The 141586-nt window shown below is 43.5% G+C and overlaps 8 protein-coding genes across 10 annotated transcripts; 4 read left to right on the forward strand and 4 right to left on the reverse strand.

The window, feature by feature from the left end:
* The first annotated feature begins 1034 nt into the window (after positions 1 to 1034).
* Positions 1035 to 3356, forward strand: POP5 (POP5 homolog, ribonuclease P/MRP subunit). Of its 2 annotated transcripts, XM_041728865.1 has the most exons (5): positions 1036 to 1130; positions 1215 to 1357; positions 2445 to 2594; positions 2773 to 2856; positions 2959 to 3356. In XM_041728865.1, the coding sequence occupies exons 1-5, from the start codon at positions 1111 to 1113 to the stop codon at positions 3072 to 3074; spliced, it is 513 nt and encodes a 170-aa protein (XP_041584799.1). In that variant the 5' UTR covers positions 1036 to 1110; the 3' UTR covers positions 3075 to 3356. The 2 variants fall into 2 exon arrangements, with proteins under 2 accessions (XP_041584800.1, XP_041584799.1); XM_041728866.1 differs by lacking the exon at positions 2445 to 2594 and having other exon boundaries at positions 1035 to 1130.
* An 866-nt stretch (positions 3357 to 4222) lies between these two features.
* On the reverse strand, positions 4223 to 40171 carry RNF10 (ring finger protein 10). 2 transcript variants are annotated; one of them, XM_041728864.1, is made up of 17 exons: positions 39533 to 40171; positions 28351 to 28547; positions 21633 to 21832; positions 20555 to 20645; positions 19162 to 19346; positions 18946 to 19082; positions 17453 to 17613; positions 15880 to 16005; positions 15384 to 15645; positions 15037 to 15170; positions 13722 to 13839; positions 13386 to 13487; positions 11586 to 11741; positions 9380 to 9480; positions 6063 to 6120; positions 5804 to 5962; positions 4223 to 5168 (listed from the first exon to the last, which is right to left on the reverse strand). In XM_041728864.1, the coding sequence occupies exons 1-17, from the start codon at positions 39687 to 39689 to the stop codon at positions 5095 to 5097; spliced, it is 2418 nt and encodes an 805-aa protein (XP_041584798.1). In that variant the 5' UTR covers positions 39690 to 40171; the 3' UTR covers positions 4223 to 5094. The 2 variants fall into 2 exon arrangements, with proteins under 2 accessions (XP_041584798.1, XP_041584797.1); XM_041728863.1 differs by having other exon boundaries at positions 4223 to 5171; positions 39533 to 40170.
* Positions 40172 to 44221: 4050 nt separating this feature from the next.
* Positions 44222 to 60135, forward strand: COQ5 (coenzyme Q5, methyltransferase). The gene is made up of 7 exons (XM_041729335.1): positions 44222 to 44435; positions 48477 to 48626; positions 51692 to 51913; positions 56746 to 56852; positions 58668 to 58756; positions 59344 to 59455; positions 59533 to 60135. The coding sequence occupies exons 1-7, from the start codon at positions 44234 to 44236 to the stop codon at positions 59632 to 59634; spliced, it is 984 nt and encodes a 327-aa protein (XP_041585269.1). The 5' UTR covers positions 44222 to 44233; the 3' UTR covers positions 59635 to 60135.
* A 2225-nt stretch (positions 60136 to 62360) lies between these two features.
* DYNLL1 (dynein light chain LC8-type 1) lies at positions 62361 to 64801 on the reverse strand. The gene is made up of 3 exons (XM_041729336.1): positions 64660 to 64801; positions 64323 to 64460; positions 62361 to 62785 (listed from the first exon to the last, which is right to left on the reverse strand). The coding sequence occupies exons 2-3, from the start codon at positions 64452 to 64454 to the stop codon at positions 62648 to 62650; spliced, it is 270 nt and encodes an 89-aa protein (XP_041585270.1). The 5' UTR covers positions 64455 to 64460; positions 64660 to 64801; the 3' UTR covers positions 62361 to 62647.
* Positions 64802 to 94568: 29767 nt separating this feature from the next.
* SRSF9 (serine and arginine rich splicing factor 9) lies at positions 94569 to 101018 on the forward strand. The gene is made up of 4 exons (XM_041728706.1): positions 94569 to 94872; positions 97193 to 97353; positions 98840 to 99012; positions 100534 to 101018. The coding sequence occupies exons 1-4, from the start codon at positions 94685 to 94687 to the stop codon at positions 100675 to 100677; spliced, it is 666 nt and encodes a 221-aa protein (XP_041584640.1). The 5' UTR covers positions 94569 to 94684; the 3' UTR covers positions 100678 to 101018.
* Positions 101019 to 101999: 981 nt separating this feature from the next.
* Positions 102000 to 111827, reverse strand: GATC (glutamyl-tRNA amidotransferase subunit C). The gene is made up of 4 exons (XM_041728707.1): positions 111700 to 111827; positions 111448 to 111620; positions 104050 to 104153; positions 102000 to 102502 (listed from the first exon to the last, which is right to left on the reverse strand). Exons 1-4 carry the CDS (start codon positions 111778 to 111780, stop codon positions 102450 to 102452), a joined length of 411 nt encoding a protein of 136 aa, XP_041584641.1. The 5' UTR covers positions 111781 to 111827; the 3' UTR covers positions 102000 to 102449.
* Positions 111828 to 111846: 19 nt separating this feature from the next.
* Positions 111847 to 115204, forward strand: TRIAP1 (TP53 regulated inhibitor of apoptosis 1). Its single transcript, XM_041728709.1, has 2 exons — positions 111847 to 112023; positions 113202 to 115204. Exons 1-2 carry the CDS (start codon positions 111877 to 111879, stop codon positions 113283 to 113285), a joined length of 231 nt encoding a protein of 76 aa, XP_041584643.1. The 5' UTR covers positions 111847 to 111876; the 3' UTR covers positions 113286 to 115204.
* A 474-nt stretch (positions 115205 to 115678) lies between these two features.
* LOC121475436 (cytochrome c oxidase subunit 6A1, mitochondrial) lies at positions 115679 to 117871 on the reverse strand. Its single transcript, XM_041728708.1, has 3 exons — positions 117711 to 117871; positions 117418 to 117560; positions 115679 to 115949 (listed from the first exon to the last, which is right to left on the reverse strand). Exons 1-3 carry the CDS (start codon positions 117814 to 117816, stop codon positions 115866 to 115868), a joined length of 333 nt encoding a protein of 110 aa, XP_041584642.1. The 5' UTR covers positions 117817 to 117871; the 3' UTR covers positions 115679 to 115865.
* Positions 117872 to 141586: the final 23715 nt, after the last annotated feature.

The raw sequence follows: 141586 nt of genomic DNA on the forward strand, positions 1-141586 counted from the left end.
CCTCAATAATTCAGTTGCAAAAAAAGATATTCAAGCAAAAATAAGTGCAATAAAAAGAAAATATATTACCATACGGCAGCAGTTCTAAGTTTTTTGTTTCAGGACACCTTTACATTCTTAAATTATTGAGCATCTCAAGAAGCTTTTGTTTTTATAGGATATATTGATACTTATGGATATTAAAACTGAGAAATGCGAAGATTCCAAGTAAATATAACAAAATAAAACTGAGAAGTGTTTAAAACACAATACAAAATCCCATTAGTCATCAGAGTGATAATGTCAGCACATGTCACATAGTTTCTGGAAAACTTTACCGTCCATTCTGAGAAAGTGAAAAAGGCAAAGATCTTAGTATTATAATGAAATTAATTTGACCTTAGGGACACTTGGAAAGAGTCTAAGATCCAGTGGTCCCTGGACCTCACTTTGAGACCCGCTGGCACAGCGGGAAAGAAAAGGAAGAAAATACCTTCATTACATGATAAATTATTCTCTCTCGGTGCTGAGATTACCATTTATTTTTATTTCCTTCTTTGTACTTTTTTTTTTCTTAAGTTAAATATAACGACCACTGACTGTTTCTGCAAACAAAACCCGGGGCAATACACTCGTCTCCGTAAGATTGTTGAAAGACCCAAACAGTAGTAATACAGTTGGCTGTACGAAAAATTAAACCGAGCTCTAACCAGGGTCCGATTTCCTGCGTCCGTCCCACGTGTAGAAGCGCAGGGTCTTGCCCTCAAAAGTTCTGCCGTCTAGCTTAGGGAGCGAATACAAGTGCATACACAACTTTACCGCAAGGGAATAGAAAGCAAACTCAGGCAGAGAACACAAACCCCCGTCGCAGCCACGCGCCGCGGGACCGCGCTCCTCCGCAGCCAAACAACTCCGCGCGGCTGTCAGCGGGGGGCAGGCGCTCCACAGAAGTGGGGGGAGGTGGGGCTAAAGGAAACTGACGCTGGGTTCCGCCAACCCCGTAGCCCCGCCCTCTCACCCTGCTTCCCTCTCTGAGTGGTTGCGAGACTGCGGAAGGTAATTTCCCATTGGCCACCAGCAAAACGGCCGACTTCCGGTTTGTGCGCTGGGCCGCGGGGCGCGGAGGCCGCCATGGTGCGGTTCAAGCACAGGTAAGTGGCTCCTGCCCGGCGTTCGCTGCGGCGTCGAGTCCTCGCGGTCTCGCCCCGCCCTCACTCCCCTGCCGCCCGCCGCAGGTACCTGCTCTGCGAAGTGGTGTCCGATGACCCCCGCTGCCGTCTGAGTCTGGAGGACCGAGCGCTGGGCGGCCTCATACGGGACACGATCGCCCGCGTGCACGGGACTTTCGGCGCGGCCTCCTGCTCCATCGGCTTCGCGGGTGCGAGGGTGCGGGGGAATTGGGCGGTCGGCGGGATTATAAGGGAACGGGCCCTGAAGGGGGAGAGAGAAGGGGTCCGAGCGACCGCAGGAGCTTCCAGGTCCGATACAGCCCCCCCTTTATGGTATCGTCCTTTTTTTTTTTTTTTTTTAAGATTTTCTTATTTATTCATGAGACACACACACACAGAGGCAGAGACAAAGGCAGAGGGAGAAGCAGGCTCCATGCAGGAAGCCCGACGCGGGACTCCAGGATCATGCCCCGGGCCAAAGGCAGGCGCTGAACCGCTGAGCCACCCAGGAATCCCCGACTTCTAGATTTATTTATTCATGAGAGACACAGGCAGAGGGAGAGGCAGGCTCTTCGCGGGAGCCGGATGCAGGACTCGATCCCGGACCCTGGGACCACGACCGGAGTCGAAGGCAGCCTCCAACAGCTGAGCCACCCAGGCGTCCCCAGCCACACTATTTAATACTTAAATAATTCCCTTTTACCCTCTGCTTAAAATTGAGTACTGGAGAATTGCATACACATAGGTACAATTCACTTAAATCGGGTCATTCTCCACTGCTTCAGGAACCCAGAGAGTCCAGTTAGAAGAGAATCTGTTTCAGCCACGGATTTCCTCTGCCAGCCCCAACCCCACTTATCAGCTAATCAGTGAATTAGAAGAGCATTTACAATTACAAATTCATTCACCAGTTTTGAGTGGTATGCAATGTCCTGGGTGTATGGTCTATCCCTTTCCTGTAAATGAAGGTCTGTCCCTAAGACTTTTTTCCTTCAGGAATTTAAAATATTTTGTTTATTTATTCATGACAGACACAGAGAGAGGGAGAGAGGCAGGCAGAGACACAGGCAGAGAGCGCAGTAGACTCCCTGCAGGGAGCCTGATGTGGGACTCATCCCCATCCCAGGACTCCAGCATCACGCCCTGGGTTGAAGGCAGGAGCTAAATCGCTGAGCCACCCAGGGATCCCCCCTTCAGGAATTTTTTACTCACTGCCTGGCCCATAGTAGACTTTCATGTTACCCTAAGATTAAGTGAATCCAAAGTTTCCCAAGTGATTTCCCCCTCCTGCCGTAGTGCGATACCTCAATGCCTATACTGGAATAGTGCTACTTCGGTGTCGGAAGGAATTCTACCAACTTGTGTGCTCAGCCCTTCCTTTCATCACATACTTGGAAAACAAAGGACACCGTTACCCGTGTTTCCTCAACACCTTACATGTGGGAGGTAGGAGTGCATGTGGTATGGCTAATTTTCAACAGTAGCAGGCTTAGGGTTGTCTTGACGGGTGGGTGGGTCTTCTTGCTATCCTGCCAAGAACAGGAGGCTTTCACCTAGCTCCCGAAGTCTCTGAGGCAGACCACCTTTCACAGGCTGTTGACCACAGAGCTCTTTCATGTGCCAGGTACAATTAGAACATGTCAGAAGTTCCTGATTCGTTATAACAGGAGACAGCTGTTAATCTTACTGCAGAACTGCACTGATGAAGGTAAGCAACATTCCCCCAGTGCCCAATGAGTGGTATATAACCTGGCTAAGTAAGAGAGCACTCCCAAAGACCTCTCTCATCCCTGCTGCCTCCCTTTTCCAGGAGAACGGGAAGCTATCCAGAAGTCTGTCACCAAAAGCTGTTTACTAGAGGAGAGGTCAGATGAGGAAGAGCTTTCAGACAGTGGCGGTGAGGAGGCTGCTGAGGCAATGGAGTGACCCTCCCTGCAGGCTGTGCTGGGCCCGAGATTCAGAGCTCGCTTGTTGGCACAGGACATTCTGGGAGGCAGCAGCATCTGCTAGTTTGCCAAACTGGAAGACTGCTGACCAGAGGCCAAGGTTTCTGCTCAAAATGGAGGACTTAACTCACTTCAACTGAAGTTACCTTTACTTAGTGCTGCCTGGCTAAATGGTTCTGCAGGTGGTGAACCCCCAGTAGTTATACAGTCTCTGTAACTACCTGGCTGAGGATAGGTTTAATAAATGTACTTGACTTCTGCAGCATTTAGTATACTTAAGTTCAAGCTTGGCTGGGTCTCCTTCCCGCTCTATCCCTGGCCTCAGTGGGAAGTATCTATGATAGTTTCTATGATACTAGATGCCTGGCCTACGACCTGAGGCCCTAGGATGCCCTGTGCCCTAGGATGAACCCTAAGCAACCCAAATTATTTAGAGTAAAAGTATTAGTGAGACACAGTAACTGAACTGGCACAAATTTATAGCTGGTCTCAGTACTGACCCACAGGGCCTTAAAAATAACCAGATTCCTTACTAGTACTTAATCAGGTAATAACAAACATGATTCTTGCACTACTTTTCAGGGAAAGGTGGGAGGGCTGGGCCCAGCAACAAAATCTGGCCTTGCCGGACATTACAAAGCCAAGCAGCAAAGCAGCAGCTGCCAGCTTCCAGTCATTTTCTGCAGTTGGACCCTTCCCTATTGTCTTATGCCTGTAGGGCCACGTGAAGACAAGTGACACTGCCACACTCACAGAGGTTAGGAGGGTTTGGGTCCACTACCTGCTGATGACCTTTCTAGGATCTGTCTTCTTGTATAACGAAACAGATATTAACATCCCTTATGCATTTAACAGATTTATAATATTTGCTCTAACATGTACCCTCATTTTCAGGGCTGAACCACCCTCATGCACCCAGGGCAGTTCTTGTCCCAGGATTTCCGAGCCTTTTCCTTTTAAGAATGACAGGTTAAATGAAGTTAAGCCCAACTCAGGAACCTTTTAGGCCTGACACTGCGAAAGATACTGCCCCATAACAGCAGAGTGCTCAAGCTCATGGTAACTGTTACTTTAAGAAGCATGTCTAGCTAACCTGTAATGAACTTTAAAAAAACAGAAAGCTCACAGTGCTTGTGCAGGTGATTTATTGCAACTATTTGCCTTCACACTCTATTATACCTGAAGGTCACTTTATTAAAGCAGCAAGATAATTCACATCACTCAAATTCAGCTCAAACCAAGGCACAGACTGCTCTAGACAACAAGGAGGCAGTGGGTAATACCACTGCTTTCAAACCTGCCCTGCAGTCTCTAGGTGTGTCAGACTCCTCTGCTCCTACAACTCTGGCTACTGTCACTTAAAACAAGCTTCACCTAAAAGTGGGCAGGTTTCAGGGCTTCTTTAATGATTATAGCTTTCCTTGCCAAACAAGCCACATTCAAGAAGTAAAACCCTTGAGCACGTATGTAAGCAGTCCAGGTCTGGCACCACAGCCTGGCCATTTTTCAAAGAAAAACTGCAATTCAGGCTGGGTGTCCTAAATCCATTTTATTCCCCATCCTCTGTTTCTTTAACAAGAGGAAAACTAAACAGGAAAGGCTCAACTATTTTTAAAAGATGCTGAGCAGTGTGTTGAAACCATGATGCCTTGACATGTCGGTAGAGCAGTACTCTGGAGTTTGGGCTGCTCCAAGGGTTGTTGAAGGGACTCAAACTTATGCGAGTTGAGAAAAACTAATTCTACATGGGTCAAAAAGACTAACCCTGGTACCAAACTAAAAATCTTGGCAGGAAGAGAGCTCTTGTGTCAATACTTTATTTTGGTGTAAAGACGGGAAGCTGGAAAATACACTGTATTTAAAATTTTGGTTCCCCCTCACGCTGTGGAAACCCCCTCCCCCCCAGAGCTAATCTGTTCAAACTCAAATACTTAAAAATTACAGCAGCAAAACAAAAGCACAGAAAAAAGAAAACCAGATGGAGAAGGTAGCCAGTAGTGTCACTTGGTGTGGACGACTGAAGTGCTGAACAGGAGCTTTTGTTTCTGTTTTTTCCTTTTCTTTCCTCCTTTCTCTTCTGAATGGAAACAGAGAAAGTTTAGCTTTTAATGCCATCATCCCCTTGCCCCCAGCCAGTTTTCATTCCTGAGAGTCCCAGGGTGGCAGCTAGGTTCTGGGGTGAAGACAGCCTGGATCCAAATACCAGTCCTTGCATGCTCCAGGTATTGGTCTGGGCAAGTCACTGTACGTCCCCAGACCCATTTCCTCGTCTGTTCAACCCATGATAGTTCTACCTATTTAATATGGTGGTTGGGAGAATAAAATGGGCACAATGCTAGGCACAGAGAGGGCATACCTTAAATGCTGGTGTTCTTCTCTAACTCAATACCCACAGAGTGGTATGGGTTTCCAGCCGGACTTTTTCATCTCATTAGCCACCCTACCAAACTTGGCCATTCTAAAATCTACTCTCCGCTACTATGTATTACGGAAAAAAGTAAAGAGTTCCTCAGAATTTCACCCCCAGACCTCAAGAACTCATGTGGGGTGGCCAAAAGGTCCTGACATTCCAGATGGACTATTAGCTGACACTAGCATATGAACCTACAGGCTCAGGAAAAACAGTGCCTGACTCATTAGTGGGATCTGCCAATGGATGCACTTGGGAATGACAACCCTGGACCGAGCACTCGGATTCTTTGCCTTTACCAGAGAGGGGATCTGAAGTAGCTGGTGTGTCCAGTTTCATGAAGGCTGCTTCAATAGCTTGGCTGAAGGAATTTTGGAAACTGGGCACAGGAACACGGTCTGAGTTATCACTCTCCCCATCGCTGTCCACAGGAACAGGAGGAACTAAGCTGTTTTCATCTATAAAATAACCAGTGTCACAATTTTAGAGATGACCCTATAGAAACTTTTAATTTCTGAAAGAGACCAAATTCCTTTTCCACCCAAGGGCCATTCTCACCTTTTTTTGAAGCAGTCTTGGGCCACACATCTGCTTTTGCTTTTCCAACCCTCAGCATCTGTCAGAGTGGGAGAGGACAGAAAAGGATTTAAGTAAGCAGTCTAATTTCTTTTCTAGACTTGTGTCTTAACACTAACCGGCTAGGGAGGACAAAGAACTATCACCTCTGGAAAAGGATTTTCCAGGTACTTCTTTCCTTAACACCCTATTCCACTCATGTTCGCTATATCCTGACCAGTAGAACTAGCAGTCAAACTCCCAAGGTGGAGGATCAAAGCCGTTGTTCCTCAGGAAACAGGTAAAGAATAGTGCATAGACAGCACAAGAGGTTCTTACTCAGACTCTCAAGTTGGGAGTCCTGATTTTGTGTCATTCCCTTCTGGTAAGTTTTCCCGCTCTGGAAAAATACCAAGAGATAAACTCCATAAGATTCAAATAGGAAAGTCCTAAAGTATGTGTCCCAAAGTGAGGTAAGGTAAGAATGGAGTTGGGCTGGCAGAGGTTGGTTTCATTGAATAACTTTTCTTCATCATGTACCACTTTGATGATCTTTTCCCTTGGTCCCTGGGAGTTAGGTCCAAGTAATATGGCATCTGAATCGCTTTACTCCTAAAAGGTCAATAAAATATATATCACCCGTGTTTTATTCTTGCCAGTTGTTTAAATGTTTAACCTGAACCCACTCATGAAAAAAACAGACAAATCCAATCCAAACTATAGGACACTATTATGGTACAACTGGCATGGATGCCATAGGAAGAAAACCAAAAAAAAAAAAAAAGAGGTTAGAGAAACTTTTATGGATCAAAGGAGACTAAAGACAATTAAGGGAATGAGCAATCTGATGGGACCTGACTGAAAATAATACTGGACCCTTAAGACAAATGGAGAAACAGAAATACATATATTAGGTATTCAATTAGCTGAATTTCTTTGATGTGGTCATTAACTGTGCTTATACAGAAGAATGTCATGGGGGGGACACTTATATTGTACTTGGTGGTCAACTGTCATTCATGAGGTCTATAGCTTTTTTTTTTTTTTTTTTTTAAGATTTTATTTATTCATAGAGGCAGAGGGAGAAGCAGGCTCCACGCAGGGAGCCCAACGCAGGACTCGATCCCGGGGCTCCAGGATCATACCTGGGGCTGCAGGCGGCGCCAAACCGCTGCCCTGTAGCTTATTTTCAACAGAGTAAAACAATAAAAGGAGAAAGCAAATATAGCAAAATGCTAACAACTAGTGAACCTAGGTGAAAGATAAAACGTTCATTATGCTATTCCTTCAGCACTTCTAAGTTTGAACTTGTTCACCATATAAAGCTGAAAAAAAGCAATGGCAACAAAACCTAGGTTTTTTTTTCTTTAACAAAACCTAGTTTTATTTTATTTTTATTTTTTTTAAAGAATTTATTTATTATTTATAGACACAGAGAAAGAGAGGCAGAGACACAGGCAGAGGGAGAAGCAGGCTCCATGCAGGAAGCCCAATGTGGGACTCGATCATGGGTCTCCAGGATCACACCCCAGGGTGCAGGCGGTGCCAACCCGCTGCACCACCGGGGCTGCCCCAAAACCTAGTTTTAAAACCCTTAAGCAGGGATCCCTGGGTGGCGCAGTGGTTCGGCGCTTGCCTTTGGCCCAGGGCGCGATCCTGGAGACCCGGGATCGAGTCCCACGTCGGGCTCCCGGTGCATGGAGCCTGCTTCTCCCTCTGCCTGTGTCTCTGCCTCTCTCTGTCTCTGACTATCATAAATAAATAAATAAAATAAAAATTCTTTATAAAAAAAATAAATAAATAAAAAATAAAACCCTTAAGCATCTGACATAACTCCTGGGAGCCACTTGCATAATCACCTCTAAAGCCTACCAGTTAATATTTGGGATTGTTCTCAATTATTTCTTCCTCCTTGACTTCAGGATTCTCCTTATCAAAGTCCTCCTTACCGAAAAAATGAGTGGGAAATATCAGAAAGGGAGACAGAACATGAGAGACTCCTTACTCTGGGAAACAAATGGGGTGGTGAAAAGGGAGGTGGGTGGGGGTGACTGGTTGACGGGCACTGAGGGGGGCACCTGATGGGATGAGCACTGGGTGTTATGCTATACATTGGCAAATTGAAAAATAAATAAATAAGTTAAATAAATAAAGTTCTCTTTACCGAAGTCCAATTTCTGCTTATTTCTCAGCATCTGCTGACATTTGTTGTGAGAAACATCTATTATCACCTGCTCTAAAAAACTGTTAAGCTAATGATTCCAAACTAGCCCCCCAAAATTAATACTTATAATGGGGGTCCTTGGCAAGCTGTCCATCCATCCTCCTTAGTAATCTCAGCGCAGGAAGGCTGAGTTTTGTTTTGTTTTTTTTTTTAAAGAGATTTATTTATTCATGAGAGACAGAGGCAGGCTTCATGCAAGGAGCCCAATATGGGACTCAATCCCAGGACTCCAGGATCACGCCCTGGGCTGAAGACAGGTACTCAATCGCTGAGCCACCCAGACATCCCAGGTTTGTTGTTTTAAAGATTAATAAAGTGATCTAACACCCGTTTGCCTCGTGGCATGAGAGCAAGATGGATCAGCAGCAGCTCTACTGGAGCCATCTGAGGAAATCTGGCCAGGGTTCTCATTCTTGCTGTTCTGCTCAGACCTATATAGTCTGATCCAGAAACAGGGCCTCAGTATGTGCCACCAGTGTTTCCATCAGTATGTGAAGGATAACAGACTTCAGTAAGTTGGACTAAGTGAACTTCCTCAAGGGTCATCCAAGAGACCTACCTTAAAGCTAACTCAATGTGCATAAAATAAAAATATTTCAATTATTGAAAAAAATTTTGACACCAAGGGTCACTAGCCTAGCATTCCTCTAACCTGCTGCTCAAGAAAGCTGGTTTAGCTAATTCTAGGACAACCAATACCATGCTTCCCTTCCCAAAGCGAAGAGGAATGATTTATTATATGTAACAGATACAGACTATTTGAATCCAAGGTCCTAGAACTAGGGACCAGCTGAAATTGAATGATGTCTCCCCAGCCCCTAGAGCAGTACTCAGTACTTAAGTGTATAATGATTTGTTAATTAAAGCTCTGATTCTCCTTCAGCTACTCCTGGCCCCTTTCCTTGGTAGTAACTCTACAATAACATGAGACTAAATCCATGAAATTTCCTCTTCAAAAAGCGGAAGCACCATGATTAGCACCATCTATGCAACATTAGCCTATAAGTCTCTCCTCCAATGGAAAGATTTTCAGAAAGAACAAGCAGCAGAGTTCATGTTATATGCCCTCAGGGTGTTTTACAAACAAAAGATTTACCTGAGCAAAGGAAGGGAAGGGAGAGTCTTCTTCCAGACTCCCAACGCAGAATGAAGGACTGCCCTGACTGGCAGTGGGTGACAGAGGGGTCAGCATAAAGTCTGAAAGGAAACCAGAGACCTGATTATGTAAGTCAAGCTCCAAAGAGCTAGTCTACTCTTAACAAGAGAGAAAAGATGACTCCTGAATCAGGTCTGGATAATTACCAGTCCCACCTCAAAAAGTAAATTTGATCCACTATCAACTCTGCCAAGTTTTTTGTTCTGAAACCTTATTTGAGAAACCTTGAGACAGAGAGAGAGAGAGAGAGAGAGAGAGAGAGTGTGTGTGTGTGTGTGTGTGTGTGTACAAGCAGAGGGCGAGGGAAATGGAGGCTCGATACCAGGACCCCGGGTTCATGACCTGAGCCGAAGGCAGACCCTTCTGGTCCACCCAGGACCCAGGCGCCCTAACTCTGCCACGTTCTTTCAAAGTCAAGAACATGGCCTACTCTTTGCATTAGTGACCTACGGAGAGAAAACTTTCATAGTCACAGCAACACTAGAAAACAGGGCAGAATCCCCTGCCACACTAAGACCCTTTCCGTAGCAGCCGACTCTCCAGGCCTGGGTACTGGACTACCATGGACTGGTTTTATGTGAATGAAAAAGTCCCAAGAAAAAAAAAGGAGGTCAGCTTTTATGTTCTGGCTGGATGTCAAAGACCTGGAAATATTCAGTTAGAATCCAAGACACACAAACCAAATCAATACAAAGACACAAGCCTTTCCCTGGTGCTCCCTAGGTAATAGTCTTCTCCATCCTTTGTGCCCCAGAACGGAGTATTTCCCACGGGTCTACCCACTGTCCTGATCACTGCTGGGAGGGAAGGCCTAGTCACTGCCCACTGTCAGCAGGGTTGTTCAGTACTTCCATTCCTAGCACCATCCAGCTGCTCCTGCCTAAATACATGGAAACCCATTCCTTACAAAAGCTAGTATGTGAAAGCACATACACACAATTCTGCATCAGGGAGGATGCAGCTGGTGTTCTGCCACATTCCTCCCTGTAGCTCTCTCCTGAAACTTTTCAAGAGCACAATGGCCATGCACACAGCCCTCAAGATACAGGTTCCGGTCACAGCCCCTCCATCACTAAACCCCTGTCTTAGCCTCAGGCTCCTAATCTGCAAAGTGGCAGGCATATGATCACAAAAGGGTTTCCAAGAGTTTTAAATATTCTGCTCTTGGACATTTTATTAAAATGGCTGGCAGAGAAATAAATTTTAATTATCAAATACTATCTGCCAGGAGGATGAAGATCAGAAAAGGCAGCTCTCTGAAATAATAATTAACACTTGAATGTTTAATCTCATAACACATTAATACATTCTCTCCATATATAAAAAAAAAGTATTTTCAAAACGCTAAAGCCTCTTTGAACAACCTGAATCCTGATCTCACTTCCTAGAGTAAAACACCAGTTTGGAAAAAATCATATCAGTATTTTTCTATACATTTAGATATTATAAACCCATAACGAAATGCTATTTTTTGCATTTTTCTTTTGAAAACCACAAATGTGGTAATGCATGGAACTCGATCTCAGGATCATGAGTTCAAGCCCCATATCAGGCGTGGAGTACATTTAAAAAATAAATAAAACCACAAATGGTATCATCTTTTGTCTCGTTCTACCACCTTATCTTAAAGGTCCACCCATTAGTTCCTGAAGACAGCTATTACCCTCTTCAACAGGTATAAAGTATTTCACAGTATAAATAACTATTTAGTTTAGCCATTGCCTTACCACCAGATTTCATAGGCTCCTCCCACCCCACCTCCCACTATTATAAACAATGCTACAATAAGGAAACATGTACAAAGATGCTTATGCATACAAAGGGATTATATCACAGGTACAAACTAGAAATAGCTGGGTCACAAGGAAGAATCTAAGTTTAACTATCCTGCCATATGACCTGCCTTGAGGTTTTGAGATTTTTGTAAGACAGCAGGGTATAAAGTAGTACAGCCAATGGGCAAGGTGAATCAAATGGCAAAATTTGATGTATCTCAGGAATTTATTAACCATCCAAAGTAATGTTAGTCATCTAAAGATCCCACCATGCTGAGTAGGTCAGAGTTGTAAATTCAGACATTATTGGGGCTTTGACTAAGCTCTGTAACTGGTGGCCAATTTCATTCTTTAAATCGCAACTCATTTACCTGCTTGGGAACCTGGACTTCTGCTAAGAGGAGACAGGGAGAGGGCACCATGGCCCTCGGTGCTGGTGGGACCCAAAGCAGAATCGGAGGTGCAGGTATAGGAATTGAAGGCAGGAAACTGCTGTAGATTCTCTAGGGGAATGTGGACTTCTGGGTCTGCAAAGAAAAGATGAGAATGGTAGGCCAATTTAGAATATCCCTCAAATCTTTTCCAACAGTTGAGGACAGTCAATATGAATCTCCCAAGAGTCCAAAGGATGTACATAGAAGCTTTAAACCCCAGATTTAGGGGCACCTGGGTGGCTCAGGAGATTAAGCATCCGACTCTTGGGTTCAGCTCAGATCTTGATCTCATGGGTCGTGAGATGGAGCCTGCTGGCATTGGGTTCTGCATTCAGAGGGGAGTTTGCTTAGGAATTTCTCTTCCTCTGCCCCTAACTCCTTACCATACTCCTACCCCACTTGCCCATGCATGTATGTACTCTCTCTGAAATACACAAATCTTAAAATAAAATTTTAAAATTTAAAAAATTAAATAAATAAATAAAACCTTTGCTCTATTCGTAACTGAAGCCAGAAGATAAACAGGGGGTTATTCTATATACTATATTTCCAAAAATAAAAAGGGTAAAACAAAAATCCCCCGTTCATGAAACATCCATTTTCTTTTCTTTTCTTTTTTTTTTTTTTTTAAGATTTTACTTATTTATTCATGAGAGACACAGAGAGAAAGAGAGGCAGAGACACAGGCAGAGGGAGAAGCAGGCTGCACATAGGGAGCCCAACGCAGAACTCAATCCCAGGTTTCTAGGATCGCGCCCTGGGCTAAAAGCGGTGCTAAACCACTGAGCCACCTGAGCTGCCCGACATCCTTTTTTTTTTTTTTTCAAACATTTGGGATATGTGCCAAACAGCTACACAGCATTAGGGTCCCAGTTATATACTTATTCCGGTTTTGTATAAAAATAAAACTTATATTTACCATACTCTATGTAGTCAAGAACAATGAAATCTTTTCTTTTCCCTAGCTGAGTACTCAGTACTTTGTTTTCTGGAGGACAGGTAGGTCCTCATGTCACACTAATCTGGGTTCAAAGAAGCTTACATTGGAGTAGCAGATCAAAGGACTCTGTATTTATCGGTACAAGAGAGCTCTTGAATCTAACCTTCTGTATATTTCCTAGTTTGTCAAGGTTTCTACTATATCAGATCCCCTTGGCAGATATCCTGGGTACAGATGTCCCCTTTATAAATAATTTAAGATTTTTATTTGAGAGAGAGAGAGAGAGATTGTGTGCACGCTCACACACAACTGAAGTGAGAGACGGAGAAGCAGACTGCCCTCTGAGGAGAGAGCCCAATGTAGGGCTCATTCCCAGGACTCCAGGATCATGACCCAAGGCAGACTCTTAACCAACTGAGCCACCCAGGCACCCCTAGATGTCCCCCTTTAATATAGTTAAAGGTGGGATCAATGTTCCATCTAGAGTACACAGGAGACAATTATCCCCTAAGTTCAGCAAATCTACAATTCTCTTCCCAGAACATTTTTCATTCACTATGCAAGATGAATTTAATCTCATCCCTTATTAAGAGCTATGAGCTTTGACTTGCATTAACCCACTTAATTCTCAAAGAAGCCTATGAAGGAGGTACCCTTATGATTCACATTTAAGAGTTGAAGAAATTAAGTGACAGTTAAAATGTGAACCAAGCATTCTGGCCCCTGGGCTCAAGCACTGAGCCTCTCTATGATGATGCACAGCTGTACTCGTCAATTCTGGGAGCTTCTGAACTTACACTTGCCCTGTTTCTTGTTCTCCTCCATCTCAATCCTGCGTTCCCGGCGGCGTTCCTCCCGAGCCTTCTTCTGGCGCTGACGCTTCCTCTTTTCAATGTCGTCTGTGGATTGGTCAGATGGTGAGGAGGCAGACTGAGGACAATCTGGCCATGAACGCCTCCCAGGTGACTAGTAACTAAGGTCACATAAGAAGGCACCCAGATTGGATAAATGGATGGAATGTTTTTGGAGGTATGGAGACTCATGATGGAGCTCCTTAATTTCTCCCACACCAGGTTTCCAGTCAGAACCCCTGAGCTCCACTATGAAGAGAAACAGAGTGGGTGCAATCTTACCTGAGAATATCTCTAGGGTTTCCTTAGAGACCACAGGAGGCTGCAGAGCTAGTTCACAGATGCTGAACTCACAGGTAAGTGGCAGGTGAGAGAGGTATCTATGGCGCTGTCGAACGTCCTACCATGGAAAAGGGACCAAAACTCAACACTGGGCTGAACTCTGAGGACAGAGGTTCCCATCCCAGACAGCCAACAGTACACAAACTCACAAAGAGCACCCCAGCTCAAAGAGCAGTACTCAAGTTATCACCATTTTTGCAAAGCCAAACAGAAATGTCAATTAACATACAATAAGGTAGAATGAGCAACCACAAGCAGTTTTTAGCTTTGTGCTACATATGAACTAAGCCTGGCAATAAATAATCTAAAGCTGATCAGCTGTTTGATTTTCTGGAGCCCACAATTGAGGGGGGAGAACAAGGGAAGGTAAAAAATTAGTTGGTGGCAAAAAAACCTGGGATCCATTGACAGAATTAATGATAACTAGGAAGGTAGGTAAAGCAGATTTACCTACAAATAAAGTTTGGCCTGAAACAGTAAAAAAAAAAAAATGAAGCCCATCAATTTAAGTTTAATTTTCTTTTCCATTCATTTTCTCCATGTTTGATGGAAAGTTTATGGTACTCAAACAGTCTCTAATTTTGAGGCTGTTAACAAATTTGTGATTAATATAAGGATAACTCTCAAAGGGCAAAAACTCACATATGTAAATTATCAGACAATAATTAACAAAAATTAACAGACAATATTATTATTAGTAGTAATTAATTTGGTATCTGCTAAACCAAAAATGTGTTTCAAGCTTGTATAATTAGTATAGAGCCTCTAAGAGCTTTTGGATTCCCTTGGACGTTTCTCCCAAGCCAAAAGGAAAAAGGAGAACAAACTCATCTTGAATGAAAGTGGGTCGAGACATCTATATTCCCAAGCCACAAGAAATGAACCTAGCAGTGGTGACTAATAGAACTCCAGCAAAGAAAGGGAGTACCATTCAATCCCTAAAAACTTTGCGGGTATCATCGGTGACAAAATACTTAAGAGGGTAGCCCCGGTGGCCCAGTGGTTTGGCGCCGCCTTCGGCCGGATCCTGGAGACCTGGGATCGAGTCCCACGTCAGGCTCCCTGCATACAGCCTGCTTCTCTCCCTCTCTTTCTCTGTCATGAATAAATAAAATCTTTAAAAAAAAAAAAAATTAGAAATACAAAAGCTAAGATCCTTGAAGGATTATGAGCAGGGCCTGGATAGGCCACGTCAAAGAGATCAAGCTGATGGCACTCTGGAGCCATGCGCCCTTTGGGGCAGGCAGGACCTTACCTCAGACATGGAGTAGCCAGCGATCTCCACCACTACCGCCGAGATCTTCTCCGGGCTCTGCTCCAGGCTGCCGTATTCCCTCACAAGGCAGCGCACATTCACAGGGTGCAGGAACATGTGCTGCCCGTCCTCCGCTGAAGACAAGCGGCTCTCTCATACAACAGTCTTGGCCAGTCCTCAAGACAGTGCCCCCCAGACAGCTAGGCCTACCTCTCCCTCCCCGAGGCCAAAGGCACAACAGACCCAAGCACCCATGTCTAGTGGTAATAGCTCCTCTTGCTAGGAGGCCAGGTCATCTCGCTGATACATCTCTACGGCAACCCAGCCCTCCTCTCAGGGACACTCACCTTGGTAAAAGTAGTAACAAGGAGAGCTGCTCAGATGTGTGAAGCCTGGCTTGCTGATGGGTTCCTGCTGGCTGGACTCAGTACAAATGGTCCCCTCTCCAAGACTGTCATCTGCTAACTCTGCGTCATCACAGGCCTCAGGCTCTGGTTCAGACACTGCTTCCTCTTCCTCTACCAGAGGGAGAGCAAGAGGACGAGGAGATCCCAGAGAACAAACTTCCGTGGTCTCTTCATCAAAAGCAGACAGATACTCTAGCACACCCTGTTGAGACAACTCTACATCAAAAAAAAGTACCTGTGGCAAAAGTAGGCACAGGAACCAAGCTCTGGGCTGTTTTCCTTAGTTGCCACATTCACTGATTTAACACCCCCAGGTAAAGAACTAGGGAGCACAGAGGAAATGTTCAGAGCCCCCTCTTCTCCCCACAGCGCCCACCACTTCAACAGCAGCATTGAGGAATGGCAGCCGTTTGGTCTATAACCGGGACGCACTAACCTTCCTGGGTTGAAGCACAGACTCCTTGGCCAAGGGAGCCATCAGCACCAGTTGTTCCAGAGCAGGCATAACACCAGTGGCCTCCCCTCTGCTTCCAGGCAATCCTGACAGAGCCTCTTCCCGAGTCTAGATCACCAAAAAGACCACAGAAAGCTAAGCTTCCAGAAACACAGTTTGGGCAATGGCTTACAATGGACTCTCAACAGGAGCAGAAAAGGCAACAAAACCCAATGGGAGGAGTTTAAGTACTTAAAATCCTCAATCTTTAAGGAAAAAGGAAACAAAAAGCACTTGGGACTCAAATAGGATGGTATTCTGCTTAGAATCTGTCAGTGACAATGATAACACTACACAAAATCTTTCTGAACAAAAAATCCAAGAACACAGAACTAGTCCTCTAGTTTTTATCAGCTATGCTGAGAGAGAGCCCCAATGCAAGAGGCAGGGGTCTGGTCAACACCCACCTCAATCTGAAGAGCTCTATTTCCAAAGAGCTTTTCTTCTCTGAAATGCATTTGAACAAATGTTCTGCATTATAGGGGGGAAAAAAATTAAATATACAGGACTCTGCTAAAGGAGGACTCAGAAAGACAAGAATTCAAGTAACAGCTTCACCTCTTGTTAGTACTACATCCTCAAGCAAATTACCTTATCTAACTCATGACTCCATTTCCTCAGCCATGGTAGGGGAGCTGTTATCTATCACACCAGGATATGAAACTTAAGTGAGATAAACATAAATACAGTACCTTCGCACAGGGCCTATCATATGCCAATTACTCAATACACAAAGGCTTTCACTGTTCTAATTCAGATTGGTAATTCTCAAAATATGATCTGAGGATGAACAATATCTAAATCACCCTGGAACTCATTATAATGCAAATTATTAAGCCTACTAAGCTCAGACGAATCCACCTCTCAGGGTGGAGTCCAACAGCCAAGGATTCTGATGTCTGCTAAAGGGTAGAGAGCTTAGGAAATCCTGTATTTGAAGAATTCCTGCTATTCCAAATCCTCAGCAGGCATTGCTAGGGCCTGCTGGACAGGCCATATTACTCTCTTCAAAATGTCTCTCAAATAAAACATCTCAAATAAAAATTAAATCTGGGGCAGCCCGGGTGGCTCAGCGGTTTGGCGCCTGCCTTTGGCCCGGGGCCTGATCCTGGGGACCCGAGACTGAGTCCTGTGTTAGGCTTCCTGCATGGAGCCTGTTTCTCCCTCTGCCTGTTGTCTCTGCCTCTCTCTCTGTGTGTCTCATAAATAAAATCTAAAAAACAAAAAAACAAAACAAAAAATCCCCCAAAATTAAATCCAAGTGTTTTCTTAAAAAACAAAAACAAAAAAAACCTACCTTACTTAACTAAGCTCATCTAAAAGACTTCACTGACTCAGTTAAAGATCATTTTAACTTCTTCCTTTCAACACTTTAAAAACCAATAGGTCTGCCCTTCTCTCCTAACACCAAATCCCAGGGCAAATGCTTTTTCAGCTGCTCCCTATTGGGTCATCTTAAATGTGGGGCCAAGGTAACTTATCCTCACCATCCTATCGTGTTTGCAGTGTGTCTTACCTTGAGCTCCTGGATAGCTGCCTCAATAAAGCAGGACTCGGGAGTGTGCTTCTCCTCTGCCAGCTGCTGCTCTAGAGCTACTCTCTCTTCCCGAACCACCCGGTGCAGCACCTGCTCCTTAGAGGCCAGCAACAGCTTGGAGTACTGGCTGTGCTGTTCATCTACAGGGGGACCAGCAAAATCAGAGAAACCCAACACTCAGAGCTCTGTGTCCACATGCTACACAACATTTACAGTTTTTTTTCCCTACATTGTAAAGATGAATTTAGCATAATTTTCTAAAAATAATTTTTTAAAGATTTTATTTATTCATATGAGACACACAGAGAGCCAGAGACACAGGCAGAGGGAGAAGCAGGCTCCAAGCAGGGACCCCGATGTAGGATCGATCCCGGGACTTCAGGATCATGCCCTCCCCCACAGGGAGCCTGCTTCTCCCTCTGCGTATGTCTCTGCCTCTATCTTTTGTGTCTCTTATGAATAAAATCTTAAAAAAAAAAGAAAAAATAAAAAGAAAAAAAAGCCCTCGAGATGCTATTTTCCCACCCCCCCGTCCTATACATTTTCTATACATTTATATACTCATGTTCACTTAAAGAAATAAAGATTTTTCCATAAATGATAAACTCTAAGTTTTGTTCTGCACTTTTCATCCAACGTGTGCTAAAATCTTTCAAAACTTTTTTTTTTTTTTTAATGATTTTACTCATTCATGAGACACACACACACACACACACACAGAGAGAGAGAGAGAGAGAGAGAGAGAGAGAGAGAGAGAGAGGCAGAGACACGGGCAGAGAAGCAGGCTCCATGCAGGGAGCCCAATGTGGGACCTAATCCTAGGACTCTGGGATCACGCCCTGAGCCAAAGGCAGAGGCTCAACTGCTGAGCCACCCAGATGTCCCTCAAAATGTTAATACAGGGGCACCTGGGTGGTTTAGTGGTTGAGCCTTTGGCTCAGGTCATGATCCTGGGGTCCTGGGATCAAGTCCTGCATCAGGCTCCCCTCAAGGAGCCTGCTTCTCTTCTGCCTATGTCTCCGCCTATGTCTCTCATGAATAAACAAACTCTTAAAAAAATGTTAATACAGAGATCTATTTTTACCTTCTGTATTGTGTTCCACAATAGGATACACCCTACTTTAAGTTCCTTATGGAACACTTAACTTACTGCCAATTTCTATGACACTGTAATAACAAAAAAAATCCTTATACATGATCCTTGGTGCAAATAATTTCCTCAAGACCAGGCACGATGCCAGGCACTATTTCAATAAAATGAAAATTTAAAATGTATCTAACTAAACCATACCTGAAACCAAGAGTTAAACCACTCTGCAAACTCCCCTCTAACCTACCAGAATCCTAAAATTGATCTGGAAGTGCTAGAAATGGCTTGCCCAAAGGCTCAATTTCTGATAGTAGAAAGATATAATCAGTGGCCTTAAAGGATGTACCACAGGATTATTTACCCCTAAATTAACAGAACTCACCTCCTAGATGAATAGGATGGTCTACATTCATCCATTTGGATTTGGGCAAAGCCAACAATACCCCTTTCTCCCTCTTCATCAGCTGCATCGTAATGGTATCGCCAACAACATACTGACGCGACTCTGTGGCAACAACACTATAACATGGACATTTAGATGGAAAAAAAGCAAGGAGTTAGCAGGTGGGGTCTAATCTAGTAAAGGTCTCCATCTCACCTTTTGAGATCCTTCTTATGTACTGAACTATAACAGATGGGACATTTACTCCAGGTCTTCTCACTCAGTGAAAGGTAGTGCAGAATGCATGCCCAGCAGAAGATGTGTCCACAACGGGTTATTTTGGCTGCAGTAGGTGGATATAGGCATATTGGGCAAGATGGCACTTCATGGCTACAAATGCGCTGAAACAAAACAGCACAAGTCACACTTTCAAGCTGACATGGGACTGTCAAAGTTAGTCTCTCCTCTGCTATCACCATGCCTGGTACATCTCAACACATCTTCACAAAATTGTTCAAAAGTGCAGATATGTAATAACACTTTAAATTGCTAAGGAAACCATAATAACAGTTTAATATATACCAAGGGGCACTTGGATGGTTTGGTCAGTTAAGCATCTGACTCTTGATTTCAGCTCAGGTCATGATTTCAGGATCCTATGACTGAGCCCCACATCAGGCTCCCTGCTCCACACTGAGTCTGCTTGTACCCCTCTCCCTATGCCCCTCCCCCCACTCACCTGCACATGTGCACTCTCTCTCAAATAAGTAAATCTTTAAAATGTATCTATACACAAATATAATAACTACATAACAGGTATTTTAGGGGTTCTACATCAAAGAGGAAAAGTGACAAATCAATATATGATCCAATTAATTTAAAAAATTTGTATGTACACATACAGAAAGGCATGAAAAGGGTCAAGAAGTAATGTACCAGTAATTTTCCAACAGATTTTCACTTCACATGCATCTATTTTTTTTAAACCAGTGAATATAAAACAGGTTTCATGGGACTTCTTTGCCATTCTATGATCATTTTATGAATTTTCAGTTGATGGGAAGCCAGGGTTTGAAGCCTTTAGCTTTGAAATGATTCCATATCCCTAAAAGCTAAGAGCAGCAAGGAAATACCCAGAGCTCCAACATCAACAGAAAACAAAACGTGCCAGTGGCTGAGACTGCAGTGCAGCTGGTGACCCATTTACCTGCCATAAGACTGAGGCCTAATTTGATACTGATTACTACAAACGGCTACTAGTGAAGCCATGTCTATGCAGTGAGCCCATCTGAGGTCAGGAGGGTATCCAGCATTCCTCATATATTTCCCTGGTTACTTCTTCCCAGGAGAGGAGGCTGTAGATAGAACTGTTTTTATACCTTCATTTTAGATAGGAGTCTTCCAATTCCCCAATCCTGTAGGCCAGTGCCAATTAGCACAAAAAAAACTCCAGGAGAAACCAGGACTGATCTCTGGGTAATGTCTACAGTGTGGCCATGCAGAAAAAGGTATTAACAGTGAAACCACCCCACAGCTGCTGTGTCACCAGGGTCCCTTTCTTTAGTTCTTTCTCCCACTAATAGCTAACAAGTTTAGCTGGGCTACTCACCACTTGTTCCACAAAGTCCCAATTGACTAAAGTATCAGGATCAGCAAAATGAACTGTGTAGTCTTGGTCTTCAGACACTACAAATTGGCAGCTAGAAATAGGGGAAAAGACAAGGAAAAGGCACACTCTCAGAATCCACCAACATGCCATCAGCAAAAACCCATGACTCCTTCACTTAAAAATCAAATACAGGCCATTAGCAGCCATGGTTTGTGAAGTACTGAACTAGGACTTTAGCCTCAGTTCTCAGCCCTGGCTCGAGGAAATCCAAAGACTTGGCAAGTAGGAGTCTAAATCTATGAATTCTGTTTCTTCTGTTTTCAAGCCCAGTCAAGCTGCTGTAAGCCTCCCTTGAACTAAATAAAATTAACCCAGACTATGGCCCTATCATTCAGCAGGAAGCCAGATTTCCTCCCTCCCCCTGAGAAATCCTGGCATATAGCTAGTCCTCAAGGCAGTACAAAGACTCTTCTCACTCAATCATTTGATTACCAATTTATATAAAGTACTAACCAGATACTTCAGTCTAGATTCAAGGTCAAATCTTACATTATAATTATGACACACAAAAGGAAACAAAAGGGAATCAGTATTTGAGCAAATGTATGCCAAACACTCCAACCTGTCATCCAATTCTCCCTTAAGTAATTCTCCTCCTTTATAGGGGAGAAGCTGAGTCTCAAAGTGGCTAAATTACCCAAAGTTGAAGGACAAAATAAAATTCAAATCTAGGTCCAATTTCAAAGTAAACACTTTTACTACCTCATAATGACACTAAAGCATTATTTAATTTTATCATTTATAAACTTATTTAAGCATTATTTTAAGAACCAGGAACATCCATTTGAAAAGCTTTTTTTCAAGTTGCCCCCCCCCACACACACACACAGAGAGAGAGAGAGAGAGAGAGAGAGAGAGAGGAGAAAAAAACCAGACCAATTCCCTTTCTGTCTCTCTCCCACAGCAGTTTAAAAGAAGCTTCTTCTAAAAAATAAAAATAAAATAAAAGCTGCTTCTCAGCTCCAACAACTGCCCAGAGGCTCAACCGCACTTCCCACCTAAAAGGAGGCATACTCACTTGGCCTGTAAAAAGAGTTCCTTGTTAAAAGGCTTATGCCCCCACTTGTTCCTTTTTCCCCAGCTGCCATGTCCACTGCCTTCAAAGTGACCCGCCTGGCCACGCGGTTCAAAAGTGAAATTCAACAAGTGGTTCAGATTGATCTTCTTCGGACCAGAGAACTGGGCAGGGCTAAACTCTGCCCGTTGAGCCTCTGCTACCTAGAACAAGAATGAATCAAATATTTCTGATTAGGATGACACCTCCTGATTTATAGTAGAAACTAGAATAACCCCTCCTTCCACATGGTTTAAAATACTAACTAAATGAAACATAGGCTTAAAGTAAACAATCTTCTTCTTAGGAGAGGGTTAACACAAAAGTCTACCTAAGATCCAGGTGGGAGCAAAGTAGAGGACAAGACCTCTTAACATATAATCACTTACACTGTTCAGGCTGCCCTGCTAAAAGGCAATTAATTAACTATTAAATGACAAAACCCAACACAAACTCCTCTAGCTATCTTGGAAGTACAAAGATTTACTTACTGGATTAATCTTTTGACAGTCCCATAGGACTCCTACACCTTCACTCTTATTACCTATTTGTTCTTTGGTCTGTTACTGACAAAAGTGAGTTTGTGGAACTAGACTCTGGAGGCGACTTGCAGGTAGCTGCTAACTGCCATGGGCTTCAGGATCCTGCCAGAGACCTCACATCGAAGACACACACTGCTATTCACTGTTAATTAAAACTGACAGAATTAGAACACGTAGGCAGACAATTTCAGTGTCCAGAAATAAACCCAATCAGCAGAATTGAAAGAGTTTAGAAAGTGGCAAGAAACCACACAGGAGAAATACCACTGCAAAGATGGAAGAAATCATGTTGGGGCTTTCTTAACATTCCCAAATTGAAGTGGTAGATACCGGTTATAAGTAAGCTAGTGCCATTTCCTAATACCAATTTCTCACTTAATGTCATAAGCACTGTGTCATGTCAGTCGTATTAGCATATAGTCCCTTTAAATGGCTATATACCACTACATCAGATAGGTAGGTATACTATAGGACACAGATTGTTCGTAGCTTCTCCACCAAAACAAAATAATGTTATGATAAACCTATTTTTGGATAGATCTTTGTGCACAAATATTTGGCCACATACAATTATTTCTTCTTATTGTATAGCAGGAATTACTGGGTCAAAGGAAATACAAATTCAAGGCTTTTGCTAGTCTAAAAATTTAGAGATTAGTAAGCAACATCTGCACAGACATCATAAAGAGTACAGGAGCACCTGGATGGCTCAGTTAGTTAAGCATCCAACTCTTGATTTCAGCTCAGGTTATGCTCTCAGGGTAGTGAGATGGAGCCCCCCATCAGGTCCATGCTTGGCACAGAGTCCGCTTAAGACTCTTCTCTCCCTCTGCCCCTTCCCTTGTTCATGCTCTCTCTAAATAAAATAAATCTAAAAAAAAAAAAAAAAAGAATCTAAAGAGTACAAAAAGGAACATGGTGAAAAATACCTTACATTGCAGAGGCAACCAATATGGCCTAAGATAGCCTATGCATATAAACCACAGTATATGACAGTATATATTAAGTACAGTGGCAAACCATAAACAATTTCCTTCTATTTCAATAGATCCTGGGAGACAACACCCCCCTCTCCCCCACTGTTTATGTAACTCATCACAAGGAAGCTCATGACTTCCAGGTCATCCCCTGGCCTCCCATTCCCTGGATGCTCATTTCCATGTGGCTCTGCTATCCCCTTCATCAGTCTTCCACCCCCAATGACCCAACCTTAGGTAAGAGCTTATGCTTACTCAACAAAATCCTCCACACCCTCAACCTTTTATCATCACCTTGTTATCCTAGCTGGCCCACTGCAACCTTCTCCAATACTGCCCATCACAATTCCTAATTATCCTTCCAACACACTGACCCTCTCACAGTTCCTTGACCCCCACTTCACCCAGTTAGCTGGCTCTCAACTCTACCTCAGGCACCCAATTCCCAAGGACATACCATCTAGAGCTGCACCATACTATACAGCAACCACTACTAGCCAGATGTAGCCACGGAGCACTTGAAATGTGACCAGTGTCATGTAATGAAATACCATTTTAGCTATACTTGGTAAAAACATTAAAATTAATTTCACCATTTCTTTACCTTTTTAATTTAGCAACTAGAAAAGTTTAAATTATATATGGACATTTCTACTGGACAGCACTGCTCTACATCTAGACCATAAGGGTAACAATCAACACTTCTTCCACCATCTTAACTTTGAGCACCAACATCCAAGCAGCAACTTCCTCCTTTCTTAGCTTGCTCCCGTTAGTCTTGATTCCAATTCTTTAGCCCCTCTGAGATCTCCAAACTAGTGATCCAATTCACCCTCACAATTTCTTTTCTTACTTGGCCTAGATCCTATGGTCAACTGCCCCCTTCTCTTTGTCATCTATACTTACCTGGCAAAACCTTCCCCTGATTAATCCAACTCTCTGCCTATATATTTCCACTCCAGCACCAGACAGTTACACACAAGAACACAACCGCATCACACCAATCAGTCTCACTTAAGTAGACCCTTAGGCCATCTGGCAATACTACCACAACCTGATGGCATTTCTGTACTCGCTAAATTCCCCAGTCACCCAGACAACTCCATTCCTCAGGACTTCCAAGGCTCCTCTCTTAGATCACCTTCCTTATTTTACTGAGACAAGAAGATCAGAAAAGAATTCCTATATCCTCCTACCAATACTTCTGCCTTCCTCTTGTTACTGAGGATGAACTGGCAAAGCTCCTATCTAAGCCAATTCCTCCACTTGTATACAAAATCCCAACTCCTCAAGGACTCAAGGACACGGTTATAGCAATTCTCCCCCTTTCCTCTGCATATCTGCCCCCTCACAGGACAATCCCATTACCAGACAGATGCTGTAATTTCTCTAAATTTAAAACCTCTCAACTTCACACTCCCTCAAGCTACTGCCTCACCTCTCTTCTCCCCTTTAGAGCAAAGCCACTAGAAAGTACAGTCTGAACTTGCTGTTTCTTCCTCCTATCCTTCCATTTTCTCTAAATCTATGCCAAACAAGTTTTTGTCCTCACTGCTCTATACCAAAGCAGCTCAAGGCCAACAACCTACCTTCATATTATCAAATCTAGTGATTCACTCTGTCCTAATATTCCATAACCTATCAGCAGAGGGCAAAACTGGTCACTTTCTCCAAATGCCTTTGGGTTCTTTCCTCCCGCCCCCCCCCCACCCTTTTTAAAGATTTTATTTATTCATTCATGAGAGACACAGAGAAAGAGAGGCAGAGAGAGAAGCAGGCTCCATGCAGGGAGCCTGACATGGGACTCAATCCTGGGTCTCCAGGATCAGGCCCTGGGCTGAAGCAACACTAAACCGCTGAGCCACCCAGGCTGCCCATCTTTCCTCCCTTTTTGCTCATGCCTTATGATCCATACTCAGGCCTCAGTCCTTAAATTGCCTTTCTGCAGCACTCCTTAACAATCCCACCTAGTTCCACAGCTGCAAACACCAAATGTATGCAGATACCTAGCCTGGGTCTCCTCCCTGAACTCCAGATTCCATTAACTACCTCTCTCTACTTAGAAATCCAGTAAACATCTCAACACAAACATATTCCTAAAATGAAGTTCTTTATCCCAACTCCCCTTCTCTTCCAACCACCCCCCGCCCAAAACCTGGTACTTCCTGGAAATCTTCCACACTTTGGGCTCCTGCCAAAAACATTCATTTATTCAAAGTTATTCATGTCTCTGCTCAGACCCCATATCTAACATATTTTTAAAAATCCTGTTGGTAAAACAAAAAAACAAAAAAATCCAGTTGATTCTACCTTCAGATGTCACCCCAATAGGCATGCTTCTCGCCAGTTATCACTGTTTCAAAGCTTCCATCACTCTCTTCAGAAATATCTTAAGAGCCTCCCTGGTTCCACTCTCCCCTTTAAAACTCCAAGTCAGATTATAGTACTTCTCTTCTTAAACCCCCAATAGCTTCCCATCTCTGTAAACAAAAAGCAAAAGTCTCATAAGGCCCCACATGATCTGACCCTTCTTTCCCAATCTTAAGCTTCATTTCCTACTTCTCTTGCTCCACTCAAGGTAGCATGTTTTACCTCAAACAAACCAAACACTACCATCTCTGATCCCCTGCTATTTGTGCACTTATTCCTTCCAGCTAAGATGCTCTTCCTCAAAATTATACAGTATGCTCCCTTGCTACATTCAAGACTCTACTCAAACTTCACCTCCTCAGAGCAGCTTTCCTTAGCACCTTCTAAAACTGTTCTCTTGGGGCACCTGGGTGGCTCAGTAGGTTAAGCATCTGCCTTCAGCTTAGGTCATGATCCCAGGGTCCTGGTATCAAGCCCTGCATCAGGCTCCCTGCTCAGTGGAGGTCTGCTTCTCCCTCTGCCACTGCCACCTCCACCTGACTAGTGTGTGCTCTCTCCCTCTCAAATAAATAAAATCTTAAAAAAAATAAAAACCGGGGCATCCCCAATGGCTTAGCGGTTTAGCGCCGCCTTCAGCCCAGGGCTTGATCCTGAGGCCTGGGATGGAGTCCCACATCGGGCTCCCTACGTGGAGCCTGCTTCTCCCTCTGCCTGTGTCTCTGCCTGTTTCTAAAAAATGAATAAAATCTTAAAAAAAAAATAAAAATTAAAAAAAATACAAATAAAAACTGTACTCTTTATTACTCTCTCTCCCTCTCTTTCAGTCTACTTCTTGTTAATTTGATCAGCACTTACCTTTGGATTTATTATACAGAAGATCCTTGAACAATACAAGCATTAGGAGAACTGACCCCCTGCACAATTAAAAGCCCATGTGTATGGGCAGCCCTGGTGGCGCAGAGGTTTGGCACCGCCTGCAGCCTGGGGTGTGATCCTGGAGACCCGGGATCAAGTCCCACATCAGGCTCCCTGCATGGAGCCTGCTTCTCCCTCTCCGTGTGTCTCTGCCTCTCTCTCTCTGTGTCTATGAATAAATAAAATCTTAAAAAAAATAAAAATAAAAAATAAATTAAAAATAAAAACCCATGTGTAACTTTTGACTCCCCAAAAAAGTTAACTGCTAAAAACCTACTGTTGACTGGAAGCGTTACCGATAACAACACGTGTTTTATGTTATAGGTATTATCACTGTATTTTTACAGTAAAGCTAGAGAAAAGGAAGTGTATTAAGAAAATCAAAACAGGGGCACCGGGCAGCCCCGGTGGCACATCGGTTTAGCGCTGCCTGCAGCCCAGGGCGTGATCCTGGAGACCTGGATCGAGTCCCACATCAGGCTCTCTGCATGGAGCCTGCTTCTCCCTCTGCCTGTGTCTCTGCCTCTCTCTCTCTCTCTCTCTGTGTCTCTATGAATAAATAAATAAAATCTTTTAATAAAAAAACAAACAAACAAACAAACAGGGGCACCTAGTGGCTCAGTTGAACTCTTGATTTCAGCTCAGGTCATGATCTCAGGGTCATGGGATCAAGCCCTGAGTCAGGCTCTGTGCTCAGCATGGGGTCTGTGTGAGATGAGATTCTCTCTCCCTCTGCCCCTCCCCCTGCTCACATTCTCTCAATAAATAAAATTTTTTAAAAAAAGGAAAATCAAAATATATTTACAATACTCTAGAAAAAAACAAAAAAAAAACCCCAACCACATAAGGGTACTCATGCAGTTCAAACCTGTGTTGTTCAAGGGTCAAACTGTGTCAACTGTGTTTATCTCCCTAAACTAGAATATAAGCTCCTGAGGGACAATGTTCCACTCAGTATTGTATTCCAAACTGAATGTTATCCAATACACAGTACAAGAGGACTAAATTTTTGGTGAATGAATGAATTTTTCCATGAATACATTAACTCTGTCTTATTCTATAATGGTTTCAGAGTACAGAACATTCAAACAGGAAGATAATTTAACCAGTCCCTTACTAATTTAGGTTGTTTCTGAGATTTTGCAACTACCATCAATGCTATAATGAATTCCCTTGTACAGAAGTCTTTATGCACTTACAAAAGGATACCTAAGAAACTCCTAAAATCAGGGATGCCTGGGTGGTTCAATGGTTTGAGCATCTGCCTTTGGCTCAGGTCATGATCCTGGGGTCCTGGGATTGAGTCCTGCATCAGGCTCCACAGGAAACCTGCTTCTCCCTCTGCCTGTGTCTCTGCCTCTCTCTCTCACGAATAAATTAAGTCTTGAAAGAAAGAAAGAAAAGAAGAGAAGAGAAGAGAAGAGAAGAGAAGAGAAGAGAAGAGAAGAGAAGAGAAGAGAAGAGAAGACTCCAAAAATCAGACTGAGACTAGGATATAGCATCTTACATTTTGCTAGATACCACAAGGCAAAGTCATTAATTAAAGTCACTTTATTACCTAAATATCCAATAGGTACCTCTAATTCAGGAGTGATAATAGAAGGGCTATACAAAGTAAGGTACCACAAATTTGCTATAATTTATCACAATCCGTGATTATGACTATCTTCTTCCTCCAAGGAAATTTTCTTAACTTTCAAGGGAAGAAAGGAGGCAAAATTCCAAACCTCGTTAATCCCTAAACTATTTAAGACTGCTTTGGTTATTTACTCTTCCACCTCTTTCTCCCCTCCTCCCCAACTACTGGGACAGGGTGGGGGAGTGGATCAGAGCTTACGCTCCTCCTTATTCTAGAAAGAACATTCTTAAATTCCATACCTCATCTCGTCTTCCACCATTAAAAGAAGAGCTAAAGACTTTGCTGCTGCCGCCGCCCCTCTGTGGAGGCATCTTGTTAAAAGTTTTGCTTTTCTGTGAATTGGAGCGACGGGACTGGTTGCTAAAATTTTCATTTTTGGGATAGGAAGGTTCACGTTTGCGATTAAAACGCTTGGATCCATTTGAGTTCTTTCCATCTGAAAGCAAGAAAGACAAAGAATTAGTTAAGAAATAATACAGAGCTCCTGCCTGGATCAGTCGGAAGAGCATGCAATATTTGATCTTGGGGTTGTAGGTTCAAGACCCCCATCAGGTGTGGACATTACCTAAAAAAGAAAAATCTTTAAAAATAAACAAACAGGGGTGCCTGGCTGGCTCAGTAAGAAGAGCCTGTGATTCCTTATCTCAGGGTTTTAAGGAAATAAAATCTTTAAAAAAGGCCTTGTAGGGCCCTTCTACAAACTCTACGAAATCTAGGTTTGGACCAGAGCTTTGGGCAAGACATCTCTTAGTAAAGTGGATTTTTGTTTTTCAAATGATAAAGACTTGGGACACCTGGCTGGCTCAGCGGTTTGGTACCTGCCTTCGGCACAGGGCATGATCCTGGAATCCCAGGATCAAGTCCCACATTGGGCTCCCTGCATGGTGCCTGCTTCTCCCTCTGCCTATGTCTCTGCCTCTTGCTCTCTCTGTGTCTCTCATAAATAAATGGATAATATATTTTAAAAAAATGACAAAGACTAAAGGATCCCTCCTCCAGAAGGGATACAAATGTAGATCAGGGGCAGCCCCGGTGGCTCAGCGGTTTGGTGCCTGCCTTTGGCCCAGGGCCTGATCCTGGAGACCGGGGATCGAGTCTCACGTCGGGCTCCCTACATAGAGCCTGCTTCTCCCTCTGCCGGTGTCTCTGCCTCTCTCTCTGTGTGTGTCTCTCATGCATAAATAAATAAAATCTTTAAAAAAAAATGTAGATCAAACCACAGATTCTCAGTTCATAATGTCTTTTTTACAGAGCTTAACCACTGCTCTTATAAAAGCCAATTTAGATGAAGTGATAGGGAAGGGAACAGCCTGGGGCACCTGGCTGGCTCCATCAGCTCAGCATACAACTCTTGATCTTGGGGTCCTGATTTCAGGAGCCCCACATTGGGCGTGGACCCTACTTCAAAAAAATTTTTTTAATTAAAAAATAAGAAAAAGGGAACAGCCTATCAGGGAAAGTATTTTATCTGGAAGCAGGGTAGAGAACATTATTCTCCTTAAATTACTACAACATAGAGTCTATAACAAAATGGCTTGGCCTAGGCCCCAGCAGGTACATTCAAGAAACATAACAATAAAATATTTACATATACACTAGACATCAAACTGAGAAGCAATTAAATTGACAAAACAGAAGAAATTGAGTTCTAAGAACATATTAGATCAGCATGAGTCATATGCTTTTAAACAGTATTTCTTGGAGCACCTGGGTGGCTCAGCCAGTTAAGTGTCTGACTCTTGGTTCTGGCTCAGGGTTGTGAGATGGAGTGCCACACGGGACTCTGCATTCAGTAGAGTCTGCCTGAGATGCTCTTTCCCTCTCCCTTTGCCCCTCTCTCTGCTCACACTCTCTACCTCTAAAACTCCCTCAAAAAATCTTTTTATAAATATATTTTTTTCCTCCAGTTTTAAGAATATATGTTTAATTCTGAAATCTGAAATAATTTAAATTTGCCACTATCCACAGAACAGCAACTTACAGTACATAATTTCCTTTCACTCTCCATTTTTTTTTTTAAAGATTTATTTATTCATGAGAGACACACACAGAGAGAGAAGTAGAGAGATAGGCAGAGGGAGAAACAGGCTCCATGCAGGGAGCCCGATGTGGGACTTGATCCGGGGTCTCCAGGATCACGCCCTGGGCTGAAGGTGGCGCTAAACTGCTGAGCCACCCCGGCTGCCCCCTAACTCTCCATTTTATACACTGGCCACGTATCTTCCACAAAATGACAGACATATAAAATATACTGTCTTCTATTACTCCATGAGCATTTTGATGCATCTCTAGTCTTCAAAGCATGATTAATGGCTACACTGTCTACCATATGTTTACAATATAATCAATCTTCTATTGCTATATATTTAGAAGGTTTCTAGTTTTTTGCTAGTTAGCATTGGGAGCCTGTGTGTATATGATTATGTCAAACTCTCAAAGTAAGCAGATTAAATATGATCACTAGGGATCCCTGGGTGGTGTAGTGGTTTAGCGCCTGCCTTTGGCCCAGGGCGCGATCCTGGAGACCTGGGATCGAATCCCACGTCGGCTCCCAGTGCATGGAGCCTGCTTCTCCCTCTGCCTATGTTGTCTCTGCCACTCTCTCTCTCTCTCTCTCTCTCTCTCTGTGTGTGTGTGTGTGTGTGTGACTATTATAAATAAATAAAAAAAAATTTAAAAAAATGATCACTAAAGCCTTTTATGCATCCTCAAGTTGCTTTCTAGAACCATTATACCTATTTATTTATATCCTAACAATACTATAACGGAAAGAGTCTATGTCACTACATAGTTGACAATACAGAGGTGAATAAACTTTGTTAAACTGAAGGGTCAAAATAATTTTTGCTTTAAATTTTTTTTTTAAATTAATTTTTATTGGTGTTCAATTTACCAACATACAGAAAAACACCCAGTGCTCATCCCGTCAAGTGTCCACCTCAGTGCCCGTCACCCATTCCCCTCCAACACCCGCCCTCCTCCCCCCTTCCACCACCCCTAGTTCGTTTCCCCGAGTTAGGAGTCTTTATGTTCTGTCTCCCTTCCTGATATTTCCCAACATTTCTTCTCCCTTCCTTTATATTCCCTTTCACTATTATTTATATTCCCCAAATGAATGAGAACATACACTGTTTGTCCTTCTCCGATTGACTTATTTCACTCAGCATAATACCCTCCAGTTCCATCCACGTTGATTTTGCTTTAAATTTGATTTTTTCTGAAGAGTAGCAATACTTTTTCAATCCATTGACCACTTGCATTTTGTGTAAAGAGCACTTGTTCATATTCTTTGCCCCATTTTTTCTACTCAGGTGCTGAATGGCACAGATTAGTTTGTCCCACACTGAACAAAGAATCCCAACAACACACATTTAACATATGCCAAAGTTTACTGGCTGGAAAAAAAAAAAAAAAAGTAAAATGCGATCTGAGAACCATATACACCTAAATAACTAAAGGTGGAAAAACTCCCCAAATCAGTCTTTGGACAAAAAAGACAACTTTATCTTGTCCCTTTGCCCATTCAGAATAATTTTTTTTTTTTTAATCTCAGAATAAAATTTTAAAAAGATTTCTGTCCTGTCTTAAATTTGTCTATATTCACTCCATGTTGTCTTATTTCAACACAGAAATCTAACCAAATCAAGCCTACATACTAATTTAATGACTTTCATTTATGCAGAAACTTAGAATGGAAGTTGGGGGACTTTTAATGAAAAAATCCATCAGGCTTACTCTCAAAACTTTAAGGAGGTGGTAGTTTACAAAGCTAAGAGGATTCCACCAGGACCCTCAGATACTACAAAGTTTTTCCCCCAAAATACAGCTTAATCCTGTTTACGTTAAAAACATATAATCCAGGGATGCCTGGGTGGCTCAGCAGTTGAGTGCCGGCCTTTGGCTCAGGGTGTGGTCCTAGAGTCCCGAGATCGAGTCCCACATTGGGATCCCTGCATGGAGCCTGCTTCTCCCTCTGCCAATGTCTCTGCCTCTCCCTCTCTGTGTCTCTCATGGGTAAATAAATAAAATCTTAAAAAAATATATATATATATATATATATGTAATCCATAGAAAAGTAAAAAGACACATTAAGAAACAAACTTAACTAAGGAGAGCAAAATGATGGTTATCAGAGAGAGGTGAGGGGATGAGTGAAATAGGTGAGGGGGATTAAAAGAGTACACTTACGATGAGCACTACTACTGAATCACTATATTGTACACTGGAAACTAATTTACCACTGTATGTTAACTATACTGGAATTAAAATTTAATTTTTTTAGTTTTATTTTTTATTTATAATAGTCACGGAGAGAGAGAGAGAGAGAGGCAGAGACACAGACAGAGGGAGAAGCAGGCTCCATGCACCGGGAGGCCGACGTGGGATTCGATCCCGGGTATCCAGGATCGCGCCCTGGGCCAAAGGCAGGCGCTACAGGGATCCCAAAATTTTAAGATTTCAAAAAAAATTTTAACATTATTAGGTTTGATAACATAATGAAAATTAATTTTCATTATGAAAAATTGGATATATTTGTTACTATATCACAAAAAGGTCAATAATGCCCCCCAGATATTTAAAAATATTAAGCTTTCTTTTTATCAGATATTTTTCAATAGGCATTGAATTATGAAGCATATTAATACAACTTATTCTCAGTAAGACTCATAAAACACACAAACATATATATGTGTATATATAACTCACAGAAACTCTGCAAAGGCAACACAGCAGGCTGACTTATGTATATAAAAAAAGTTCTTTATACTTACCATTTGGGTAATTTTAAAAACTATTAAGTACCTAGAAAAAATTATTTCTAGATAAGATGACCAGTTTATTTTATAGATTTTAAAAATCCAAGGTGAAGCATATCCTCAAAGAAAAAAAGGAAACAGCTAATAAAATCAGAGTCTGAATTTTGAAAGAAATCGCTTCACACTACTTTTATCACCACCATGGGACAAATAAGAGGTATGCCATCCTCTCCAAACCTGACCAAACCACAACCTGGGAATCAAGCTAACAGGCACAGGAGATGGCAGCAATGTAAACAGAAAACAGATGGTCACAGAAACTCTGCCAGACAAGGTTTACTCCTACCAGTCACCTTAAATCCCAGTTAGAGAAAGTGACTAGAGTTTAATCTGAAGCTATAAACTTAAGAACTACACTTTTACCTACTACTTCAGTCAGCCATAGTTATTGTCCAACACAGCATCACTGGTAACATAAAGCGAAGCTCCAGATCTCTTACAAATGCTGTCTTACCTATGGAGTTGATAAGATTTCAAATAAGTGGAAATTCAGAGGGAGAGTCCAAGTTTACCATGAGAACAAATGAGATCTCATGAAAATAGGCATATACAGAAAACATTAAGTTCCCCAAATCTCATTGCCCAAGACCATCACAGATGATACTGCATTTGACCCTAATACTTTCAAGACAAACACCTACCAGTTGCAAAGATTTAGGTAAAGCCACATTCTACATTTTGAGTGCTCAAGAAAGTTAAGCTGGTACTCAGCAGGCGCACTCTTTTCATTTCTTCACTTATTACCACACAGGCAAGGAAGCAGTTTCATCATCTTTACAGAACTGCTCTCTGATGGACACAGAATTGCTCATTTCTAAAACAGATTACAAAACTGACCACATACGGATCCACGATTTTAGTTGCTAAAATCAACTCCTTCATCTTGTTTTCCATTTCCCTAGGGTATGCTATGCAGTTAGATATCTGAAGTGAGAGGCCACTTCTTATCTCTAGACCCAGGCAACAGACAGCTAAAAATTGAAGGTGCAGTCAGGCCTGTGACCCAGAGATAAAGTTCAGAGTACTGTTTTTGGGATGTCTTGTAGACAACTTGCCAGGACACACATATCAATAACATGGGGGTGGAATCTGTCCTCCTTTCTCTGAAAGGAGATAGCAATGAAGATGATCTGCTTCAGATTTTGGAAAGAAAAAAAAAAAAAAAAAGTCAAGTTCCTAGCAGAAACTTATTCTCTGCTGCAAGTTTTAAATTTCAAAGTGGTGGTTCTCAATCCTGGCTACGCAGAAGAATCACTTATAGAGACTTTTAAAACTATGGATGCCAAGGCGGAATCCCTGGGTGGCTCAGCGGTTTAGCACCTGCCTTTGGCCCAGGGCGCGATCCTGGAGTCCCAGGATTGAGTCCCGTGTCAGGCTCCCGACATGGAGCCTGCTTCTCCCTCCTCCTGTGTCTCTGTCTCTCTCTCTCTCTCTATCATAAATAAATAAGTAAATCTTTAAAAATAAAAAAAAATAAAACCATGGATGCCAGGGCCCAAGGATCTAACCCAGATCTAAACAATCAGAAAGAATCCCTAAGTGGGGTGCCTGGGTAGCTCAGTTGGTTAAGCTGCTTTCTTCGGCATGGGTCTTGATCCAGGGTCCTGAGATCAAGTCCCCCCGAGTGAGGCTCTCTGCTCAGCAGGAAGCCTCCTTCTCCCTCTCCCTCTGCCTGATTATGCACACACACTCTCCATCAAGTAAGTTTAAAAAAAAAAAAAAAGAATCCCTAAGAGCGAGCTCCACACAACCCTATTTTTAAAAAAAGATCCCCGGGAAATTCTGATGCACAAGCCAGAGCTGAGAACAACTGCTGAGGACTACTGTCAAGACACATTCCAAAATGGATAAGACCATTAGTTAAATGGCTCAAATCCAGAACTCAGGATCACAGAGTCAACAAGAGACTTGAAAACTTAATCCAGTGTCTCAGTTCTTCCACATTTCCCTAACAGAAAGGTCTCTACTAAATAATACATCTCAGTCCTTCCCCTCATTACCAAATTAAAGACCATCAATTTTTCACAGTTAAATAAATTGGCATCATCAACATTTCTAGCTCTAGTTCTAACAGGTGGCACAACCTAGAGGTCAGAATAGCAGCCAGGAAATTTCTACTGCTGATTCATGCTATAATCACAAGCAAGTTCCTAACCCATCACTCAGAGTGGCTGACAAGCACCTCCGGAGGGGCAACATATGGCCTTACTACAGAAACAACTGACAACAAATTGAATCCAGCTGAAATTCTCATTCTGAACCAAAGGGAGAAGTGGTATCACGAATGACACATGTCAAGTTTCTCACCTGCTAAGGGAATTTATACAAAGGTTAGTCTATAAATAATGCCCAGGACTTCTTAAGAATTCACTTGAGGGGCACCTGTGTGGCTCAGTTGGTTAGGCATCCAACTCCTGATTTCAGCTCAGGTCATGATCTCGGAGTCAGGATGGAGCCCCATGTTGAACTCCACACAGGGCATGGAGCCTGCTTAAGATTCTCTCTCTCCCCCCATCCCTCTCCTAAATAAATAAAAGAATTCACTTGAACAAATCCTCTCAATCCCCTCTAAAGCCTCAGTTTTCTTGTCCATGAAATAAGGTTTATCCTCTACTGTACCTCCTCATAGGGTCATGAAGATTAAAACTTCTGTAAAATGCCTACAACAGTGGTTGGCACAAAGTTTCCATTATTATTTGGAAGACTATTATAATTAATAAATCTAAATAATTCCTGTCAAGAGCACCCACTAGACTTCCAACAAAGCCATATAAACCAAAGACTCCAGCCAACAGGCCCGGAAATTCTTGTAACTTCTCTAAATGGTTATTAAAAGCTTCAAGTCACCTCACATTTTCAAAGCCATCAAAACCTCCTGGTCCATTTACAGCTTAGAAGCAGTCTTCAAGGCAGATTACCACTAGTAACCTGGCTCCTGGTACCGGAATAAGAGGAAGTGTGTCAGGATAGTGCTTCGTATCATCAACCTCAAAATAACTACTTCATAATACCTGACCTTCCCTTAACCTCCATGGTAGTACCATCCCCCGCCCAGGGGAATGGGGCAAGAGCCTGGTTCTGGGCCAGGTTCCATTGTTTGTCCATAAACTGCCTAACCTCTCTTGCCTCTTTTTACTTTCTTTGCTCTTTCTTTGGCATGGGTCTTGATTCAGGGTCCTGAGATCAAGAAAGAAAATGACTTTCCCCAAACCTTAAACCACTTTTCTCCTCTGGGCTATATTCTTGGGCTATTCACTGTTAAACATTCTTAGAATTACATCTTAGGCCTACTGAACAAAGCTGTAGGAATAAATCCAAGAAAAGGAATGTTCTGTGAATGTCTAAAGTAATTAGCCAAAGGAAAGAAACTGTGGTATGCCACTATGGCAGAAAAGACCAAGTTAAATCCCTGTAGCCAAATTTACCTATTTCCTGAGTGTGTGAACTTAAGCCAACTGCAGAAACAAAGACTCAAGTATATTAAACACGTAGCTAGGAAGCAAATGACCATTTCTGACATGCAGTTTAGAAAACAGAACAGAGGGTTTTTTTCCTCACCTGAGGTAAGGAATGGAAAGAAGAAAGGAGAATTAAATATTTAAAATCTGAACAACCCCTGTTCCTGTTACTTTAACAAAGAAAGGTAAGTTATGTATTTTCACCTCACCCTCCCTTTTCTTTCTTCAACTCAGAACTCTGAAACTCAAGAGGTCCTTTCAAGTTTCCAGCAGAATCAAGTACATGAAGTATTGAGTCAGCTGCTGAAATACTACAGAAACCTATGGAATTATGCTGAATATGAGCCTACCGTTTTGTTAGAACCCTCTAGAATCGGTGTATAAGAGGTCCTGAATGATATGTGCCATAACAGCATTGGTCTTAGCTATGTTCTATTTTAAATTTTTTTCTTTTTAAGATTTTATTTATTCATTCGTGAGAGAGAAGCAGAGGCATAGGCAGAGGAAAAAGCAGGCTCCCTGCAGGGAGGCTGATGCAGGACTGGATCCTAGGGGCCTGGGATCACGGCCTGAGCCAAAGGCAGATGCTCAACCAGTGAGCTACCCAAGTGCCCCTAACTATAACGTTTTTGTTTTGTTTTGTTTTGTTTTCCAAGATTTTATTTATTTATTCATGAGAGACAGAGACAGAGAGAGAGAGAGGCAGAGGGAGAAACAGGCTCCATGCAGGGAGCCCAATGCAGGACTCAATCCCAAAACCCTAGGATCACGCCCCAGGCAGAAGGCAGGCGCTAAACCTCTGAGCCACTCAGGGATCCCCAGCTATAACGTTCTTAGGGCAGCATTTGCTGCCCTTCAGTTCAACCTTAAAAGTTAGCCGATATCCAGCTTTTCCTAAGCCATTTTTAATTTCTACCTACTCTGCCTTTGATCTGTTTCTAAATGCATGCAGTGGATTATGCCTAAAAAACTCTGTATTTAGCTACAAACCTATCCTTCCTATTTGTTAAGGGTACATGGCAGTAGCCAGAAAAGTAGGCATTGGCAATGGCAATGGCAAACATGCACAAGCTTGCTAACATATTAAAAACTAATGCTTCCAGACGGCACACTGCGTATTTTATAAAACTTGGCAAAAACTCCTTCCTTCCTTAAAAGCTTTCAATTAAGAAGGTGAACAAGTGTTTTAAGAGCATTTTATACTATTCAACTGTTATTAAAAAATCACCTTACTCAGAAAACCAACAATAAGTATTCTGTACAAGTCTATCTGAAACACACTAACAAATATTTTCTTGGTCAAACTACAACAATTCTCTATCATCCTGATGGGTAATCAGAGTTAGGTCTAACCAACATATTCAAAGTTAGGGACAAAATAAGTAAAATGCCTTAAAATATCGGTTTTCTTGTTGGATTTATTATTGTCACAAACGTTCACTACTGCCTCACTACAGAATAAACCAAAGACAATTATTGCAATGGACTCATTATTTTATGTCAGTGGCTTAAAAGAAAGCCCAGAAAAATTAGTTGACAATTCAGACAGCTAGAAAATCATCATCTTTAACTTCACACCTAGGAATAGAGTGTGAATAAAATTTTCCCTGCAAAAGGACTCTAATCTCCTAAAAGTAGTTATTTATCAATTACACCAAAAATTTTTAGACTAAACCAAACCAGCAGTTCCAACACTAGCCAAGAAGGGTGGCTACCCTCTAATTCTAGAGGGATATGTGATAAAGCTACACATGGGCAAAACCCCCAAATTAATCAACATAATACTGCCCGAAAGTCCACACTAATCCCTGCTTAGTTATTTAAAGCATTTATTATTGCTACAATTGGCCTCCACCTGGAACTCCTATAAACAATTTCTAGAAGTCTTCAGCATACCAGGTAAACAAGTTTGCTATATCCAAAAGATCAACTCTGAACTCAAGTCAGTCTTAAGACTGTTTTTTCTCTTTGTTTTTAAGCCTGACAGTTTTTAAATCTTAAAAAGTTTTAAATCGGACATCCACATTTGGGGACTTCAAATGTTCCCTGTCTGCCACACATCCTCACTTCCACTGCAAACATCTTCCTGTTACTGCTCATATAATCACAGCAGAAAATAGCAGAGATTTGTACATAGGCTTTGAAGTACTATAGAGAACATTCAACTCCAGACTCTGCCAACTCCTAAACTCCTGGTCTCTCAGCTTTTTCCTTCTTCAGAAATGAACAATTCCACCTTGCTGGACAAGCTAACAATTAGAGTATAGATAACAGAGGTATAAACCTAGCCCAGGCCCTGGTGCATGGTTAAGCCCTCAATAAGGAGTAGCTATCATCACCAAGATGGTCATAATTCGAAAGGCCTGACCACAAAAATAAAATTTTCCCTGCAAAAGGACTCTAACCTACTACAGGAAAACAAGCATGATGTGTATGTGGCGACTAGCTGTCAGGTATTCTTCTAAGCTCTTAGTTCGTTTGTTTTCTAAGTTAATTTAATTAATTATTATCTCTACCTTCACGGAAAAGGAAATTTGGAAGCTCAAGGTTTGGCAGATCTAAAAAGACTGAATCAGAGCCCTCGCTCTTAACTACTCCTCCACAATGAACAAAGCCATTAGAGGACCAGTCTTCCTCAACAGAGGAATGGATCTGGAACCAGATGACTAGGAAATTTGAGTTTGAAAAGTCCTTGGGCCCCACCCTCCCCTGTTTAAACTTGAACACTCTCCAATGCTAATTCAACATTAAAGGGTAGAACAACTCGGTGGTTTAGAAGCGTGGACTGGTGAGTCACACAAACCAGCAGGTCTTAAGGCCTGCCGTGAGGCACATACCCTACCTTTTCTGAACCTCAGTTTCCTCATCCGCAAAATGGGGATAAGAATAGCACCTACTTCACCAATCTGTTTCGAGTATTAATGCAAGGCTAATGCAAGCATTCACGTAAACCACGCTGCACCGTGTTCATTAAGTGTTAGGTTATAAATAACGGGAGCCACGGAAAAGGGGAGAAAGGTAGAAATGATGGTAGAAAGCGGAGCTGTCCCTGGGTGACCCAGCGGACAACAGAGCGAGGATCCTCCCCAGCCTCCCGGGCAGTCGCCCCCCGCTCTCCGCCCCCCGTCCGGGGAGCACGCCCTTACCGCTCTTGGGTTTAGACTCGCCGGCCGGCCCCGCCGAGGCGGAGCGGGGCGGCTGTTGCCCTTTGCTGCTGCCCGAAGAGGCGGAGGAGCTGCTGGAGCCGCTGTTCTTGTCCATGTCGGAAGCGGTGGCGGCGGCGCTGGGGGAGCTCTGCGGCATCAACGGGGGCCTCGGCGGCGGCGGCGGTCGGAGCGGAGCGGGCGCGGCGGGGACCCAGGCTCATGGCGTTCGGGGCCGGCGGGGGTCGGCGGCGGCAGCGGTTCTCGGCCTTCATGGCGACATTTTTCCCTGTTTCCTTCCTCGGCTTCTCAAACTGGAAAGAGAAGCGGCGGGCGGGGCTGTCGAGCCCGGCGGCGGCGGCGGCGGCGGTGGTGGCGACAGAGAAGGAGGAGGCCGGGGCTCGGAGGTCCGGGCCGGGCCTGGCGGGGCGGAGGCTGCGGGGGAAGGGGAGGCGAGGGAGGGTGCGCGAGCCCCGCCGGCCGGCCGGACACGCTCTCCCGCCGCGGGGCAGGGGAGAGGGCTGGCTGTCTTGGTGTCGGGGACGGGTGTCTCCGACACAGCGACCGACACTCGCCTCTGGGCCGAGGCCGAGGTGCTCCGGGAATGGCGACGAGTCGCCAAACAGCATCTCGAAGAACCCGGATGGACTATATATAGTGGCAATGTGGGAGTGACGCCCTCTGGGAAATGTAGTTTTCTACCTACATCCGGGCCCAGTGAGTTCCACCCTCCCACCCCTCCGTTTGAAAGGATGATGGGACTTATAGTTCAGGTTTTAGTTTAAGTAGGCTAATGTGCACAATAATATGCACCACTACTAATAACCCAAACACTGGAATATCTGTGGAGTCCTTTTGTTTATTTATTGGTTATGGTTCTTAATCTAGTATGAATATCAATTTATTTATGGCTCTATCCCCCAATATTAACAAGGGCAAAAATAATGACAAAACCCTACATTTAATATCACTGCACAGCACTTCCTCATACAAAACTTCATTTCACTGTTAACAAGTCATTTATTAATAGAAGCCGTTGTCAGGGTGCCTGGGTGGCCCAGTTGGTTAAGCATCCAACTCTGGTTGCAGCCCAGATCATGATCTCAGGGTCGGTCCTGAGATGGAGCCCTGAGTCAGGCTCCTGGCTTTCAAAGTCTGCTTAAGATTCTCTCTCTTCTTCTCCCTCTGCCCCTCACCTCCCCTGCTTGCGTGTGTATGCTTTCTCTCTTTCAAGAAAATATATGCATTTCATTGTTAATAGTATTATCTTTGAGAGCTTATCATTAGCAGGCATTGCACTGTGGATTGTATGGATTATCACACTTAATACATCAACTCAAACTTAAAGACAAGGAAAATGATTCAAAAAGCTTAGATCAGGAGCACCTGGGTGGCTCAGTGGTTGAGTGTATGCCTTTAGCTCAGGTTGTGATCCTGGAGTCCCAAGATCTAGTCCTACATCAGGCTCCCAGCGAGTAGTCTGCTATGTCTCTGCCTCTCTCTGTGTCTCTCATGAATAAATAAATAAAATATTTTAAAAAACTATTATAATCTTTGTTCCCATTCCTCAACTGAAATCTTTCCATAAAATCCAAGTCCAGCTATTTTGTACACTGGAGAAAAAGTTCAGTTGGAAGTATGATGTTTTTATTGCCAAGTTGCCTGAGCCAACTCAAAAAAAGCTATACGAAAAAATAAGCAAGTGTTCCACACTCTGATAGCTGTGCATGATACAATCCTGAAGGGCTTAGTCTTCCTAAGTGAAATTATGGGCAAGAGAATCCACACGAAACTGGATGGCAGCCAGCTTGTAATAGTTCATTTGGATAAAACATAGCAGAACAATGTGGAACACAAAGGTGAAGCTTTTCCTGCTGTCTATAACAAGTTCACTAGCAAGGATGTTAACTTTAAATTCCCAGAATTCACTTGTAAACAAAACTGACTAAATAACATATCATTCACCCAAAAGAAAGGAAGAAAGGGAGGGAGTAAGGAAGAAAAACTATAAGGAAAGATGGTAACAAGAACTATCATAAAGTTAACACAAAATGCTGACTATAGCAAAGGCTCCAAGGAGATGTACAAACAGTTGAGGAGGTAGAGGAGGGCTTCTCAGAGAGGTGTCACTTGAGTTGAGCATAGAAGGATCAGTGGAATTTCAGCAGTCATATCTGAACAAGTAAATATATAAAATCCTAGAATTCCCCTCATTGGGTTCTTCTTGGCTTCTTTTGCATTCATCATCATATGGGATATAAAACAATAAGTATGTATATATAAGTCAATCAATTTCTTGAAATTAATAGTTTTAACTCGAATAAAGAAAATGAGATACTAATCTCATATTTTTATTTTTTATTTTTATATTTTTAAAAGATTTTATTTATTTATTCATTAGAGACACACAGAGAGAAGCAGAGACACAGGCAGAGGGAGAAGCAGGCTCTCAGCAGCGAGTCCAATGTGGGACTTAGAACTCGACCCTAGGACTTCGGGATCATGCCCTGAGCTGAAGGCAGATGCTCAACCACTGAGCGACCCAGGCGTCCCTCATATTTTTATTTTAAAGATTTTATTTATTTATTTTGAGAGGGACAGAAAGCGAGAGCATGAGCAGAGAGAGGGAGAAGCAGACTCCCTGCCTCAGCAGGGAGACCAACATGGGGCTTGATCCCAGCACCCTGAGATCATGACCGGAGCCAAAGGCAGACGCTTAATCAACTGAGCCACCCAGGTGCCCCTAATCTCATATTTTTAAATTTCCTTAAAATGGCCTTCATCAGTCCTTGTCCTGCTTCACCTTTTGCAGTTTTTTCCCCACATGTCATATCAAAATGAGAACAAATACATAATGTTGGTCTGGTGTTTTTTGTTTTTTTTTAGATTTTATTTATTTATTCATGACACACACACACACAGAGGCAGAGACACAGGCAGAGGGAGAAGCAGAGGAAGAAGCAGTCTCCTCGCAGGGAGACCGATGCAGGACTCGATCCTGGACCTTGGGATCATGCCCTGAGCCGAAGACAGACAATCGCTGAGACACTCAGGCATCTCAGTCTGGTTACTTTAATATCCAGAAGGAACAACCCCAAATCCTGAGGTCCATTCTTATGTATGACTAGATATGGAAGATAAACTAACTTTCCTTGATGAATTTTTATTTTTTTTAACAATGATGTGAGAACTCTAATTACATGGATGAATCATTCTTTCTATCACTTTTAAAAATAGAGAGGGAAAGAAGAAAAATCCATGCAGCTCTTCCAAAAGAAAGCAGTAGGTGTCCATCTGTCAGGCTACACATTAAACCAGGAAGAGATTTTTCATTTTCAAAATAGTTTCTTAGGGTCCTTGGCACTTTCTCCTTGTGAAGTATTTACAGGAAACATACGTTTAAAAAGAGAATCAAAGCAGAAACATATAGAAATCCAAGCAAAACTCACCACCTCCATCCTCTTTTGCACAAGATGGTCTACATTACCCTTTCCATAAAAAAATACAGGAAAATCTGGGGTTGAAGTAAACATCCACGATACTCGCCAGTTGGCTCTAGAAGTGTAGCTTTGTGACAGAATGAGGGTGAGTGGTGATTGGGTCTGACTCACTAAATAGACACCAGAGCTTTCCTTCCCATTTATGAACTTCTCAGGTACACAAAATGTAAAGACCAAAGAACAGTCTTTTGTACGTTTATTTTTCAGAGTAGTCTAGCACATGTTTCTCAAGAATGGTCTGCAAATTCCTTGCATCAGAATCACATGTTTGTGAGTTGCCTGGGTGGCTCAGTGGGTTGAGTGATCAACTCTTAGTTTTGACTCAGTTCATCTCAGGGTAGTGAGATCAAGCCCTACATGGGGCTCTGCACTGGGTGTGGAGCCTGCCTTTAGATTCTCTCTCTCTCTGCCCCTCCCCCTCCAATAAATACATCTTAAAAAAAAAAAAAAGAATCACCATAGACGTTTGTTCAATAAAGATTCCCAATGCCCATTCCATTCCAAATATACAGATTCAAAAACTCTGGTATTTGGGCCCAGGAATCTGACTTTTTTTTTTTTCTTTTGGAAAGAGACCAAAAAAAGAAAGAAAGAAAGAAAGAAAGAAAGAGACAGCAGGGGCAAAGGGAGAGAGAGAATCCCAAGCGGTCTCCATGCCCAGCACAGACCCCTATCTGGGCTCAATATCACGACCCTGAGATCATGACCCCAGCAAAATCAAAAGTCAGAGGCTTAACCTACTGAGCCACCCAGGTGCCCGCAGGAATTTGCATTTTAAAGATCAAACCAGGTGATCCTTAGGCACATCAAAATATAAGAGAACTGATCTTGTAATCTCTTTCTTGTAACCACACCATACTTTAGTTTCCTACTTCTGTACCAGAAAACAAGAGTTATTGGGTGTCTCGAGTTAGCATTCATAACTGCTGGCTGACAAGATTCAGAGACATGGCCGCGGAGAGGTGATTGTGGGCTCATCCTAAGGTCCCTTCCTTTCTGGTGAATTCTATATTCAAGTGGGAAGAGAGAAGAAGGGATTTCGGGTACTCAAAAACTAAGTGGCCTTTGAATCCCAGGAATCACACTTAGCTCTCTAGCAAAGGTTTTCAGGACGCGTTCGGCTAATAACGTCTCCTACCGGCCGCCGTTGGCCCTCTAGTGGCGCAACTCTACGTGCGGTCCGTTCTGCCCTCCCATTGCCAAGATGGCGACCCACAGGTGCTGCGCTCTATGGAGCTACTGCGGTCGTAGGTGGTCGCGGGTGATGCGCTGCTGCCGGCTTTCCGGGCTTTGTAGCTCCTGGCCCAGCGGCCCGCTGGGTGCCCGGCACTTGTCCCAAGAGAAGCCGGCAACGGAAACACATTTCGGGTTTGAGACTGTTTCGGAGGAGGAGAAGAGGGGCAAAGGTGAAAGGGGCGAGAGGGCGGATGGAGGGATCTGCGATCTAGTTTCTTCTGCTCAGCTGGGAATTGATTTTGACGTCGTTTTGACTCGTATGCCGTAGCCTGACCTCCGAGGAGTCCTCCGCCCCCGGCCTGACATCGCAGAGCTTAGATGCCTCCTCTTGTTAAACACAGTAATTATCACTAAATCCCCAAAATTGGGTGTTTATGACGTGCCAGGCACCATGCAGATATTGTTCCCAATTCTCATCTCAACCTCCTGACGATGCTATTGTTATCCCCACGCTACACATGAGGAAATTGAGACTTAGAAATTAAACAAGAACTTGCCCAATTTAATGTAGTAAGTGGCCGAACCAGTATTCCAACCCACTTTGGTATGACTGCAGAGCTCATGTTTATGACTGCAGAGCTCATGTTCTTCACTTGCTAAAGAGATGGACCTTTTTTTTTTTTTTTTTTTAAGATTTTATTTATTTATCCATGAGAGACACAGAGAGATGCAGAGAGAGAGGCAGGCTCCATGCAGGGAGCCAGATGTGGGCTCAATCCCGAGTCTCCAGGATCACGCCCTGGGCCTAAGGCAGCGCTAAACCGCTGAGCCACCCGGGATGCCAAGATGGACCATTTTTTAAAAGAAAGGAAGGAGGAAACACACAGAAATTGTGCCTCAGCTTTCAAATTGTATAAGTAGAAATAATAGTAACCTTTCTCTTAGAGTTACAATGAGGGTTAGATTACTTCATACATTAAAGTATTATGAACAATTCCTGGCACTTCCTAATTGCCCAATAAGGCTTAGATACTATTGAGCAGTTTCTTTGTGTCCAGCATTGTGCTACAGGCATGGGAAAGGAAAAGGACTGTTATATAACTCCAACTATACCATTTATAATGGGGAGGTATTATGCCCATTTAACAGGTGGGTATGTTGAGGCTCAGACAGTTTCCTTCACTAGGCCTGTGGTCATCCAGGAAATAAACAGAAGGAATTCACAATGGAATAGCCCATCCTCTTAAGGACTACTACATTATCTTTCTTCTCAACTCAGCCTTACTAAATACATAGCTCTACTGTAACTCTTTGGATATTTATTTTATTTTTTAAAGATTTTATTTATGGGATCCCTGGGTGGCGCAGCGGTTTAGCGCCTGCCTTTGGCTCAGGGCGCGATCCTGGAGACCCGGGATCGAATCCCACGTCGGGCTCCCGGTGCATGGAGCCTGCTTCTCCCTCTGCCTGTGTCTCTGCCTCTCTCTCTCTCTCTGTGACTATCATAAATAAAAATAAAAATTAAAAAAAAAAAGATTTTATTTATTCATGAGAGACACAGACAGGCATAGGAAGTAGCAGACTCCCTGCAGGGAGCCTGATGCAGAACTGATGTCAGGACTCCGGGATAACAACCTGAGCCAAAGGCAATGCTCAACCACTAAGCCACCCAGGGGCCTCCTTAAATTAACATTTATTTCACTGGACTGTGAATCCCCAGAAAGCTAGGATAGTGGCTCATTCATGTCTATATCTTGTGCCTGGTGCACATTAAAAGCCTGACAACTGGGACGCCTGGATGGCTCAGCAGTTGAGTGTCTGCCTTTGGCTCAGGGCCTGATCCCAGGGTCCTGGGATCGAGTCCCACATCGCGCTCCCTGCATGGAGCCTGCTTCTCCCTCTGTCTATGTCTCTGCCCCTCTCTCTATGACTCTCATGAATAAATAAATAAAATCTTAAAAAAAAGTACAGGGAATCTTCCCTTTGCACAATAGCACAGGACTGTAAAAATGACCATGCATGCTGAAATCATGCAGTATGATATTAACAGTTAATGGGAAAAATTACAACTGTTCTATGACTTCTAAAAATTATTGAACATCAGGGGTGCCTGGCTGGCTCTGTCAGTGGAGCAAGAGACTCTTGATCTCAGGGTTGTGAGTTTAAGCCCCACATTGGGCATAGAGTTTACTTTAAAAAATATTAAAAAACTATTGAACATCAAAAACTCTCTGTTAGTTATAAATGTATAGAGAAAAGAAATAAATAGTAAAATTAACATTTAGCAAACTATAATTTAAAATTAGGTTTAATTTTAACCTAATGTAATTAGATTTTTAAAAATTTTAAGCTTGAAAAAAAAATTTTAAGCTTGTTTTTAATTAAGTTAAAATTCTAATAAAAAATTAGAAACATTAAGCTGTTTTATGCTTCATAAAAAAATATGCCAAGAGTAGTTTGAACAGTGTTTGCTACCTCCTGGTCATATAATTTACAGTAGGGAGCAAGCATCTTCTCTATGCCATGGCAAATTGCGGTACTCCTTTCTAAATTTCAGTCAGCTTGTAACATTTTATCCTTTCACTGTCAGTATCGTGAAATATCTCCAAGAATTCCTTTAGTGTGAGATTTTTTGTTGGCATCATTTCCTTTGGGACATCTACCTTTTCATCACAACCACATTCTCATTTATGTCCATAAGTTCATCTTCACATAGTTCTTCCAGCTGCATATCTAGAGTCTCTTGAGTATTGACATTCCCACAGTCAGCTGTTGGTCTATAATCCCATGGACATTTCACTTCCAGTATTACTATTTTTAATTTCTTTGTGGTGCTTTCATTTTCATGGCCAATTTCTTCTTTCAATGATGTAGTTTTGTAAAATACCACATGTGTTTACAACTAAGAGATAAGGAGGTGACCCAACTACATGCTTTGCTGTTTGTGTGTGACCTGAATGACTGATGTGTAATGACCTACCAACTTCGAACTGAAAGAAGTGACATGATTAGCTACTGATCATGATGCATGTCTGTTATTTACAGAGTGATTTATAGGCTGAAGACTACCGGCGAAGTTTGTACTTTATGCAGTTACTCACAGTTAATACACCATTGCACTTGAATGATGTTGCTGGGGGACTGTTGTTATTTAACTAAGCCACAGTCGCTGAAATTCACGTATATCAGAACCATGCAAAGCAAAGATTGCTTATATTCGGTGGGTTGATCTTTAGTGTCCGTGAATACCCCCAAAACAAAAAAAGCAGTCCCTGGGGTTAAGAAAGGCATTCAAGATTGAATTCGGGGAGCTCTATACTGAGCTAATTCAGCAGAAGATGTGATGTTTTGAATCTATGCAGCACTTTCATCTGATAAACTCAAAGCATCTCCCCTTCATTCATTACCTAATTCTGCCTTATGACAGGGTGATAGGGAACGGACACTGATTTTTTCATCTTATGGGCAGAGAAACAGGTGTAAAGAAGTTAAAATGTAGCCTGTGCTTTAAAGTGCCTTATTTAAAAAAAAAAAAAAATTTATTTATTTATGAGAGACACAGAGTGAGAGGCAGAGAGAGAAGCAAGCTCCCTGCAGGGAGCCTGATGCAGGCAGGACTCCATAACAGGGGGATCACGACCTGAGCCAAAGACTCTACCACTGAGCCATCCAGGCACCCCACTTTAAAGTGCCTTAGATAGTAAATTCCTTCTCCCACTAGCCCAGATTCCACATTCTCCCTTGATCCTATCAGATTTATGAGAAGATTTATGAGGGCCCTATGCAGTGTGGCTTGGCCCTGATTTACATCTGGCCATTCATCTGCCCACCCAATTGTACCTGAGGTTTTTCTCTGTGATCCAGGCAGGGATGAACTGAGGCCTCTCCATCCATTAGTCATGGATTTCTAATGATTTTGTTGTTTTCTATTATAATAACCATTAGAAAAATTCTATGCCCTCTATTCTCTAAGAAATGGAACCTACTTAGTACCATGTAGGTGAATACGTTGTTATGGGGTCATGGTCCTAGGTCCACTAAAGGACCACTAAAGGTAACTAGGATGGCAGAAAAGAGGTTGGCTTCTTACATGAAATAACTTAAGCCTTTTTCAAAAGGAGGTTAAGGGGTAGATACGGGCATCAAGCAGTATAACTTAACTTCACCTGAAAAAGGCAAATTTAGAGAAGAAAAGCTTCAGCCTCTTTCATTTAGGACTTCCTCAAGTTAATCTTGTTAATAGCACAATTGTGTTGTATTTCTCCTGTCAGTCTATCATGTGTTTGAAAGTGTGGCCAAGAAGTATGATGTGATGAATGATATGATGAGTCTTGGTATCCATCGTATTTGGAAGGATTTACTGCTCTGCAAGATGCGCCCGTTTCCTGGAACTCAGCTGCTCGATGTTGCTGGAGGCACAGGTAATGTCCAGTAGAGTATCCTTGAGGATCACTGAGCACCTTTTATAGAAATTAGTGTCTTTTGTTGGGATGAGCTAGCTTACCTACCATTAGACTGAAGATGGTCATTGGAAATCAATACACTTCTAAGAAAGCTTTACTCTTTTTAAGTAAATGTCACTCAGAAAGCACAAAGTATCAGTTTTATGCCTGTCGTTTTTTCTAAAATGCACAAGGTTCCAAAGTAAAAAGATTACTTTTTTGCTCCAGTGACATCTTACTATGTGAATGACTGTTTTATTTTCTGTTTAACCTTTAATTCGCTTTCCCTTTCTTTGGGGGGATGCCCTTTATCATATTGTATAAACTTTCTAGACAACCTTTTCTTTCTTTCTTTCTTTTTTATTTGACAGAGCAATAGAGCCAGACAGCACAAATGGGGTGGAGGTGGCAGAGGGAGAGAGAGAAGCACACTCCCCACTGAGCAGGGAGCCACATGCGGGGCTTGATCCCAGGACCCCAGGATCATGACCTGAGCTGAAGGCAGAAGCTTAACTGGCTGAGCGACCCAGGCTCCCCTAGACAACCTTTTATGCCTAATCCACTATCATATCAGAATTCAAAAGCTCAGTTTATGCACGGTCCTTTGCACACTAGATATTTAGGAAGAAAAATGTCATGGGTTTCTAAAATCCATTTTGGTGATGTTATTACATAGTTAATGTATATGCTAAATCACAGAAAAATGTGTCATATAATGTAATGATGTGTTAATCTATACCAATAGAATAATATGACAGATTACAGTAGGACAATCTCTATGTGTGAAACACGTTTATGTTTGGCTTTGCTGGTGTGGTCCTCTCCCCAGTGGAAGCTCAGAAGGTAGTAAGATACCTTGCTCAGTGGAGGACAATTTAACAGAATCTATTAAAATCTAAAATCTTTAGTCTAGGATCCCACAGTTCCAATTCTACATGCCTAGTCTAAAAAAAAATTTTTTTAAGTTTGCACAAAGATACAGCTACAGCTATCGAGCTGCCTATATCTATGCCTTAACCCATAGCACTACTGTATGTTGTAGTTCGAAGGTAATCCCTTATATTAAAAAAGACATTTTAAGAATATATAGTATAGATATGCTCACTGCATCATTTTTAGTAGTAGTGAAAACTTGGAAATAACCTATTTCTGCCTCAGTAAAGAAATTGTTTTAAATTAAGATACACCCATTCTATGAAATACCATGTAGCTATTTAAAAGAATGTGGAAAACCTATAAATACTGATGGAAAGTTCTCAAAGACATATTCTGTGGGAAGAGAAAGAAAATGAGTTGTATGACTATGCGTATAATATCCCCATGTATGTTTTTAAGTTGTTTCATAGGAGTATATATATACAATATTTAAACATATAGAAAAGTAACTAGAGAATACCTAATTAGTTGGAGAAACTAGAAAAACTTGAGGATATATTTCTGGCAACTAGTATAAGAAAAAGACAAACAGCACTCACTATAAGAAAGGAAGTGGGATCCTAGAAAACATTGGCTTGGCCCAAACAGGATTTACCTGGTCACAATAACATAAACACTTTTGATTTTTAGCTTTTAAACTCCAAACAACAAAGCACAGAAGACATACCTATAGCTGTAGAACAAACAATATGTCGGGGCACCTGGGTGGCTCAGTGGTTGAGCGTCTGCCTTTGGCTCAGGTTGTGATCCAGGAACCCTGGGATCAAGTCCTGCATCAGGCTCCCCAGCGGGAGCCTGCTTCTCCCTCTGCCTATGTCTCTGCCTCTCTGCCTGTATCTCTCATGAACAAATAAGTTTTTTAAAAAAGAACAAACTATGTTACCAGTCTTGACAGAGTAAAAGTGCACACAGTAGAAGGTTGAAGGGATTTAAGAGGTACCATCTGTAATTGATGACATAGAAATATAAGATCAGTCTGTTATTCTAGTTCCCAAAGGAATTTATGATGGACTATGAAATGTGATCTAGGGGCACTTGGGTGGCTCAGCAGTTGAGCGTCTGCCTTTGGCTCAGGTCATGATCCCAGAGTCCTGGGATCAAGTCCCCGCATCAGGCTCTCCACTGGGAGCCTGCTTCTCCCTCTGCCTATGTCTTTGCCTCCTTCTCTGTGTCTCTCATGAATAAATAAATATAATCTTTAAAAAAAAAAAAGAAATGTGATCTAAATATATTGGGAAGTAGAGGCATCCAGAGATGAGGAACAAGATATCATTATAAATTTGGTAAGTAAAGAAAGAGCTGGAACCAACAGAAAGCCCAGCTGAAAGGGTTGAGAAAGATGGTTCCTGGGGAGCTGAACTAGGCATAGGAAGTGGTGGAGCAGGGGATCCTTGCTGGTAACTATACCCTCATGTTGCTTTGGTAACAATTATTAGACAGACTAATAGGGCTCTACACTAAGGAGTTAGCACAGGTTAGGTCTGGAGAAGGTGTGGAGAGAAAATGCAACTTTTATGTTTTTTCCTAAATATTTGGGTGAGTCTTTTATAGTGATAATGTGTCTATGCATTACTTAGGCAATTTTTTAAAAAGTTTTTAAGAATATTAGAAGTTACCCGGGCACCTGGCTGGCTCAGTCAATAGAGCATGCCACTCTTGATGTTGAGGTCATAGGTTTGAGCCCCATGTTGGGTAGAGAGATTACTTTAAAATAAAATCTTGGGATCCCTGGGTGGCGCAGCGGTTTGGCGCCTGCCTTTGGCCCAGGGCGTGATCCTGGAGACCAGGGATCGAATCCCACATCGGGCTCCCGGTGCATGGAGCCTGCTTCTTCCTCTGCCTGTGTCTCTGCCTCTCTCTCTCTCTCTCTGACTATCATAAGTAAATAAAAATTAAAAAAAAAAAATAAATAAATAAAATAAAATAAAATCTTAAAAAAAGTACTAGAAGTTAAATTATTTTTTTAAGTTACCATAGAAATAAAGAGAAACTTCAATATTTGTACACTCTTCAAATCCTGTACCTTTGTTACTCTGTTTGGGTTTTGGAAATGTTGGGTTCGCATTTGTGTTTGTGTTTGCATCTTTCCTCCTTTTGGCTTCCCACAGGTGACATTGCCTTCCGGTTCCTTAATTATGTCCAGGCCCAGCATAAGGGAAAGCAGAAGAGGCAGTTACGGGCCCAGCAAAATTTATCCTGGGAAGAAATTGCCAAAAAGTACCAAAATGAAGAGGACCCCTTGGGCGGTTCCCGGGTCGTGGTCTGCGACATCAACAAGGAGATGCTAAAGATTGGAAAGCAGAAAGCCCGTGCCCAGGGCTACAAAGCTGGCAAGTACTAGGGAGGGTGGACATGGCAGAAATGTTTGTGTATTTATGAAGTAAGATGGGATATATAAAACGTTAAAGTGCTTTATTTTAAAAAATGAACCAATAGGCAGAAGTCAAAGATGATTGGTGTGGCTGAAGCCAGTTTGGGTGCTGTTACATGCGTTATTCTGGCAACCCAAGGAGGCAGTCTGATTATCCGCCCCATGTGACAGAGCTGATAACCACAGCCCAAAGAGCTGAAGGGCCCTTACCCAAGGAGCACAACTTTTATTTGTTTATTTTTAAATATTTTATTTATTCATTTGAGAGAGACAGAGCTGGAGAGCACAAGCAGGGGGAGCAGGAGGCAGAGGAGAAGCAGACTCCCCACCGAGCAGAGAGCTGGATGATGCAGGGCTTAACCCCAGGACCCTGAGATCATGACCCGAGCCAAAGGCATACGCTTAACCGACTGAGCCCCCAGGCGCCCCGAGTAACACAACTTTTCAATGGCAGACCCAGGCTCAGAGCTTGAGTCTAGGATCTCAGCTCTTGGGCTGTGAGATGGAAGTTTTGCCTTCAGTTGCCAGCAACCCCCTGCTGATCCCAGTGCCCTGGTTGGGAGCCATCCCGTTCCTCATGGGTGCTCAGAGTTTGACTGATGTGGAAGCTGAGAAGGGGCTCTGCCCTTATAGCAGGAACATGCCCTTTAGACACAGGGGAATGCAGGCAGCGGGCAGCCACCAGCTTTTACAGCCTTTTAGCTCTGCCTCAGCTTCCCTCTGAGGCTCTTTCCTAGCTGTGCTCCCGAGCTCCCTGTGGGTTGGCAAAGGCTTGGGTCTCCAGGCTTCCCCCAGCTCAGTCCTGCCTCCTCTTCCTTTTATCTTCCCAAGTTGTTCTCCCTTACATCCTCCCCCCAAATCCCTTTTGCATGCTTCCCTCCTCTGGGCATCTGTTCCTCAGAGGGCCCAACTGGTAGAGTTAAACACCTGGAAACAGTACTACTCTCAGCAGCAGATAGGAGAGTGACTACATGTCTCTGGGAACTCACTACACCCTGAAACTGGACAATTTGTGCCCTAGCTTAAAGATGTAGATTTCCCATTTCGCTGTCCATCTTCATCTTTTAAAATACTTTTCACCGAACTTTATCCAGTAGAAGTCACAATGGGGCAGCTGTACCACATTCACCCAGCTTTCCAGAGCCACTGCACTGCCCTCTCCCCAGATGGCTAAGCACTGCAGGCAGCCACCAGCAGAGACAGTGGTCTGGGACAGAAAATAAAAGTCGCTCAGGTCAGCATCAGGGGTCCTGTCCTCTCCTTCCCCCACCGGGAGTGTCTATGGTTATTGTAGTTCAATTCTTCCTCCTCCCCGCCCCCCCCACCCCCGGACTGAGCTGCCTAGACAGACCACAACCCGCTTGGCCTCCAAGATGAAGGGCTCTTTTGTTAACCATCAATGCTGATCAAAAAGCAGACAGTCCCTAGTGTTTTTAGACAAAGGCACTATGTTTCCTTACTCCTACTGAAAAACGTGTTCCCCTTCCCTCTGGTGCTCAGCCATAGAGAGTGGAGAATGAAGAGAGAAATGATAGGCGATGTTCCATTTCTGGAATCATCCCTTCCATAGCATAGCTTGCCTTTCAGCCTCTTCTCACTGCCAAGACAAACCCACTGACATAGGAATTACCAAGTGCTGCAGAAGACAGTTTTCCTTACCTTTCCTCCTTGCTCTAGCAATGCCCAACAATGAAGCCTTTGTCAAACATATCCTGCAAAAAGAGTTGAAACTAAGGAGGATCCTAGAAATTATTTTGTAATAGTAAGGTGATGTGTGAAAGATGTATTTGTGTTTAGCACTGTTGTGTGTTTTATTTACATTTTATGTGGAGCACTTCCTCCCCAAATGGAAACCCTGTTGGCAGGAGCTTTAAAAAATTTATTTGAGAGGGAGGCGCCTAGGTGGCTCAGACAGTTAAGCATCTGCCTTCGGCTCAGGTCATGATCCCGGGGTCCTGGGATTGAGTCAGGCTCCTGCTCCCTGTGCCGCTCCCTCTGCTCTTTCACGCGCGCTCTCTCTCTCTCTCTCTCTCTCTCTGTCAAATAAATAAATCTTTTAAAAATTATTTGGTAGGTTATAAAAATTGATATATTTGAGAACTTTGGATTTTGGAAAAGTATTGAGATTTACCTATAATTCCAACATCAAGAGCTGCTCCCAGTATTTTATTTCCTTCCTAGCTTTTCCTAATCGTTTCCTTTTTATAAAATTAAAGACTTCCTGTTTATACAATTTATTATCCTACCCTAAATTAGCATTATATCATGAGATTTTTCCATGTCATTAAAAATTCCTTAAAATCATTATTTACAATATTCTCCTGTATGGATGTGAGTCATGAAGATTCACATAACCAATTTATATAATCAGTAACCAATGATCTGTCATTTTTTCTAATGCTTTTGCATAGGGCACAACATTATGACATCCTTATTTGTAAATTTTTGCATGTACTTGTTAACTTTTCTACCTTCTGTATAACTTTGGACAAGTGTTTAAACTCTCTAGATCTCAATTACCTCATCTGTAAAATAGCAGAATAAAAACCACCTTGTAGTGGAGGTTATGTACCATCGCTATTGAAAACAGAAGCTCTGGGATAAAAAAAAAAACCTGAGTTCCAATCCACCTGGGTGACCTTGGGCAAGCTGCTTTAACCTTTCTGATACTCCACTCACCTAAAACATGAAGATGATGGTAAGAGCTATCCCATGGAGTCAGTATGAGAATGTGATAAAATAATGTATGTAAAGTGATAATACAGACCCTGCCATCAAGGGCAGGGCAGTTGCGATGATGATGATGATGATAATGATGTTATCAATGTCATCCTGCTAAAATCAAATAGCTGGTTCAAAGAATATGGTTACTTTTTTAAAAGATTCATTTATTTGAGAGAGTGTGGGAACTGGGGGAGGGACAAAGGGAGAAGAGAAGGAAAGCAGACACCCCACTGAGCACAGAGCCCCACCTGGGGCTGGATCTCCAGATCATGACCTGAGCAGAAACTAAAGAGTCTGACGCTTAACTAACTGAGCCACCCAGGCGCCCCAGGGTATGGTTATTTTTAAGGATTTTGTCAAATACTGCTACTTTGCTTTCCAAGATTTTTTTTTTTTTTTAAGATTTTTTTTTTTTAATTTATTCATGACAGACACAGAGAGAGGGAGAAGCAGGCTCCATACAGGGAGCCTGACGTGGGACTCGATCCCGGATCTCCAGGATCACACCCCGGGCTGAAGGCGGTGCTAAACCGGTGAGCCACCAGGGCTGCCCTCCCAAGATTTTCATTTACTTTCCTCTATAGAGCCTTCCTTCTATATTGTATTTTATGTCTAGTTTGCTGCAAGTTGAATAATGTTAGAGCCAAATCAGGATCTTTTAGTGGACATATCTACCCTGTTAAGGGTTTCCCTGAGGTGTTTTCTGAATTTGTGACCAGACTTGGGGTCTAGATACTTTGATTCTCCAATAGAACCAATATAACTAGGGCAGCCCGGGGGCGGGGGGTGGGTACTGCCCAGGGCCTGATCCTGGAGACCCAGGATTGAGTCCCACGTCAGGCTCCCTGCATGGAGCCTGCTTTGCCCTCTGCCTGTGTCTTTGCCTCTCTCTCTCTGCATCTCTCATGAATAAATACATAAAATATTTTTTTAAAAAAAGAACCAATATAACTAGGCTGAATTCCATACTTAGAATACTTCCAATGATCCTCTGAAGTTGGTACTATTAACTCCATCTTACAGATAAGGAAACTAAGGCAAAGTAGTTTATTCAAGATTATACAGCTAATAATTGGTGAAGCTGACTTTATAATTCCTGGAATTAAAACCTAGACAGTCTGGGGACGCCGGTATGGCTCAATGGTTGAGCGCCTGCCTTTGGCTCAGGGTGAGGTCCCAGCGTCCCAGGATCGAGTCCCACATAGGGCTCCCCATGGGGAGCCTGCTTCTTTCTCTAGTCTCTGCCTCTCTCTGTGTGTTTCTCATGAATAAATAAATAAAATCTTAAAAAACAAAAAAACAGGCAGTCTAAACCCCAGACCTGGGATCTTAACCACGGTGCTTTACACAAAACACTTAATTGGGTAAAAATTGCTTGAGGGTGGGCATAACTAAGTATTCATCAGGTTCTATTCTAAAACTCTTGGAGAAAGAGTTTCCTGCTGAACTTCAAGAAATTCAGATTCTCGGGGATCCCTGGGTGGCGCAGCGGTTTGGCACCTGCCTTTGGCCCAGGGCGCGATCCTGGAGACCCAGGATCGAATCCCACATCGGGCTCCTGGTGCATGGAGCCTGCTTCTCCCTCTGCCTGTGTCTCTGCCTCTCTCTCTCTCTCTCTCTCTGTGTGACTATCATAAATAAATAAAAATTAAAATAAAATAAAATAGTGAATATTAAAAAAAAAAAAGAAAGAAATTCAGATTCTCAAGCCAAGGCAGAACTATGAAGACAGTGGCCAGGAACCCAGCAATGAAGGCAGGTGTGTGATGGTTTCTGATACTACACTTATGGTATTTACCCAGCACCAAACTGTTCTCCAGTTCTCCCACACCAAATAGGTGTCCAGCAATTCAGTTCATTTCTGACACTGACTCCCAGAGCTTGTCTCAGATTCCAAAGACTGCCCTCAGCAGTTAGCCACCAATGGTGTGCACAGGCTGCCCACACTTCTGCTTGGCTGACTACAAATCAGAGGATTCCCACAATGCCCACCTCAGGTTTGGCAGTTTGCTAGGTGCAGAAAAGACAGCTACCCACACTGAGACCAGGAATGATTTTCTCTTTCAGGACTTGCTTGGGTATTGGGAGATGCTGAAGAACTGCCCTTTGATGATGACAAGTTTGATGTTTACACTATTGCCTTTGGGATCCGGAATGTCACACACATCGATCAGGTGTGTATGGCTGCATCCTCAGCTTGTGTGACTCTTGTGCTATTAGATCTTCCAGAGCGGCCCTACAGGAAACAAGGAAAGAGGGAGAGATTCTGCTCTCTGCCCATCTCTTGAATGGAATGACTGTTTCAGGTTTAGGGGCTTCAGTCCTTGAAGTTGCCAATTTTCCTAGTCATGAAATTAAAAAAGGCTGAAACCATGGAGCAGATCCCCATAGAAGCCTTTGATGCTTGGGTTGGTCTTTACATCTTTGAGCTGGCATTCCATCTGTTTCTGCTCACTTGTGAAGTCTGACCCTGTGAGTTTGCAGATCAGAGACATTTCCAAGGTCAACAGAAGGCATTCAAACACTTATTTTGGCAGAAGGTACCTAGAGTCATGGGTTCCTTTATAGGGAGAAGGGAACATTCAGCTCTTAATCTGATGCAGCTTTTTTTTTTTTAAGATTTTATTTTTAAGTCATCTCTGCACCCAATGTGGGGCTCCCACAACCCCGAGATCAAGAGTCTACTGACTGAGCCAGCCAGGCACCCCTAATGCAGCTCTTCTTTATTTCTACTTCAGTACTCTACCCCAGAGCATTTGAAGACAATGTGCAAACCATATTCTGTTTCTATTATGGGGGGGGGGGGGGCTCCAGTTACCTGGTTCCTCTGCTTCTAGTGGGATATCTTTATGGTGTACTTTAGCTTGGTTCATATGGCCTGCCCTGTATGTAGCCAATTTATTATTTCTTTTAATTAAAAAAAATTTTTTAATACGTTCAAAGTACAAAAGGGCATATCAGGCAAAGTATGCCTCCCACCCGTGTGTCCCGACCATTCAGTGCCTCCTCTCCCTGCCTCCAAACATCAATTTCTTGTGTACCTTTGCAAAGATGTTTATAAATATTGTTTTGTTTTTTCCTTTAATACAACTATTAGCATATGAAAAACACACAAATATTCTGCCCATTGCTTTTTTCCCCTTAAAAATGTATCTTGGGAGATCTTTCCTGTCAGTACATGGAGAGACCTGGCTCTTCCTTTTTTTAAATGGCTGCATCAATTCCATGTACACAGACATTCCATCATTTAACCAGTCTCTCATTGATAATTAAGATGTTTCTAATCTTGTGTTGTTCATATGGTGCTACAGGGAATAACATCTATATGTATGTCATCTCTACAAAGATGCATTGTTTTTTGTTTTGTTTTGTTTTGTTTGGAGGATGGGGAGGAAGAATTACAAGCAGGAACAATGCCCAGTATTGGAGACTGATCTCACAACCCTGAGATCTTGACCTGAGCCAAAATCAAGAGTCAGATGCTTAACCGTCTGAGCCAGCCAGGTGCCCCTACAACAGATGCATTTCTATAAGCTAGATTCCTTGACATAAAATTCCTAGATCAAAGAAGTTAGCCATTATAATTTAAGTAATTGTAGGGGCACCTGGCTGACTCTGTCGGTAGAACATGCAACTCTTGATCTCGGAGTTTTAGGTACAAACTCCATGTTGGTCAAAGCATTTACTTTAAAAAATAAAGAGGAAAAAAAAATCCTGAAAGACGCTTTTAACAGTAATAAAGAGATGCATGTGAAATTGGCCACCATGTGGTTGTACCAATCAGAGTACTCCAAGTGGCCTTCTCTTTGTGGGCAGCAGAATGCTTATAAAATTTAGGCTACTGTGGGGTTATCTCTGCTGCTACAGCTTTCCCACTGAGAAGCACAAGGGATCTATGGGAAATGTTAACTTTTATAATGCCCATCAAAGGTAAAGCTGTTTTGGCCTAATAGAATTGAGTGTGTTCTTTTGTTCCTTGCCTTGCTTAGGCACTCCAGGAAGCCCATCGAGTCCTGAAGCCAGGAGGACGGTTTCTCTGTCTGGAGTTCAGTCAAGTGAACAACCCCCTCATATCCAGGTTAGCACTGTTAACAGGGCTTTATTCTCATTGTCTGGCCACGGGTTTCCTATTCCACAACAGACAGAAAGTAACCAGTAAGCAATAAGCAGGAACCTCATAGTTCAGAGTCTCGAAGGGACAGTGCCACTTCAGAGGTCAGCCAGTTCTGAATGACATTGAAGCCAGAAGAGTTTCAAACCAGCAACCAGAGGCTAAGTTGGCCCACAGATGTATTTGGTTTGAATCATCGTACTTTTAAAAATTGACTTAGATGTTCATATTTAAAAATCAGTTAAGTTTCACATAAAAATCTGAGTTTCCAGCTTCACTTGAGAAATCATATAGGACAATGCTTAGCAAGCACACATTCCTACACGGCAGGAGTCAAGAATGGAATCGTACCTGCCCCTTCTCCATTTTTATGCTACTTCCTAATGATACCTGTCACCACATCCTCACCACTCCCTAGTGGTCTTGCGCTTGGCCCATGTTACTTTCAGGTACTTGCCCCCTAAAGGCATTTGAATTTATAACTCTAGGCTTATACCTTCTTGCTTCTTATCAGGGGATATTTCTAATTATAATCTTTTGCCTTTTTTGTTTAGGCTTTATGATCTATATAGCTTCCAGGTCATTCCTGTCCTGGGAGAGGTCATTGCAGGAGATTGGAAGTCCTACCAATATCTTGTAGAAAGTATCCGACAGTTCCCATCTCAGGTACAAAACTCGTATTTTACAACAAAGGCCCTAGAGCTTAAATCCAGGTATATCTTTGCTATATCTTTGTGTTTTAGGAGGAATTCAGAGAGATGATAGAAGATGCAGGTTTTGAGAAGGTGACTTATGAAAGTCTCACATCAGGCATTGTGGCTATTCATTCTGGCTTCAAACTGTAACTCCTTTACTATTCTGGAGTGTGAACCAGTCACATCCTGTTGAAAGCCTGGTACTGAAGAACAACCTGGTAATGAGACCAGCAGCAGAACATCTCCTCTTAAAGACGTGTGCCTTGGACTCATGTTCTGATGTGACCAATCTCAAAGTGGAAGAAACAGATCCCTGTCATTCTCTGGCAGCTTTCATTAGGAGCTGTTTCAGGGCTTCTCCCAGAAGTATTTGGTTTGTACTTTTTGCTCAACTCCTGCTAATTTTTCTTGGCTGTGCAGCGTGTGTGTGGTTAAAGTAAAACCAATACTACTTTTCATTTTTGAAGTGCATTTGTAGCTTCTGGACTGGTGCTGCCTTCCAGAGGGATAATGAATCATCTGAACTCAATGATTTGAACCAGAAAATGTCCTAGTTCCACTTGAGTCAATCTCTCAGCCTAGGACTAAGTCAGAGGGCAAACAATCACAACTAGGATTATGAATTGAATCACTAAATGAGTTTACAATTTGTGTGGTATTTATGATTTCTTCTTGGGGAAAGGAGTGGTGAGGGAAATACATTATCGTCACTCAGTCCTCTTCTACCAAAACTACTATTGGATCAGATTATCAGTGCCTGTCATGAAGAAAACAAACTCTTGATGAAAGAATGTTCCAGCAAACTCCTGGCTTTTGTTTTCTATGGAGAGTTTATCAGAACACATTTGAGAGGTTTTATAGCCAAAAAAAGAAAACAAAGTTTGAAAACTATCTAGCCCAACCCCTCTGGTACTAAGGGGCAGAGCTGGGCAGAGCTCTTTTGTCTCCTTAATACAGTCCATTGTTTGATGTTAAAATGAAGCCAAAAATATTTTGAATGTGGACTAAGCATATGGTTTTTAAGGAGCTTTGCTAAGACATTGCAGAAAGCAACCTGACTTGGCTGGCTATTTGTTAATTGTGGATAACTTAGTTCAAGGCTATTTCAAAAGCTTTAGAGAGATGCTGCCTCTAGGCCCAGCACAGCAGGGGTCATTTATGTACCTTCACTCACAAGATCTTGCCCTGTCATTGTAAATATTTCAGACATAGCTATCCATATACAACCATCTCAAAGAACAGCAAAGAGCATTTGACAAAGTGCTAAACCTTAAACTTTTAGTTTACATTTTTTCAGCCAGCTGGAGCCCATTGGCCTTTGAAATTACAAGTAACGAGGAACAGACGCCACAAGGAATTTCATAAACCACCAAACCCAATCCTATCTCCCTAGCTGAGTGGTTTTCTCACAGCTAAATCAAAAGATAAAATATTAAAAGCTGCCACTTCCAGGCAGTAGATATAGGCCTGATCAAATTTAACCCCGCAATGTCCAGCCACCTGTAGACTTAAATCAATTCTAGGGTCTATTGCCAGAAGACTATTTGAAAATAGGACTAATCGAACAAGAATGATACAGCTTTGGGGACTTCAAATAGAAATACAGCCAGGTCACTAAAGAGGGAAAGGAGTTAGAAAAGAAATGAATTAGGGGAACATCTTTAGTCTGTTTATATAAATAGAAACCTAAATCACCTCAGTTTTATTTCTATTCCACAGAACTTCATCCTCTCCTACAAAAAGCAGGGGGCAAATTTTTCTCTCATTTTTAACTGCCACAGTAAACAAGAAGACATTTTTGCCTTTCTACCCTGAAACTTTCCCAGTCCTAACCTAGCTCAACTTCACTACAATTCCTAAAATCCCAAACCTGGTAATTATAATCTCCCCAAGATGTTACAACCTAACACTGTTCTTAAGATGGAGTCATTTCATCCTCCCCTTCTGTGTAGCAGTGGTTTGGCTGCTCAGAAATCCTGATTGCATCTCACAGATCCAAAGTTTGAAACAAAAAGCCTTATCTAACGTGAACACTGAAAACCTAGAAGTAGAAAGCCAGGGCTTTCCTTACAACTTCCCAAGAGAAGTGTGGGTTGTTTCAGCCTCTGGCATGTTTCCTTTATGCCTACAAAAGCCAAGTCTGCTATATTTGCTTTTCTTCATAGAGAAGACTTAAGTCTTAAAATTGATAGCAGGAAACCTTTAACGAAGATTACTTATCCACAGCTTTAATTGGGTCTTTTAATGAAAGGTTCAATTCACACTTCATTGTTAATGGGGGTTTCTAAGCACAGCTAGTTAAAGCACGGCACAGCAGGCTTACACGTTTAAATTCCTGCAAAGACTTTATTGGAATCACATGGAGGGCTGCTGCTCAAAAACTTTCATTTTCCCTTTTAAGACCACTTTTAATCTTTGTCCTTTTGGGAAAAGCAGGAAAAGGGGGCAGGTGCAGACAACCTAGAGCCCAGCAAACTTCTCATTAGCTCAACTTTGTTTTGGCTTATTTTATAGCCATAAAAAGCTTTCGTAAAGTTCTACATATTCATCAGTACTACCTGAGGCCCAAAAGTCCAGAACATTCTACAGCATCTTTTAACAAAACGAGCACTTAAGGATAGTATTTATCAGATTAGTAATAAGATTTAATCCAAAGGTTTCTCTGCCATGCATTTCTCAACATGCACTTCTGAGCAGTATGCTTCCATGCACGGACAGCTGCAGGAGGGGAGATTAAGGACTCAAGAGCACTATGAATAGGCTAGTCTATTATATCCCACGGAAACTCACTGCAAGGCCTGAAACCCAGTAACCTGCTCAAGATCAAGTGATAGGCCATTTTCAACCCTAGATGTGAACAAATCGTAACTAACACACACTTCTCCAACAGATTTATTTGGAAAGGAATGGATTTTGAGGAGAAAAAACATGGGGCAGAGGTATGGAATAGAAAATAAATACAAATGTAAGCTGTTTTTCTAATTGTTTTATAACCACAACAAACTCGTACAGAGAATGCCCTGTACAAAACAACACAATAAAGGTTCAAAGATCGAAGTGTTCCCCTAGGCAAGGCTGAAGATTTCAGTCTCTGGTATTTGGAATTTAGGCTGCAGTCCTTGGTTTTGGATGGATCACTGGGTGTGTGACACAGTCCATGCTTTTAACCAGATTTGAACAGAAGAATGGCCACTTGGCCCAGGTAGAAGTAGATGAAGTGTTTGGTTTCATGTGTCACATAACTACCGAAGTTCCTCCCCACGATGCAGTGCCAGGTGGGGTTGTACTTCTTGTCAAACTCCTGGTTGGGGGAGAGAAGGGGAAAGAAAAAGAGAATACTAGAATCTCAGTGCTAAACCAGAGGTCAGAGTTTGCCTCCTAGATAAGCAGAGCCTGTAGGGGTAAGAAAGGAGGAACGTTAGCATCTGCAAATTCTTAGCATGAAAGAATGTTCCCCAGCTCCAAGTCGCCTACATAGTGCATTAATGCACACATACTTGCAGTCTGAGCTAAGCTGAGAATGGGGGCTGGGGAGGTAAAAGGCAGAAAGGGCAGCCTCAAAGACAGGGCACTTTGTTATCATGGTAATTTCACCTTCATAGCTCCTATGGTAGCTCAATAATTGACAGGTGATAATAGTTCTAGTTTATCACGTTATGTGTAAACAGAAAATTATCCTACTGTAGGTCGCGCACCACAAAATCCAAAATGGTAAATATTTAGCCCAAAATACCCCATTCCTTAACTACATGCCAATATCACTAAAAACAAAAGGGCAAAGCCTCAATCAGCATCTAAACCACTGGGATCAAAATTTAAAGGGCACAAGATACCCTGGAATCCACTGTTCCTACAAAAAGAATGCTAGAAGCAGAATCTGAGAGCCACCAGGTCAGATTCTATCCTTAATTATAGTTTCAATAGCCCTCTCTTCCACATCTAACCTAATGGTGCTAATCTATCACCTGGTACACAAGCATAGCTAATTGCAGGAACTTTCCCTATTTCCTCAGCCAAAGGCACTCTGAGAACTAAAACACCTGTGATAATTTCTTCACTAGGTGACTAGGGCAGGGGCTAAAGCTAATCTTTATATAATTCTTACAATTTTCTGTGAGGAGTTACACAAAAGTCGGCTCTCATATTGTATGCAGCACGAACATCTTTTACATCTACTGGAATTGGAATAACATTCTTACAAGCTAGAGAAACCCACTGCTGCATTTGTCAAAAAAGGTGTTTCTGTTCTATCTGAAGTCTTTCATCTCCCCATTCTCAACTGGGAACCCTCCCACGGCTTAGGCTGCCAGCTTCCTTCCCTTCCAGAAAACACAGCTCGGAGAAATTGGCAGTCCTGCCAGCTTTCTACAGACTGCCATTTACCAAGCCCTCACCCCAACCCCCTAACCACCACTACCACCCACTTTCCCTCAACTGCCGACTAACGAAGGCTGGCAAGATCTCTCTCTGGCCCGGCTGGAAACACCTACGCAGCCCCCCACCCCCACCCCCCAGATGGATCCTCCGCGCAGAAATCATGCAGAAGAAGGGGGGAACCGCTGCTCCCTGATCCTAGAAACCGTTGCTAGGTGGCGCTTTCCCCCTGCGGAGCTAGGTAATAAAAAAACTTCAGGCGCAGAGGGTCTGGTCTTCTCATTAGGAGCGCAAAATTCATCTGCGTCCTTTCTGGAAACCTCTACACGAGAGCTGCCCTGCGTGCCTCCAATGATGTCTGCCAAACGCTCTGGGGACGCAGGATCGGAAAGAAGGGCTAAGTTGTGACTCGCCCCGGCTGTGCGCAAACGGCCCGAGCCCCCCCACCCTCGCCCTGTTCTCACCTTCTTAATATGGGCCGCAATGTCCTTCTCTATGTTATATTTCTCCAACGCCTGAGTCGCACACTCCACCGAGTCCTGTTGCATCTCCTCCGACATATCGGCGTTTTTGATCACCGCCTTTCGGTCGCACATGGTTACCTGGGGGGCGAGGCCCGGGCAACGTGTGAGGAGTTGTGGTGTAAGCTGCGCCCGCAAGGTGCCAGCTCCCCCAGCCCGCTCCTCCCGCCCCCCGCCCCATTTCACAGAAAGCGCGGGCCGCGCGGACCGAACGGCGGGACAAGCCCAGCGGGGGAAGTAACCAGGCAGCGAAGGCCCCCGCAGCCCCCGAGTCTCTCACCGAGGAGCAGGGGGCGGCCAACTGCAACGGTCTCCTGGGGGAGGGGCTGGCGACGCTCAGACCCGGCTGGAGCTACGGTCGCTACCGAAGCCGTGGCGCATCTAAGGAGCCCCACGCCAGCCGCCGCCGCCTAGTGCCTAGGCCCCGCCCTGCTCCTGCCAACCCCGCCCCCCGCGGCATGTCCCCATTGGCTTGACGCAGCCCTCACGACTCTCCCATTGGTCCATGGACTCAATGGCTCCCTCAGGATCTTTCTCCTGCATTTTGTTGCAGACCACAATGCATTTCTCGCGGCGTCGGTTGCCCCGGCAATGGGCAGCACGCGGTGAGGCCCACACACCCCGAAGGTGGAGCTGGGCGGGGTCGCGAGGACCACCCAGAGACTGGAGGTTGGAGGCTACTTTGTGCCCACGCCAAGAGAAGTGCCTCCCAATTTTCGAAAGTTATCCTAGGGTGTGTTCTCGAATATATTGGGGAGTTGGGTGCCCTACGTACCCCCCACCTGCACCCCGGGTCCAAAGGATTTAGGGATTCTGACTGAGGTAGTCAATCCCTTCCCTGGAAGGGTTATCTCTGAAGCAGGGCCGGCCTTATCGTCGAATGACCAGGGCCTTCGTAGAAGAGGGGTCCCAGGGCTTGGTTTAATGCTCAGCACTCTCATTCTTGAAATTCTTAATTTTTTTTTTAACAAAAGACCCCACATTTTCATTTTGCATTGGGTCCCGCAAATTATGTAGCCCGTCTTCTTGTGGGGAGGGAATTGCGGGGGGGGGGGGGGGGGGGGCTTGTCCTTACCCTGCTGGGCAACTAAGACTTCTCTAAGGGGCCAGGGTTACATCTGGGTGGATTTGGGAGTTCTGATCCCGGGTGTGTGTGTATGTGTCCAGGGTGGGGCTTCTTGCTGCCACAATGAGGCAGTCTTTCCAATGTGGAAGTTTCTTGGTTGGGGATTTATCTCTAGGGTGGAAGTACCCTAATGGATAGAAAGGCATCCCTCAGAAGTATTTTCCTCTAGCTTTAGGAGACTTACCACTAAGCGGTTAAAAAAACTAGGTCTTGGGGACGCCTAGGTAGCTCTGGTTGAGCCTCCGTAGCTCTGGTTGAGCGTCTGCCTTTGGCTCAGGGTATGATCCTGGGGCCCCGGGATTGGGTCCAGCATCAGTCTCCCCGTGAGGACCCTGCTTCTCCCTCTGCCTATGTCTCTGCCTCTCTCTGTGTGTCTCTCATGAATAAATAAAATCTTTTAAAAAGCTAGGTCTTGGAAAGTTGGGGAGCAGGGTCAGAACAGGATTTAAATCCCAGCAGTGTCATTTACTAGCACTTTGAATCTCAGTTTACTTATCCGTGAAGGGGATATGAAGGGAACAGATGCTTTTGAAGTTCCTCAGCGCAATGTGTGACATGTAGTTAAGTGCTCAATGCATTTTATGGAAAACTATCAGCTTATGGAACTGTCCTAAGAGTCACAGCAAGATTTTGACCAACTCTAAAATGCCTATAATGTATGTTTGCACTTTAATAACAAACTACCAAATTCATCATGCAAATAGAAGCCTTCTGTTTACATTTCTGCATTTTCCTTCTTGACCACTTACTCTCATTAACTCAGAGCCCCTTCCAACGATGGGACCAGACAGGCACACAACTCCAAAGAGAAACAGAAGGGAATAATGAGAAGAACCTCGGGTACAACATATGCACATCAATTAAATAAAATGAAGAAGCTTTTCCCAGTTCCAGGTTTCCAGTGCAGGGATTACAAGTTTCAGGAGTTAAAACAGTTCTGTATGATGTATGGAGGAAGAAGTTGGGTTGGTGACAGGGGTGAGGCTGGGTTAGTGCTTCTACCTGACTTGGGTGTGTGATTCAGAGCTGTGGAATCTCCTTACAAGGCCAGAGCCTGAATTTTTCTTGGGGGCCTTTACTTTTCATGAATATATTTATATATTTACTTTTTAAGAAAAGATGTATTTATTTGAGAGAGAAAGAGCCCAGGGTTCTGGAGTAGGAGGGATGAGGGCAGGGAGGAAGAGGAAGAGGAAATCTCTATCTCATAACCCTGAGATGTTGACCTGAGCCAAAAGTGAGTCAGACGCTCAACTGACTGAGCTACCCAGGTGCCCCTACATTTACTTTTCATATATATATTTTTCAAATATATATATATATATATATTGGGATGCCTGGATAGCTCAGCGATTGAGCGACTGCCTTTGGCTCAGGGCGTGATCCCGGAGTTCCAGGATCAAGTCCCACATCGGGTTCCCTGCATAGAGCCTGCTTCTCCTTCTGCCTCTGTCTCTGCCTCTCTCTCTCTCTCTCTCTTCTCTCTCTCTCTCTCTCTCTCTCTGTGTGTGTGTCTCTCATGAATAAATCTTTAAAAAAAACCAAATATATATATATATATATATATATATTTGAAGGAGTGAAGAAAGTATATACCTTAATAAGAATAGCAGATGTTTACTGAGTGGTTGTTTACCACCAAGTGCTTTTATTCACTCAGTTACTCCTCACAACAGCTGGGCCTGGGACCCTTTCCTCCCATCTCCCTTTTGGCATAGCTGTGTGCTTATTTAGATTTCAGCTCAAATGCCACCTTCCCTGACCTCCCATTTCTACTTGTCACTACCGCCACCCTTCAGTGACTTTCTGCAACATTTATATTTCCACTGTACTTGCTTCATTTATTCCTTCAGAAGAATTATCTCATATATTTATTTGCTTGGTTATTGTCTCTCTGTCCCTATCTTGTTCACTACTGCGACTTTCAGCATCTAATTCAGTGTCTGCATTGAATCTGTATTATGCATTGAATTAAAATTACCAGGTCTTATATCCCCATTTAACAGATTAGGAAATTGACTTTCTCAAGGTCACATTGTTTTTTTTTTTTTTTAAGATTTTCTTTATTTATTCATGAGAGACACAGACAGAGAGGCAGAGACACAGGCAAAGGGAGAAGCAGGCTCCCTGCAGGGCGCCCAATTTGGGACTTGACCAGGGACCCCAGGGTCACCCCCTGAGTCAAAGGCAGAAGCTCAACCGCTGAGCCACCCAGGTGCCCCTCAAAGTCACATTGTTAATAAATAATAAGTTCCAGGTCTGGATGATTTAAAAATCCATTTTTTAAAATTCATTTGAGAGAGAGCGCATATGAGAGCATAAGAAGAGGGTAAGGCCAGAGGAAGAAGGAGAGGCAGACTTCTCCCTGAGCAGTGAGCCCAACTTAGGCTCAATCGTGGGACTCCAGGATCATGACCTGAATAAAATCTTTAAAAAAAAGTGGGGGGTGCAGCCTGGGTGGCTCAGCAGTTTAGCGCCGCCTTCAGCCCAGGGCGTGATCCTGGAGACCTGGGATCGAGTCCCATGTCAGGCTCCCTGCATGGAACCTGCTTCTCCCTCTGCCTGTGTCTCTGCCTCTCTCTCTCTGTCCTCTCTGTGTATTCTCATGAATAAATAAATAAAATCTTAAAAAAAAGAAAAGGATCATGACCTGAGCCAAAGGCAGATGCTTAACCAACTGAATCATCCAAGTGCCCCTAAAATCCATCCTCTTAACTTCAGTATTAACATATTTAACTAAGTTGACAGTCTGCCTTTTTCTTATTTATAACTTTGGAGAAAAGGAGTTTGAAATGGGATGATGTTGGGATGCCGGGTGGTGGTCGGTTAAATATGGACTCGGGTTTGGCTATAATCATGAGATCTCTGTGCTTGTGCAGAGTCTGCTTGGGACTGTCTCTCCTTTTCCCTCTGCCCCTCTCCCCCTACTCATGCTCTCTCTCTCTCTCTCTCAAATAAATCTTTAAAAAAATAAAAAATTTTTTAAAATTTAAGATTTTATTTATTTATTTTGAGAGAGAGAGAGAGCATGAGCAGGGGGAGGGGCAGAGGGAGAGAAGAGAATCTCAAGCAGACTCCACACTGAGCCTGACACAGGGCTTGATACCAGTACCCTGAGATCACCACCTGAGCCAAAACCAAGAGTTGGACACTTAACCAACTATACAACCCAGGTGCACTAGAAAAGCCCCTTTAAAGGTGCCATGCAGATGTTGCCATTTGGGAATGCTGAGCCAATGTTGCTAAATCTTCTGATTTTCAAGAGGGATGAGACATCTGGATTCTTTTTGAGAGAAATACCACTTTTAAATGTTAGTCATAAATTGATTTTTAAAAATACAATGCAGAGTGCCTGGGTAGCTCAGTCAGTTGGGCATCTCGGGTCCTGATTCTGGGGTCCTGGGATGGAGCCCCACATCGGGCTCCCTACTCGGTGGGGAGCCTGCTCTCCCTCTCCCTTTGCCACTACCTCCTGCTTCTGCTATCTCTCTTAGTGAAATGAATAAAATCTTTAAAATAAAATACAGTGTAGTCTAGATATGGCCTATGGTACTCTCATCCAGCTGAATACTCTCTTTTGGCAACCAGAAGACATACTCAGAGAAGATCTAGTATAAAAAAATATATTATACATATATGTATATTATATATGTATATATACATATCCATTTGATCTTTGTCTAGAGTTTCCTGATACAGAGTTCTAAATAGCCTTGGAATTTTCTGAGTGATAAGAGCATCTTTTGTTATTCATAATGAGCTTCTATTAACCACTGATACCACAGTTTATGCCAATGAGGTGACTGTTTTGCGGGAGGGAGCTGGATAGCTTGACATATCTAGGTAGCTAGTCACCAGAGGAACCAACCTTGTGATTAGGAGTTTAAAACTTTCCACCCCCTTTCCCAGACATCTCTCCCTCCTTGACCCTCCCTACCTCCTCACCTTTTGGGAGGCGAGAGGAACTGGAGATTAAATCCAATCTCTAGTGGCCATGCCTATGTAATGAAATCGCCATAAAAACTCCCCAACCATGAAATGTTGTGAGGGTGGCACCCCTGGTGGTGGTGGGAGGGCGTGGGAACTCTGTACCACCACCCCCTTTTGCATCTCTTCCATTTGGCTGTTCCTCAGTTGTCCTTTATAATAAATCTATAATTGTAAGTAGAGTATTTCTTGAATTCTGTGAGTTGTTCTATACAGTTATCAAACCTCAGGAGGCCAACATGGGAACCCCCAAATTTTTAGTCAGCTGGGCAAAGTGAAGGCAGCCTGGGAACCTCATTTGCAGGGACATCTGAAGTGGGGGCAGTCTTTAAAATATATATATTTATTTATGGGGGGGAGGGGCAGAGAGAATCCCAAGCAGATGCCACTCTGAGTGCAGAGCCTAACGTGGGGCTTGATCTCACAACCCCACGATCACAACCTGAGCCAAAAACAAGAGCTGGCAACTCAACCCGCTATGCCACCCAGGTGGTCCTAAAGTGGAGGCAATCTTATGAGACTGAGCCCATAGCCACTGGGGTCTGTGCTAATGCTGGCAATCAGTGATAGCATTGAATTGAATTGTTGGACACCCGGGCAGCCCCGATGGCGCAGCGGTTTAGCACTGCGCCATATCTAGGTAGCCATTTGGGAATGCTGAGCCAATGTTGCTAAAGATGTACAAAGGCATCTTCTAAGCCTGAAAAATATGCATTTTCTTTTTCTTTTCTTTCTTTCTGGATCGAGTCCCACGTCAGGCTCCCTGTAAGGAGCCTGCTTCTCCCTGTGCCTCTGCCCGCCCCCCCTGTGTCTCTATGAATAAATAAAATAAATAAAATCTTAAAAAAAAAAAAAAGAATTGTTGGACACCCAGTTGATGCTGGGAGAATTGAAGAATTTGTATGGAAAAATAAGTATTTGCTATTGGGGGGAAAATAGTGATGGAAATGTTATCAGAAAAATAACACTACAGAAGGAAAAGGACCTCATGAATACACAGCGAGTTAGTTATGGAGCCTGGTCTGACTCCAAATCTGGTACTCTATCACATTAGACAGACTGGCTTATCGTCAGGTGCCAGGGATTTTATACTTTCTAGGAGTGAAATAGAGTGTGGTCTGTGCTTGCTAATTGGCACATAATGTTTGCTGAATGAATGCTGAATAAATGAATGGATATAGCACCAAAATGCCTACACTTCAAGCTGTAGAAAGACTATATCTGGTGTAGTTCTGATTGGCAGCAAGGAGGGGACAACTCATCATAGACACCAGGGGATTTCCCTGGGAAGGGGAGAAACTGGAGACTCAACCTCATTCTTGGTTGATGAGAACCATCTAATCAGATTTAGAAAACCCCAGAATAGGTCATTTTCAGGGTCCTCTGGAAGCTCAGATGACACTGGAGCAAATGCAGTATGACTTCACCAAGTAGAAACCCCCCGAGAAGTTTCCTAAATCATCTTCATGATGATTTTTGCTATACCAGCACCCTACCTCTACTACTATTCAATATTTTTCTTTAATTACACTCTATTTTTAAAAAATAAGTATATATTTTTAAAATATTTTATTTATTTATTCATGAGAGACACAGAGAAAGAGAGCAGAGACACAGGCAGAAGGACGAGAAGCAGGCTCCATGCAAGGAGCCCAATAGAGGACTCGATCCCAGGACTCCGGAACCACGCTCTGAGCCAAAGACAGATGCTCAACCACTGAGCCACCCAGGCGCCCAAAAATAAGTATTTTTTAAAAAGGCAAATGTATGGGCACTGAGTCGAGCATCAGTCTCCCCGTGAGGAGCCTGCTTCTCCCTCTGCCCACAGAGACTCTCTATCTGTGTCTCTCATGAATAAATAAAATCTAAAAAAAAAAAAAAAAAAAGACAAATGCATAAATGAGAAGCCAATCTCATTTATCATAAATGGAAGGTAATTATAAAACATGAATAGATATTAGAATATAAAACATTTTGTCCTCATATTGCTAAACCAATCTTGGAGACCATTAGTGATATGGTCCGCAATTTGGGAAATGCCACCCTAAGAGGAGGGTCTCTTAGGGTGTGGTCTGTGCTTGCTAATTGGCACATAATGTTTGCTGAATGAATGCTGAATAAATGAATGGATATAGCACCAAAATGCCTACACTTCAAGCTGTAGAAAGACTATATCTGGTGTAGTTCTGATTGGCAGCAAGGAGGGGACAACTCATCATAGACACCAGGGGATTTCCCTGGGAAGGGGAGAAACTGGAGACTCAACCTCATTCTTGGTTGATGAGAACCATCTAATCAGATTTAGAAAACCCCAGAATAGGTCATTTTCAGGGTCCTCTGGAAGCTCAGATGACACTGGAGCAAATGCAGTATGACTTCACCATGGGGGTCCATGGATGAGTTTTAAAGGGGGTCCATGGATGAGTTTTACAAGCCCCCTAGAATTATGCATAAAATGTGTGTTGGCTCACAGGCATTTTTCCAAGGAGAGGATCTATAGCTTCCATCAGATGTACAAAGGACTTTAACTCAACATACATAAAGAACAATTGCCTTAGAATAACCCAAACTCTTGGAATGAAGAGCCCAAGCCCACTTGAATTGGCCCACCGGGAGTTCCATAGCCTCATGTATCTGGGCAACTCACTTTATTCCACTCAAGCTACTAAATTTGCTTGAAAAATCTTCTAAGCCTGAAAAATATGCATTTTCTTTTTCTTTTCTTTCTTTTTTTTCTAAGATTCATCCATTTATTTTAGAGAGCATGTGTGCCGGGGGAGGGGCAAAAGGAGAGAGAGAAGAAGAGACGCAGACTCCTCACCAAGCACCGACCCTGTGTGATCGCGAGGGGCTCAATTTCATGACCTAGGCTGACATAAGAGTTGGATGCTCAATTGAGCCACCCAGGTGCCCCAGGTTCCTGACTTTTAAATGGAGATAATACCTTCATCATAAGATGGTGGAATGGATTATATTAAATAATGCATCTAAAGACCTAACCAAGGTCCAAAAAGATTGTAACTATTGTTGTTATGTATTGAGAACTTACTATATACCAGGCATTTGGGACACATTGTCTCATTGTCTCATTGACTTCTCGCAATTCTTTGGGGTGGATATCAAGAACTGCTGGTCTCTCCATTACACAGATGAGGAAAATAAGATTCAGAGATGTGAAGTCCCTTGCCTAAAGTTATACTGTTCAGAAATGACAAAGCTGGGCTGACTCCACAGTCACATAAAGTAGATGGAACCTCTGAACTGCCCATTTCCCCAGACAAAGACAGATGATGCATGTTCCTGGAAACTGTAAGTATCCCTGGCTCCTGGCAGAAGCTCCCTACAAATATGTTGGATGAATGGATGGATGGATATTTCAAACAAATTCAATATTGCTTCCTCTCACACTTGACCCTAAACCGGTCCTTGACCGTCTTGATCTTCCCTGGACAAACTACCTTTGTATTTAAGCCACTACACTTTCCCAGAGCCTTCAGAAAGCCCCTTGAGATTGTTCATAAACAGGCGGAGGGATTCCTTGCAGAGCTTGGAGCTCCACCCTCCTGCAAACAGGCTAGAAAGACCACAGCCTGCTCCACCTTTACTTGCCACTGGTCTAAGATTACACTGTTCCCAGCCCTGTCCACCAATCACTTTTCAAGGCTTTTCTGGGATCTCCAGCCCTTTCTTGGACCAGTTCTGTCACCAACCTAGCAGCCCTAGTCTCCCTTACCTGAAAGGATATGTGAGATGTGACCTTGCAGCTCCCATAATTGATTCAAGGACTGCTGCCCAGAAAGGATGGGCTCCATGGAAGAGTGCATAAGGCCTGAGTCTGAATCCAGAAGCTGCCTCCCCATGGAGAAGGGCTGGCACCAGCCTGGGGCTGGCAGGGGAACCTGAGCCTTAGAGCCAAGTACTGTACTGCAGTGCAGAGAGCATGAGACCAGACAGGCTAGGACAACTCAGGGAAGAAAAATCTCCTCTCTGGCCAATAGCCAAGCCTTGACTGAGTGGACAGACCCCTCTGAAGGCTCACCGCTCAGCCTCCTGTCCATGGAGGCAGCAGATAAATTTAGGCACACCCAGAGAGGCCTAGTTGCACCCCCTCAACTTCCAACTAGTGGGCAGAGCAACTTCCAATGCAGAGCAGAGGCTAAAAGTACAGACTTTGAGGCCAGGTGGACTTGGGTATGCATCCTGACTCTATCCCTACTAAGGTGTGTAACCATAGATAATTGAACCCACCTCTCTGAGCCTCAGTTTTCTTATTTGTAAAATGGGGATTGTAATAGCCCTCATTTCTCAGGGACAATTTGGAAATTGAGATGGTGCTTGTAAAGTATATACTGCAAGAGTTGGCACATAGCAAAAGTCAATGATGCCAGCTACCAATTATTATTAATGTTACACTAAACCAGGATTTTTCCACCTTGGCACTTACATTTTGGACCAGAAAGTTTTTTGTTGGGGGGGCTATTCTGTGCATTGAAGGATGTTCTCAGCATCTACAGTCTCTACCTACTAGACGCCAATTGTATTTCATTCCCAGCTGTCAACCAAAAATGTCTGCAGACAGCACCAAATGTCCTCTGAAGGGTAAAATGGCCCCAATTGAGAACTACTTCTGTAAACAATCTAGACTGAGTCCAAGTGTCACAAATGCCACGTCACAGCCCCATGAAAAGACCACAAGGCAGGAAGGCCTACTATGGATGAAAGGATGGGACATCCAATAATTACAGAACAGGTTCCCTCCAGCATGTAGTAAGAAGTAGGACCTATATTTGCTCTGGGAGATAACAGCCCCCTCTGACTCGCCAGTGACTTCAGTGTCACTCTTTAATTATATGCAAAAGTGGCCCCCAGTTAAATCTCAATTATTTTAAGGCCCAGACAGAAGGACAAGTAGTGGGTATTTGATTTCTGGCATCTGCATTCTTTTTCATTGACAGGGAGAAAACTCGACTCTCTAGAACAAAGAGTTCATTCGGAACTTCCTTCCTGACTGCTGATTTTTGAGAGAAAACTAGGTGTCCGTCATTGTTCTGGGTGAAGGTTTATGATATTGTGACTTATAATGAGAAATAGATATATCTGATCTTCATCCAGGTTCCTGGCTCAGAGCTCCCTAAAACTTGGAATTTCCTGAAAATGGCAACATCTCTTTTTTCTCTTTAAGTACATCTCAGCCATTGTATCATTTTATTTGTAAATGTTTGTGTCTCAGGGCAGCATCTTTTGTCATAACATTTGGTCTTTAGTTTCAGTTCCTCAAATGGGTGAAATGGGTGAATTATTATCATAACAGGGTCTTATTATCATAACAGGTCCTTCTCTACTACGTTTATGTTAAGGTTTATGTTAATAAAGTGACTTTTGGAAAGTACCTAAGGATAGGAGTTGATTGCCAGTGGAGCCAACCATTAGAGGGTTGGAACTTTCAGCCCAACCTCTGACCTCCAAGGGAGGGGTGAGGGGCTGGAGGTTGAGTTCAATAATGCCAATGATTTAATCAATCATTCCTACATTTTGAGGCCTCCTAAAAACTAAAAAGAGAGGGTTTGGAGAGCTTCTGGGTTGGTGAACATGTGGAGATGCAGAAAGGCTGGCATGCTGGGAAAGGGCATGGAAGCTCTGACCCCTCTCTTCATACTTTGTCCTTTGTGTCTCTTTCATCTGGCTGTACCTGAGTTATATCCTTTCCTAATAAACTGGTGATTCCATAAATGTTTTTCTGAGTTCTGTGAGTTGCTGTAGCAAATTAATCAAACCCAAGGAGAGGGTCATGGAAACCTCTGATTTATAGCCAGTTAGTTAGAAGCACAGGTAACAAAAATAAATAAATAAATAAATAAAAATGAGAAGACAATGATGAAGTAGTAGTAGCACAGGTAACGTGGGCTTGTGACTGGCTTCTGCTGTGGGATGGGTGGGGCAGTCTTACAGGACCAAACCCTTAACCTGTGGATTCTAATGCTATCTTCCAGTAGATAGTTTCAGAATTTAATTGAATTGTAGGACACCCAGCTGGTGTTCAGAGAACTGCTTGTTGGTGTGATATAGTATATATAGTAATTGGTGACCAGAACTCTAGTAGGAATGTACAAGAGGGTTGCCTAGGTGGCCCAATCAGTTAAGTATCTGACTCTTGATTTCAGCTCAGGTCATGCTCTCAGGGTCACTAAATGAGGCCTCCAAATCAGGCTCCATGCTGGGTATGGCACCTGCTTAAGAGTCTTTCTCTTCCTTTGCTTCTGCCACTCCCCCCCCCCTCAATCCTGCTCATGCTTATGCACACATGTGTGTTCTCTCTCTCTAATACATTTTTTTAAATTTATTTATGATAGTCACAGATTGAGAGAGAGAGGCAGAGACACAGGCAGAGGGAGAAGCAGGCTCCATGCACCGGGAGCCCGACGTGGGATTCGATCCCGGGTCTCCAGGATCGCGCCCTGGGCCAAAGGCAGGCGCCAAACCGCTGCGCCACCCAGGGATCCCCTCTCTAATACATTTTTAAAAAGGAATGTACAAGAGAACAAAATGAGCAAAATGCCTTCTTCATGGAACCTACATTCTAACAGGAGAATAAAGATAATAAATAAGCAAAAATATGTCATACTCTGATAAGTGCAATGGATAAAAATAAAATAGAAAAAGAGAACCCATGGTGATAGGATGAGGAGTATTGTTCTAAATAGAGATTTCTGGGAAGGACTGTCTGAGGAGGTGACATTTGAGCCAAGATTTGATGACCTGACTACTGGGTGGAGGATAGAGTATGGAGAAGCTATTGGAGGCAGAGAGGCCAGGTAGAGGCTATTGCATCAGATGGCTTGAACCAGGCAGAGGTAGGAAGAGAGGTGGTTGGATATTAGATATATTCTGAGGGTGGAGCTGACAGATTTGTTTATTAATTGTGTGAAAGGTGTGAGAGAAGAGAGTTGTCGAGCATGACTTTAAGACTTGTGGCCTGAACAATGAGAAGAATAGATTGGGCTGGGGAAGGCTGGCCAAAACAGAAATAAAAAGTTGTTTTGGCCATTTTAACTTTAAGATGCCTATTAGAAACATTCCAAGTGGAGGTATCAAATAAGTAGTTGTATATATGAGTTCTGGGACGAGGTCCAGGCTAGTGCTATAATCTGGGGAGTCATCAGCTTATAAGTGACATTTAAAGCCATGAGACTGGATGAGATCACCATGGAGGGAGGAGTACATGAAGTTGGAAGAGGTAATGCTTATTCAGCTAGCAATTCTCTGAGCTTTTAACATGGGCCAGGCCCTAAGGTAGGTGCAAGGTACAGAGATGGATATCCCTAGCACCTGCCCAAGAGATGCTCCATTACTTATTTAATTTTTCCTGTCTAAGTGCTTTGGCCACTTAGAGGATCGACATTGGGAGTTCCTGCCCTACCTCTTAGTCACTTGTTTTTTTTTTTTTTTTCTCAGCAGATACCTATTGAGCACCTAGTTGTACAAGGCTCCCATCTAAGCACTAGGGTCATGAACGGAAGTAAGTGAGATATGGCTCCATTGTAATGATGTTTACATTTTGTACGTGGAGGAGGTGGGGACTGAACAAGATGCATATGATGATGTGATTACAGTTGTGACAAATTCAATGATAGAGAATGTAGGCCAGTATAAGAGCTGTTAATGAGTGCAGTGCCCTAGCCTGGCTTTCCTTGGAAGTCACATTTGGGGAGCAATCTAAAGGAACAGAATCTTGCAGAAGGGGATAGACAGAAGATTCTCAGGTGAAAGGAATAGCACAAAGGTCTCAAGGCTTGAAGGAGGTTGACAGCTGAAGGAAGGCCAACTTGGCTACAGAGAAGTGATCTAGGGGAGTGGGAGAAATGAAGCTGGAATTGGGTGGGGAGGCAACAGCCAGACCTTCAAGGTCTTGTAAGCCTCGCTAAGATATATGGACTCTGTCCTGAGGCCACCATTGGCCTTGAAAGGCTGTAGGTGGGGGCACACGTGATCAGGGGGTCACTGAGAAGACCAGGGCAGGGGGACCAATGTGGCAGCCAGATCACCACTGAGGAAGTATCTGTTGCTCCTTTGCCTCAGTCTCTTGTTTACTCCATTTTAGACATCTGTTTGCAAAGCTCCAGTTCTCACCAGGGCAGGGAAGGATGTCCTGTCTCAGAAAAGTAGAATTTGGGGTCCCGGGGTGGCGCAGCGGTTTGGCGCCTGCCTTTGGCCCAGGGTGCGATCCTGGAGACCCGGGATCGAATCCCACATCGGGCTCCCGGTGCGTGGAGCCTGCTTCTCCCTCTGCCTATGTCTCTGCCTCTCTCTCTCCCTCTCTGTGACTATCATAAATAAATAAAAATTAAAAAGAAAAAAAAAGAAAAGTAGAATTTTAGGTGCCCCCAAACTTGACAGCTGGGGATCTCAAAGCCAGAGCTTAAAGCTGGACATAAAAGTCTATTTCTTCTAATCTTCTAGTTTATTTTATGGTGGTGCAAAAGTGATACACATTCAGTTGAAACCAACTTTGAATTTTGATTTTGGATCTTTTCCTGGGCTGGCAATATGTGGTACTATATACTCTTGTGCTGCTGGGCAGTGGCAGCCAGCCACAGCTCACAGTCAGCCATGCAATCGCAAGGGTAAAAATCTGATACATTTACAGCCATTCTGCCTCTCACTTTCAGTACAGTGTTCAATAAATTACATGAGCTAGTCAACACTTTATTATAAAATAGGGTTTGTGTTAGATGATTTTACCCAACGATAAGCTAATGTAAGTGTTCTGAGTACTTTTAAGATAGGCGAGGCCAAGCTATAATTTTCAGTAGGTTAGGCATATTATACATTTCTGACTTAGTATATTTTCAACATATGATGGGTTTATTGGAATCAAACCCATCAAAAGTCAAAGAAGATCTGTATTTCATTAAGCAGAGGTGTTCTGGCAGAGCTTCTGTGACTATAACTATTTTCTATAGGAGTTCATATAAATTAGGAATCCTAGATTTACAGGCCTTTAACCTTTTTTTAAAAAAATTTTTTTATTTATTTATGATAGTCACAGAGAGATAGAGAGAGAGGCAGAGACACAGGCAGAGGGAGAAGCAGGCTCCATGCACCGGGAGCCCAACGTGGGATTCGATCCCGGGTCTCCAGGATCGTGCCCTGGGCCAAAGGCAGGCGCCAAACCGCTGCACCACCCAGGGATCCCCGCCTTTTACCTTTTACCACCAAGCTATAAAGTAAAATAATTAATTAGTGCAGCTAGCTGCACTCAGACTGTTCTCAGTCTCAATGTCACAGCCATCACAGGTGTGAAATATAGAATTTTTAACCAGTTTTCTTTCCATTTTTTGTTAAAAATTATAAAAATAATAAATGGGCAAATTAAAAGATACAGAAGAACACTAAGAATTAAATTATAACTATTAACTGTATAGAAAGGACCATTGTTTTTTTTTTTAACTTTTTCATCATCCTAATTCTTTTTTTTTATTTTTTTATTATTTATTTATGAGAGTCGTACAGAGAGAGAGAGGCAGAGACATAGGCGGAGGGAGAAGCAGGCTCCATGCACCGGGAGCCCGACGTGGGATTCGATCCCGGGTCTCCAGGATCGCGCCCTGGGCCAAAGGCAGGCGCCAAACCGCTGCGCCACCCAGGGATCCCAGAAAGGACCATTGTTATCACACTGTAATTATTTTTGTTACATGCTTTTACATGTCCTTAAAAGCCTTCTGCAACATAATTTTTCTTTTTTTTAAGATTTTATTTACTTATTTGAGAGAGAGAGAGCACACACAAGGCGGGGAGGGGCAGAGGGAGAGGGAGAAGCAGACTCCCCACTGAGCAGGGAGCCAGACACCGTGCTTCACCCCAGGATCCCAGGATCATGACCTGAGCCAAAGGGAAACACTTAACTGACTGAGCCACCCAGGCGCCTCCCACATAATTTTTCGAAAGCTTCTTAATAGTCCATCCGTAACTATTTTGCATCCATAACTTTTTGAAACAATCCCTTATCATTGGACACTTGGGTTGTTTCCAATTCTTCAGTATTCTAACAACATTTTGTTCTGATGAACACCCTTCAAAGTTAAAAATAATCTGTTTTATTCTACTTTCAGAAGTAATAGGTACTCATTGTATAAAAGTCAAACACTGCAGCAATTTAGAATCTGGAAAAGAACGTTCCTGGTAATCTTACAACTCAAAGATAACAACTGTTAAAATTAGATTTTTTAAATGCATAAAACAGTTTTTTTTTCTTTCTTTTTACCAAAATGGGATGATTCTGAGTTTTCCATGTCACGACATATAAATTTGCTTCATTCTTTTAATAAGCTTCCTTACATTCCTACCACCACCGCTACCCACCCACGCACATGTATATGCACACAGCCTCCTCTCCAGGTACCAGGCATGAACCATGAGTTCTCCTACCTAAGGCCATCTTCCTTGGCCCTGAGTCCATCTCCTCTCACTTCTGTGATTGCCAGTATGCCAAATCCTGCATCATTAATTTCCCCCATCTACTGGATTATTCCCATTAGTGTACAAACATCTTGCCACGCTCTTCATCTTTAACAAATGCTTTCCTGGGATGCCTGAGTGGCTCAGCGGTTGAGCGTCTGCCTTTGGCTCAGGGTGTGGTCCCGGTCTTGGGATCAAGTCCCACATCAGGCTCCCTGGGAGGAGCCTGCCTCTTCCTCTGTCTATGTCTCTGCCTCTCTGTGTCTCTCATGAATAAATAAATAAAATCTTTTAAAAAATGCTTTCCTTAACTATACACTCTCCTCCAGCTATCACCCCATTCAGCTTTCCTCCAAAGAGTTGCCTATATGGTTAATGCCCCCTTATCCGTGGAGGATGTGTCGCAAGATGCCCAGTGGATGTCTGAAACCACAGGTAATACAGAATCCTAGATATATACTGGTTTTCCCATACAGAGATACCTATGGTAAAGTTTAATTTATGAATCAGGCACAGTATGAGATTAACAACAGTAACTATACTAACAATCAGTAATTAACAATTAATAATTTATGATAGAACAATTATAACTGTAGAACAATTACAGAACTGTTGTAAAAGTCGTGTGAATATGATCTCTCTCTCTCAAAATATCTTATTGTACTGATCTCCCCCTTCTTGTGATGATATGAGATGAGAAAATGCCTATGTGATGAGATTAAGTGAGGTGAATAGCAGGCATTGTGACATAATATTAGGTTACTATTGACCTTCCGAGGATAGTCAGAAGGAGGATCATCTGCTTCGAGACTGAAGCTGGAACTGGGGAAAGTGAAACCGTTGATAAAGGAGAGGACCACTATCTCAATATCTGTGATTCAAAACTATGAGAAATGAAAAAAAAAAAAACTATGAGAAATGAATTTTGGTTGTTTATAAGCCATCCAGTCAGGGGTATTTTGATATAGCAGCCCGAAAGGACAGAGACACAGCCCATTATCCATTGTCTTCTCAATTCAGAGCACCAAAACAGCTTATCAAGGTGACCAATGACCGCTGTGTGCTCAATCCAGTGACTTTCATTGATACGCTTGTCACAATTTGCTTTCTTCCCTTCTGAAACTCATTCTTTGCTGGGGTTCCAGGACACCCAGGACTCTCACAGTTCTCCTATCTCCTATCTCCTATCTCCTCCTCCTTAACTTCATCTGCTTGTTCCACCTCTTCTCCTCTATCTCTGAAGGAAGGAGTGTCCCAGGCCTCACTTTTGGCCACTTCTCATAGTCCCTGTTTTCATGGCTCTAAAAACCATCTCCATTCTCAGGACTCCTGTTTGAGTCTGCTTGGGCTGCTATAACAGAACACCATAGATCAGGTGGTTTGTAAACAACCAAAATTCCTTTCCACAGTTCTGGAGGTCCGAGATCAGGATGCTGACATGGTTGGGTTCTGACAAGTAGCCCCTGCAAAGATTAAGGCAGGGTCCACTTCCTGGTTTATACCTGGCTGTCTTCTCTCTGTGTCCTCACATGACAGAAGGAGCAGGGGAGCTTTCTGAGGTCTCTTTCTCTCTCTCTCTCTCTTTTTTTTTTTTTTTCTCTCTCTCTTTTTTTAAATATTTAATTTATTTATTCCTGAGAGACAGAGAGAGAGAGAGAGAGAGAGGCACAGACACAGGAAGAGGCAGGCTCCATTTCATGCAGGGAGCCTGACATGGGACTCTATCCCAGGTCTCCAGGACTACACCCTGGGCTGAAGGCAACACTAAACCACTGAGCCACCTGGGCTGCCCTCTGAGGTCTCTTTTTATAAGAGCTCTATTTCTATTCATAAGAGTTCTACTCTTATGGCCTAATACTTCCCCAATACTTTTTAAAGATTTTATTTATTCATGAGACACACACACACACACACACAGAGGGAGGCAGAGACACAGGCAGAGGGAGAAACAGGCTCCATACAGGGAGCCTGACACGGGACTCAATCCCAGGACTCCAGGATCATGCCCTGGGCCAATGGCAGGTGCTAAACTGCTAAGCCACCCAGGTGTCCCCTCAATACTTCCAATCTAACAGACTCGGGGGCAGGCAGATTTCAACATATGAATTTTGGGGGTACATAAACATTAGATCTGCTGGAAAACCCAAATTTGTAGTCAGCCAGAAAACAACTGTGGGTACAGTGGGAACTCCATTTGTGGCCCTTGGCTGAAGTAAGGATATCTTGCAGGATTGAGTCCTTAACCTGTAGGTTACCGCACTAACTCTGGGTAGCATCAGAAGAATTGAATTGGGATGCCTGGGTGGCTCAATCAGGTAAACATCTGACTTTGGTCAAGTCATGATCTTGGGATCAGGCTCTGCACTCAGCAGGGACCTTGCTTGTCCCTTTCCCTCTCCCTTTGTCTCCCCCTGTACTTGTGCGCTCTCTCTCTCTCAAATAAAGAAATAAAATCTTTATTATTTATTTATTTATTTATTTATTTTTTATTTATGATAGTCACACAGAGAGAGAGAGAGAGGCAGAGACACAGGCAGAGGGAGAAGCAGGCTCCATGCAGGGAGCCTGATGCAGGACTCGATCCCAGGTCTCCAGGATCATGCCCTGAGCTGAAGGCAGACGCCCAACCTCTGAGCCACCCAGGCATCCCAAAATAAAATCTTTTTTAAAAAAGAATTGAATTGTTGGACAGAGAGTTGATATTGGAGAATTGGAGAATTGATAAGGAAAAATGACACTGTCCAAAACGAGAGAGAGAGAGAGAGAGACATCAGAGGAAGTCATTGGTTATTAGCACAGTGCTAGATACAGACATAAATTTTATACAGATATAAAAATTATAAGCCACAAATAGAAAAAAGAAAAGAAAAAAAAAGGTGTGAATAAATGGAAAGTGACATCAAGGTTCTTCTGTGTGGGAAGGCCAAATATAGCAATAATGACAAAATTTTCCACATGTAAATTTATAGGTTTAATACCATTCCAATTAAAATACCAACAAGATGTTGTACAGAAGTTGATAGAAGGATGCCAGATTATGCTTAGACAAATCACAGGGTGCCTAGATGGCTCAGTTGGCTAAGTGTCTGACTCTTGATTTCAGTTCAGGTCATGATCTCAGGGTTTTGAGACTGAGCCCTGGGGAAGGCTGCGTGTGGAGCTTGCTTAAGATTCTCTCTGTCTGGGGTGCCTGGGTGGCTAAGTTGGTTAAGCGTCTGCCTGTGGCTCAGGTCGTGATCCCAGCGTCCCAGGATCCAGTCCCACATCAGGCTCCCTGCTCAGTGGGGAGTCTGCTTCTCCTGCTCTCTCTCTGCTCCTCCTCAACCCAGTCTTGTATGCTCTCTTTCAAATAAATAAATAAAATCTTAAAAAAAAAAAAAGATTCTCTCTGTCCTGAGGCATCTGAGTGGCTCAGTCGGTTAGGTGTCTGACTCATTACTTTGGCTCAGATTATGATCTCATGGGTCCTGAGATCAGGCCCCTGCCCTGTGTGGGGCTCTGTGCTCAGCAGCGAGTCTCCTTGAAATTCTCTCTCTCCCTCTCCTCCTGCCTCTCCCCCACCCCACTCTCTCTCAATAAATAAATAAATAAATAAATAAATAAATAAATAAATAAATATCTTTAAGAAAAAAAAGATTCTCTTTCTCCTTCTCCCTCTGACCCCACCCCCCAAAAGACTTTGTAAATCGGCAACACAACTAAGCCTTTCAGAAGTACGTATTTGGAGGAAAGATCTAGACCAGGGTCCCACAGTTCTTGCTACCACTGAACACCAACTCACCAAGTCAGGGACCTGAAGGCCATGGAGGGTTTGGCCAAGCAAAAGACTGGGGAGGCAGAAGTGGAGAAATCAGTGTTCCAAGAAGTAGCCCCTGCAAAGATGAAATGCAGGCTTTCAGACACAGCAGATCCCAGAGAAGGAGGCTGAGTAGTAGTGGGAGACGAGGAGAAGCTGGGGGAGGCACATTAGGAAGAGCCAAGATAAGAGTGTGGAAACAGGTTTTTCTCCAGGGGGCTGATGCTTTGTCTCTTCTGCTGCTGCTGAGTCCCTAGCATCTAGCCACACAGTAGATGTTCTATAAACATCTCGGAGATACATTTTTTTTTTAAGATTTTATTTATTTCATGAGAGACAGAAAGAGGCAGAGACATAGGCAAAGGGAGAAGCAGCCTCCCTGCAGGGAGCCCAACGTGGGATTTGATCACAGAACCCCGGGATCACGAGCTGAGCCAAAGACAGACACTCAGCCACTGAGCCACCCAGGTGCCCCAGAGATCTTTTCATACCTACATATATGGACTTGGTTTTTGTAATGTCTGCATAGTCTTCAGGCTTCCACATTCCAATCCCTGTGACAGGTCCCCACTGGATGGACCTTGAGGTTGCTTCCAGTTAGTATTAGGGAATCATTATTAATAAACATCCTAGCATTTCAAATACAGTCCCCCTGTGGTCTTTCTTCTCAAGATCCCAGGGATCTCCTGAGATCACTGGATTTTTTGCTTGGTCCTGTTCTGGGAACCAAACAACCACCCTTTTGCTAGTCATGGTCCCTTCAGAGACTGTGCAATATAGTCCCCTCAGGCTTTTCCCTCCCCCCAGCCTATGCCCCTTTACAATCATCCTATTCAGGGATATACAATAAACATTTGTATGGTAAAGGCAACTGACACGGATTTCTATGGAGCAGCTGAAATGCCCTGACTCAGCCAGCCTCTGTTTTTTTTTTTTTTTTAATATGTAAGATTTTATTTACTTATTCATGAGAGACACAGAGAGAGAGGCAGAGGGAGAAGTAGGCTCCATGCAGGGAGCCTGATGCAGGCAGGACTCGACCCTAAGTCTCCAGGATCACACCCTGGGCAGAAAGCGGCGCCAAACCACTGAGCCACCTGGGCTGCCCTCAGCCTCTGATTTATATTAGGGCTTCCCATAAGTCCCTTGTGATTATAGACGGAGAAAGAACACCCCTCACTCCCAACTCATGGCATTATTGTGCTACTAAGCTTTCCCCAAAACACCAAGCTCTTTTGGGGCCCTCCCAGCTTTCTCTGCGCATGCTTTTCCTTCTCCTCTTTTCAGTGCCTGGCTAACTAACACCAGCTGGTTCTTCAGGTCTCAGAAGCTACTCCTTCCAGGAAGCCTTTCCTGAATACCCCACTCCAGCCTGGGTTAAGAGCTACAGAAGCACCCCGTTATTTCTTGTAGCACGTATCCCACACTTTGTTGTAATTCCCTGTTCACAGTTGTCTGTGAACAGTGTGAGGGCACAGTTTGGGTCTTGTTCACTGTTTTGTCCTTGGCGCCTACCACAGAGCCAGGCGGTTCTGTGGCTCAATAAATATCAGTTGAATGAATGCACAAATGTCAAGTGCACGAGGAGTGGGGAAGCCACCAAAGTCCCAGAAGCCACATACACAACCAGAGGCTCATAAAGCTGGAGACGAAGCATTCCTTAAGGAACAAAAACCTGACTTCTTGTAGGTACCTTCAAGGAGTATGTCATTAGACAAACTGGCAATCCAAGGGAAAGGATAGGATCACAAAAGAAAATAGTCTCCAGCTGCCTAGCTCCAGGGAATGTTTGTCAGTGTGACATTCACAGAAGCCTTGCACATGTGCTGAGGGGGAGAGCCAGCCTCAGCCAGACAGGAGGGAGTTCAGCTACTGTGCATATGTTAGCACTGAGTGATGTGTGGCTTAGAAGCTTCTTGGCTCTGAGTTTCTTTTCTTTCTTCTTTTTTTTTTAACAACAACAACAAAAAAACCCTCCAAATATTTCCCATGTGTGTATATATATATATATATATATATATATATTATCTTTAAGGAATGTTTTTATTTTTGAGGTACTGTTACCAAATTATATTGACTCAGTTCATTAAAAACCATAGTACAGAATTGATTTGAGTCCAAAAGTATTAGGATTCTATTAAATAAATGCTGCTTCTTGTTGTACCCAAAAAAATCTCATTAGCACTGTCATTAATCATTTCACACTCCTTCAACCCTTTGCTTGTGTCCCTGAGTTACTCTGCCATAAAAGAAGTTTCCGAAGGTATGTGATATGGTGGAGCATGTTTAAGGAACAGTTCTGGGTTGACGGTAAGGAATTTGGGGCTGAGAAAGTAAAACTTGTTGAACTTGAGGAGCCCATCTATCATTTTGTGCCTCAGTTCCCCTTTTCTGGAGCTAGAATAACTCTTTTTTAAATACTAGTTAATAAAGTCAACAGGTGTTTATTAAGCACTGTTAGAAAACCACAGGCCCAAAATGGTGTCACTGAGATTAAAGCCCCAAGTCAATTAACCAGGACTTAATACTTAACCTAACAGCAGTTTCAACCCCCCCCCCCCAAATGTAATCTTTAACCAGTCAACATGGGAACTCTTGGGTTAACACTAGGAAATTTACTGATAGGCCCCTTCAGTGCCCCTAAGGAGGGTGACTGCCTAAAACAATGAACTCTTTGCTAGCCATTTGCTTTTTTTCCATTCCCTCTCTAGCTTTAAAAACCTTTCCTTTTCCATAGCCCTTTGGAACTCTTGTTTACTTGCTAGACTGGATGCTGCCTGATTCATGAATCAATTAATAAAGCCAATTAGAGGGGCACCTGGCTGGCTCAGTCAGAGGAGCATGTGACTCTGGACAAGCATGTGTCACGAGTTCAACCCACAATAGTGTAGAGATTACTAAAAAATAAATAAATAAACTTTAAAAAATAAGGCCAATTGGATCTTTAAAATTTAAGGGTTTTTTTTTTGAGATTTTATTTTTTTATTCATGAGAGACACACAGAGAGAGGCAGAGACACAGTCATAGGGAGAAGCAGGCTCCTCACAGGGAGCCTGATGTGGAACTTGATCCCTGAACCCAGGATCATGCCCTGAGCCAAAAGCAGACACTCAACGGCTGAGCCACCCAGGTGTTCCATGGTATCTTTTTTTATTGTTATTTAACAGCACCTACCATGTGCCAGCATAGCATGGCTGACTGGTTTCAGTGGTTCTTAACCTTTTCTGGGGGGATGCAGATTTACAGATCTTTATGGTAGCCACTAGCCACATTTGGCTATTTATTAACTGGAGTGCCTGGGTGGCTCAGTCAGCTAGCCATCTGACTCTTGATTTCATGATTTTGGCTCATGTCATGATCTCACGGGTTGTGAGACTGAGCCCCTTGTCATTGGGCTCCGTCCGTGTTCAGCAGAGTCTGAGATTCTCTCTCCCTATCTCCCTCTGCCCCTCCCCCAACTCCTCAGGGGTATGTGTGTGCATGTGTGTATGTGTGTGTTCTCTCTCTCTCCCTCTCTCTTGCTAAGGTAAATAAATCTTTATAAAATAATAAGAACTAGTTACAATTAAATACAATGAAAAGTTCAGTATCTCACTTGCACTAGTCATATTTCAAGAGCTCAATAACCACATGATTCTAATGGCTACTCCACAGAACTCAGATATAGAACATATCCATCATTATACAAAGTTCTATTGGACAGCACTGCATGGATATTCTCCCCGGAATTACAACTTCTCTGTTCAATTTGCAATACTTTTTATCCAAATTTACAAGTTTTACAGTTTTTCAGGGTTGGAGTAGGGGTTGGGTGCGGAGGCAGTCAGTCATTCACTGGTCCCTGAGCCCCAGAATCCAAGAAACAGAAGCCCTGATATGACAAGCTTTTGGAGAATTCCATCTCAGAATATAGCAAGCTGACAAAAATAAAGCAATAAAGCTGCTACAAATCCAGTATGCTCACTGCTTTAATTGTACCTCCTCATGTAAAACCAGGGATCCTACCTATCTGGCCATATTCAAAGAAACATCAGCTTATTAATCAAAAATAACTGAAAACCAATGTTAAGGATTTTCTGTAATCTCTTAAAGAGACACCAGAGGGGAATAATATTCACAACACACTGCAAATCTTCTTGAATTATCTTTCCTATCTTTTTCCTCTTCTCATCCTCCCACACATGGCACTTGCTTCCTGAAAGCTCTCTGCACCCCCATCCAAACCCCCTCAAACCTAGTCTGCCGTTGCTTCTCCCTTTCCTCCCCTGCACAGCAAAGTTCTCTATTATGTAGCTCTGCAGAATATGTTTTATTTTACTCTGTCACACAAATACAGTGGCAAAGAATAACAAAGAGAAAGCTCTCAGGGTGATGTGACTAGGCACACATTCCGGTGACCCAACCCACAGCTCTCCCTGGCAGCCTGGACCAGTTTCTTTGAGGTGACTCATTTTCCCACCAATGATTTACTCCCCGCATCACTTCCTCTTCTATCCACTGCTCCCAAGGACCAGAGTCTGAGAGAAATTCATGACTGAGCCTGACCCAGAAGAAAACATATTGCTGGGATGCTAGAGGGAACTGATGTCATAGGGAAAGGAAGAAAACCAGATGGTCTGGTTCATAGAATGTTTTATCCCTACTGATAATTGTTTTATTATTACTTTTTATTGGGCACTGCCCTACTCCCTAGCAGGGAGTGAATGGCTTGCTGTGGGAAATACATTAACTCTTAACACTCTGCCAAGGTCAAAGACTTCTTTTCAATCTGAAGAGAAGTCCAACAGTGCCATTCTTATCTTCATATTAGAAGTGATCGATGTTATTCAGCTCCCCTGTATTTTAGGTGAAAACTTAACCCTGTAGGAAGGGCAGTTCTATCCCTTGTATTAGAGAACTCTCATCCTCATCCACCATCATTAGGTCATGCTCCTTGAATTGCTTTTATTTTTATCTTTTATTATTATTTTTAAAGATTTTATTTTTTATTCATGAGAGACACACAGAGAGAGGCAGAGACACAGGCAGAGGGAGAAGCAGGCTCCTCACAGGGAGCCCGATGTGGAACTCGATCCTAGAACTCCAGGATCATGCCCTGAGCCGACAGCAGACGCCCAACCTCTAAGCCATCCAGGCGTCCCATCCTTGAATGTTTTTAGTGAAGAGGGCACATAGAGCCTAGAGCCATCACGTTTCTTATCCTTCCTGTGTTACCCACATGCATCTAAACTCATTGTTGTCCACCCCCTATAGATCACTTCCCTCTGCTTTATTCTCCATCTCAGAATGCTATGACCGCATAACCAGTTCCCTAAGCCAAGAACTTGTAAATCAACCTGGACTCCTCCTCACTCAGCCCCCACAGCCAGTCTATCACCATGTCCTATGATATCGTCTCCTTGGGATAACTCACCTCCTTAGTATCTATCTTTGTCCTCTTACATCAGGCCAGCGGCATTTCTTACTTTAAGGACTGCAGAGGTCTCCCAGTAGGTGTCTCCCTGCATTGGCTCCCATGTTGCTTCCCCATGTAACCTGCTAGTCCATGGGCCATTTGGGGCTATTCCTGTTCTTACCTATACTCACCTTTAGGCTAATCTGACTACATTGTCATAAGTTCCCAGAAGAGTAAGAATCCAACTACAAAATCACTAATGGAATATGTAGTTTTAAATGAAGTAATCAGGCAGCCCAGGTGGCTCAGCTGTTTAGCGCCACCTTCAGCCAGGGGCCTGATCCTGGAGTCTCGGGATAGAGTCCCGCGTCGGGCTCCCTGCATGGAGCCTGCTTCTCCCTCTGCCTCTCTCTCTCTCTCTGTCTCTCAAGAATAAATAAATAAAATCTTTAAAAAATTTTAAATGAAGGAATCTATGAAGTCCCAGTGGGAGCTTACACTGCAATTACACAACAATAGTTCCTACACAGACCCCTTGTCTCTCCTCTTTTTCCAAGATTCTGCTCACCTCCACTCCCATTTCATTATGGCAGGTATTGCCACACCTCTCTCTCACACTCCCTTTCCTTTCCCTACTATCCCGCAGCCGCCCTCTAGTTAAATTAGTTCTTGGTTGCCTCCTCCACATTTCTAATCCTTTCAGCTGCCACTTCCTTCTGAGAAGATCTCATCCCAACATAACTCCTTAAAGCCTTCATGGCTACTCACTGCTCTCAGTAGAGTCCACATTCCCTAACATGTTCTACTAGGCTTTGCAAGCCCCGGCCCCAGCTCCTTCCCCTTCTGCCCTAGACATACTGCAGGGCATTGGGAATCACCCCTGCTCTGCTGTCTCTTCTTTGTGGGCAGTCTGTCATGCTCCCCTTTTTCCCTATGATTAATTCTGACTGGTCTTCCAGGGCTCCACCTAAACATCTCCTGGAAGCCTTCCTTATAATCTTTAAGACTGTGTTAGGTGTTAAAAAAAAAAAAAAAAAAAAGACTGTGTTAGGTGATCTTGCAGCAGTTTATCCTTGACCATAGCTGTGCTCTTAATGGCTGTTTGAATAGCACCTTGAGGACAGAATTGCATTACTGCATGCCATGGCTTCTTACAGAGCCTAAATTATAGTGTTGTGCTCATGATGCTGAATAACTAGATAAGCAAAAGCCCAAAAGCATGTCTCTGTCTAGATTCTGTGGCCTTAGTAGAGAATGGAACCCATGAGCCTCTAAAGCATTAAGCTATCATTAAGGTCTTGTTTGTGTTCTAACCTGCAAAGGTTAGTACCTGAGTTCACAGGAAAAAAAAAAAACCACATTTGGGGTTTCATGGATGATCATGAATACCTTCTGGCAATTTTGCTGTGTTCCTTTTAATTCTGGAAGGCTGTACTTGCCCTATCCCCACATCAGGACACAACATTTTCTAAGCTAGGCATGAACCCCTCTGGTGATGGCATGCTGTGAGGTTTTGCATAATATAAGCTGAATCATTACTATTTATAAGCAATCTTCTACCTAGAGTCCTAGTAGACTACTTAGCTGATTCCACTTCTCTCCCTAAGAGACGAAATTGTCTAGCATTGTCCAACTAGCATTTTTTTGGGGGAGAGGCAATCTTTCCAAGCAACAATCATGTAGGAGTGGTAGGAGTCAGATAGTGGTATTAACACACTTAAACACACCACAAAAATGGAGAGGCATCTGGACTTCTCAATGCCTTTGGGATATGTAAGCTCCTATAAGGCTTTGTACTTAAGACTCAAGATCATATTTGGCCAGGACTCTTTCCTGCTTGACTTCTGGCTAGCAAGGAACAGCTAAAAGCTTTACATAATCCAGAATACAACAGATGGTTCTGTTTTATTTTAGAAATAATTTATTGTGTTTTATTCCAATTATAAAAGTAGTACATGCTAATTACAGACAATTTGATATATACAGAAAAACATAAATAAAAATATAGAAATCATTTCCACAAGAGATATCTCTACAAACATTTGGAAAGTTATTTTCTATGCTTTTTTTGTTACAAGCAATGAATATATGTACATATATACATTATTTTTGAAGACCCTCCAATATGTACGTATGTGTGCACGTATGTGTATTCCCTTAAATAGAACTGGATAATACTACTTAAATTTTTGCTTATTTCCCTTTTTATTTCCAGAATATAAAAATGGGGATGCCTGGGTGGCTCAGTGGTTGAGCGTCTGCTGTCGGCTCAGGGCATGATCCTGGGGTCCCGGAATTGAGTCCTGCATTCGGCTCCCTGCATGGAGCCTGCTTCTCCCTCTGCCTATGTCTCTGCCTCTCTCTCATGAATAAATAAATAAATAATTTTAAAAAATATAAAAATGAAACATAGTTGCAATAACTATTTTCAACTTTACAATAATGTATGAAGCCTAAAGTGAAAGTTTCCACAACTGTATTCTTTACAGGCAACTGTGTCAACCAATTCAATAGATTCCTTGAGAATATATAATTACATGTGTATAATGTATATATTAAACAACACTTTTTTTTTTTTTAAGTAGACTCCATACCCAGCATGGAGCCCAAACCCAGACTAGAACTCACAATTGTGAGATCAAGACCTGAGCCAAGATCAAGATTTGGCCCCTCAACTAACTGAAACCACCCAGGTGCCCCTCAAACAACATTTTAAATTCATTTTAATTATAACTAAATTAGCAAGACCTTAATATCCTTCAAAATATTGTTTAAAAATTATGTAACAAGGGCAGCCCGGGTGGCTCAGCAGTTTAGTGCTGCCTTCAGTCCAGGGTGTGATCCCTGAGACCCAGGATCGAGTCCCATGTCGGGCTCCCTGCATGGAGCCTGCTTCTCCCTCTGCCTGTGTCTCTGCTTCTCTCTCTCTCTCTCTGTCTCTATGAAGAAATAAATAAAATCTTTAAAAAAATAAATAAAAATTATGTAACATTCAACATTATTATGTTGAACCACTCCACTATTATCAGGGGTTCAATTTTTTTTTAATTGAACAGAATGCAATGAACATACATAATTTATTGTAAGGATTTATTTCCTGATGATAAAATTCTCCAACTAAAATTACTGGACCAAGAGGTATATGTGTATTATCAGGGCCTGATGTATACCATCAATCAACCTTCCAAAAAGGTTATACACTCAGTAGTTAACGCGTGGGTGCCTAATTTGTATTTGTTTTTATTTTAAAAGGCTCAGAGGGGGATCCCTGGGTGGCGCAGTGGTTTAGCGCCTGCCTTTGGCCCAGGGCGCAATCCTGGAGATCCGGGATGGAATCCTACGTCGGGCTCCCGGTGCATGGAGCCTGCCTCTCCCTCTGCCTGTGTCTCTGCCTCTCTCTCTCTCTCTCTGTGACTATCATAAATAAATAAAAATTTAAAAAAAAATAAAAAATAAAAAAAATAAAAGGCTCAGAGGTGGGGAAGCTTGGGTGGCTCAGTGGGTTGAGCCTCAGACTTTTGGTCTCAGCTCAGGTCTTGATCTCAGGATCCTGAGTGCAAGCCCCACCTTGGGCTCCCCCCTGGGCTGAAGTCTACTGTAATAAAAAAGGGCTCAGAGGGGGTATAACTACAAATCAACTACTGTACCTTCAGATTAAATGTTTGGTTTTATTTATTTTAAAAGATTTTATTTAGTTATTAATGAGAGACACAGTGAGAGGCAGGACCCCATCCCAGGACCCCGGGATCACAACCTGGACCAAAGGCAGATGTTTAACCACTGAGCCACCAAGCGCCCCTAAATGTTTGGTTTTATTCGCTTGCTATTGATAACATTAATGGAGTTTTTAGTTTTTATAAATTTTATTTATGGGGAGCCTGGGTAACTCAGTGGGTTAAGCATCTGCCCTTGGCTCAGGTCATGATCCTGGAGTCCTGGAGTGAGTCCCTGTGCAGTAGGAAGTCTGCTCCTCCCTCTCTCTCTGCCTCTTCCCTGGCTTGTGCTCTCTCCTCTCCCGCTCACTCTCTCAAATAAATAAAATCTTAAAAAAAAAAAAAAAGTTTATTTGTTTTAGTAATGACTACGCCAACCAACCGTGGAGCCCAAACTCAGAACCCGGAGATGAAGAGTCACAGTGACTGAGCCAACCAGGCAGCCCTAGGGTTTGTTTTCAACAAGTTTCATACCTGAGCCCTAACATTCATTATAAAAATTTTCAGACATAAAAAAGGTTGAAAGAATGGTACACTGGGCAGCCCAAGTGGCTCAGCGGTTTAGCACCGCCTTCAGCCCAGGGTGTGATCCTGGAATCCCGGGATGGAGTCCCAGGATGGAGTCCCACATCGGCCTCCCTGCATGGAGCCTGCTTCTCCCTCTGCCTGTCTCTGCCCCCCACCCCCCATGAATAAATAAATAAAATCTTAAAAAAAAAAAAAAAAAGGAATGGTACACTGAACACACTGAACGCACGCACCGTCTAGATTCTACAGTTAACATTCCAGTGTGCTTTCCTTTGCTTACCCGCCGTGCATCAGTCCACAGAGGATTCATTTTTAATATGCAAGCTCTTTTTAGACCTCTATTTTTGTGGCGTCCCCTGAACTATGGGAAGTAAGTGTGAAAGAGCCATGGTGGGAGTCTACCAGAGCTCCTCAGAGGCTCGGCCCACAGGCTGGGAGCGCGGCTTCGGGCCCCAATCCTGACCCCACCAGGAGACACCAATATTCCCTCACCTGTAATACCGGAATCCCACCATCTCTGGTGAGGATTAAAAGCACAAATAATGGGAGGCCCTCTGTAGCGACAGCTGAGATAACTGACTCTTTTACTCCCTCGTAGTGTCCCCTGAATGGCAAGCCCAAGTCCCCGAGGCCATCTCAGGCCCCTCACACCCAGCTCTTGTCCATCTCAGGCCCTCAGTTCTGAGCAACGGTAAAATGGGGGCAGGGTCGCCCAGAGGGCTACTGACCTGAGTCTGAGGGCCGAGACAGCCCCACCCAGCCCACCGTCCGGGACTCCTTCAGGCCGCAGCGGGGTCAGCCTGCGGCCCGGGCCTGGCTCCCTCCCTCCGGCGCCCCGCACGCAGAGTGACAGCCCGCGCGGGGTCCTCTCCGCCGCAGCTCGCATCACCTCAGGGAGTGCTCACAAAAGCCTGTGAGGTAGGCAGCGCTACGGAAGCAGAAAACTGAGGCCCAAGAAACTTGAGTCACTTGCCCAAGACCATGAAGCTGGCGAATGAACTGCTTTCAGGGAATTCCAGGAATCAAGCCCAATACGCCCGACTCCAAGCTCTCCCTTTCTTTGCCCCGGGGCGCGCCCGCACCTACAGGGGGCGCCACCCTGCGCGCACGCGCAGTCATCGCAGCAGCGTCCCCTTTAAGACGATTCCTTTTTGCTTCCTCCGACCCCTTCGCTTCCGCTCCGCCGTTCCCACAATGCAGTGCGGCTGAGCGTCTCCGAGCCCGCGGGGACGCTGCGGGGGGACCCCGGCTGAGGCGGCGGCGGCGACGTGGGCTGCGGCGGGCCCGCGGCGTCGGGCGGTGCGGATGTCGGGCTGGGCGGACGAACGCGGCGGCGAGGGAGACGGGCGCATCTACGTGGGGAACCTTCCGACCGACGTGCGCGAGAAGGACCTGGAAGACCTGTTCTACAAGTACGGCCGCATCCGCGAGATCGAGCTCAAGAACCGGCACGGCCTCGTGCCCTTCGCCTTCGTGCGCTTCGAGGACCCCCGGTGAGGCCCCGCTCCGCCCGCCCGCGGTCTGAGGCCCCAGGCCCCCGCCTTTCCTCTTCCCCCTCCCCTCGAAGGCCTCCCCTCCCCCCTCCGCGCAGACCCCTCAAGGCGCCCCCGGGTGGAGGATGAGGCCTCCTCACCGCAGGCTCAGGCCGTCCTTTGCTCCGTCGTCACTTCCTCTAGGGTTTTTTTTTTTTTTTTTTGGGTACTTAAAAACACAAAAGCTGGGCGTTTGGAGGGCCCAGGCCCGCCCAGACCGGCCTAGGGGATGGTACACATGACCATTCTCTCTCAGAGTGGAGAGGCACCCTTCAGGGGAAGCGGCCCCGGGGCCTCGGAACCTTGGGCCCGGAACCAGTTGGGATAGGACTCCGTGAGGAGAAGTGGCCAGTCGCTCTCCCTGCCCACCCCTCCCCCCAGCCAGAACTCGCCGTTAGGGGGTAACAGACTGTGGGGACGTGGTTGCCTTTGGAAGTCGTAAAGGTTCTCTGTGATGGAACAGATCTCCATCCGCGCGCGCCGCACCCCGCAGGGCTACGGCCTCGTCCTTCTGAAAGCACCAGGGATTTGGAAAAGTTTCTAAAATGGTCTGAGGGGGATCTCTGGTTTCACTTCACTCCTCTCATGAGGGAGGCACCGCTAGGTGCTTAGGGCCCCAAGCATTTGGAAGCTTCTCGATCCCTAAACTGGCTCAAAGGGGTCTTTGTGATTTTGCAAACTTTGTCCGCCTGATGGCCAGAAAAGGCCTGGGAACTTTAAAAACTGCAGTTGGTCGTTCTTAGAAGCCACCTCATTGGACAGGTTACTCCATTTGGAGTAAATAGAGGGCCCACTCTGTTTTCCAGCATTGACCCAGGGAACGCTTTACCTAGTCTGCACCGGCAGGCTTCACTACAGGGACTGTCCATAGGGTGTCTTGCCTACCTGGTGTGCTGGTATGGGGCAAGGAGGGCATCTGAGGACAGGGAGATAGGAAGCACTCTGAGGCTTTGAGGACTCTGACAGAGCTCATTTTTAGTGTCTTGTCATTTGTCTCAGAAACGGAAGTAAGCATTTTCACACCTAAACTGGAGAAGGTTGCACCTCTGTAACAGTTTCAGTGTGGCTTTTGAACTGTGTCAAGTATCACTAGCATTTTCAACAACCTATAAAAGAGGTAGTGTTAGCCACATTTTATAAATGAAGAAACTGAGGATTTAGAGTTGCTGATAAAAGAGAATGCTATGAGGGATCAAGGTAGGCTTTGAACCCCCTGTACTGCCCTTTAAAACACAAACTTACTGTATGATACACTACATTGTCATCTCTTCCATAATAGAAAAGCTGTCTTTTGATGTCACTAAATGCCAAATTTCTAGCAAAGCACTGCACACATAGTATCTTATTTAATCCTTACAAATAACCCTGTGAGATAGGCATATTACATTTAAGAGATGTGAAAACTTGATGTATTTACCCAAAGATAGCTACCAGTAAGTAGCTGAAGAGTGATTTGAACTCGTAAATCCGTATTCAAAATCTGCTCTTCAACCCTAGTGGTTCTGCCTCTCCTTCACTTCATTATAAATATAGCCAGGGTTGCACTGGTTGTAGTCCTCGTTGCTTTTAACTTTGTGACTAGAATCAGATAAGGAATTATGTGCCTGTGACAACTGAATGATGCTTTCATTAGTACATCTTTGGCTTTGCTTGTCCATCCAAGCTCTGAGGCCATTCCTTCTCCAGTCCAATACCTGACAATCAGCTTGGTTCTCCTAGAGCCCTAGGGAAGACTGAAAGTAACTTCCTCGAATTATTTACCTCTTTCGACAATACTGTACCTAGAGAGTGGTCTTCACAACTTAGTTTTCCAAATGATGCTGAAAAAGTACCCATGAGAGAGTTCCATGTTCCTCACAAAACACAAAGTGTGTCTTTCGAGCCTAATTTTTTTTTTAAATGAATTTTCTTTTACAGACTTGATGGTACTAGGCTTTGCTAAAGAATATTAAAGGATGAATGTGTGGTGAGCATTTTGATTAACTGCTCACAGAGTTAGAGAAATATACTGGTGAAATTAATCATCTGTCAACAATTTTTTTTTCCTGAATTAGTCCTCTTATAAGTCATTTGTTTACACCTTTATTAATCATTTCATACCTAGAAAACCTTGTGTGTGATAGCTATAAAGCTTAATTCTAATATCATGAAAGGTCTTCACACGAAAGCAGTAGTGCATCAAGATTCTATTTTGTTTTTCTCACTCCAGGTTTCCCTTTTATACTTGTTACTCAGGGCTCTTACTGGTCAGTCAGCACTAACTCCAAACTTTTCTTTGCAGAGATGCTGAAGATGCAATTTATGGGAGGAATGGTTATGATTATGGCCAGTGTCGACTTCGTGTGGAGTTCCCCAGGACTTATGGCAGTCGGGGTGGGTGGCCCCGCGGTGGGAGGAATGGGCCTCCTACAAGAAGATCTGATTTCCGAGTTCTTGTTTCAGGTATGTTCCTTTCAAACTGAATGAGCTGATGCATGTAAAATACTCAGCACACAGTCTGGCCTCCAAGAAATGTTAGCTGTTACCCTTCAGTACATGGGACATATGCGGCTTTCCTTTCATTAGCTTGTGCACAGTCTGCGGTCCTGCTGTGTTGCCACTGAGGCAGGCATCTTGCAAATGAAATTGCATCAGTCATGCAGCCTTGGTAGAACATAAACTTGCTTCTTATGAAGGAGTTTTCTAGTGTTGAGAGCGAAGATGGTGGCAAAACCCTGTGAGCTAGAATTCTATTTTTCCTTTTGGAATATACTCAGTATCAGACTTGCTAGACATTCCAGGAACCAGATTTACTGCCAAGCACTGGATCCTGAAAATGGTCAGATTTAGGTAGTGGCTTTGGAATTATAGAAAAAAGAAAACAAAACAACTTGGAGTTTTAGGGCTTATATTGCAGAATATAGAATGAAATGTCTAATGTTGACAAGCAGTGAAATGCCAAGCTCAGGTTTATGCATCTTTTCAAAAGATTAATACAGTGGTAAAGACCTGGGGCCTTCTGCACATTGCATGGGCATTTTAGGACCATGATGGATTGAAATGTATCGAGAAACCTGGCACTTTCTTAGATAGGAATGTCACACAGTTACAGCAGATTCCCTTGGTACTTAACAGTGATCCTCTCAGTATCTGCCTATCTTGTGTCCCTTTGTAATTTTTTAACCCCAGAACCTCCTTCAGGATGTCATACATATCTTTTTTTCTCTCCATGCTGCTCTGAAATCCTGCTTAGAAAACTATTAGGAAATGGCTGCAGTCCTGAGCTGTGAGCGGTAAACACAGCCTTTGAGAGCAGGAGCACATTTCCCTTTCATGACATCAGGTAGGGTTGTATAATTCCCAACTAGTTGTAGCGTCTGAGTCTTACCTTTTCCCCCATTGTATTGAAGAATGTTGGTGATCTTTTAAAAGGTACTTTGTCTGGTTTATCAGTCATTCACACCTACAGGAAAAGAAACTAGATTTTTGTTGTGTTGTCACCTTCAGCTATGCCTTGGTTCCTTCATTGGATGGTTTCAAAATTCCCATGTTCTGAGAACCTAGTCAAGCAAGAGATAATTGGTACTGATAAATTTCATAATGGAAAACATTATGAAACGTTCTTGGGAATTTGATATTAAATGTGAAGGATAAAGAAAGGCTGTGAATTCTCACAAATGCTACACCTGTAATGGAGTGGACTCTTTGCTCTGTTGCAAGGACTTGGTCTCTGGAAGATTAGCCTAAGACTAGTGTCTTATAATGGTTTACCACACATACTTTAGTACTCTTGTCTGGTTTTATGCCCTTTATGATTTGTGATTTGTGGATCCTCAGGATCTGAAAGTAGTGATTGATGGAAAAGGGACCCTAGGTATTGCTGGCTCTTAACAGGTCAGTTAACATGGCTGAAGGATATGGCCTCTTCTCTTATGTTGTCTATGCCTAGGACTTCCACCATCAGGCAGCTGGCAGGACCTGAAGGATCATATGCGAGAAGCTGGGGACGTCTGTTATGCAGATGTGCAGAAGGATGGAATGGGGATGGTTGAGTATCTCAGAAAAGAAGACATGGAATACGCCCTGCGTAAACTGGATGACACCAAATTCCGCTCTCATGAGGTGGGTTCCCACCTTCTGTTGAGCTTTCACCTAGGCCACTCCATCTGAAGCTGACCTAGCAAAAGTAGCTATAGGCCATGTGTTTACCATTTGATGACCTCACAGTACCATTAAAGATCTATCTTAAATGGACAAAGCCAAGAAATTCATCATGCCTAAACCCTGCAGGGTCATAACAGAGAAGTCTGCAGTCATAGTATTTTTAACCCAGAGAGAATACTGGTGCAGTCTGTCATAATGTGGTGAGCTATTCTGTGATACCATCCCTTTCACAACTGGCTTGATCTGCAATGTACCTCTGTGAACCTAATTATTATGGTTGTCCTTTCTCTGGGTCTAGTCTGAGCCCTTCAACCCAACCTCATCATCTCAGCTCTTCCAGATACTGCTGTTGGGCCAAGAGGTCACTTCATTCTTCCTTTCCCAGAGTAATGCAGGATCCTCTTTGCAACATTAGTCACTTTGGCATTTTCTTGTAATCACCTTATCCTCAGGACTTAATTCTTGATGTCTTTCCTTTGGAGAAGGCAGCTGCTGCTTTAGATCTTTCAGTCTGATTCACATGTTAACTATCCCTTTAATACCGAGACCAGCCAGCAGACCGACTGGACATTATTTTTTTCTGGTTATCTCGTCCTAACTTACCATGAGGTCTAGATTCATCTGGGGTCCATTTCCTTTTCTAAGGGTTCATATAATTCCCTGATTTTATGGCTTGGAAAGTGCATGGCTTAACGGTACTTTTGCTCAGCCTGAATTTGGAGCAGAAACAAAATAGGATCGGGTCCTGTTAAACTGCAAAGTAGGGCCTCAGTAAGGATAAATACAATTAACTGACTTCACCTAGGGAATTCTGCATCAGACTTCTTTCATTTTAATATCTTTAGATTCTCTGAGAGTGTTGGCTGAGGGCAAAGGGCCTGAAGAGAGGCCAGCCTGGACATGACTCCTCTGCCACTTAATAATTTCTTAGCTGAGCTATTCTCTGAATGCTGGTTCCTCATTTTGCAAAATAAGAACAATAGCATTGTCTCATAAGACTTGCTGGGAATCTAACTTAAGATAACTGAGTAACTAACCCAGGTCCTGACACCTGAGAGGTGATGAGTACAGGTTAGCTTTTTCCATAGGTAGCCATCCAAAGATGCACATATGCGGTGGCAGGGGATTGCAGTGTATGACCTCTGAGATCCTTTCTAGTTAGTTCTTAGATTCATGGGTCAGTGGCAATAATTCAGATATGTTAACAGTAATGACTAGTATTTGAGCATTTAATACATGTGAAGTTGCTATTATTGGTATCACCCTGGAAGAGATAAGAGCATTGTTTTCCTCATTCTTGAAATAAGCTGGTAAGCATACCTACCTTATAGCATTATTGTGAGGGTTTAATGAGAACATGATGCCAAACAGTAAGTGCTCAGTACTTAACTATTATTGTTAGGCAGTCGTGTTAAGTTTTAGTGCGCTTTATTTCTCTGGGTCTTATTTTTTCCTTTACTCTTTTTGCTTGAATTTCAGGGTGAAACTTCCTACATCCGAGTTTATCCAGAGAGAAGCACCAGCTATGGCTACTCACGGTCTCGGTCTGGGTCAAGGGGCCGTGACTCTCCATACCAAAGCAGGGGTTCCCCACACTACTTCTCTCCTTTCAGGCCCTACTGAGACAGGTGATGGGAAATTTTTCTTTATTTTTTAGGTGAACTGAGCTGCTTTGTGCTCAGAATCTACATTCCAGATTGATGATTTAGTGTCCTAGGAAATTTTTTTAATTTTTTTTTTAAGGAAATACATAATTTCTACCAGGGCCATATTGGCAGTGAAGCATTTTAAACTGCAGAAATTGTGGTTTTGGTTCAGAAATAAGTTGTATATTTTTCACCCTGGATTATGGGAAAAAAAAAATCAGTGCTGTGTCTTTGTGGGTTGCTCTACTATGGAGATCAGCAGTTACTGTGACTGAGTCGGCCCATTCTGTTTAGAAATATATTTTAAACGTTTAGTAATTGATATGTGTGGTTGTCCTTGATTAAGTTAATAGATTTCACCAAACAGGCACACTGATTAAAAAGAAAAAAAGTCATTGAGTTGTAGCAGCAGCTTGTACCCAATAGGTAAGGAGCAGGAATGGATAACTTTATTTGGGAACAAAGACAGTTGCTATGACGGTAGTTTGAGAATCTCAATCCCAAGAGTCACTTCAGGGTTATCTTAGAATGCAAAGCCAAGCTTATAAATGAAGCTGCCTTAAAGAAGAGGGAGCATTTAAGATAGGGTAAAGGAATATAAGAATAAAATAGACTGTAAAGTCAGCAGTAGCATAAAGATCATTGGAAGACTCTTAAAACCCACTGTGGCAGTTTGGAGGGGAAAAAAATACGCTTAAATTTTGGTTCTGTCACTTTTACCCCTAAATCTGTTTCACTTATCCTTGGTATTTGAGCTTTCTTAAAACACAAAACAAACCAAAAAACTCTATCGTAGATTCTACTCCATTAGTAATTGTGGCGGGGATGGGGAAGCTACTGTGTTCCAGGCCTGGGGCTTTTTTAAAAAGCCACTTTATTGAATTATGATTAACATGTAAAAAGTTGTGCTTAATTTATATGATTTAGTGAGTTTGGGGTTAAGTGTATACCCATGAAAGCATCACCACCATCAAGGCTATAAACATATCCATCACCTCCCAAACTTTCCTCCTTATTTCTTTAAGATTTGTGTTAAGAACATTTAATATAAGATCTACTCTCTTGGCAAATTTTTAGTGTACAACATAGCACTGTTAGCTACCCCAGGGCTGTTTTTGTCATAAGTTCTTTTCAGAAAAACTGTAGCTGTGGCTAGCATCCCTTTTGCATGTAATCATTTTGTGGGATTGTGGATGATTGTAGGTTAGGAGTCGCCAAGCTGTAGAGTCTACTTTGAATACTCTTCAGATATTAGGAGAAAGTTAGCCTTCTGCTGGGAACAAAGTGGGCACCCAGGAACAAATTCGAGTTTCTTTAGTAAAGATACAAGGTTTCTTGGATTGATAGAAAGAGCAACTAAAAAGTACAACACAGATTTTCACATAGTGATCAGATGCATTGTCTATAGTTACATCAATAGAAAAATTCATTTAAGTGCAGTTTGGTAGTCTGTTTGGGAAGAGATAAAGAAGGAGAACATTTTATACACTGAACAGTCTGTGAATAAAATACTTGATCCACTTCCTCGGAAAGTAACAATACCTCTTACATCCAGTAGCAGCAGGAACTCATTGCCTTGTTTTGGCTAGATATTTCCCAATTTTGTCTTCAGAGAGTTAGTTATTAAAAAATACTTAACAGTTTTTTTCAGGTGACTGAAGAAAGTGGGCATATTCCTGTTCACAGTAACAAAAATACTATCTTTGGGCTTCCACATGTTCACAGGGTACCCCTTCCCAGAATAGCTATTCAGTTGTATGAAAAAGGCTCTTGCTCATCCTGCTTTGGCAAAGAGATATTACCTGTTTGAAAACAGTAACAAAAAAGAATGTTATAGCTGAGCCTGCTTTCCAACTGGTTCTACTGAGCTAACTTATCACTTGGTTTGTCATGAAAAATAAGCAATGCAAGTAAGTGTAGTTATTGTTTTTCTGACTTACCTGGAAGAATAACAGTTGTGAGTGAAGCCTAATAAATGCACACTTTGCAGTAAGGAGCAGAGACAGTTATATGCATATAGGAGTGGAAGGAAAGACTAATGATTATGAATTCACTTTGTCTCCAGAAGCAAAGTCTGACATAGAGTTCTTTTTGAGAAATAGCATATGTGATCAATGGATATGTCTGCTAAAATAGCGACAACTGTCAGACTCTGAGAGATTATAAAATCTTTTTATCTCTTTCACAGTTAATTTGAGGTGCTTTAGTGAATCAGAAGCATGATTAAGAGTTGAATGCACAATTTTTAAGCTTTCTTTCCCATCCTTGCTTCAAGCAAAGCTTTCCTTTAATTGGCTGGTCTTGATCAAAGAGGTAACCCCTGAGCCGAGGTGCTCATGTTTGTTTCTGAGGCTAGTTAAAATGGTTTTCTGAGGTGATCTCCTGAACCTGAAGGTGGTACTTGGAAAACCATCTACCTGAGTGCTCAAGCTAGTCCCATTCCCAAATATCCAGAAGGGTCCAGCAGTTCGGAAAACACATCTATCTGCAGAGGCGATAAACAGTTCAACCCACCCAAGATTCTGGATTTTAGTATTAGCCCAGAGTTACTTTTAAGTTTTCATTTAAAATAGTCGCAGTAAATTTTAAAGATGCAAATCTCAACACCAAGGTTTTAAGCTGATGGTTCATAGGATGCATCTGGCTTGCAGGTATGTTTTATTTACATGGTATTTTATTTTTTAAAAAATCTTTGAATTAGTTTCCATACTTAAAATTTGGAAATACCATATGCACATAAAAATGCCAGATGTCCAGGTTCTCAGGGAGAATGGGCTCATATTACTGCCTGGCACTGAATGAGCAGCAGTGAGTACTAATTGCCCCTTTAGGCAGAGCTCGAGCTCAGGATTTGGTACACTATACATGCCTCCCCACCCCGGTCCTGTTTTGCTCATTACTATTACAGACTGGTTCCTAAAGGTGAGTGTGACCCTTTGACTCTACTGCCACCACCTTACCTTTTTTTTTTTTCCACTTAATATATGTGGGTTTTTTCATTCCACTTTTATTGAGATAATTGACATGCAACATTGTTTAAGTTGTACAGACTTAATATATATAGCAAAATGATTGCCAGAAGAAGATTAGTTAACATCCATCATCTCATATACAGTTTTTTCCTTGTGATAAGAACTTTTAAGATTACCTCTGAGCACCTTTCAAATACAGAATACAGTATTAACTATAGTCATTCTGCTATACATTGAAGTTTGTAAATTTTGACCACCTTCACCTAATTCACACGTTATACATCTTAAAGTACTTTCATGTTGCAAATTTGGACCTATACTTTATATTCTTGGTTCACTTGGGTACAATCTATTAAACTACTTTGGGCAACACATACCTGGGGGTGCCACAAAATATTCCTCCACAACTCGATGGGCATTTTGTAGTAGTTCTTCAGCACAGTTGCCTTCTACCACATTGTCAGATCTCAAATACAGACATCTACAAAACCAGAAGCTCAAGGTTACCTTTTCAGAAAACAGGCTTCTGGGGCATTGGGTGGAGAGGGTCAAGAATGAGAGAAAATGAGTTATGGTCACTGCTCAATGATGGTGGAGCTATGGTCAGCAGTTGACCAAATAATCTCCATAGATTCTCAACCACTCAGGTAAGTGGTAATTATTCCTCAGGACCGATATATTCAATAAATATTTTTGCATGATTACAATGGGTAAGCTGCTTCTGGAGGAGACAGGTAAGGCAATTACAGCACAATGTGTTAAGTCTTAACAGGTAAGCAAAGCTTGCCAAGGGAGTAAGGAGGGGCACCTAAACCAGCCTGGATGAGGAATAGGTATTTAAAATAGGTGGTGTCATTGCTAAAGGGTGGGCAAGAAACCTCTGGAATGGGATGGGAAATGGACTTCCAGCAGGTGAAGAAACTTGCTCAAGAGTGGTTATAAATGACTTAAGGATATTAGGTCCTCAGTGTCAGGACTGGAATTAGCACAGTTTCATACCCCTAAGATGAGCTGTTTTTTCACTGCAGCCACTTTTGTGGACATGGAGGGCCTGCCCTTGACAGCTCAAGAATCTTCCATTCTTCTCTGGGCTTAGTGGCCAGATGGTGAATTAGTGAAACCAAACAGGAGTTGAACATAACCTATGGGGCTTCACTGCTATTTCAAGGTTTAAAAGTGCATGGCAATATGTCAGAGCCGGCTTCCAGATACATGGGCTGAAAAATAAGCAGTCTGCTCAGTCACTGATAGGGGAGCAGCCACGGTCTTTCTGCTTTGAGCTAGACATAGACTGAGGGCTTAAACCTAACAGGACAGAAGGGCAAGGACGTGACATGAACATCCAGGCAAAGGCTGCAGAGGGTTAAGTTGTCATGATGATTCTTTTAGGAAAAGGACTAGTTCTGTTTCTTTTGTGGCACCCACCCTAAGGCTAGACACAATAAGCACTCATGGTATGGACTGTAGAAAACTGCAGTCAGTTCCAGGATCTGGCACTGTCTTTTAACTCTGACCTTGAACAAGTATGGATCTTTCCAGACCTTGACTTCCTTGCCAAAAAAGTGAAGGTTGCGCTTGATTTTTTTTTTTTTTTAAACCATATGGGAGCTTATGAAAACTTGGAGAACAAAATAAAAATCATCTGTAAAGGTGACCATTGGACCTTCTGGAGTTTATATTTCTGCTGGGCGGTCTAACAAAATGGCTAACACTTGGGCTCCTGAGTCACAGGTGAATTCAAATCTTGGTGCCACACGTGGCACTGTGCAAATTATCCTCTCCACGTATCTGTTTCCTTATTTGTGGACTGCTTCATAGAACTTCTGGGAATGTTAAATGTTAAAGAACTGATAATCCAGGGCCTATATTCTCACTGCAGTAAGAGGTGGGTGCTAAATAACACCTGCTCCTTTCAGGAAGTTAGTGCACCTGGGCACACCTCAGTCCCCACTCCTCATTCAGAGTATACCTAAGCACTTAACCTGCTGTCGTCATGAACTTCCTGCCTAGTCCCTACATACTGGAGGCTGCTCATAGTTCCTGGGCTCTTAGAGTTTGATGAAGTGAGACTCTACTACCACCAACAGGTGCTTAAAAGGTACTGCTTCCTCACAGTAGATGTAATAGCAGTTGATTTATTCACTCATTTGATAATCAGATTTCCTATATAAGTAATGTTTCCAGAAGAAACTCCTTTAAATACCACACATTTTCACTTAATTGCTGTTTATGATGGAGCTGTTTCCAGAAGAAACCCACACCTTCCTATTTTCATAATCATAGGCTATTGAACCCAGGGTCTCTGAGGGTGGCACATCAGTGGTTCATTTGGAAAATTGCTTAACTCAGAATCATGCAAAAAAAAAAAAACTCCAAACAGGACCAGATGAACCCTTTAGGTGCTGATCAATTACACTGAACCTCACCTCATCTTTCAGAGTTTTACAAGATAATTTGGCTCAAATACTATAGGACACCCATTCTGATAATAAATCAACTATGGGCTAATATTAATTATGTACTATCCTGGGAAGTACTGAAAAAAAATCACTTGAGTTTTTATGTGTTCTGGTTCAGATGAAAATTCCTGGTTGAGGAAGGCTTCTGTGAACTGGGAATCCCTGTCCTCTAAAGCTAACAAAGCACTTTAACCAGTAACTGCAGGAAATTCTAAAAAAAAAAAAAGCAATTTAATGGAGAGCATTATGGCAGCACTAAAGAAGTGCTTATTGACCCTTGGACTGACCAGATAGGACAGCTCTGCTGCTGGTGTCGGGCTGCCAGGAATCCTTTCTCTGGGCACCACTCTATTTCTATCTACAAGCTTCTTCCCTCCCTCCTAATGAATTTCTAGTTTTATGCAGACTGGAATGAGAGTTAAGAGGCTAAGAATTTTTGGTTCAGGGCACCTGGGTGGCTCAGTGGTTCAGCGTCTGTCTTTGGCTCGGGTCATGATCCTGGGATCAGAGTCCCACATCAGGTTCCCCATAGGGAGCCTGCTTCTCCCTCTCCTTCTATCTGTGCCTCTTATGAATAAATAAAATCTTTTTTTTAATAAAATCTTTTTTTAAAAAAAGATGATTTGGTTCATATAAGAGTCTGAGGGACACCCTAATACTGAAATATTTGGCCAAAGGTCCTCATCTGAGTCAGAGTTGAAATGGGAGAAAATAAAGGTTCAAAAATAAATAAATAAATAAAGGTTCTAGGGTTGACTTTTTTTTTTTTTTTTAAGATTTTATTTATTCATAGAGACAGTGGGAGCCCGACGTGGGACTCGATCCCGGATCTCCAGGATCACACCCGGCTGCAGGCGGCGCTAAACCGCTGCACCACCAGGGCTGCCCTAGGGTTGACTTTTACACAGCGTATCTAGAACAGTATTTGTGGGACTCCTAGGTGGCTCAGCGGTTGGGCATCTATCTTTGGCTCAGGGCCTGATCTCGGAGACCCGAATCGAGTCCCACCCACATGGGGCTTCCTGCATGGAGCCTGCTTCTCCCTCTTCCTGTGTCTCTGCCTCTCTTTCTCTTGTGTCTCTCTGAATAAGTAAAATATATATATTTCAAGTTCTGGGTTCCTTTACTACACCTGTGAAACTTTGGGGCATATTAGATAAACTTTCTGAGCCTCAGTTTCATTTATAAAGGAGATACTAGGGCAGCCCCAGTGGCTCAGCGGTTTAGCGCTGTCTTCAGCCCAGGGTGTGGTCCTGGAGACCCAGGATCGAGTCCCACGTCAGGTTCCCTGCATGGAATGGAGCCTAAATAAATAAAACCTTTTAAAAAATAAAAAAAAATAATTATTAATAAAGGAGATACTAGTATTTACCTTCCAGAGTTATATGTGATAATTGAGACAATGCATATAAAATCTTACCACCTAAAAAAAAAAAAAAAAAAAATCTTAGCACCTGACACTAAGGGCACTAGTGGTTTTGATAATGGTACTAGTTGGTTTTAGCTAAAACCAACAGATAGGGTTTTAATGGGCCAAGAGATTTTCTTTTTTTCAAATTATATTTCTACTTTCTTTTTTTTTTTTTAATTTTTATTTATTTATGATAGTCACACAGAGAGAGAGAGAGAGAGAGGCAGAGACACAGGCAGAGGGAGAAGCAGGCTCCATGCACCGGGAGCCTGACGTGGGATTCGATCCCGGGTCTCCAGGATCGCGCCCTGGGCCAAAGGCAGGCGCCAAACCGCTGTGCCACCCAGGGATCCCAGCCAAGAGATTTCTAATAGCCAGTCAGTGCTTTTACACCTAGTGTGGCCTAAAATGGTTTAACACTTGTCTTAACTGGGTTCCATTTCAAACATTAGTGAGGCAATATGTTAATAAAAAAAAACAACAGTCCTGGGATGCCTGGGTAGCTCAGCAGTAAAGCATCTGCCTTTGGCTCAGGGCGTGATCCCGGGTCCAGGGATCGAGTACCACATGGGGCTCCCTGTGAGGTGCCTGCTTCTTCCTCTATGTTTCTCTCATGAATAAATAAAATATTTTTAAAAACAACAGTCCTATAAGTGCTACATCTCTAAAATGGAATAGTTAACTCAAACTTCCAAGTTTATGGGAAGACTGCAGATCACTGAATATGAAGTCACTATTCCAGCTACCAGATCCAAATCCCTCTTCATCTTTTTCAAACTCTTCTCTGAGCAATAGTGGAGTTCCTTTATGGCTTCCCTCTACGTGATCTCGGAAATTGTCTCCTCTTTGTGCTTCTATTCCCTCCTTTCCCAAAGATACTAATAAAGAACATTCAATAGGGTGCCTGGGTGGCACAGTTGGTTAAGCATCGGACTTTTGATTTTGGCTCAGGTGGTGATCTCAGAGTTGTGAGACTGAGCCCCACACTGGGCTCTACACTCAGTGTGCAGTCTGCTTAAGACTCTTACTACTACTTGCTCCGCCCTCCCTTCTCTCTCTCCCTAATAAGTAATATCTTTAAAGAACATTCAACAAACATTTACTGAGTGCTCAGTGTTAGATACCAAGAATATGATCAGTAATAACAGATAGTACTGCTCCCTGGAATTTGGATGAGCAGTAAGAGAGGGGGAGAGTCAAATATTACTCAAATATGGTGGAGCTTTTTTTTTTTTAGATTTTATTTATTCATGAGAGAGAGAGAGAGAGGCAGAAACATAGGCAGAGGGAGAAGCAGGCTCCCTCTGGGGAGCCCAATGCAGGACTCGATCCCAGAACCCCTGGATCATGACCAGAGCCAAAGGCAGATGCTAAACCATTGAGCCACCCAGGTGTAGCTTTTGTCTTCATCCAAAAGAACACTGGAGAGGTACCCAAAGAGTTTGAGTAGGAGATGACCTCAGATTTCTACTTTGAAGTGCTATGTAATTTTGAGAAACTGTTGGACTTCTGTAGATCTGAGCATCAGATTACAAAATAAAGAATATAAAGGAACCAAAGACTGGAGGTGAGGATGGGAGGCTAGCAAGCACTTTACAAAGAGGTTATGATTACAGATAGGTCTGGCTCTCCTTATTGGTGCTAATGGCAGCTAATCTCTTTTGTTCCCATCTATACCATCTATATTGTCTTTTTTTTTTTTTTTTTAAGTAGGTTCCATGCCCAGCATGGAGCCCACTGGGGTTCAAACTCATTCCCCATGATCAAAACCTGAGCTAAAGGGATCCCTGGGTGGCACAGCAGTTTGGCGCCTGCCTTTGGCCCAGGGTGTGATCCTGGGGTCCCAGGATTGAGTCCCACGTCGGGCTCCCTGCATGGAGCCTGCTTCTCCCTCTGCCTGTGTCTCTGCCTCTCTCTCTCTCTCTGTCTATCATGAATAAATAAATAAAACCTTAAAAAAAAAAAAAAAAAACCTGAGCTAAAGTCAAGAATTGGACACCTGACTAAGCCACGAGGTTCCCAAGAATGTTTTTTAATCCTATCAAGGGGGCACATGGGTGGATCGGTTGAACCTCTGACTCTTGGTTTTCAGCTCAGGTTATGATCTTGGGGTCCTAGGAATAAGGCCCAAATCAGGCTCCCTCTTGAGTGGGAAGTCAGCTTGTTCCCTTCTCTCTCTGTTCCTCCCCACACGATGCCATGTGCCACACTCTAAAATAAATCTTTTAAAAAATACCCCACCAAGGAAAGGGTAAGACAGGGGCATCTGGGTGGCTCGGTGGTTGAGCATCTGCCTTTGGCTCAGGTCGTGATCCCGGGGTCCTGGAATCAAGTTCCACATTGGGCTGCCCGTGAGGAGTCTGTTTCTCTCTGCCTCTCTCTGTGTCTCTCATGAATGAATACATAAAATCTTAAAAAAAGGGGGGGGGGGCTGGACAGAGCTGTAGACTGCTGGTCTTATGAAGTACATACCCATCCTTCCCAAGAAACTGTAGTTCCCAAACAGCAAACACTGTGCTTTTCAAAAAAAAAGAGCATTTTCTTTAAAAATGTATTAAGATTTGGCAAAAATTGGTAGAAGTGGGGAGAGGCTGCACCCTTTTAATATAATATTCACAAACTACTTTGTCAAAGACCTGCCCCTCCCTATTGCACTACACCACCTCACTTCTTGTGTTATTACTCTGGTCCTTTAGGTATTTGTGTTTTGCCCCTCAGTATAAAGTGAAAAGTAAGAACTTCCCTCTGCATTCCACTTTCTCTAAAACTAATCATTGTTAACAGTTTTTTTCATGCTCTGAGGGAACAAAACTTAATGCATACACCAGAATATATCAAATAGATTATGTATTAAAGTATTGTTGGGGCAGCCCGGGTGGCTCAGCAGTTTAGCGCTGCCTTTGGCCCAGGGGGTGATCCTGGACACCTGGGATTGAATCCCACATTGGGCTCCCTGCATGGAGCCTGCTTCTCCCTCTGCCTGTGTCTCTGCCTCTCTCTCTCTCTGTGTGTGTCTCATGAACAAATAAATAAAATCTTTTTTAAAAATTGTCAAATACAATGTATTTAACCATGAAGAACACTTAAACTGTTTCTGTTTGGGGGGTTATATTTTTTTAAATTAATTTAAGTAAACTTTACCCCACATGGGGCTCCAAATCATACCCTGGAGATCACTGCATGCTCTACCAACTGAAGTTGCTCCTTCTTGGGAGTGTTTTGTTGTTTTTTGTTTTGTATTATAAACAAAACCCTGAACACCTGTGCATACATCTTGATGTACTTTTACATATGTTTCCATAGGGAACCACTAGGTCAGAAAATATGTATAAGCCATATTTTGAGACAGGAATCCAACGAGCAAGTCAAACATAAGCACAAGAGACAAATCAACAAAAATAAGAAATGGAAGAAAATCCAACAGGATCAAGAGCGGTGACTGTTAAGGGAGAGGATATTTGGAGGAGAAGCCTTCCAGAGGAGATGGACTAAGACCTGCCAAGGAAACAGGCTGTCCAAGAAAAGGGGAATAGCAAACGCAAAGATCCTAGAAGAAACAAATTGGGCACGTTGGAGAAACAGTAACGAAGCTAATGCAGCTGGAGTAAAAGAGCAGTATGTCTGAGTGGAAGGTACGGACTCTGTAAAGTAAGGCCTCAAAAGCGGTGGTTATGGTTCTTCATCATATTGGGAGGTCTCGAGGACTTCAAACCGGAGCGACAGGATCCAAAATGAACAAAGGAAAGCATGAAACCACTTAACCCGTGGGTGACCGTGGCAAGTTCGTGCATCTCGCTAAAGCTCTTTTCTCTTCTGTGAATAGAATAATAATAATAATCCCCACCTCAAATGCCTGCGAAGGCGCCACCGGCAAAGCTTCGGGGTGCGCAGCCGCGAGTATTTACCTGTCCTCCAGTACAGACTCCATGGGCTCCACCCCACCCGTGTCCACGGCGCGGAGCCGGTCGGCAAAGGCGATGGCTTTCTCCAGCCGTGCCACGGCCTCTTGGCTACCAAAGTCCACAAGCGCCAGACGCTCCAGGTGCTCGATCACCTGGGCCGAGACCCGGCCGTTACCCTGGGGGGAATGAGGTGGAGAATGAGGGTATCGAGTCCTGACTTGCTTCGCCACCCGCTTAAACGCCCCCGGCCTTTACCTGAGGATCTGCCTTGGAGGTGAAACCCCGGCGCCAAGCCACCCAGGACCGAAAGCCAAACCTCACCGCCCGCGCCCACATTTCTCTCTTCGGTTGCCGTAGGGCGTCCTCACGTAAAGCCGAGCGACGCACTTTTGAGTGACGACATCAAAGTGCGCCGCTACTGCCTCCGCCGCCATGAATAGCGTAGGGGAGGCCTGCACCGACATGAAGCGCGAGTACGACCAGTGCTTCAATCGCTGGTTTGCCGAGAAGTTCCTTAAAGGGGACGGCTCCGGAGACCCGTGCACCGACCTCTTCAAGCGCTATCAGCAGTGTGTTCAGGTGAGCCCTTAGGTGGCCAGGGCCCTTTCGTCTCTATCCCCTGGCTCCCGGTTCTCGCTGCGGTGTCGCCGGCCACACGCGCAGTACCTGGCGGAAGTTGGGGTGGGAAGGATTTGAAGAAAAGCCTCAGTGAGGGAGGGCAGTGGCAGGGGCTTTCTCCCCACCATCAGCACTAAGGCCACCCGGTATCTCTCTGAATGACAAATGTTTTTACAATGCTTTACATTTTACGGAGCACAGGAACATCCTTTGGTTCATTTGGTGCTCAAACTCATAAAGTGGGCATAGTTGTTCATATTTTTATACATGGAACGTTTATGCCCCCAAATAGGAAGTGATTAGTTCAAGTTCACCAGAATCATTTCCTTGATTTTTGAGGTAGTGCACTGTTCCACTATTGTTGGGGGGGGGTGAAGCGGGGTGTTGGCCTGAGTTGTTAGACCTGAGGGTCTCATTTTGTTGTAATTCCTTTGTCCTGTTCTCTCGACCCGCTAGGAAATTTTCATTCCAGCTCAATGAATGTGAAACTGCTTTGGATTTTAAGAACCGCACTGAGCACAGCACTCCCAATTAGTTAACTTAAAACATCTTCAGGGTCATTACAAGTTGGTATCTGTATCCCATTTACAGATAGGAAAGTGAGACTTGCTGAGGTTCACTTAGCCAGAAAGTCCTGGAACTCAGGTTTGAATTTGTGTCTGTCATAACAGAGTAGAAAACTGTTTAAATTCCACGTATGAAACATGGACGACTCATCACAATTCTTTTTTTTTTTTTTTTAAGATTTTATTTATTTATTTGGCAGAGAGAGAGAGAGAGAGAGCCTGCACACAAGCAGGGGGAGCAACAGAGGGAGAAGGAGAAGCAGGCTCCCCCTGAGCAGGGAGCCCAATGTGTGGCTCGATCCCAGGACCCTGAGATCATGACCTAAGCTGAAGGCAGATGCTTAACTGACTGAGCCATCCAGGAGCCCCTCATCACAATTCCTTTTCAATCTCTTCTTTGGCCTTACATTTAATTTCTCTATAATGGTACTCGGGTTAAAAAGAGTACAAGTGTTGAATCATGGTTGGTGGCCTTTTGGTGTGATTCTGATTTACTTCTGTACCATTATATTTACAAAGTTTGGTCCTCAGGCTTCGTATAGACCTGTATCATGTGTTTTCTTCTCCCGTCAGAAAGCAATAAAGGAGAAGGAGATTCCCATTGAAGGACTGGAATTCATGGGCCATGGCAAAGAAAAGCCTGAAAGCTCTTCTTGAACTTGACAGTCACCTTGAAAATAGACTCCTCCAATCAGGAAATTGAGGACACTGGATCTCATCAATTAAGGCCGTGAAAATAGCCATTGATTTGATGAGGAGTTTAGGAGGGAGTTTTCTTTTCTCCTTGATTTCCTCTCACTTGTAAAAGATGATGAACCATCACTCTTTGCTTTGAGATGATTTCTCACTCGTGCTGTGGCATCTTGCAGGAACCTCACCTGCTAAAACTGAACGATTTCTTGGGATTATGGTTGCAATACTTGGTCTAGGATCAGCTTTAAATATCCTTTGTGTGTAAATACTGATAAACTTGTCAGGATGATCAGAGTTGCCTGACCTCTTGAGTTTGCTTCAAAGGACATTAGGTAGATTGTACTAGGGTTATTATTATTCATGGAAGCAACTGGTTAGGATCTCTCTTCTCTCAGGGAGCCAAGGCTCTGAAAAGGGATTCCAGCACAACGGTTTTAAACTGGGGAACGGTTTTATTTTTATTTAACAACTTTTAAGGTTGCTGGTGGACTGGGTTAGCCAAGAGGAAGACAGCCTTAAGAGTTCCTTGCCTTAAGAAAAGGTGTCAGATTTCTGATTAAGGTGTGAAAGCTTGAAGAATGTTGCAGTACACACACCATTTCAGAGCTCATAGTATAGTTTAGGAATTAAGATCCTTGGAGTAACAATGGAAGAAGATCCTAAATTGCAGAGATTTGCTGTTCCCAGCTTTCAGCCCAAGTCAATTAATTAGGTCTACCTATATTACCATAAAACTGCCAAAATGCTGCATCTGGTTAAATGGGACAAGAGTTTGTTTTATTTGCCTTGTGTACCCACCCTGCCCTCCAATGTCTGTAATCATGAAGACGGAATAAATTGTAACATTTAGTTTCATTATTTGCCCCTGGAGAACTCTGCACTTTACAGAACAAGTATTAAAAAAAAGAAAGAAAAAAAATACAGAACAAGTATAATCCTATATATAGGATTCCACCGTAATCCTATATATATCCCATATATTGGGGGGGGGGGTATTTTAATTTAAAGGTGAAGAAAAAGTGAAGATTTATCTAAGGTAAATAGTGTGCTAAAACAATTAGAAACATCATTGATTTCTAAAATTTATTCCTAGAGCAAGCGACGTAAATAATATGCTTCTATAACTGCACAAAAGATGTCAGGATCAGGTGAGCATTTACACACTTTGGAAAGTTAGGTAGTCACCAAAATTGCAGGTCTTGAGTAATTTGGTTCAATGATATCCACCCAATATGGTATAAAACAATTTACAGAAGGTGGAAATTGTATTATCCTCTCTCCTGTGGTTAGATCACAAAATGATAAAGATGGCAGGGATCCTTTTTTTCTCTTACTATAAAAGGCTTTCACACCCTGTGTTTCCTATGTCTCACCTTTGTGGTACTAGTTTACTATATGTACTATGCAATACCAAAACCTGGTAGCTTCTTGAATCTTAGTATAAAACCAGTTGAGCTTCAAGAATAAAACACTCCAAGCCAACCATGTTCTTTCATTGTAATTGCTACTGAAGGAGTAATTTTTTCTGATCTTTTTCTTAAGGGGAGGGAGAGAAGAGAATCTTAAAAGCAGGCTTCACATAGCATGGAGTCCAATGCAGGGCGCAATCTCACAAATCTTAGATCATGACCTGAACTGCAATCAAGAGTTGGACGCTTAACCTACTGAGCCACCCAGGAGCCCAATTGTTCTTCGTTCTATTTTGACTTCATCCTGCCCATAAAGTGACTCCAACTATCTCAGCTACTTCAAGATTAATTTTGAAGAGAAATTAAGTGCTCTTTTAAGGGTGATTTTGTTACTATTACTATTGTTTCTCCCTAATTCTTAATGCTACAGGAAGGTTTTAAATCCAGAAACAAATAAAGCTAATGCTATATGGAGAAATGTGTCATACTGCCTTTATTTCTCCAAGAGTTCCTAATCCTTTCACCCTTCAGGGTGCTGAGAGAAGACCCCAAGATGAGAACCTGACACTTTTGAAGACAATTACCTGACTATAGGGAGTATTCTTCAGCAAATGCTGGTATTATGGGACAAGAGAAAGCTAGGACACAGAAAGTACTTCCTCTGGAGAATCAAAGATACCCTTTTCTGTAAATTGCACATATTCTACTGGCGGCCACTCAATATCTTTGCCATCCAAAGTCTGTCAGGACCCAATCTTGATACTTAAATTAGCTCCACTTATGGTCCCTTTGCTTTACCCACCCCCAGACATAAGAAACCAAGGACAAGCCTGTTATAAACAATGTTATCCAGAGGCCTGTATGCAGCAGCCATAAACCTTCATTACATAAACAAAAATAACCTTAATGCTGATTTTGGAGGGAAAAACAAAGAATACAACTCTCAGATCATGGACCAATCTAAGTTATTTATTTAAGCCATCTCCTGCCATAAGCAAAAGGATGGAGGATCAGTATACTGGTCATCAAAGTAAGGAAGGTGAGCTTAAGGTCCCATATACTTTTCTGGTCCGTGTGCAGAGTCATGGTCCAAACCAGTCCTGTGGTCCCCACTGGGTGCTGGTCCAGGTTCTGTTTATTCATCTTCATAGCCGGTTGGAAGTGGATTCACGTGAGAGTTATGGAATAGAGTATGATTACCATCTCCCCAGGGAAAGGGCTGTGGAGTGAAGATGTCAATTAGGCAATTCCAGAAAAGAAATCATAAACAGCACTGCCATAAACTGCTTAAGATAAAAGGGAAGTGACAGACAATACATAACAACAAAATGGTAATTAGTCCTTTAACTACTGGCGTATTTCAGCCGTATTTCAGCCTTCCCGTAATTTAATGGAGCTCTCTTATAACTTCCAGGAGAGCCTTTAAAGTAGACAGTAGGAAAAGCAACCTCAAGTTCATTATTCATAAGCCTCTCCTTGGCAATTAGTCTATCAGTGCAATGTTTATGAAAGTATAATCCACACATGATCTGTATCAGAATGGTAGAGGTGGGTAAATGAGAGGAGATGCTTACTTAAATGCAGACTTCTGGGCTTTATTCCAGACCTAAAACAAACCTCTGGATTGGAAACTGCAACCTACCCTCCTCAAAAAAAAAATTTTTTTTTTTTAAAGATTTGAGACAGAAAACGAGAGAGCATGAGCAGAGGGGAGGGGCAAAGGGAGGAGAAGCAGCAGATTTCCTACTGAGCAGGGAATCACCTGAATTGTATCTAACTTAACCCACTGAGCCACCAGGCACCTCACCCTCAATGTTTTTGCTCATTGTCTTTGAAAAACAATGCTGTAGGGCAGTGGTTTCCAACCGTGGATGATTTTGCTCCTCCAAGGACATTGGGCAATATCTGGAGACATCTGAGACAGCACATCCAGGCAAAGGTTGAGGATGCTGTTAAATATCTCAGGACTCACAGGATAGCCCCTTGCCCCAACAAGAATTATCCAGCCCCAAATGTCAATAGTACTGAGACTGATAACCCTGCTATATGGTTTTTACATCTATTGTACAAGGGTGGGAGTGGGGCTCAGACTCAAAAAATTCTTTCAGAATCTAAGAATCTAGCTTAAGATGTTATAAGGCCAGTCTCATCTCCTCTAAGTCATGTAATAATTATTAAAGAGCCAGACGGGCCTCTTGTTAAGAATACTTACAACAAGCAATGGAAAACAAATGCATTGCATCTACATCAACAGCAAAGGATAAAACACTTGAGAAAATAACTAGCAGAGGTCGGAATAGGAAAAGCTGTTAGTTTCCTCATTATGCAGCTAGTACCTGCCAGATGCCCAGGTCGTAGAAGGGTAAACCACGTTCCCATTTTGCCACTTTAAGGGAGATTCCCAAACATCCAAGTCTCATACAACCGACAACCGTTTCGGGACAGTATCAGAATGCAGAGATGGGATGGATCAGAAAAGGAAAACTGAAGGACTCTTATTGTATGACCTTGAAAAAGAAAACAGATGTGACCCCCCCCCAAGGCTGTTACTTTCCCATAAAACGGGAGAAAATAAAAGTTTGTAAGAATTATATGATAAATTGTACACGATTATAGAGAACTGAGAACTTGGACTAGGCATTTGTAATAAAAGGAGAACGGATACTCGAAAGCCTACAAAGGCGTACCTTGGACCTGATGCGGAGATGGGGGTAGGCGATGAACTCAGGTCTCTCGTGCTCTCCGTGATGCGACTTCAGGAAGACGTTCAGCATGCTCACTCCCACGCCAGGGAGCGCTACGAAGTAGGTGAGGGCCTTCCACATGCGAGCTGTGGAGGGGGCACGACTCTTAGGCCTGGTGTGGGGACCCAGCCCGAGGCTCGCCTCCCCGACCCCAAGTCCTCAAGCCAAGGTCACAGTCCTGCCCTGCCTCGCTCGAGGGGGGCTGAGGCCCGCCCCGCCAACCGCAGCTCCAGTACCTGAGCCCTCCTCGCCGTGGGCGCCGCTCGACATGGACCGCCCCAGCTGTGCCCCGGACCGACCTAGCAGCCCAGAAAGCCGGAACACAGCCGCCGCCGACGCCATTTTCGACCTGGACAGCCTCAACGCCGGAAGCGGAAGTGGAAAATGGGCTGGGGGTGGGACCACAACCCCAAAAGCAAGCTCCTATTGGGCGGAGCCTTAACGCAAGTAGCCTGCGTACTATCCTCCCGGCGGTCGGAGTCCCAGTTAAAATCCTCAGAGCCACCACTTTTGAGGGAGCATGCGCTCTGCACCTCCTCCTCCTGCTGTTCCCACCCTGGTGAGGCGAGGCGAGGATAAGTACGAAAGGGGGATTTATGGAGGGCGCTCCGGCGTCCGGAAGCTGTGTCTTAGTTGGAGTCTGCGGACAGCAGCTGGAGGTTCCGAGCTCAGACCACCCCGTTCCTCCCCCTCCTGTGACGTCATTTTCATCGCACTTGACACAATCGTCGTCATCGTTATTATGTTTGTCTCTCCTACTAGAATATGAACTCTATGATACCAGAGTTTTCCATAGCAGCCTTCCCAGAGCCTGGAATTGCAGGGACTCAATACAAATGAATGAGTGAGTGAATGAATGAGTAGCAACGGGAACCAGGAGGAGCCCTGGGAATCCAGAAAATCTGGATTTTATTTTATTTTTTAAAGATTTATTTATTTATTCAGAGAGAGCAAGACAGAGACAGAGACACAGGGCAGAGGGGGAAGCAGGCTCCATGCAGGAAGCCCGACGCGGGACTCGATCCCGGGTCTCCAGGATCACACCCCGGGCTACAGGCGGTGCTAAACCTCTGCCCGAAAATCTGGATTTTAATTCCGCCTCAACATCCTTAACTTTTGGCTTCTTTTAGCCTTCTCTCCATTGAAACTCGAAGCAAAAATTAACATCTGTTTTGTCTCTTCAAGCCCCCTTCCCCCACTTCTTCCTTTTTCTCCCGTCTACTCCTCTAAAGACAGTTTTAAAAATTAAAATTAGGGGCACCTGGGTGGCTCAGTGGTTGAACATCTGCCTTTGGCTCAGGTCATGATCCCTGGGGTCCTGGGATGAGTCCTTCATCAGGCTCCCCGCATGGAGCCCGCTTCTCCCTCTGCCTGTGTCTCTGCCTTTCTCTGTGTGTCATGAATAAATAAAATCTAAAAAACAAACAAACGAACCCAGAGTAGGGGAACAAACAGGAACTCCATTGTGGGAAGACTAGATTCACATTTTTTTTTTTTTTTTTTTTTTTTAGATTCACATTTTGTTTCCATTCCTTACACCCTGTGACTTTGGGCAAATAAGGTAAAATAAATGTTGTAAGGCTATGCAGTTTCACGAAGACAAAAATTTAGGGTCGTGCTACCAGAGAGTTACAATCTGATGTCGCATTAGATCTCCCTTTCTCTGAGTAGGCCGGGTTTTTTTTTAAGATTTTATTTATTCATGAGAGACAGAGAGACAGAGAGACAGAGAGAGGGAGAGAGAGAGAGGCAGAGACACAGGCAGAGAGAAGCAGGCTCCATGCAGGGAGCCCGACGTGGGACTGGATCCCGGGTCTCCAGGATCAGGCCCTGGGCCAAAGGCGGCGCTCAACCCCTGAGCCACCCGGGCTTAGGCTGGGTTTTTACATTATTGTATGCCACGTGATACATCAAGATTGTCAAATCCCTAGACATCCTCAAACACAGCCAAATGGTACATGAGGCTCCATAGTATGGCCATGGAAAGGGTCCAAGCTCAAGGATCAGGAAATCCTGGGTTTATTTTATTTTATTTTATTTTTAATTTATCATAGTCACAGGCAGAGACACAGGCAGAGGGAGAAGCAGGCTCCATGCACCGGGAGCCTGATGTGGGATTCGATCCCGGGTCTCCAGGATCGCGCCCTGGGCCAAAGGCAGGCGCCAAACCGCTGCGCCACCCAGGGATCCCGAAATCCTGGGTTTAAATCTTTGGTTTGCCACCAACTGTTTACTCTTCTCTAAAATGGGAATGTAATACCCATTTATTCATCCCTTTATCCAATAAATATTTATCAGAACCCAGCTCTACTTTGGGAAGTTACTCAGCCTCCACCTATAATATAATAATGAGATTTCATTTAATAAATATTAACTAAGGTGCCTACTATGTGCCAGCCATGGGTGGTAGGAACTCCAGGTGTAAGATCTCTCTCATTTAACTTACATTCTAGTGGTGGAGAAAGGATTAAATGAAAAATGTCTGGGATGCCTGGGTGGCTCAGCAGTTTGGTGCCCAGGGCATCATCCTGGAGTCCCGGTATCAAGTCCCACATCGTGTTCCTTGCATGGAGCCTACTTCTCTCTCTGCTTGTGTCTCTGCCTCTCTCCTACTCTGTGTCTCTCATGAATAAATAAATAAAATCTTTTTTAAAAAGAAAAATGTCTGAAATATATTAAAGATTCAACAAATATTCATTTCCTCATAGGGCTTTTGTACACTTCGCAGTGTGGTACTGCTAAGTAAAGATTCTATCATGTGCTTGGCTCACAGCACATGCTTGAGCATGATGCTTATGATGTTATTGCCAGGTATGCTCAACATTTCTAAAGCCTCAGGTGTTTGAGTTTGGACAACCCAGGAACCCAAAATCATCAATAAAAAGAATAGCTAATATTTATTGGGCATTTATTTTGTGCCCATATCCATGGTAAGGACTTTATACAAATTGCCCTCTCCACCTCACTAACTGATCACTCCATTCTTCAAGTTAAACACTTGGGAGTCATCTTTGATTCTTCTCTCTCTCTCTGTCTCTCTCTCTCTCTCTCTCTCTCTCTCTCACACACACACACACACACACACACACACACACACACACTTTATATCCAGTCCATCAACAAATCCTGCCAGCTCTTCCTTCAGGCACATCCAGAATCTGACCATTTCCTACTCCCCATTGTTACCAATCTGATCAAAGATGTCCTCACCCCTCACCTGGACAACCACCATGGCCTCCTGACTTGTCTTCCTGCCGCCTGGTCCCCCTACAGTCTATTGCCTACATGGCAATCAGAAGTATTCTTAAAAAAAAAAAAAAAAAAGATTTTATTTATTTATTCATGAGAGACAGAGAGAGAGAGAGAGAGGCAGAGACACAGGCCGAGGGAGAAGCAGGCTCCATGCGGGGAGCCTGATGTGGGACCCCATCCCAGGACTCTGGGATCACGCCCTGAGCCGAAGCAGACACCCAACCTCTGAGCCACCCAGGTGCCCCCTAGAGGGATTCTTTAAAGTCTGTCAGATCATCTTCCTCTCTGGCTCAAAATCCTTACATGGCTTCCATCTCATTCAGAGTAAATACCCAAGTCCTTAGAATAGGCTAGTCCTATACACCCTACCCCCAGCCACCTCTCTCACACCATACTTTCTCCCTACCTCTTGCCCATTTCACTCCAGCTACATTGGCTTTCTTGCCTTTCCTTGGACATGCCATGCATGCCTCTGCCTCAGGACTGCTGCACATGCTCATTTCTCTGCGTAGAAGAGTTTTCTCCCTGATGGCCCCATGAATTACTTCTTCATTTCACTCAGGGGTCTGCTCAGAAATCATCTCAGCAGAAAGGCCTTCCCAGACCACCCAGAAGTGAAATGACCATCCCACTCTGACACTTTATCCTCCTGCTGTGCCTTATCTATCTTCATGGCACTTACCACCATCTGCTGTATTAAATATTAATTGCTTTATTGTCTGTTTTCCTTCACCAAACACCATGGAGCAAGGACTATGTTTTGTTCACCAGTATGACCTCAGTACTTGGCACATGATAGGTATTCACTGAATACACATTAATCCCAACCAAGATCCTGTGAATTAGATACTATTCTACCCACTTTTCATAGAAGGAAACTGAGACTCTGGGAGGTGTAGGAAATTGCCCAGAGTCAGAACTAATTTAGACAAGTGGTAGACCCAGGCAGTTTGGGACTCAGGCCAGTTCTTTTAACCTCAAAGGCATAGAGGCTTTGCTTTAGGTAGAATGATATCAAGCCCAAGAGTTCATGCTGATCTGAGGCTCTGAAAAGAAAAGGAATAACTGTTTGATTTCTGACATCAGTGGGTTTGGAAAGAAAAATCTTTCAAGTTATGGGGTCCTTGAGAATGGACAGAACCATCAAATGTCTCCTCAGGGTACTGAACTGGCAGTTCTCAGCTTGTGCTGCCTCTCACAGTGACCCCCAGGGCACCAGGCCTCTCTGTGCAGGGAGCCTCCCCAAGGCCATGGCCAGCCAGGCCTGGATTTGACGTCATCCTCCCTGGCAGCTGGTGATGTTTATGCTCATGCTGAAGCCACTAAGGTCTCTGATGCTCTATTTCCTTGAAGCAGGGAGCTGGCAGGTGGACATTCCAATCCTGGGGGCGGCTGATGAGGGGAGGCATTGTTGTCAGACTGGGGGAGGCTGCCTAGCCAAGGACAGGGCTTGCTTAGGGAAAAGCTTATCTGGGGGTATCCTGCCTGCTATTCCTAACATGGTTTTTCCCAATAAGAGCACCTCCAGGGGGATCCCTGGGTGGCACAGCGGTTTAGCGCCTGCCTTTGGCCCAGGGCGCGATCCTGGAGACTCGGGATTGAATCCCACGTCGGGCTCCTGGTGCATGGAGCCTGCTTCTCCCTCTGCCTATGTCTCTCTCTCCCTCTCTCTCTCTCTCTCTCTCTATCTCTCTGTGTGTGTGTGTGTGTGTGACTATCATAAGTAAATAAAAACTAAATAAATAAATAAAAAGATTAAAAAAAAAAAAAAGAGCACCTCCAGGAACCAATAAATATTTGTCTGCTAAGAGACTAATCCTACGAGAAAGCACTGAAACATTTTTCCAAGCACACTGCAGGGGAAGCCAGGGTGTTATGACTACCACCTCCATCTTCTGAATAACTTATCTGAGCTGTTCAGCATCATTAGTTCATTTAATTAGGGTCTCAACTATGTCCTTGGACCAGGGTGACAGAACTGACCCTCATGGAACACCCAGTCTAGAGGGAAAGACTGAAAAGTAGGTAGTTATTACAACCAGCGTGCTGGGTTCTACAATGGGAGGCAGTGCAGCATGGATCTTGGTGTCAAGTTCAAGTCTCATTTCTGCTACTCACCTATGTAATCAAGGGGAAGTCATATTACGCCTTAGATTCTCCACCTGTGAATCAGAGTCATTAACAGAATAATAGTTATTAGCTAACATTTATTAAGCACTTACCATGTCCTGGGCCCTTCACATGTACAACAGTCCTATGAGATAGGTGCTATTCTTATTCCTGTTTTGCAGATGAGGAAACTAAGGTACAAAGGGAGGTTAAGTCATTTGCCTAAGTTTCACATCCCTCTAAGTGATTGATTGAGCCAGGATTCAAATCCAGAAAGTCTAGTCTTAACGTTTGCATGTTTAATTACTATGTGATACTGCTTCAATAACTCAAGTAACCTTAACACAAAGTGAACGCTCAAAAATTGTTAACTATTATTATTGCCCTGATTAGGAGAAAGGGTATAGGGTCATGGAAGCAGAGCAGAAGGGCCTGGATTATAGAGGGGCAATCTGAGAAGTCTTTCTGTAGGAGATGACATCTGAGTCATGGCTCCTTCCAATAAATATGACTAAGTCAGGGACAAATTTGGATGAGGAGGGAGATAAGAAGAGTTTTCCCAGCAGACATCACCACAGAGAAAAGATAAGGGTACTGGATCTGGAATTCCAAATGGTGCCTTTAAGGCTGGAGGTGTGAAGGCGTGGAGGGAGCAAGAACTTAAAAGGTCCTGCAGGTCATGCTGAGTTAAGATTTTATCTGAAAGTTACTGAGAAGGCTTGGTTTTAAAATAGGAGAGAGATGATTAGCTTCATAATTTAGAAAGATCTCTGGTTGTAGTGCAGCTAGAGGTTTGCACAGGGGGCTGGATGTGAAATTCTGTCTCTTCGGGGCAGTTAGAGCAGGCAGATAGTGTAGCTTGCAGGTTAGAGCACTGGATTCAGACCCTGAGCCTCCTTGGTTGACTTTCTTGGCCCTTGTCCTCCCTACTTCAGAGGACCTACAGCAAGGCACTTATCTCTTTCAGGCTTCCTTTCTCTATTTATTGAAAAAAGTTATAAACTGCCAATCTTCCAGAACTGTTTGAACTTAAATGTGATAGCGTAGGTAGAGAACCTGGAATGTGGGGTGTGCACAGTGAAGGGTAACTATTATTTATTTCTTTGGTTCCCCCAACACCCTGGGCAGTTTTTGGTAGGCAGGCTGCAGGTGTCATCCATCTCTTTATCCCCATAGAACTTGGTGCTCAATTATTTTCCCTTACTGGGCCCTGTTTGTTGTCATACACATACCTGCACCTAAGACTTTGCTCAGGCTGGCCCCTCCCGGCTGAAAGTGCCCTTCCCACCCTGTTGCCCATCTATGTCTACACATCCCCCACCCAGTCCTCACTCCTACAGGCAGCCTTTCCTAATTACATCATTCCCCCTTACTCTGGAGCCTCGGTGATGTTTAAGCTCACTGTACCATGTGTAACGACCATTCTACGTCCTTGTTTCCACTCTGAGCTCCAGGAGAGCCTCTCCCCTTTTCTTCCTCACTCTTCTGAATTCCCACACAGCTGGGCACAGAGCAGTGATAACAAAATGGTTAAGAAGTCATGTTCTCAGCGCACCTGGCTGGCTCAGTCAGAAAAGCATGCAACTCTTGACCTTAGGATTGTGAGCTTGAGCCCCATATTGGATACAGAGATTTCTAAAAAAAAAAAAAATTTAATTTAAAAAAGAACTTATGTTCTCAGACAAGGCCTAATTAAAATCCTGGTTCTCCTACTTTTACTGGACAAATCACTTCCCCTGCCCACCTTTTTTATTCATGTAATTTCTACGTCCAACATGGGGCTCAAACACATAAAGTCAAGATCAAGAGTTGCATGCTCCACTTTCTCAGCAAGCCAGGTACCTCTTAGTTTCCTTTTCTGTGCCTCAGTTTCTTCATCTCAGAACCAAGAATATATTAGTACCTACCTACTACGGTTTTAGGGAGGACTGAATGGGGTGACGTGTATGAAAGATCAATCTTGCTCAACAAATAGAAATTTGCATTAAATTATTATTAACCTTTCACTATTAAGTTAAAAGCAAAGCCTGTGTATGTTATGTGAAATATATCTCAATAAAGCTGTTAAACACAACAGAGCAGGCTACAAAATGTTACAAAATGCATGTTTCCATTTTTTTGCAAAATGCCGAAAGGACTATACTCACGTGTTAACAGAAGTAACATCTGGATATTAATTTTCTTTTAAAATTTGCTACAATGAATATATATTTCTTAAGTTATAAGAACAAAGGCTTTCAGGGGCACCTGGGTGACACAGTCAGTTAAGAGCTGGACTTGGTTTAGGCTCACGTGGTAATCCCATGGTCATGAGATCGAGTCTCTACATCAGGCTCCCCTCGCACAGCGTGGAGCTTGCTTGAGATTTTTTTCTCCCTGTCCATCTGCCCCTCCAGCTCCTGCTCTTTCTCTCTAAAAGAAAATTTTAAAAACAAAACAAAACAACAACAAAACAAACAAAGGCTTTCACCAAAAAAGCAGATTAGGAAGTTGCTACCAGCACTTCTGTTGCTGGTATTCTTCCCATGAGAGTGGAAACCCCATGAGGACAGGGAACCCACTTTGCCTTGCGCAGAAGGGCCCTGAACAAATATTGACACAAAGGTCACTGGACCGGGGGCTTCTCCGGCACCCGCGCCTGCAGTACCGCTCTCTCCCTGTGGGTGGCAGGCTGCGCATGTGCGGGCACCGCCCACGGGTCTGCACCCGCAGGATCAGAGCCTGCGACCTTCAACTTGGCTGTCGGGTCTCGGGATCCTTGAAGGAAGGGAGGAGGTGGAACTTGCGAGAGGGATAAAAGAAGCCTGGCCCTTGCCTCGGGGCTCTTTTTTTCTTTCTTTCTTTTTAAGATTCTTTTTATGAGAGACACAGAGAGGCAGAGACATAGAGGGAGAGGTAGGCTCCTCGAAGGGAGCCTAACGTGGGTCTCAATTTGGGGACCGGGATCACGCCCTGACCCAAAGGCAGACGCTCAAACGCTGAACCACCCAGGCGTCCCTCCCTCGGGGCTCCTTCTTAAGGCCTTGCCTCTGAAATTTTTCCCGTGAAAATCTTCACTTCCTAGAGGATGTTCCCCAGCTCTTCCAACTCGCGTCTTAGTGGATGGCGGACAGGAGAGACTGAAAAGCCCCCTGGGCCTGGGGGGCGGGGGGGGCGGGAAAGAGATAGAGATCATTCTGAAAATCTTCATCTTTGGGGCACCTATATGGCTCAGTGGTCGAGCGTCTGCGTTGGGCTCGGCGTGTGATCCCTGGGTCCTGGGATCAAGTCCCAAACTGGGCTCCCTGTGAGGAGCCTGCTTCTCTCTGCCTGTCTCTGCCTCTCTCTGTGTGTCTCTCGTGAATAAATAAATAAAATTTTTTAAAAAGAAAGAAAAATCTTCATCTCTGTAACTCATAACTCACAGGGCGCTGCGCTTGGCATTGACTATCCCCACCCAGTAGCTCTTTGATCTTAGGAGGGAGGTGTGTTAGCATCCCCCTCTTGCTAGGCTACTGTGGTTTAGAGAGGTAGTGATCGCTTAGAGAGACAGACCTCAGCTGTGTTTGATTCCAAATCCCTTCCCTTGATCGATGCCTATGTGTCAGGCTGAGATTACCCTTGGTGGAGGCATGTGTGCATCTAACTCACCATTAAATTATTAATACTAATCGCATCTATTTAGCCTATCCTTACTGTAGGGTTGGCACTCGACATACACTATCTCATTTAATTCTTCCAGCAACCCATGAAGAAGTACTGTTACCGCCATGTTACAGATGAGGAAACTGGACCTCAGAGAAGCAAAAATGGACACAACTAGAGACAAGTTGACTGAGGCAAGATTCAAAGGCACAGCTGACCCCACTCTTTGCATTCAACCAGTACATGCTCTTTTTTTTTTTTTTTTTTTTAGTAGACTCTAGTCCAATGTGGGGCTTGAATTCATGACCCTGAGATCAAAAGTCACATGCTCCAGGGTGCCTGGGGGGCTCAGTTCGTTAAGCATCTGTTTTTGGCTCAGGTCATGATCCTGGGGTCCTGGGGTCCTGGAACTGAGGCCCAGGTCAGGCTTCCTGCTCAATATGGAGCCTCCTTCTCCCTCTGCTCATGCTCTTGTTCTCTCTCTCAAATGAATACATTTTTTAAAAGTTTTTAAAAACTAAGTGTATTTTTAAGTTTTTAAATTTTTATTATGTTTTAAGATTTTATTTACTCATTCATGAGAGGCACAGAGAGACAGGCAGAGACATGGACAGAAGGAGAAGCAGGCTTCCTGTGGGAAGCCCGATGCAGGATTGATCCGAGGACCCCAAGATCATGACCTGAGCCAAAGGCAGACCTCAACCACTGACCCACCCAGGTGCCCCAAATAAATGTATTTTTTAAAAAAGAGTCACATGCCCACTGAGTGAGCCAGCTAAGCGCCTCCAGTATATGTTTTTTTCTTAACTATTTAAGTATTGGAGTATTGACTAGCTAATACATCTCTATGGTTCAAATTACCAAAAAATAAAAATTAAAGAAGGAAAAGTCACCTCCTATCCCTGTCCCCCAGCCACACCGTTTCATTGCAAAGAAAGCCACCCTACTAGAGACTTAAAATGAATCTTCTAGAGATATTCTGTGCATAGACGAGCACTTGTTTTACTGCCTTTTATACAGTCACCACTGATTTTCTAAAACACAGGAAGGACTGAGTCTTATTTAGAACTGAGTGTGGAGGGATACCTGGGTGGCTCAGCGGTTGAGTGTCTGCCTTTGGCTCTGGGCATGATCCCGAGATCCAGGATTGAGTCCCACATTGGGCTCCTTGCAGGGAGCCTGCTTCTCCCCCTGTCTGTGTCTCTGCCTCTCTCTGTGTCTCTCATGAATAAATAAATAAAATATTTTTTAAAATGTCTTGAGCACCTGGGTGGCTCAGAGGTTGAGCATCTGCCTTTGGCTCAGGTCGTGATCTTGGGGTCCTGGGATCAATCCTGCATCAGGCTTCCCACAGGGAGCCTGCTTCTCCTTCTGCCCATGTCTCTGCCTCTCTGTGCCTCTCATGAATAAGTAAATAAAATCTTTTTTTTAAAGAAATGTCTCTTTCATCCTCTCCATTCCCCCTTTAGTTATGGGCACTGTTCACTCTCCCCTGGACTATTACAGTCATCTCCAGACTGATCTCTCTCCTTGTAGCTCACTGCCCTCTGTCTATTCTCCATATAGCAGCCAGGGTGTCCCTTCTGAAGCCCAGCCCTGACCATATGACCACTCCACTTTGCACCCCTTCAATGGGTTTCTGTTCCCCTAAGATAAAACCCTTATTCTGACCTCCACCATCCTGAAAGCTACAATCACTGCTTATCCCCACTATTTTTACTAAGGACACTCCATTCATCCTCTGAGCTAGCCTTCTTTCTGTTTCTCTCTGTTTTTATTTCCAACTTCAGGGGCTTTAGTCATGCTGTTCCCTCTGTCAGGAGTGCTCTTTCCACTACTTATCTCCCTAATGTCTAAATACCCTGGGAGCTCCATGAGAGCAGGGACCCTTGTCTGCCTTGCTTACTTCTATATCCCCAACACCATACATAGTGCTTAATATTTTTTTAAATTTTATTTATTTATTCATGAGAGACACAGATAGAGAGGCAGAGACACAGACAGAGGAGAATCAGGCTCCATGCAGGGAGCGTGATGCGGGACTCGATCCCGGGATTCCAGAATCATGCCCTGGGCCAAAGGCAGGGGCCAAACCCCTGAGCCACCTGGGGATCCCCTGCTTAATATTTTTTAAACAAGGTGATTGTGCACCTTTATTGTTTTAAGATTTTATTTATTTATTCATGAGAGACACAGAGAGAGAGGCAGAGACACAAGGAGAGGGAGAAGCACCCCCATGGGGAGTGTAATGTCGAACTCTATTCCAGGACCCTGGGATCATGACCTGAGCCAAAGGCAGACATTCAACCACTGAGCCACCAAGGCATCCCAGCTTCCTTATTTAAAAAAATATATATATATGTATTTATTTGAGAGAGAGAGAGAAAACATAAGCATGGGAGGGGCAGAGGGAGAAACAGACTCACTACTGAGTGGGGAGCCCCATGCGGGGCTCCATTCCAGGACCCTGAGATCATGACCCTGAGCTGAAATCAAGAGTCAGACACTCAACCAACTGAGCCATCCAGGCACCCCAAAATTCTACTTCTTTAAGTTTTGACACAACTTTTAGACTCTACCATGCAATATAATGTCATATCTTCTGTTTTCATCTGATAGCATTATGCACTCTAACTCTACTGCTATAGCCTAAACTCCACTCAGGAAATCACCATACCCCTAGGTCTGCATTTCCCATGATGGGCAGCACAGTGACAAATATTAATCATTCTAAAAATTTTTATTTTATTTATTTTTTGAAGATTTTATCTATTTGTTTGACAGAGAGAGGACAAGTAGGCAGAATGGCAGGCACAGAGAGAAGGAGAAGCAGGCCCTCTCCAAGCAGAGAACTCAATGTGGAGCTCGATCCCAGGACCTCATGACCTGAGCCGAATGCAAATGTTCAATTGACTGAGCCACCCAGGCGCCCCTAAATTTTTTTTTTACCTTGAAAATTTTTATTATTATTTTGCTATTGTTGTTCTAATGACAAAAGAAAATATGCCTGTCGTAAAAATTTCAGACAGAAATAAATCAGAAGGTAAAAGTCCCCAGTGGGTCCTCCCTATAGAGCTATTGTTTGATTTAAATGGCACTTATAAAAAAATAAATTAAATAAATGACACTTATAACATTGTTTCTATTTGTAGACTTTGCAGGGGGGAGAGAGAAGGCAACTTGGCTTGCCCATGGTCAGCTCCTCCACTTAATTTCTGGGTCCCATCCTCCCCCTGGTTATGCACATAGCATTGTTCCTGACATTATACCTTATCCGTGTTGAAGTTGGCATACGTGATTCTGGTGGCGAGGAGGTCTCTTCAAACCTTACCTGTGATGAAGACCACTCTCACACTTCAGTCAGACTCTAGGTCTCCATTCAACTTTGCGAACGTCAAATGAACTTGAACCCTGATGTGAAGTGGTGAAACTGAAACACTTAATGAAATTCCCGGTCAAACTGAACCCAGGTTTGAATCTTGCCTTCATCACTAAATGTGTCACACTCCAGCAGTTTGGCTTTCTGTTCCTGGAAAAAGCCAATCTTGTTCTCACCTGAGGGCCTTTGCAATTACTGGGCCCTCTGCCTGGAACCCTCTTCCTCCACCTGTCACGTGGTGTGCCTCCCCTTAAATATCAGCCTTCCAGGAGAGATCTTACCTGGTCACTTTCTCTAAAGGAAGCCCCCTGTCTTTATCACAAGTATCATGTATTTATTTTTTTTTAAGACTTTTATTTATTCATGAGAGAGAGAGAGAGGCAGAGACATAGGCAAAGGGATAAGCAGGTTCCCTGCAGAGCAGGGAGCCCAGTGCAGGACCCCAGGATCAATCTGAGGACCCCAGAATCACAATCTGAGCCGAAGGCAGCTGCTTAACCAACTGAGGCACCCAGGCCCCACAGGTATTTTTTAAATAAAAATTTTTAAAGTTTATTTATTAAATAACCTCTACTCTCAACATGAGGCTCAAACTCACGATCCCGAGATCAAGAGCCACATGCTTCTCTGACTAGGCCAACTAGGCAGCGCGAAAGTATTTTTTTAAAAAGATTTATTTACGGGGCAGCCTGGGTGGCTCAGCAGTTTAGCGCCATCTTCAGCCCAGGATGTGATCCTGGAGACCTGGGATCGAGTCCCACGGTCGGGCTCCCTGCATGGAGCGAGAGAAGAGAGGGGACAAAGGCAGAGGGAGAGAGTCCCCAGCAGACCCTGCTGAGTGTGGAGCCTGACACAGGGGTTGATCTCACGACTCTGAGATCATGACTTGAGCCAAAAGTCAAGAGTTGGAGGCTCAACCAACTGTGCTACCCACGTGTCCCAAGCATCATTTTTTCAGTAGCACAAATCATAACCTGTTTTTTGTTTTATTTTCTAGATTGGTTTGTTCGTGTAGGTTCTTTTTTTTTTTTAAGATTCTATTTATTTGGGGATCCCTGGGTGGCTCAGTGGTTTAGGCGTGATCCTGGAGTCCTGGGATCGGGTCCCACGGCGGGCTCCCTGCATGGAGCCTGCTTCTCCCTCTGCCTGTGTCTCTGCCTCTGTGTGTGTGTGTGTGTGTGTGTGTGTGTGTGTGTGTCATGAATAAATAAATAGGATCTTTAAAAAAGAAAGTTTCTATTTATTTATTTGACACACACAGAGAGAGAAAGAGCACACAAGCAGGGGGGGCAGGGAGGACAGAGGGAAAGGGAAAAACAGGTTCCCCGCTGAGCATGGAGCCCCCACTATGTGGGGCTGGATGCCTGGTCCTCAAGATCACAACCAGAGCTGAAGGCAGAGGCTCAACTGACTGAGCCACCTAGGCTCCCCTAGAGTGTAGGTTCTATGAAGGAATTTGATTTGTCTTTTGTTGCTGTATCCCCAACACTTTGCACTGTTCCTGGGCCTGAATGCTAACATCCAACATTTTCTGTGGTCCTACTGTGCGCTAAGCACTCTTCTAAGTATTTCATAGAAAAATTCATTCTATTCTTAAAAAACAAAACCTAAAAAAGCCCACCAAAACAAAAACAAAAAACAAACCTCATTAGAGATTGTAGGTATTATTACTAGCCTCCTTTGCCAGAGAGGAAACTGAAGCATTGGAAGGTCAAGTAACAGATGTCAAAGGACAGGTACCTAGAAAGTGGCCAAGGGCAGATTTAAATCCAGGTTAGCCAGGGCCAGAATCCTACTACCCATTTCAAGATGAGTTATCAATGGGGACCATGAGGGTTATTCCAACTGGGAAGAGATCCTGCAATTGCTCTGTAATAGGGTAGATCTAAGGAGCAGGTGTTCTCTGGGAACCCTTTACAAAGGAATTCTCTTCCACTTATTCAGATGTCACCATTTGCTGCTGGGTGCTAAGAACTCTAGATAGAAGGCCTTAGTTCAAACAAACAAAGGCTTAGCATTGACAATGGAGGTGAAAACAGCATCCAGATTAGAGGATGATCGGCTTCCACCCACCATTAGGCTGATAAGAGAGGCCTCTAACGTCCTGGGAGACCACACCTCCCAGCCAGCCCGAATTCTCTTCCACGCCCATTTTCTTCACCCAAAATGTAATGAAGCAGATGCTTCTATCTAAGAAAGCTTTGGAAAACAGTCACTTCCTCTGCAAAGTCTTTCTAACACCTCAGGCTGAGTCAGGCATCTCTTCCACCTTTCCTCAGGTCCTGGCTTCATCATTCCGTTAGGTTGTACCTTCCATTCCTGGTTCCCCTGACTGTGATCTCCCTAAGGGCAGAGACCAGCTTCTTCATTGTTGTATCTCTTCCCCTTCTTCTTGCCCTGTTCACTCCTGCTCACTCTTCAGATTTCATCTTAAAGGCCACCTCCTCCAAGAAGCCTTCTCTGGCAACCCTCACAATCTGTATAGAAAACTTACCTGTGCTCTCATGTCTTCAACCAAGCATTGAATATTTCCCAAGGGCCTACTCTGTGCCAGGATCCAGAAGTGAACCAGACATAGTCTCTATCCCTTAACCCCTCCCTCACACTCTAAGACTCTTGGCCCCCACTGATAAAAGTTTAGGGCCTGTATTCTGATTCCTTTGTTAACACAGTGTCCTGGGGATAAATTAGGCTCTTCGATTAAGTCTAAATTCTTGCCCCAGTTTGAATGCCCTACTTACTGGAAGCCTTTATTTCCCTTCCCCAAACCTCGTTTTCCCCAGCCTCTAGAAAGAGGATAATAATGCCTGCAGCCCAGAGTAGTTGTGAGAAATAAATAGACTTGGAAGTGTTTTACAAACTGTAAAGTGATATGCCAATATTAGACATTACTGGCTGGAGAGAGATGAAATAGAAATCAGTAAATAATTAAGAACCATACCACCCCTTTCCTTTAAAAAAAAAAAAGAAAAAAACCAAAATATTATTCTGTAGTAGGAGCTTTTATGCAACCTGCTCAAATGAGTGGTTGGTAAGTTTATTGAAAAAGTCCACTGAAACAGGAAATGGTAAAAATAATACTTACAACCCTTAAATATCCTATTTTAATGTAAAAACCTATTGCTATATATTCATTCGCCAGTCTTTTGATGTTGGGCCAAAGCCTTGTCTTTGAGGCTGATCTGAGCCAGCTGGTTGGAGTTTCCCCACATGCTTCTTACAGGAACCACTCCCCTGAGCTTCTTAAAAGTTGATGTAGATCTGAAGGCCCTGGTTGTCCAGATTTTTAGAATTCCGCCTCCATCCCCATCCAAAAGTCTTTCGTTGTCTAAACCACACCTACCCCAATTTACTCCCCCCACAGTCAGTGGCTTATGACAAAAGTTTATTTTTTGCTCATACTGTGTGACCATAGTGGGTCAAGCTGGGGCTTTCCTTCTTTCTTTTCTTTCTTTCTTATTGATTTTGTTTTTTAGAGAAGTTTTAGATTCACAACAATGATTAGCCAAAGATACAGAGATTTCTCATACACTCCCTGCCCCACTCCATGGATAGCCGCTCCCACTATCAACATCCTCCACCAGAGAAGTACCTTTGTTAGAATTGATGAACCCACACTGACACATCAAGATCACCCAAAGTCCATAGTTTACATTAGGCTTCATTCTCAACACAGTGCATTCTATGGGTTTGGACAATTATGTAATGACCTGTACCAACCAACTTTGAAAGAATCTTTCCAGAACATTCAACTGTGTTTATAGAAACATCAGTTTTCTTTTCCAACTTCCATGTTATCAATTTGTCGCATACAATTACATGATTTAATTACAAGAGTAATTGATGGAAGAACCAATCCAGCTGACTCTTGGTAAGCACACAGCCACATCATTAAGTCAGCAGGAGGAGTTAGTTACTGGTCATACTAGAAATGAGTCCTCCAGCTGCTGTGGGCATGGCATCGTTCCGGATTTTACAGTAGGCAAGATGAGTGTTGATTAATCCGGTGAGCCAGCTTCAGTGAGTTCTTAATCCAGTGAGTTAGTTAATCCAGAAAGCTTCTACTATACCACTGCGTATAACAAAAAGTCATTCTCTGAGTAATTTGCAAGACTAAAGCAGATTCTGTCCTTCCTTCTTATATTTTATATTTTTTAGGGTTTTTTTTTTCACCTTTAAAATGGGTGAAAGGTTTTGTTTTTTGCTTGTTTTTTTTTTTTCAGTTAATTAATATACGGTCACATATGCCAAGTGCTAGATGAATATACTAGACTTCAAATTCTTTGAATTGAGCCTATTGTAATAGGATAGGCTGGACGTGACATAACATGCCTAAGTGGGATAATGACAGTGGAGAAATCCTGGTATTAGGCAGTGGTTCTCAAAGTGCACTCCAGGACCCGCAGCAGCAATATCACCTGGGAACTTGTTAGAAATGTAAATTCTCAAGCTCCACCCCCGACCTGCTGCATCAGAAATTTAGGGGTGTGGCCCAGCAATCTGTGTTTGAACAAGCCCTCCAGGGGATTGGGGTGCTCCCTTAAATGAACAGATGTTTCACATCCCAGGTTTATCACTTAGGGACTGTGTCAGACAAGTCATTGTATTCTCTGAGTCTATTTCCTCTCTGGAAAATAAGAAGGGTAACAAACCTTCCTTACAAGGAGATTGCGAAGATTAAATGAGATAATGCCTGTAAAATTCATAGTACAGTGCCTGACCCACGGCAGGGAAGAGTTGATATTATTATCAGAGACTCACAAGTGGTGGCTCTAATTAGGGCTAAAAACATGTGAGAGAAATGGGAAAAGATGTGAGATGTTTTAAAATATTTCTGAGCACCTACACAATAGCATGCACTTTGACCTCATTATGACCCTTTGCCTTCCTAACAAATGTGTTGAACTAGGTACAATTATACTCTCCCCACTACCCAGATGCAGAGACTGAGGCTTGATGAGGCTGAATGACAGCTAAGAAGATCTGAAAGCTGACCAATTCCATGTGTCCCATGTGTCCCAACCCATCCTCTGCCCCAAACAAATGTAGGCAGATTGGCGGCTCCCAAGGCCGGCCCTGCCCCCACCCCCAACCTGTCTTCCAGAATCTGGCTGTTCTCCCAACTCTGTTGCCTCATGCGGGAGAAGACTTGAATTTCCTGCAGAAGTCATGGCAGGATTGTTTTCTAGGTGCTCCAGAAGTCAGGCCTTTCAACTAATCCCTGCTGCACCAGGATTTCCTAGTTCTATACCCTGGCCATTTCTGCTGCTTTGGACCCTCCCCCAGCTTCAGCCAACACTAGCATGATTCAGTTTCGGACCTCTGACCAGAACTAATAATGCATCAAATCATTAGTTCAGGGGGATCCCTGGGTGGCGCAGCGGTTTGGCGCCTGCCTTTGGCCCGGGGCGCGATCCTGGAGACCCGGGATCGAAACCCACGTCGGGCTCCCAGTGCATGGAGCCTGCTTCTCCCTCTGCCTGTGTCTCTCCTCTCTTTCTCTCTCTGTGACTATCATAAATTAAAAAAAAAACACAACAAATCATTAGTTCATCAGATATTCCACCTGTGATGTGCCAGGCAATAGGAGTACAGAGAAGAGCAAAACAGACATGGACCCTACTGCAGAAAACCTGAATATTCAAATAAACGACACACAGAAGCAGATAAATACCGTACAGTAGGGTCAGTGCAGACATGGAAATACAACCTGGCTCCGTGAGAGCCCAGAAGAGGCACTTGATCCAGTTCAGGAGTGGGAGAAGAAACCTGGAAGGCTTCCTGGAGGAGGTGACCTCTAAGTTGATTGAAAGGTGTCCACCTTAGCGTTTCATCAATTTCTCATTTTGTAGCTGGAGAAATGAGTCCAGAGAGAATGATTTGGCTCATTCATTCATTAAGCAAGCAAATATTTCCCCAGTGTCTACATTTCCCCAGTATGGGGCCCTGAGCCTGAAGATACAGAGGAAATGAGGAAAACAGCCCTGCTTAAAGGCTGGAAAGGTATAGAGAGAGGCCCTCAAATACCCAGGGGACCTCATCAATTAAAGCCCATTAGTGTCTTTGGGGCGGGGGTCTTGTACTCTTGTATTTTATTTTTATTCAATCATTTAAGGGTCAGGTTATTGCAGTAGCTTTACGTAGAGTCAAATTCTCCCTTTTCAGATGTAGAGCTCTGTGACTTTTGACAAATATCCACAGAGCTGTGACCACTGTCGTGATAAAGAAAAAGAACCTCGGGGATCCCTGGGTGGCTCAGCAGTTTGGCGCCTGCCTTTGGCGCAGGACGTGACCCTGGAGTCCTGGGATCGAGTCCCACGTCGGGCTCCCTGTATGGAGCCTGCTTCTCCCTCTGCCTCTCTCTGTCTCTCTCAAAATGAATAAATAAATAAAATCTAAAGAAAAGAAAGAAAGAAAGAAAAGAAAAAAGGAAAAGAAAAGAAAAGAAAAGAGAAGAAAAGAAAAGAAAAAAGAAAAGAAAAGAACATCTTCCGCGGCTCATTGCTCCCACCCCACCCCACCCACCCCCGGGTCCAGGCTTACCTCCCGATTCACCGCGGAACCTGGGCGGATCCTCCCCTCCCTGACCCTCAGTTTCACCACCTGTAAAATAGGGACCATCAGGTCTTTCTTACGGGGATGATGTGCGGATGCCGGGCACACAGTAAGCGCTCAATAAACAGTCGTTGTTACTGGGATGTCCCTCTCCCTCTTCCCGGTTCTAGCTCTTTCCAGCTCTCCCTCGCCCTCTGGGTCTCTCTGTCTCTGTCTCTAAAACACACGCGCGCGCGCACACACACACACACACACACACACACACAAAGACATTTTTTGAAGCCTCTTGTTTCTCCGAGAGGTTTTATTTATAGGCCGCGCCTCATTGTGAATGTGAAAAGGAGAAAGCCCAGGCCCTCCGTAGACCTTTCATGTGTAAATCAGCCCGGGCCCGGAGCACCGGGGTCACCGGGAGGAGGATTTCACTCTTAATTACTCCTGGAGAAAGCGGGCGGGAGCGGGGCCGGCGCAGACTCCACCCTCGGCCAGGGAGGCCCGGCCTGGGCCCCTCGCTCCGCGGGCTGGGGAGCGGCGGCTCGCCCCGGGGCCCGGGTCCCGGGTCGGCCCGGGGCGCGCGCGTCCTGGCCTGGCCTTGATTTCGGCTGCACTCGGGCCAGGGAGGAGGCGCAGGTGCCTCCGGGGAGCAGGGCCCCAAGGGGGTTTCTTTGACGCCAAGACGTTTGGACGTGGAAAGAGGGCAAACAGCTTTGGCAGAGTGGGAGGTAGGGAGCGATGGTCTGCGAAAGGCCCAGGGGAGGCCTTACATTAAAAAAAAAAAAAAAAAGATCCCCCAAAGGTCTTTTATTCCTTCTTTCTTTTCCTGTGTAAAAATAACATGCTCTAGGAAAAAAAAAAAAAAGTAGAGAAGTAGGGAAGTATTCTCACGGGGCCCTGAACGTTGTTTACCTCGGGGAATTAATTCGGAGACAAGGAGAGGGACATTATTAACACTTTTTGTAACGCATTTCTTTTTGACTTGTTACAATGACTGTGTGTTGTCTTTCATAATTAAAAGAGAGATACTTTTCATAATATCTGTGATACGGTTTTCTGAGGAGTAAAGAGATTCATAGTGTAAAACGTTGAGAAAATAAAGTATAAAACCCATCCACGATCCCCTCCAAAGAAAGTCACTTTTAATATTTAAGTAAAAGGCCTTTGATGATTTATTTCTACGCCAAGCTTTTCGGGTTTATTTCTGTGTGTTTGTTTTGCGCACTTGCACTGCGCACTTTTGGCACAACCTTAACACGTTGAGGTTTTTTTCCCCATTTGTCTTTTCATGTGTCTTCTATGTATTTATGTTAATGCATGGCAGTATCTTGAAATTTAAAAATACACAAACCCTTGGATCCCCAACAGTTCCACATCTATTCTACAGATGTGCTCACGGGGTGGGAAAAGGTAAATAATATAAGCAAATACGTTCATTGTAGCAGTGTTTATAAAAGCGTAAGCTAGCAATAATATTGATGCTCACCAGCAACCTCGATGATCATCAGTAGAGGCTTAATTAAAGAAATTATCATGTGCCATTACAGTAGAATGTTTTGTAGGCATTATAAAAGAATATCATACATGTCAAGATACCCCAAAATTTATGCTGCCTTGAATAACAAAGCAAGTTTCAGAATAATTTATATTGTGTGAATCTCTCCCTCTCCATATTATACCTAGATGTATATGCACAGAAAATTGAAACTTTCTGGAAGAACACACATGAAACTGGTAATGGTTACTTTTGAGGAAGGAGACTAAGGGGTATAGAGGAGTCAAGAACTTTTACTTTTCACCTCACACCTTTGTGTATCAATTGAATTTTTATCTTAATGTGAGCATATATTTGTAATTTAAAAAACTAATAAAATGTACTCCAGCTATATACAGTTCTAATATATGTTTATTAAGGAAAATATGATGTTCACAGAATAAACACAAAGTTCATTAAAGAAATGCAGCATTGATTTTAAAAAATACAATTCCCTATTACCATCTGAAGACAAGCATTATTAACATTTTGGTTAATTTCTGTCTAGTTTTACTTCTAAATATATTTTGTTAACTTAAAAAAATATACTAATGGAAAATATACACAAACGATGCATTTGTACAAAAGTTAGAAAATAAATACCACTCAAACCCTGCTATTCAGAAATAACCACTGTTTACATTTTCATGTATAAACTTTGAATGCTTCCCTGCAGCGTTTTCTTTGGGGAGTTGATTTTGTTTTTGCTTTTTTTTTTTTACACCATTCCTTCTATATATGTAAATTTGTTTTCCTTATATTCATTCATGCATTTTTATATGCTCTTCTATGTTATTATAAATGATTCACAAATATAATTTTAATAGTTACAAAATATCACAGCCGTAAACAAAAAGTCCTTCACTCAAACATTTCCCTCTTAGTGATAGCTAAGTTGTTTCCAAGTTTTTGTGATTATAAACAACTCAGATGAACAGGTCATACTTACATTTTTTCCTCTATGTCAAATAGTATCTTCATATCTCAGCAGCAGAGTTTCTAGGCTAAAGGGTATGTCTGTTTTTCAGGCTCTCTCTTTTTCTTAAGATTTTATTTTTCAGTAATCTCTCCACCCAATGTGGGGCTCGAACTCACAACCCCCCTTCCCATCAAGAGTCACGTGCTCTAAGAACTAAGCCAGTCAAGCTCTCCTTTTTCAGGCTCTTAACAAGCATCATCCAATCATTTCTTGAGTGTACAACGAATAGAGGCATTCTGGAGGGGGAGAAAAGATGGGAAGGAGAGAGTTCAGCTTGACAAGATTGGGTGGGAACACCTGAATTTTTATTTCTCTGCCTGTCTGCTGTGGCTTTCCCCTTTCTCTCCTAACATTGCAGCAACTATCCCCAACTGCTGAGCATTTGCTCTGTGCTTCGCACTTGACATACATTATCAATTTAATTTCCACAAGAACCCTAAAAGGTGGGTGGTCTATCATCCCCAATTTACAGAAGAAGAGACTGAGGTTTACGGAGGCAACTGTACTCCCAAGATCATGTAGCTGGGAAGTGGGATGGCTGAGATTTGAACCAAGCAAACTGATTTCTTTTGCATAAATTTATAGACCGATCAAACTCCCATTTTCTAGATAGAAAAACTGAAGCAAAAGAGGGGATGTGAATTGCCCCAAGAAGTAGCCTCGCTCAGATTGCTGGACCTTTTCCCACTATGCTCCATTGTCTGCTCACAGGGCGCTAATCCAGGGAGTTGGGACTGAAGGCGCTCCAAAATTCTTTGTCTTAGAAAAATCTTCCTGTGGGGCTTGTGGGTTCCAAAAAAACTCAGTCTCTCAGAACCACAGCTCCAGCTGTGTGTCTCCCCTCCAGGGCCGGGTGCTGCCTGTCCATCAGAAGAAGAAGGAGGAGGAGGACGAGGATGAGGAGGATGAGGAGGATGAGGAGGACGAGGAGGACGAGGACAAGGACGAGGAGAAGGAGAAGAAGAAAAGAAAGAAGGAAAGAAAGGAAATAGTTAAGCACCCACATGCCCAGGCAGGGAGGAAATCAGGCAGCCCCAATGCATGTTCAGCCATGGCCATTCCATGGTTAGGAGTATGAAGTATTAAGAGGAACATAAAAGAGATGAGTGAAGAGAGGAAGGAAAATGCCCAAAGAAGGAGTGCATTCTGAGAAGGACCCCGAAAAGAGACAGTGGAGAAGGAGATGATGTCTGGAAGAAGTGAATTGGAATCAGCTGATCCCCTCAGGTAAGCAAAAACTTAATATCCTAGTCTGAGTTCCCTCTTCAAAGAATTGTAGGGAGTCTGGCCTAGAAGTTCCAGCCACTGAATTTTACAGACAAAGCCTCTATGGCAGAGAGAGAGAGAAACTCTTTCTGGGCCACAGACCTGGTAAGCCTGGGATTCTGCAGTTGCCTCTGACATTGCCTTCTGTCACATTGTCCCATCATCTGTTGACTGGAGGTCAGAGCCCCAGGAAGTGAAGATCTAGATCTGTCTTCCCTGCTCAAGGCTGTGCTGTGCTCCCTGCTTATGTGGATCCAGATGCTCTGATGCCAAGGATGGAGAGGCAACTGGTGGGATGGAAAATTCCAGGAAGGCCAGGACAGTAGGCATCCATCCATCCATCCATCCATCCATCCATCCACTTATCCATCCATCCATCCATCCATCCATCCATCTCTCCATGCATTCATGCATGCATTCATATATCCATTGATTTGTCTATTCATCTGCCAGTCCTTCTCTTCATCCATCTATCCATCCACAGGGACATCCATGGGTAGCCATCATCCATGTTAACACTAATTGATAATCACAGGAGTGTCCTGGTTAAGACTGAATTCTGGAACCAGACTCCCTGAATCCTGGCTCCACTGCATACAAACCATGTGACCTTAGGCAAATTACCTAGCCTCTCTGTGTCTTCGTTTTCTCCTCTATAAAATGCAGATAACAATATCATATCAACCTCACAGGGCTGTTGTGTTAAATGAGTTAATCCACTTAAAGTACTTAGAACTGGTTCATCACACCACTTATTACTATTTAAGGATGTGCTAAATGGGATCCTGAATTTGAAAAAAGTGCAATGAGGAGGGTCTGGGTGGCTCAGTCGGTTAAGCATCTGCCTTCAGCTTTGTCATGATCCCGGAGTCCTGGAATCGAGCCCCACATTGGGCTCCCTGCTCAGTGTGGAGTCTGCTTCTGCCTCTGCCCCTCTACCCGCTTGTGATCACATGCTCTCTGCCTCTGTCTCTCTCTCTCTGTCTCTCTCTCTCTCTCTATTACATAAAATCTCTAAAAATTTGAATACAATATGGTGGAATACAGAGGCAAAAGCAAACAGTTTGGTTTGAGGGCCAACTCTGGGAAAGCTGAGGTTCCTGTTCCTCAATTCACTGTTTTCAGGGTCCTCGTTTGGAGTCCAGTGATGAGCAGACGGGAGACTGGACTCCCTCGGCCATGGTTTGGGAAACCATGTAGCAGATCCTGTGGTGCATTGCCCTGGTCCCCACCTTTAGGACAGAGATATGTATGTCCCTAGCTGCAGGAGGAGGTAACTGATGGCTCACAGCCGAGTCCCTCTCTGCAACTTGCCCATAGTTGAGGGGACCTGTCGCACTGAGGTCATGCCATCTTCTCAGGGCAGCTCATATCCTTGGACTGCACAACACAGGTATAAATATTCAGCCCCCTCGTGTCA

The sequence above is a fragment of the Vulpes lagopus genome, chromosome 14, assembly GCF_018345385.1.
Source record: "Vulpes lagopus strain Blue_001 chromosome 14, ASM1834538v1, whole genome shotgun sequence".
Lineage (NCBI taxonomy): Eukaryota > Metazoa > Chordata > Mammalia > Carnivora > Canidae > Vulpes > Vulpes lagopus.

Excerpts from the sequence above, each read along its gene's own strand:
- COQ5 (XM_041729335.1), top strand. The coding sequence starts at position 44,234 with ATGGCGACCCACAGGTGCTGCGCTCTATGGAGCTACTGCGGTCGTAGG. Across the intron at positions 48,627-51,691 it reads CGATGTTGCTGGAGGCACAG|GTGACATTGCCTTCCGGTTC; the intron begins GTAATGTCCAGT and ends GGCTTCCCACAG. Across the intron at positions 58,757-59,343 it reads AACAACCCCCTCATATCCAG|GCTTTATGATCTATATAGCT; the intron begins GTTAGCACTGTT and ends TTTTTTGTTTAG.
- TRIAP1 (XM_041728709.1), top strand. The coding sequence starts at position 111,877 with ATGAATAGCGTAGGGGAGGCCTGCACCGACATGAAGCGCGAGTACGAC. Across the intron at positions 112,024-113,201 it reads GCTATCAGCAGTGTGTTCAG|AAAGCAATAAAGGAGAAGGA; the intron begins GTGAGCCCTTAG and ends TTCTCCCGTCAG.
- DYNLL1 (XM_041729336.1), bottom strand. The coding sequence starts at position 64,454 with ATGTGCGACCGAAAGGCGGTGATCAAAAACGCCGATATGTCGGAGGAG. Across the intron at positions 62,786-64,322 it reads TTGCGGCCCATATTAAGAAG|GAGTTTGACAAGAAGTACAA; the intron begins GTGAGAACAGGG and ends TCCCCCAACCAG.
- SRSF9 (XM_041728706.1), top strand. The coding sequence starts at position 94,685 with ATGTCGGGCTGGGCGGACGAACGCGGCGGCGAGGGAGACGGGCGCATC. Across the intron at positions 94,873-97,192 it reads GTGCGCTTCGAGGACCCCCG|AGATGCTGAAGATGCAATTT; the intron begins GTGAGGCCCCGC and ends TTTTCTTTGCAG. Across the intron at positions 97,354-98,839 it reads TTTCCGAGTTCTTGTTTCAG|GACTTCCACCATCAGGCAGC; the intron begins GTATGTTCCTTT and ends GTCTATGCCTAG.
- GATC (XM_041728707.1), bottom strand. The coding sequence starts at position 111,780 with ATGTGGGCGCGGGCGGTGAGGTTTGGCTTTCGGTCCTGGGTGGCTTGG. Across the intron at positions 111,621-111,699 it reads CCTCCAAGGCAGATCCTCAG|GGTAACGGCCGGGTCTCGGC; the intron begins GTAAAGGCCGGG and ends CATTCCCCCCAG. Across the intron at positions 104,154-111,447 it reads GAGTCTGTACTGGAGGACAG|ATGTCTGTATTTGAGATCTG; the intron begins GTAAATACTCGC and ends CTGGTTTTGTAG.
- RNF10 (XM_041728863.1), bottom strand. The coding sequence starts at position 39,689 with ATGCCGCAGAGCTCCCCCAGCGCCGCCGCCACCGCTTCCGACATGGAC. Across the intron at positions 21,833-28,350 it reads ATGGTGGAAGACGAGATGAG|GTAGCAGAGGCTCAACGGGC; the intron begins GTATGGAATTTA and ends TTCTTGTTCTAG. Across the intron at positions 5,172-5,803 it reads TACTTCAGATCCCCTCTCTG|AAGAGAAAGGAGGAAAGAAA; the intron begins GTAAAGGCAAAG and ends GTTTCCATTCAG.
- POP5 (XM_041728865.1), top strand. The coding sequence starts at position 1,111 with ATGGTGCGGTTCAAGCACAG. Across the intron at positions 1,358-2,444 it reads CTGCTCCATCGGCTTCGCGG|TGCGATACCTCAATGCCTAT; the intron begins GTGCGAGGGTGC and ends CTCCTGCCGTAG. Across the intron at positions 2,857-2,958 it reads GCAGAACTGCACTGATGAAG|GAGAACGGGAAGCTATCCAG; the intron begins GTAAGCAACATT and ends TCCCTTTTCCAG.
- LOC121475436 (XM_041728708.1), bottom strand. The coding sequence starts at position 117,816 with ATGGCGTCGGCGGCGGCTGTGTTCCGGCTTTCTGGGCTGCTAGGTCGG. Across the intron at positions 117,561-117,710 it reads CCACGGCGAGGAGGGCTCAG|CTCGCATGTGGAAGGCCCTC; the intron begins GTACTGGAGCTG and ends CCCCCTCCACAG. Across the intron at positions 115,950-117,417 it reads ATCTCCGCATCAGGTCCAAG|CCCTTTCCCTGGGGAGATGG; the intron begins GTACGCCTTTGT and ends TTCACTCCACAG.